At 37.8% G+C, this 144,179-nt stretch overlaps 7 protein-coding genes across 12 annotated transcripts; 5 read left to right on the forward strand and 2 right to left on the reverse strand.

The window, feature by feature from the left end:
* Positions 1-32,745: 32,745 nt before the first annotated feature.
* On the reverse strand, positions 32,746-59,111 carry LOC580579 (clathrin interactor 1). 3 transcript variants are annotated; one of them, XM_030985727.1, is made up of 12 exons: positions 58,914-59,111; positions 57,486-57,687; positions 53,979-54,117; positions 53,075-53,212; positions 52,452-52,605; positions 47,791-48,007; positions 46,793-47,055; positions 45,323-45,575; positions 41,948-42,225; positions 36,364-36,523; positions 35,594-35,705; positions 32,746-34,957 (listed from the first exon to the last, which is right to left on the reverse strand). In XM_030985727.1, exons 1-12 carry the CDS (start codon positions 58,955-58,957, stop codon positions 34,671-34,673), a joined length of 2,247 nt encoding a protein of 748 aa, XP_030841587.1. In that variant the 5' UTR covers positions 58,958-59,111; the 3' UTR covers positions 32,746-34,670. The 3 variants fall into 3 exon arrangements, with proteins under 3 accessions (XP_030841587.1, XP_030841588.1, XP_030841589.1); XM_030985728.1 differs by lacking the exon at positions 41,948-42,225 and adding an exon at positions 38,928-38,993 and having other exon boundaries at positions 36,364-36,522; positions 58,914-59,110; XM_030985729.1 differs by lacking the exon at positions 41,948-42,225 and having other exon boundaries at positions 36,364-36,522; positions 58,914-59,109.
* Positions 59,112-59,417: 306 nt separating this feature from the next.
* On the forward strand, positions 59,418-77,273 carry LOC100889029 (methylated-DNA--protein-cysteine methyltransferase). Its single transcript, XM_003729680.3, has 4 exons — positions 59,418-59,811; positions 60,987-61,133; positions 74,622-74,764; positions 76,414-77,273. The coding sequence occupies exons 2-4, from the start codon at positions 60,988-60,990 to the stop codon at positions 76,674-76,676; spliced, it is 552 nt and encodes a 183-aa protein (XP_003729728.2). The 5' UTR covers positions 59,418-59,811; position 60,987; the 3' UTR covers positions 76,677-77,273.
* A 463-nt stretch (positions 77,274-77,736) lies between these two features.
* Positions 77,737-82,255, reverse strand: LOC586089 (28S ribosomal protein S26, mitochondrial). 4 transcript variants are annotated; one of them, XR_004064157.1, is made up of 5 exons: positions 81,896-82,255; positions 81,326-81,472; positions 80,828-80,951; positions 78,635-79,576; positions 77,737-78,530 (listed from the first exon to the last, which is right to left on the reverse strand). XR_004064157.1 is itself a non-coding variant. In XM_785884.5 (4 exons), the coding sequence occupies exons 1-4, from the start codon at positions 82,132-82,134 to the stop codon at positions 79,358-79,360; spliced, it is 729 nt and encodes a 242-aa protein (XP_790977.2). In that variant the 5' UTR covers positions 82,135-82,255; the 3' UTR covers positions 77,737-79,357. The 4 variants fall into 4 exon arrangements, 1 of the variants encoding a protein (XP_790977.2); XR_004064155.1 differs by having other exon boundaries at positions 77,737-78,582; XR_004064156.1 differs by having other exon boundaries at positions 78,583-79,576.
* A 103-nt stretch (positions 82,256-82,358) lies between these two features.
* On the forward strand, positions 82,359-97,154 carry LOC586039 (N-acetyl-D-glucosamine kinase). The gene is made up of 10 exons (XM_030985730.1): positions 82,359-82,645; positions 87,280-87,364; positions 87,877-87,975; positions 88,972-89,113; positions 90,000-90,110; positions 91,339-91,451; positions 92,647-92,734; positions 93,172-93,272; positions 95,003-95,081; positions 96,275-97,154. The coding sequence occupies exons 1-10, from the start codon at positions 82,605-82,607 to the stop codon at positions 96,454-96,456; spliced, it is 1,041 nt and encodes a 346-aa protein (XP_030841590.1). The 5' UTR covers positions 82,359-82,604; the 3' UTR covers positions 96,457-97,154.
* Positions 97,155-119,498: 22,344 nt separating this feature from the next.
* LOC100889310 (NFX1-type zinc finger-containing protein 1-like) lies at positions 119,499-129,073 on the forward strand. The gene is made up of 3 exons (XM_003729682.3): positions 119,499-123,407; positions 123,759-123,858; positions 124,839-129,073. Exons 1-3 carry the CDS (start codon positions 119,569-119,571, stop codon positions 125,796-125,798), a joined length of 4,899 nt encoding a protein of 1,632 aa, XP_003729730.2. The 5' UTR covers positions 119,499-119,568; the 3' UTR covers positions 125,799-129,073.
* Positions 129,074-135,310: 6,237 nt separating this feature from the next.
* Positions 135,311-136,462, forward strand: LOC752672 (toll-like receptor 4). The gene has a single exon (XM_030986384.1). The coding sequence runs from the start codon at positions 135,647-135,649 to the stop codon at positions 136,442-136,444; it is 798 nt and encodes a 265-aa protein (XP_030842244.1). The 5' UTR covers positions 135,311-135,646; the 3' UTR covers positions 136,445-136,462.
* A 3,690-nt stretch (positions 136,463-140,152) lies between these two features.
* On the forward strand, positions 140,153-143,861 carry LOC105438146. Its single transcript, XM_011665560.2, has 2 exons — positions 140,153-140,301; positions 142,213-143,861. The coding sequence occupies exons 1-2, from the start codon at positions 140,175-140,177 to the stop codon at positions 142,434-142,436; spliced, it is 351 nt and encodes a 116-aa protein (XP_011663862.2). The 5' UTR covers positions 140,153-140,174; the 3' UTR covers positions 142,437-143,861.
* Positions 143,862-144,179: the final 318 nt, after the last annotated feature.

The following is a 144,179-nucleotide window of genomic DNA, read 5'->3' on the forward strand; positions in this document are numbered from 1 at the left end:
ATTGTATGTAATTTAACTTTTTGCAAATGTGTCAATGACACAAAAAAGTATAATTTTACAGTTTATATTTTTTACCTGATAATACCTAATACCCCTAGCATTTTTCTTTTTAAATTATGAAATAGCCATAAATCTTTTTTCTCTATTCAGCGAAAGGTTTTGTATTTCCTGTACTGGTAATCTTTCCATTTCCTGTGTATATTTCACGATCAGAAATGATGAAATTTAAAATCTCTTTCCTTCTTTAACTTTGTTTTTTCTCCTCCTCTCACCATCTTTTCTTTTTTACCATTTCACCTGTACGCAGTTTCCCTTTTTCTTTTTAGATAAAAAATGTTCTCCATTGTCCATGATGTTTTCCTCCCTGTTCTCCTTCTCTTTCTCTTTCATCGCCTCTCTTATCCTTCATTCGCTATGGTGATCTCCTTTTTCTTCTGAAATACCTATACCTGTATTTCAAACGAAACTTTCATGGAAACAAATATAAATAAAATGAATGAATGAATGAATGTATATTTTTATATAAATATTTTTTCATTATTTACTCTCAATAAATATCGATACGTTTTCGAGCTCTTCAGTCTGTCAATTCCTGTTCTGTTCCACAATAAAATCAATACATTAATAATGATAAATAAATGAATCTATCAATCAATCAATCAATAATATGAATCACTAAATAAAAAGACAACTTACGTTTTTATTACATACACTAAATAAATAAGTGAATACGTCTTCGATATCTCTAATCTGTCAATTCTCCTTGCGTCCTCATAACACCCTATACGTTCGTATTAATATCCTTTCATTTCATAAAATTGTATTCAAGTTTCAAAAGCTACAAGATTCCTGTTTCAAAAACATATCGAGATTAGATCGCGCCCAAGCAAGACTGTCATCATACAGCAATCATCAGCATTGTCATCTCTGCTTCATTTCCAATCGGAATAATATCAGGATGAATTGTTTTCTTTCATCCCCGTGTTATTTCTTCAGAGATCAGCTGATCAAGTTCAAATTGAGCGAATCATGAAAAGAGCGGGAGCCGAGGGAGATGGTAGGCTCGTGCTAAATTTGGCGTGTCGGCTGCGTGAGAGATGAGGGTATTTATTTAGAAAGAAAAAAAAGAAGAAGTTCGAAGAAAGAGGGGAAAAGAAAGGAAGAGAGAGAGAGAGAAGGAGAGAGAAAGAGGAAGAGAGAGAGATTGTTCTAAATTCGTTGGTGTAAACATCCTCAAGCAGTAATTGGTCGCTAAAAGAAATATCTGAGATATTTTATCAGGATGAGATCAAGTCCGTCAGATACAACATGGAGATAGAGTGCAGAGCCGCGGAGAATATCTGGCAACGCTCAAGCAGCATAGTGTAATCCGCCTGAAAGAAAATCGTTACAATTTTCTTTGACTTTGCCTCTCTCGTTCTCAACTGTATCACGCACATTTTTACCCCGTTTCTTCATTTCTTTCATTTTCTTTTTGCCTAACAGTACACCGCCCTGCCAACCACTGAGACTGCATGTGGCCGAACGCCGCAAGGGAACGCAGGCCGACAGACGCGGGTGCTGACCTCGCCGGTATGCCGCACATAGCAGCAGTATTGTGTCACCACGGTGCTCCGTCATCGGGGAGAGGGACCGTCATACCCTAGATATGTCATCGGGGCAGATGCGGCGTGAAATATAGAGATCATCCCGCTGCGCTCCGTGTTTGTTTAACTTATTGGCATAATCATACTGTAAACACAGCCGACAAATATGTATATAATTGGCTAGTTGAAATATTGCTTTCAAGACTCGATTTCTCTCTCAAGACGAATTTCTGTCGGTTGTTTTGGGCGAAGATAGATATCCGCATAAAGGGCAGTTCGCCCAACTCATATTTCCCCCACCGTTCTCGCACTGGAGAAGGGTATAATCATTCCCATTATCCCTGGATCTCAAAACTAAAGCTGTTTTCATGTGGCCATGCATGTTTGTATTATTTTATGTGATGAGAAAAAAATTCACATTATATCTTTTCAGAAATAATCTTGCTCCTAGCATAGACGTAAAACTTCCCTAACTCACACACACGCACCCGTCCCCACACAATAATTTATGTTGATATATTTTGACGGATTTTCGTCAGGTCTATTAAACTCTATTACATTGGCATTTAAATCATAATATTTATGCTTTTGCAGTTTATCTAGGTCCCTTCCACCCCTTCCAAACAAATTATACCTTTTTTTAAATGCAAATTATAGATAAATGCCATTAAGTTAATGAAACGTGTTAAATTTGGGTCAAGTAATTTGTTCGTCACACAGTGAACGACAAGAAAGGCACAGTAATTGTATTTTTCCATACCCTAAGCAAAAGCTTTCTTCGCGATATTTTCCAAGATGGTTTTCTTCTTTTTTAAATGGATTTATAAAAAATGAAGGTGAGAATGTTTTCGATAATGGTAAAAAGCTGTTTACATTATTTCAAAGTATGTATTGAATTATATTACCTCAGCACTTCCTGCATATGCCAATTCATCTTAAACTTTATAACAATATTAAATGACACACTAATTCTTCTTCTACTTTTTCGTTTCTGTTTGATTTTACTTCTTACATTTTTGGTAATTAAAAGCCCATGTAAGTCTTGTTAAACGTTTCTTTTTTTTCTTCTTTCGTTTACTCACAAGCCTGTAAACTGCCGCAAACTATTTCAAGCAACCTATCATAGGTGGAAACTAAGTATTTTAAGATCCCTCTATTCTACAATCTAACTTGCCATTTTCACTTTATTTGTAAATCTCGTAAATCCTGTTATCTTTTTTGTTTTCTTCAAGTAAATAACTTTCTGGAATTTCTCGACATTCAAAATGTGAACGAGTCATATTTTTTAAAATCTGTATATCTATGAAGCGTGTGTTATTTTGGAGGGATTTAATTTGGATTTAATTTATGATAATTCGCTGTTGACCCTGCCAAAATATTAGTTCCTTTTCATCATCATAAATACATCTACTGTACTTGGAAGTGAATTATTATTTGTATAAATGGAGACATGCTATCAATAGTCAGTCTCTGATGTCACAATATGTGTATACCCATGTCCATCTTTCTATTTAATCTCATCGGCGAAGCGATGAGGGTGACGACGGATAGCTCCCGCTCTACTTGGGGATAAGTTTGTTGAAGAAAAGAAATTCGTCGACCTGCATGGCTATGTTGGAAATTTGAACATTAGCTCCCTATAAAAGAGAGAAATAAACTATGGAAAGGTTTGTATTTTTTCTTGCTTCTATCAATTACTAACTTCATCTTTCCTTCTCTTCCCTTCTCTCACCCTCAATTTTCTCAGATGTCATCATATTTCTTTCTGTTACCCTTCTTACTTTCTCTTTCACTTACTGCATATCTTATCTAACCCTCCTATACCTCTCTTTTCCCTCTCTTATACCTTCTTCTACCCCTCTATCTCACCCAATAACACACACACACAAACACACGCACACACACGCACGCATACACGAATGAACGCACACTATCTCTATATTTCCCTTTCTTTATTTATTCAATATTTTTCCTATCCCTCCCCTCCCCTCTCTCTCTCCCTCTCTCTCTCTCTCTCTTTCTCTCTCTCTCTCTCTCTCTCTCCCTCTCTCTTCTTCCCCCTTTCTCACCACCCCACCCCTCACTCCATCCCTCACTCTCATGCCCCTCTTCGGACGCAGAGAATTAACCCCGACGCCGTGTAGCTTGAGCCAGACCTGCAATACCAATCACCGGGGACTGGTCCGGCTGGACGCTCGCGACGACACGTTGTCTCAACAAATTCAACCAAACTTCAAGCAAACAGAGAGAAAGAAGAAAAATCCAGAGGTCTCCCATCAGTGTAATTTTGACAAAGAGGGTAAGAAATTGGTGAAAACAGATAGCTTTTGTGGTTCAACTGCTCCCAGATTCACTGGTATCATTCAGTCTGGAGCATCTGATATCACAGCTGTGGGAATAACTTATGTTCGTCAAATTTCTCTGTCTTGTTTCTGAAATTTGAGTTGTGTTTGTTATCAAAAGATTCGACTGTGATACATTAGTCATCGCATCTCCACTTTAATTATATTTTACATTACAGTGAATGAGGTGACTGAGGGACGGTCCTGTCACGAAAGATTATATGGACTGTCATTAGTTTTTAACAGAATCAAAGAGATTCTTAAAATAGTGATTCGTATTATCCTTAAAATAATAGTTTGTTTTTATGTCTTTGTGGCATAAGACTAGTAACCAATGTAATTTCATCGTGCATTTTATTTATCTATAATCTGTAATAAGCTGTCATAGAAAGAGCCCCCACCCCAAAGAACCTATTCGTTATCACACAATTGCCGACAGGAGTGAGAAAAAACCCCGATGCCGACAACAATTTGAGCTTTTCCCATCACCATCTCTAGCAACGCCCCTGTCCTCTCCCCCTCATTCTATTTAAAAACAAAATTCAATCATAAAGCATCATGATTATGATTATCCCCAAGTTCTATGTCCACGGATATGAAAACAAAATTTACCAGCAAAATGTGACGACAAATAGTACAAATTAATGTTTAATTGATATTGTTAATCAGTATCAGAATTAGTTTGTACTTCCTTTTAAATCAACAAGATTTAATATGAATGCTGAACCTGGACCCGTAATTTGAGCAGCGAGGTAGTATTGTAATTTCTCACATTCTACGTTGAGTACTTCACATTAAAGAACTGAACTCCATCATTATTATTTGGCAATAAGCGTGAAAGAACGAAATGCCAACTCACTTCGCTCGCTTGCTGGGAAGGTAAGATTATTTGGATAATTATAAGACAAGAGCACCGCGCCCTCACCCGTAAATTGGTCTCCGTATGCCCAAGCAGATTATAATTATATAGAAAATGATACCCATTATAACATCGTTATAGGAAACATTTATAATCAAACACATCAACAGTTTCCTAACCACGAAATAAATTCAGAATCCCTTTTTCAAATGACAGATATCTGCCTTCGAGTCGACGAAAGAACGTCTTCGAATCCTTACCTCACGGACATAGATCTCACGATACAATGTCCGCAGGATGAACTGTTGCTTTTGAAGCTGAGTCCTCTTTTCCAACAAAGTTGTCATCAATTTCTCAAGCTGAACCAACTGCAAACCCTTTCATCTTCTTATTGCTCGTTTATAAGAAGGAAGTCCAGCAGAGTCAAGGTTATTATTGAGTTAGGCCTTGTTATAATGTTCCAAAAACAACGTTGAATATATTCAAAGGGAGGTAGTGAGGGATCTAAGTTTTCATATTTTTGTTTGATGATTAGCCTTTATTTGAATGAAAAAAGGGGGGCTCATGGAAAAAAAAACTGTTACTGCGCCGAAGCTATCGAGAGAAGGACATGCATACAACAAGACAATCGGACCTACCGTTTTCAAGATGACGATGGTTTTGTCAGGGGTAAACATTAATTTTTCTCAATTAAAGCTCTTAAATAATTGATCATTTAAATTTCAAAGGGCTGGAATGAACTAGTGTAATGAGAGCCATTTCCCTCCTAGAAAGGGGTAAATCTAGTGGTTCTGGTGAATTCGCCACAAGTGATTGCCGTTGACTTTGACCGCAATGCTGACTGAGGGGTAAGAAAATGCCCCTCTGGTCCCTACCAAGCTCCGCAACGACATACCACAAGGAGGTGTTTATCCCACATAACCATACGCTTCCACAGACAGTAAAGAAACAGTAATCAAAATTGATACAGTGGCAATTACGTGCGGTACCGTTTGAAAGCGCCGCTCGGGCAATAGACGGACGTGTTTTCTTCGCGCGGGCGATTTAATCGCGGGCAACCCGCTGCGCGCAGACGATATCTCCAAATAGCTCTGCGCCTGGTATGGTTTGTACCCCGCGGTCCGCGCGCGATGACGTAGCGATAATTCCGGCACTGTGCGAGGAATCTCTGCGCCTCTTTCATCGGCCGCCGCCGTTTGATTGGACGTAATCAACAACCCATGCAAGCGTCAATCGAACATCCCGCAGCGACGCAACAGTTACAATTGATTCAGGTCTGATCTCTTCTTTAAAGTCAGCCAAAAGAAAAGGGCGGCAGGGAAGAGCAAGAATAATAAATTAGCTTCATGCGATCGCGACAGGGTGTCGTTCGTCTGATGTACCGACATCCTTCTCCTCTCAGCTTAGCCACGTTACTGTACATAGATGCGGATATACGCAAATAATGTTTATCTCTTTGATATCCCGAAATATGTCCGATTATTAATACGACATTTCATATTTCCGCCGAGTAGATTAAGAACTCGGGAAGTGCAATTTTTGCCATCGGTATTTCGCGCCACGCCAATCAAAGTCTCATGCTGTGGTGTTTAAACTGTCTTTTGTCCTAAAAAAAGCTCTTACAAGTCAGTTCTATAGAAACGAAAAAGGGAAGATAAATCATCGACCCCCTCAAGTAGCAGGTGTACTCTCTCTTTCTTTTAAATAATAAAAAAAAAAGTTCTTTGGATTTTGACGTCACATGAGAAATGTCTGACATTTAAACTTCTTTGTTTAACCTCAGAATTATAATTTGTTGATTTTATTCTAATATTTATTTTTCTTCTTACAGGACTGGGGAAGGATTTATCCTATACCTGGCTGTGATCAAACAGAATAAGTTAAATGGGGTAAAACGGCCACAAGAACAAAAATAATATACATCCAGTAAATTGAAAAGATAAAAGTAACAGTATCTGTTATCTCGTCAATGTTAAGTCTTCACAGCACACAATATGATTCTTTGGGGGGGGGGGGGGGGGGATCTGTCATAAAATTTGATCATTAAAAATAACTTAGCCTTTCAATAGCGAAATAATGATAAAGATCCTTGTAAGAACCCCTTTTCTATTTGTATAACAAATCAAACAGAAACAGTGCACATTACATTCTTATTTTCTTCTTCGTGTTTGTTTTGCTCTTAAGGGGCGCTTGGTATTATTTTGTATACAGAAAACTCCTATAATAGAAGTATCTCTTGTTACTCGTACTTATTATTGGTCGTATTTACTTGATAGTTTATGTTCGCCTTTGAATTGAGGGCACCGCTGATTTGCAATCAAATTGCTAATGTCTGGCAATCGAACTCATAGGAACCAGCCCCCGAGGCGTTTTGCCGGCATATACATCGGCTAAAGCAAACAAAACAATCCAACAGCTTACAAAGAAATAGAGCAAAAGAAAACGCTTATAATAAGAAGAAGCTCCGGGGCATTTTGTTATTGACACAAATTGGATATCGCGTTCTTATTTGACCAATCAAGTCCAATTTAAGGACTCGGAAGAAAACTCAAAGACATGAGTAGATTTGGAGGAGGATAGGTTCCCGGTTTAAAGGGGAAGTCCATCCTGGGATTAAATTTGTTTTTTCAAAAGCAGAAAATGGGAGAAACAGATCCATGAAGGTTTGAGGAAATTTTGATAAAAAGTAAGAACGTTATGCATAAAATTGTAATTTATCTAACACGAAAGGGAAACTCAAGAACATTTCGATTACGTGTATCCAATTTACTTTGTGATGAAAATTCTCATAAAATCCTTTTTCTCTTGATAGTTCATGAAGAAATAGACTGATCTACTATATTAAAGGGATGTTTAAGAAAATAAGTGCATTTGTTATTTCTAGGTTGCTTGTAAAATTAAATGTTATTTCTAGAGAACATAGAGAATTTATGATTTTCATTTAGTACAGATGTGACAGAGTGACTGCGAGTGGTGCTTGAATGATGAGAGTTATTAATGGTGGAAATAAATAAAACTTGAACTTGAAAACTTAAATTGTGTCTTATCTGTCATGTAGCGTCTTCCTTTTTTCATACCTGATTTTCCTCAAACTTGCAGTAAAAATGTGTATCTCATATTTTGGGCTTTTATTGAAAGCACCTTCATAATCATCAGGATGTTTTGCCAAATTGCATCAGTGCTGCGACGAACGGTGATTCAAACCCTGTACCTTGTTGTTCACAGGTCGGAGACTTATCCCCTGGATCATAACATCTCTATATGGACCATATCAACACATCTACCGTATGTACTTCCCCTTTAAATGTATCAGAAGGCTTTTCTTTGACCTTTTCGATAGTAATAGGAGAGAGGAAACAGGAACACATGGCCCAAACGTCATATCACATGATACCAGAAGAGTTTTTAGAAGACATGCAGCAAGGATCTTCTTTTCTGGAGGGAGAGGGGTGGGGGGGGGGGGGTAGCAGAGGCGTTTCGTAACCGAGTGCAGGGGGGGGGGGAGGATGGTGCCAAAGAAAATGCACCCCCCCTCAATTAAATATAGAAGACGCACCTGATAGAGGGTCCTTCGTTACAAAAGAAAAATTATAAAGTGGATTTGTTCAAAGATTTTGATTATCAAACATTATTATATACATATCCATTTCTTTTCCAAACACATAGTTATTTTTTTTTTCAAATTTAGGTTTGTAGGTATGACAAACTATGGTTTTTAAATCCGAGGAAAAGTTTTTAAAATAAGTCAACTTTCCAACCCCTGAGCGCCTCGTTATCTAAAGCTTTGCAAACGATCTTAAAGGGATCGTTTAACAATGTTAAATCTGAGATACACGGCCCTACGTGTTATCATTGTCTGTGATATGGTGTAATATTGAAGCCTTTAAAAAATTACGCTTCAAAATGATCAAGAAGTACCTCAAAAAAGTAAAAATCTTTGAGTGACCGGTTTTACCATACTCGTTTTCCCCAATAGACTGTAGTGTTATGAAAACCGTCAGGCGAACGGTTTTCAAAATTTGTAATTCCAATCATAAATATCTTGATAATCAGACAGGCGATCGGCTTGTAAAAGTCATGGGGTTCCTGACTGACCTAAAGGTTTACAATTATCATTGCATCATGACCTTAATCCACATTTTGTTTCAGAATCTGAGACAAAGTTACCGGATCCCTTTAAATATAGTACGACTAGAATATTGAAAATTACACTATGTTAATTAGATCGGATTAGGACTGTTTGTCAATTCATTTCTAGCTGTCAACGTATGTTATAAACTGCAGTTTTCTATTAATTCTTAGTAAGAGTTTATTTTAATGCTCATTTATACTATACTTTCAAACATCAATTAACTACATGTTCAAAATATTCACTTTGCAAATTTAGATAGTAAATGTAATAATGACCCCCCCCCCCCATAAACAGAAGTATATGTAGATCTTATTTATCAGATGCACTTAATGAATTTAATCACGACGTCTTATATTTTTAGTTTGTATATGTTTTCTTTTCGATTTTATAAGGAAAACATATATTTCTTCGTAACACTGCATGCTTGTGACCAAGCTTTACGAAAACCACACGTTTGTTGGAAAACAACCAATTAGAAATGAGTTCATAGTTCAAATACCAAACGATTTAGTTTTCATACCCTCGGGCAATTTCAGTTTACCGAGCGCCAATAACTAAATCTTCCAATATTACACAACATATACTTAGCATAAGTTTCAGACCATTTAAAAAACGAGAAAAATCTATTTAAAGAAACCCCGAAAATTTTGAGGTTGATAACATGATATGGCAAAGTCGATTGAAGTTTGAAAGAAAAATTTCAAGAAGAAAAAGTTGACGAGACATTATGTTCGGTCCTCCCTAAGCTTAGGGATTAGTAAGATTACTATTTGTAAACCGATATGGTCTCTTTCTTCATCTACATTGGCCGAACAAATGAGGTATTCAGCAATCTGGAGTCAAAGCCAGGATTCCATTTTGCAACCCCTTCAGGGTAATGTATCAGGATTATTCAGCTTTTTTTAAAAAACTGAATCGAAATACTTTTGCTCGAATTTCAGGAGCTATTATGAAGCTTTTTTTCGTACCATTGTTAATCGATGATGTATGCAAAACTGGTGATTTCTTTGTTTTTTTTCTGACTTTTTTTCTTAACATCGACGGTAAATCCATGAGGTTGTTGTAAAGCTGGTAAAATTTTGTTATTTTTTCTTAAAATAGATGTTCAAAGTCATCAAGGAATAGATAGACAAGGCGCATTCAAGATTATATAAAAAAGGATATCGAGTATAAAGGAAAAAAAAACAAGGAAGAAAAGGATTCAAAGAGTGGAGCAGGGGGGGGGGGGTTCAATTTCCCCAAATCTCTGACGAATAAAAAGAAAGTATTGGTCACCGTCACGGTGATCCCACTGAACACCCTCCCCTCCCCGAATCCACCCCCAATTGGGCTATGGAAAGCTCAGTGGATGGGGACAATGTAATGACTTTCTTTGAAATAACTGCTCTAGATATGATATAAAAACAAATTCTTCTTGGAATTAACAGTTTTTTAATTTGTTTTAAACTGAACATTGATTATTGATTATATTTCTAAAACTTTTCGAAGATAAATCTAACAGATCGAATTTCAGTTAATCGATTTCGATCTAAATATTGTGATGACTATTTTATTCATTAGCGTAATAATTTAATGCTAATTAAATGCTTTTGCTATTTAAATATCAGTTGAATTACATATTTTTGTTAATAACATTTGACTTAATAATGATCAAAGACACAGACGAGCCTCTGAATGTGGCATTTTCTTTCTGTCTCCATCCAATGACATTGCGTTCATCCTTGCACCCTCGTCAAACACACACGCGGGCTTCAAGAATGCAGGATTCCTAGCCCAATTTTGAGAAATAACATCCAAACAAAATCCAAAGTTAAAACAGCTTTTCTCGGTAGCCAATAATGGAATTTCTGGTTTCGGATTTCATAGCGGCGATGGGGAAGACCAAAGTCAGGCTAGAAGCAAGAATTATTATTAGCCGTCGCTCGCTTTGGGCTGTTTTTCTACCAGGTACCAAATATCAGTGGGTGTGTGTTTGTGCGTGCATGGTGTAAGTCTTGCAGGAGGCGGATTTGTGGAGGAGGGGCTAAGGCTAATACGGGGTCGAGGGGGAAGAGATGAAGAAGGAGAAAGATGTGAGAGGGTGGGGGGGGGGGGGTAAAGATGGGTCGAGAAAGAGAGATATAATTATCACAGAGTATTGCTAAGATCGATACCATGCGTCAGTGAAATGACTAATTGTCTTAGGTCTCTTTGGATTTTACTTTAAAAAAAAACTCACTGAAAGTGGAGATACCACACCAATACGTTTTAAAGAGATAAATTGATTGAATTGAAACCATTATTCATATACGGACTAAGAAATATCATAGTTATATTATGAACGTAAGATGAAGTACGTGTGAATGAAATGACAGAGTGAAGACTAAAACAGAGTTAAACTCGAGAAGAGTTCATAAAAGAAGAAGATATTATACTTTATACTTTATAGGCCTAATTTTCTAGGAGATAACAATCCCACGGGGATATCCAATTTTTCGAAGTACTTTTATTGTATGTGATAATTTGGTTTATAAGTTTCAAGCTTCTTACTTTTGTTTTGGATGTTAACTTATTCCCGTCAAAATGAGGAACCAAGCTCCTCTCATCTCTCTCTGTCCCGTCCTTTAGGGTATTTCAGTATTGGTGTCAAGTCCTAATAATAATAATAATAAAAACGTTACTTATAAAGCGCTTACCACCGAAGTCTCTAAGCGCTATAACACACAAAATAGACTGATATACAATTACATCTTAAATAAAAATGCAAATAAACCTACAAATTACAATACATATGGAATACACATCAAAGTGAACAGAGTTAATTAATCATCGAACGCAATTTTGAATAAATGTGTCTTAAGACTAGTTTTGAATAGGTTAACGGTTTGACAGTTTTTGAATTTTTAAAGGTAATCTGTTCCAAAGTTCAGCAGAAACTTTGCAAAAAGAGTGATTACCATAAGAAAGAGTTGACGCAGAAGTAGATACGAGGTTTAATTGTGAAGATGACCTTAAATTGCGTGAGGGTTTGTATTCAAGGATTCATTCTTGCAGATAAATTGGTGCCAATTCATGAATGCATTTATAAGTTAAAGTAGAGGTATAGGTCCAGTATCCCAACAATAAAGTAGTGCTGTCAAGGAACTACATACTTCTAAATAATGATAATATTCGTTCTTGTAACTACATTGTTGTCTCTTCTAGTGTGAGCATTAACTTGATTTTTCCTCCATAAATGTACTACTTGTTTTTTGCTGTTTGTTTATTTTACAATTAGGACAATAGAAATAAATATGTCATTGTGCTTCCGGACTTTGCGGGCAATATTTATTGCGATGTGGGTCCCTTTGTGCACACGCTCCCCGACAAAATGGCGTCTGCCAGCTAGCATACCAATTATCCCAACTTCAGACTATGCCAATTGGGACCGAGTAAAATATTAGTTCTTATGTTTTTAATTTTCTCTACAGTCTTCAGCTGCAACCGGCAGTTAACCCGAGTAATTTCTCACAACGAGGCCGATGGGAGGGAGTGCTTCTTTCGAGCGTTGTATTTTTGCCAACAGTCCCACACGTTCATATTTCTAGAGGTCAATGTTTTCATTGAAGGTCGACCATAAAGCTTCGTACAATAGTCCCATACGTTTACAACCCTTGTCGGCTTATTAATTTACGAGAGCCGATCATTAAACTGCTATGATACCCCCATTTAGCAGCCGGGAAAGGAGTTAAAGGTAATTTCATGCTGTGTTAATGGAACTGAATTTAGAGAAAAGGTTGTTTAAAATGTAGTCCGAATTCGGATATTTTGGTGATCAAAAATGATAATTACAAAGATTGCAGGAAATCACATTGATGGAAACATCATCACACATAATATTATGCATAATCATATTTTGCGGATCTATTATATGCCCTGTACAGTTTGAATTTACAACGCTTTTATTATTCATTTATTGAACATTTTTTTCCCTCAATTTTGTCAGATTTCATGTAACATTAGTATGTATGATATCGGGCATTTCAATCAATTTAAGCCAGGGAAAATATGTTTCTTCATTACTAAACTATTACCTTTAAAATCCCTGAGATATGAATCTCTTCAGCCTTCGAAAACCAACTTCACACTTCATCGACATTTTATTAGTCTTGTTTCCACCCGTTCGAGAATTATCCCTCCCTGGTGGATTGTTAAAATATTTCAATTTGAACCCAATTTGTGGGGGAATAAATATTACTGACAAAAACATCCGACTTGAAATGGGGCTGGGGTCGAGGAGGGCGACCCAATATGTCAAATGCCAGTCATTCCTATGTTAACAATGCATAATAGAATTGGCATTTTGTATTGCCATTTATTGTAGGCCTATGTATACATAGCACTATCATAACGATCAACTTTGTTTAATTTATTTTATCTTCATAACAGTACACTGTTATATAACACCCGTTGATTATCGCATACGCTGCGTCATTTTCATTGCGCTATTCTTCTTCTTCTTTACTTGCCATGTCCTGAGACGTTGGCGACCATGGAGTGCCACAACTCTCTGTCCCATATTCTATGAAGTAATTCATTCTCCCCGAGATCGATTCTACTTTCAGAAATCCCATTCCTTAAGCTACTCATCCACAGAGTCCTCCTTCTACCCCTACTCCTCCTCCCCTTTATTCTTCTAGTCAGTGCAAGATTTTCCAAACCATTCTTTCGAATAATATGACCCAAGAAGCTCAGCTGTCGACCTCTTATATTGTTCAGAAGCTAATTGAGTCTATATACGACGGAAATTGAGCACACGCAACTGTAATACGACGCCATTTTGTATGGGTTTGATCTGCTCATTTTGCATTTAATTTTTGTCTTATATCAATCTCAGAGGGTGCTTCGAAGATCGCGGCAGTCAATGACGCAGTCCTGCGTCACCGAAATAACGCTTCGTGTGCAACATGCGCATTCACGCGAGGGCAGTGTTTGCTGGCGTAGGACTGTGTTGGCGACTGGAGTGGTCTTTGATGCGCCGTGTAAGAGAGACCTCGTACAAAAAAATTGCGTGTAAATAAAAGATGCAAACTGGCGCATGCGCTAATTTCACAATTAAAATGCTTGATTAGCGTATATGATTAACGCAATCGGAATTACGCCTTCGATTCAGCAAGCATAAAGAGCGCCATGAAAGTATAAACGTAGGGCCTACTTTTTTAAAACAGTTGCCAAATCATTTTTGTTAATGTGTGTAAACTATGTATAGTCTTATTTTAAACTATATACAACAAAACCAAAAGTTAAATATTTTTCATTGTTTAGGCTTTAAATCAATGAAACACTCACAAAAATTTCGATGGAATTGGTGTAGATTTATCATTATTATTAAGTATTACACTTGATGTGTTCTGCAGGTTAGTAAATCCCTTTTTAAAAAACCGCCAAATCTGACTTTTATAAAAACAAGAGTTATATCATCTGCTCTTCAAGTTTCTTTGTTTTCAATATGGTGGTTTAAGTCATATCGAACAAAAAAGACAGCCAGATGTAACAGATTTTGACTCAGCAGAATTATTTCTTATTTAATTTAAGGGACTCTCTCTGTAGTAGCGCCATTCGCAAACAAACAAAATCAAAACTTTTCGCAAATAAATCGGATCATAAATCATATATAGTTTATTGTCCTCACGGTCAATCACGTTATAGTGTGATCGTGTATTGAGTAAACTAGGGTGCCAGCTTACGCATAATGATCATTACTACTTCTGAAGATTACATCATTAATGCACATAACTCATCAGAGTACTTCCATTTCTTTATTACTACAGTACGTGGGTTTTGTTTTAAACCACTTCCTGAATTTAAAAAAATTCTTCCGGTGTGATTTATGGTTTATTAATTTCAGTTCAAGGCAATACATCACTTACATGAATAATTATTGTCATCGTTTTTTCAATGATCTTTATTAAAAAAATGAAAAGCATTTTATACACGGTGGCGTATCCAATAGATGGAAATCCGGTGTATGCGCCCCCCCCCCCCGTTTGAAGGCCCATAGAAATCAATGACAGTTTTTTAAAAAAATCACTCGGTGGTTTAATCTGTGAAAATTTGAATCTCTGTTTATCAATTATTGTTTATTTACACCTCTAAAAATTGGCGTAAAAATTGATCAATTTTGATAAATTATTATTCTGAAATCTTCTGTAGTCTTCGTAGGTATTTTGTAAAATGCAATATCCTTTCATGATACTCATGCAAAATTCATCTCCAATCAAGTATGAGGTATATACTAATGCTTAAAATTATTAGCCAATTATAGTTAGCAGTATTGGTGGACGGTGTATTCTTAATTATAAAAAATGATGGCACTTTCCACATCTCTGTAGTATTCTCCTTCTTTTTTCAACGTGTTTCGTGTTACCCCTTCCCCATTTCCTTTTCTTTGTTTGTGTATCTTTCATCTTCGGTCTACCATAACCTTTTCCATCCCATTGGTATTGTCCTTTTTTGCCCTCATCTTACCTTGTTTCACTTTGTACTCCCCTTCATTTTCTTTTTCTTTCACTTTGTCTATATTTTTCAAGTCTGTCTCTCTTTTATATTATTGTTGTGAAATATATGTCAAGTCGACGGTTAAAGATTCTGTGTCAGTTAGGTGGGCTGTGATTGTTCTAACGCCATCAACATGATGATTAATACGGTTTTAAAGTACCGCCATGATCATCATTGCAAATCAAATTAAGTCAAAGTTAACATTGTCACCGGCACTTTTTGTGAGGAATTACCGTGAAGTGTCATTAATATTTAAACATATTATCCCACACTTTCTGATGATCGTTAATGGAAAACGTCAGCCGTCAGTTTTCTGGGTCGCAACAATAAGCCCCCGTTCTAGATGGCGTTCACGGCTTTTTTTATTATGATTTTTCTTAAACAGCCCGCACGAGCGATAGATTAGTGTGTGATGAAAGCTATTGAAATCTCCTAAGATTATTGCCACCGCTATAATCGAATACAATGGGCTTCGGGTAGTAAAGTCGTTGGCATTTTCTTTTAAATCTGGGAAGCCCAATCGATGAGAAATTTATGGAAATTGCTTTCCGAATGGGATAATAATCCATCCTATCCAGTATTTAAATATTGGCGTAATGGACGGCCATTAATTTCAAGCTTCTTACTCAGTAATGGAATGGTTAACACGTTATCGTTTTGCTTAAGATGGCAATAAGGGGGGGGGGGGGAGGAGTATTTATTCTAATGAATATTGGCACCAATTATTTAGAGGTGGTGACATGGGGACAACCGCCACCCCCCCCCCCCCCTCCCATCCCCTCGAATAGAATGGCAAAAAGGAGATAGATAGACAGACAGAGATAGGAAAAATAGTGAGTGGATAACAATGAACAAAATGGGAATATAGAACGATATATCATTGTAAAAAATACCCAGATCCTCACCAGTTTCAGAGCAGTGTCATACCCCCCCCCCCCCCCGCTCGTGACCGCTAATACGCAACACCACTGATTTATTTGGTAGAGTACGATCATACGTAACTAAACGAGGCGTAAGAACTTTTTCAAAGTGTGGCGAGTTGAGTTTTCTAGCTGCGGTGATGGTTTAATAGTTTTTGATTAATTTGGTGATTCACAACGGCCTTTCTTACGCAAGAGACCTTTACAATAAAACGTCTGCCCTAGAATTACACCATGTTAACGTACTGTTAAAGAGAGTTTCAGGCATTTAATCACTCATGGACAACAGCAACAATACACGTAACACATAGGGCATAATTCGCAGTGTTTTCAAACAAAATCAAAAATATTTAAAAGTTCACAATGATAATGTTAGAAGAATTAAATTTGATTGGTCATTTAGCCTATAAAAAGAGGTCAATACTGAATACTGGAAAACAAAATTAAATTGGCAAATTAGAGCGAGATATTTAATATACAGCAAACTGGCGCCGAGCTCGATCGTGTGTCCGGAGAGTTGAATTGCTTGGCTCTCGAGCCGATACAGGGAGTCATGGTGCACAAAAGATTCTTTGAAAGAATTATCGCGACCTCAATCGAACACGAAAGTAATCTGAATGTCAGGCCAATCCGTCATGTCAAAAAGGTTTAATTGTCATTAATTGTTCCTTTTTCAAACCCAATAGCCGAGCTCTATTTGGGGCACCCAGCGAAAAATTAGTCCATTGCGCCCCAGACAATAGCAATAAAAAGCCGTGCTCCTAAGATTGAAGAGGGAGAAAGGAGGAGAATATAATTCGGTTAAAGAAACCGATTATGGTATTAATCTTTTGGATGGCATTTCAACTTTTGTGTGTAGTTTGATAATGGCTGTGCATGTTTAAGACGGTTTTGCCGAAATCTTGTTATAAGATGGTGCGTTTAGATTTCAAGTGGTAGAAGTTGTTATCCAGACACTGACCTAAATGGCCGGGCCCCGACTTGTAAAGGAAAAGTCCAAACGTCAATTACAACGTTTCATTCCCCTTCCCTTATGTAACGAATTGCTAGTTTGTTATATCAACGTGACCAAATTAAGTTGGAATCGATAAATCGGATCAATTGCAAATATTAAAAGACGGGGTCCTACTCCATTCCAAAACTTCTAGCCCCCCCCCCCCTGTTTGGCACCAATGCACTAATTTATCTTTTTACCTCTATATCTATTTTTCTCTAGCATCATTAGTATGACTGTTATTCAAAATCATAGCGTTCGAGTAATAGAATTTGATTTTTATATATATTTCTAAAACTCTACTCCCTTCGCAAAATGCTCAAATCGATAAGAAATATACTGGGAAAATCTGGGAACGTGCTCTGCATGATGCCGGTAAAGATGTTAAACTACTAGAATATTTATTTACCAGTTAATTAAAGAGGATACAATTACTGAGGTAAAGACGCTTTACCTTAAAAATTATTATCCTCTTCTCTGTCAAACGTTTTAAAGTCCAATGGGAACAAGGCCATTCTGATGGTAACTCGCTTCGACACCAAGACAAGGTGGATTTACATATCACCTGTATTACTGGCGCCCAGCCATTCGCTCCGACAAAGGCATCACGTTAATACACTCTGATGGGAACGACGTACGTACGCGCGTTTTTATTTGTCCGTGTTTGCGGTGGTGAAGGTTCGGGCGACGGGGGCACCCCCCCCCCCCCCACATACACACACATTGCACTCGTAAAGTAGGGATCTTGGTAAATTCGCAGTTCATTTACGGTTATGTAAGACCAGTCCACCCCTCCCCCTCCCACTGAAATTGGGGATCTTGATAAATTCGCAGTTCATTTATTTATATGTAAGACTAGTCCTACCCCACCCCCTTTGACACCAGTCCCCCACCTCCACCCCACCCCTCTCCTTAATGGCTCTATCCACGCTACGCCACTGCCTGGTTGAGTATCTGACATGTATCAAGCGATAATTATTCAAAGATGGATGAAGGAAGGGAATAGAAAATAATTTGGGGAAGAATAGGAAAGGGAATATAAACGAGAGAAAGAGGGGATAAGGAAAATGTTTAGATGAGAAATAGAACAGGGGACATTGCTAGAGCACATTTAAAGGAGGGGGTGGGCACAGATCCCCAAAATATCTGACAAGAAAACTAAAATAGAAAATGAAGTTTTTACATATTTAAAAGCTTTTTGTGTCTTCAAAATCTTCGATAAGCAAATGAAGAAAAAAAGCAGTAACAAAGTCTTTCTTTTACCCTTTGGGGTATACATGTTTAGAAAATCGTACTTGGACAATCAACCTTGCGCCCCGGTACGCTACCTCTGGACAGGGTATTGTAGAGGGGCTAAATAAGGGGGAAATTAGGCTCCCCCTGGTCTGAACTGTGACCGTGACTTTAGTTATTGCATATTAACCTTTCTATTCTCTGTTTGATAAACGACTTTGAAAGAAAATCTCTTATTAAGTCGCGTCGATACTCGGCGTATAACGGGCGTCTCTCTCTTTCATTCCTTCTCTCTCTCTCTCTATCTCTCTTTCTTTCTCCCTCCCTCATTCTCCCTCCTACTCTCTCGCTGTCTCTCCCTCTGTGTGTGTCTCTCTCCCTCTCTATCTCTCTCTCCCCTCCCCTCTCTCCCCTCTCCCTCCCTCCCCCTCTTCTCTCTCTCTCTCTCTCTACCTTCCTTTCTTTAGTTGGCAAAGTGAGATTTAAGTCTCCCTATTAATAAGCACTTTACATTTTTGGTGATTAAACCACGTCTGATATTATACAACTTCAGTAATAAGACTATTCTCCTTTCTGTTGACTTTATTTCGAAGTTACTCCACCTCCTTTATTTCCGAACAAAGTAAATGGTTTTCGAGGGTGGAGAATAAATGTTGGGGTGGCAGACTTTGGAGTGGTAACCATTGTGCCGCTGTAACAACCCTCGTTTTATTTACATACATCTAAAAATCTATGGAGAGTCTGAGAGTGAGTTTTTTTCTTTAAAAAAAAGACTTTATTCTCTTATATGTATGTCATATTTATCCATTTACAGCTAAGCAAAACAACAAAATTATACATCTTTCGTAAGATCAGCATTAAGGTGAATTTATGATAAAGGATGTTGGAAATAAAGAGCAAGGAAAAGGGATGGTACTTTACCGCAATTTCAGTCCCAAATGATCATCCTTAAACCGACCAAATAACAATTAGATAAATAATTCCGGACTCAGTTAAGATTTTTAAGAAATTGAATCTCTTGAGCACCCCTTACCGTAAATATCAAACTTAAAAATGTCGCGAAAAATGAATAAAGAAAAAGGTTAGCCAAAGAGAAAGGGTAATTAAAGTAAATGTAAATGGATATATATTGAATTTTAATCGTGAGTGGGCACTTAAAGAAGTTTTTTGAACTTTTCTTTGAACATTTACCCTTTTCAGATCTCTGCTTTTCGAATGAAAGGAGATTATGATGAATATTATTTGATTATCGAACAGTCTTTAATTGCGACCATTAGCCGAGTGCGTTGGCTTTGGTATAACGACCACCGCCTCGAGATAAATATCGTTATCCCGCCTCCTTGCTACTGTCAAATGTATGTTCACACGTGGCGTTAATAATCGTTATCACTGGTTGTGTGAGTATCTTCGTGGGCTGATCCAAGAATTTGCACATAATTAGTAGGGGCAGGGGCACGGTTCTGCAATATTTATGTATATCTGACAATGTTTAAAACCAATGGACAATGGATTTGTAGGTAATCGATTTTTTTTTTTTTTTTTTTTTTTTTTTTTTTTTTTTTTAACGAGGTACGGCCCAGTGTGCCCCTAAATCCGCCAGTAAACACCAAGAGCGGACTGTAATATGACTGAATTTCTGCTGGAGAATTTCAATGCAGCCGGCCCATCGATACATATCAATATTGGCCCTCGGACCTCAATTCAACCTGCCGGCACCCGCTTCCTCCCCTCCCCGCCCCTATCTAGTCTGCCCCTATAGCTTTGCACCCACATTTCCCAGTTTGTTTGTGATCCACTATCACGAATTTTGATTTCCATATCAGTAGGGGATATATTTAAAGGAGGGATGATCATTAAGAAAAAACTTCATTACCACTCTGTCTGTCTCTCTCTCTCTTCCCCTCTCCATGTCTGTCTCTCTGCCTCTCTCTCTCTCTCTCTCTCTCTCTCTCTCTCTCTCTCTCTCTCCCTCTCTCGCTGTATATATATTATATAGATATACTGTACACTTGTATATTCATTGTGCTAATCTAGGCCTCACTCATGCACTGCAAGAGTTTATTTAAGTTTTGAGGGGGCGGATATCTGTTGGAAACGGTCATAATGAAGTTGGCATCAAAACGTATCGCACTCAGTCTTAAATAAACGAAACAGACGAGAGGCATGCTCTCGCTCACTTTTTATTATTCCAATGTAAAAACAAAAATGACACTGTTATTAAACAAATTTACTCATCTAAAATTTCGTCTAAACACATTTCCAAATTATCCGGCGTTGCCTGGAACCTTTCCCACCGATCTCTGCTCTACATCATCTTCATTTCTTAGCCGTCTTTATATTAACCTGATGCCTTGGTGGTGTTCTTTGGTGGTGTTCTTTGATAGAAACGCAAATTGCCTCCGTGATGATAATTGCCTGGAAATAGCGATAAATCATATCGCAGATTGGCCCTCATGAAGAGCGACACTTTCGAGCACTAAGTAGTCCATTCTGGAAGGATAACAACGGCCATTAATGGTGGATGAGAAGGAATAGTTTGTACTACCATATCTATCTCTCTGATCCATAGCTTAGAATAATTGAGTGCTTATGTTCATGAATAATCAGGGTTTGCATCTCCAGAATGTGACCAACGTGAACTTGACATACGCGTATCGTATTGTTATAAGATGGTGGCGTGGATCCTAATCAAACGATTGGTTGAGAGCGTACACGTGACCAGGTATTTATTTTGCCTTAAGAGTAATTTTGATAATGACCGGTCATTGGTAAAATACACTATAAAACACTATTTCATAAAACAAATAAAACATAATCTTATAAAACAAATAATACACATCATTTCGTTCGGGCATTGGTAAAATTACTAATGCCCTCACTGATGTGTATTATTAGTATATTATACAATGAATATTATTACACATTAATGCGACGTCCTATTGTCATAAGTTACTTTTAGTTACTGTGATAAAAGGACATTTGTATTGTGTATACCAGCATTATAGGACAGTTACCATGTCTTGGAGAACCACCCCAGGACAATTACATCATCGGGTACTTTGACAGTTTCACATAAAAGAATTATATTCACGAACAGCATACCTCTTAGGACTATTTCCATCCTCGGACATGTACCACCTAGGACAGGCACATCCACAGATAACTACCTCAGGACAATTACATCCTCGGACAATTACCTCAGGACACTATCTTCGGACAACTACTTCAACACAATTTCAACCTCGGACAACTTTCTCAGGATAATTATACACTCTAAAAATGGTAGATTAACACTTTGAACATGCTGGATCCAACACTACACAGGTTTAATCTAGCAGGTTAAAAGAAACAATCTGACATTTTGAAAGAGTGGTCACTCCTCGGCCCTTTTAAATTGACATTTAACATTTCAGTCTTTAGAGTGTACACTCTGACAGGTAGGCTACCTCAGGACAATTACATCCTCGGACAACTACGTTAGGACAGTCCTATCCACGAACAGCTATACCTCAGGACAATTACATACTCGGACAACTACCTCTTGACGACTTTTGACGATTCCCGGACAACTAATGGGGTACTCTTAGTGCCGGGTGGAAAATTATACGGAGATGCTTAGTTGTGTTGGTAAATTTGTTCAGTGTTTTTCATTTGTCCTGGTTCGATTTCTATGATTTCTTTATTCCCAATGGGCAGACGGTAAATTTGATCACTAATCTAGTAGGCCAAAGAAAAGTGTTATTGAAAACTAGTGTTAACATGGTTAACCGATACGAATCGATACAAATGTTCCCATCCTGAAAGTAAGCTTAGATTCAAAGAAAACATTCATCAAGAATATTTCAGATGAAAATCAAAACGACTCACACATACCATGGACTAAGAAACAGAGGTTGGGAAACAAAGAAAATGGAGCATTGGTTAGGCATCCACGCTAGGCACCCGCGCTATACTGCTAAAAAAACAGTTCACCACACGACTGCGGGAAAGATCTCCGAAGATGACTTCTTTCTTTCTTTTTTTTTCTCTAAAATGTCAGGTCATCATCGTTGGTACAGAACGTAAAAAAACGCAACCAAAAACCACATCAACTTGATTGTCTGCTTAATGACGTGGGATGAGAATCATCGCTTGTTAACCATAAAGAGCACCAACCTTTGTAATTGTCTGCCCCGTTTTCTCCCTCAATAACTTGAAATGACAAAAATTAATATCCTACAGCGAAGCATTTAGCACCGTGTGTCCCAGCTGTTATCAGCTCCGATTGAAAATGGAAGGGAAAAAAGCGGGAGATAGATTACCCCCAAAATTGTGTCAATGATTTGCAAACGATACGATCAGATTGCGATTGAATAGGAAGAAATTGACTCTGATTGAATTGGCGCGACACAATTAGATTTTATGAATTGGCTATGATAATTTCTGGAGCTATAACCTTCGAGCTATATAATTTGCACGAGGTTAATGAAGTCGTCGGTTGGAAAGAAAGGAATACCCACAAAGGTCAAGGTGAATTGATAGCTAAGCTTCTTCATTTCTTTGGAAATATTGGACAAATCAAAATAAAACACAGTTTCTCTCACAGCACCCGTTTCTTTTCGGGTTCAAGTTAGTTGACATTTTATAAATTGATATGACTCAGGCGTTTAAGATGATTCGGCAGGGCCCTTTGTAAATCTTTTGACCGCGATTTCAGGCATAGTTCTCGTAGATAGCCCATTACATATGGCCTAAAGTATGAAGATAATGACAGTCTTGTATATTATGATTGGTAATATTTGCCTATAGCGTAACAATGAACATCGAATGAGTTTAATGAGATTGGAAAAAGCAATCGTCTCACTTACGCTATTAGGAGTTTATGACTTTGGAATTGGGTTATAACTAACCAGCAAGAAGGGAATTGTAATTGGCCGTTTCAGAAATGATAAGAAAAAATAAGTAAGTTATGATGGGAAACGATATGATTAGAAGTCAAATCAATCATAAAGGGATTATAAGTGAGAATGAATACTTAGAGCCATGTCAAAGGTCAACGAACCATCATGAACAAGACAAGATTTAACTGTAACAATAATTTATATCAGTTAATAGCGAAGATACAGTCCTATTTGCATTCCATGAGACGTTGTTACGTCGGACTACGATTTAAACTGAAAATTTAACACGGTCACAAATTCTCTCAAAAAATCAACAAATATTGCCTTGTGCGGCAATGAGCAAACATTACACTGACATGTTACGTAAACCGAACAAGATTTCTATGTGATATTCTAGAAATTGCTATGGACATGATTTCTGGAAAGTCTTTGCGATCGCCATCTTCAAACAATTTTTTTTTCGTTATATACATTTTTCTCGATAATTAAGGGTTCGAATCCATATTCAGAAAGTTCAAAGTTTAAGGCTCAAAGTTTTACTTCCACATTTTCATAAAAAATACTACATCAAAAAATGAGATAGTATATTGGAAACGAACTACATTTCAATTTCACAATCATCTAATAACGGTAACAGTATAATGGGAGAAAGTGAGCATTAATCTGACACTTGAGCTCTAAATATTCATGATATTCTCAACATTGAAATAATGGGAGCTAATATCCCCCCTGCCCCCTTCCCAAATCGATTTCTAAGTGCATGGTAGCTTTAGAGTGGTAGTCTTTGAACAAGGAAGTCTAATATTCGAGACCATGGCCCCGTATTATAAAGATGTATGATCAAGCGTAAGTTTAATAAATCAATTAGTTATAGTAATCAATTCCAAACTAACAAAAAACAGAGATTATTTTGTTGCCGTTTTGTTCCACGGCTGCACTGCAGACAGTAGACGTATACCACCGTCGCCATCATAATCATCTGTGGTCTTCGCGGTATAGATGTATCTATTCATTCTTCACTAATCATACTGATGAAAAAGATTTCGATTCAAAACTTTAAAGGATTATAATCGGCAATTTTGACAGGATAATATATTGAATTGTGATGTATGGATTCCAAATTACATAAGCTAGTCGGTCTTATCGATACATGGCCTTGGGATTAATAGATTGATTTTTTTCTTTTGTATTAATACAAAAATATGGAAAATCACCTGTCTAAACAATTTGAAGACGAATCGTGATAAAGTGATATAAGATAGGTATTTGATGTTGCACAGTAGCTAATCATTTTGAAAGATGATGATAAAAACCACCAATAAATTGTAATTTTGTTTTTCTTCTTTTTAATTGCTGCTATACCTGATGTAACCCTAAAAGATGAATAGCATCCAAGAACAAAGACAGTAGAAGATAAGATGGCTTGGGCAGTTGACCCATGCCAAGTATTATAAGTTAGGCAAAAAAGAAGAAGTTTATTCAGGCCCACGAATCGGCGGGGCTCGTGGGGGGGGGGGGGGGGAGAAAAGTATATTTTAAAGAGAAACAGAAAGAAAGAAAGAAAGAAAGAATAGCGACCTGCCAGTGTCACAAATGAGGTATAAAAATATGCTCATCTGACTGAAATTAAATGCCTAAAACCCCCAAAAGGCTCCGACTCCAAGACCCCACCAGGGCCCCTAAAGCGGGCCCCTGGATGCTCATCTGACCGTAATTAAAAGCCTAAAACACCTAAACTTTCGGGAGCTTCGCCCCCTGGACCCCACGCCAATTTACGCTCTACCTGATCGTAAACAATTTTTTTTATATCCACAGAACTGGTGTCACTCACATAACCATGCCTAAATGCGGCTGTCCTTCCTGGCATTGCAACTACGGTTGAGGGCGGAAAACCTCTTTCATACATGGACATACATTTTCTTTTCTTTTATTACGTTCAGAAAGAAAGAATATGATTGATTTAAATGATAAAATTAGCATGAATTGATCGAGTGAACTTTTGTTCTCGCTTTGGTTGTGGATGAATTAGAAGTGGTGTATTTTTCACCAAAGAAAGAAGTTTATGTAAAAAAAAAAGAGCGAACAGGGTGGGAAGCAGTAGGCTACCTAACTGATATGTAGGGGCAACCAGTTTCGTTATCTGTGAGATCAGTTAATACATTTTAAGGTTATCGTTATAAAAAGAATTGAAAAAAGTTTTATGGTGGAAAGTTAACGAAAACGAAATGCAACTATGCGCAGTGCGGAGAAATAGGTTCCAAAGATACACAGAAGAGGCTGCAATAAACTGCTTTCGTTTTTTTTCTTTTCTTTTTTCAATTCTATGAATGACAAATTTTAGGTGTCAGCATTGTCCTTCATCACAAAAACACCCTTAGCCGTTTCCTTACAATTTTATAATGGGCGGGGTCGCGATTCAACTCATAACAAAACACTATGTGAAGTGAGAAATAGAGTCTAGGCAAGCAATTATGTGCGGCTTTTCAAGCACATTCTTATTCTCTTTTCGCATAACCCTCTTTCAATCAATTCGTGTTTTTTAATCTTCACGAGTTCGAAGCGTTTAAAGACGTTTTAATAGCCCGGATTATAACACCTTCTGATAAAAGAAAGCAATTTGCCCCTCTATTGTTGCGGAAGCCTTCACAAGGGTATCAATTACGGATTAGTGATCAAATATATTTCTAGTCTATAGTCTGACCCGTTTCCAAGCCATCACTCGCGAGGTGTGAAAATTGGAACATTATTTTTCACGCCCTCATCACCTTTTATATTAAAAGGAGGGGAAAATGACAAAAAAGAGCAATATCAATTCCTTTCCTCTCCTATTTTACCGTCATAACCTTGGAAGAACATTAATAATTAATGATAAAGTACCTTGAAATGTGCGATCGATCTAGTTCCCCGCATTTTCTCTCATATTGCTGTCGCCATCCAACTTTTGTTGTTCGTCAAGACGGGTAATACTCTCATATTAAGTATTTAATAATAATAATAATAACAATGGTGGCTTCTTATAATTATAGCGCACATGTCCGTCACGTCGTGACGCTCCTGGCGCTGTCCCGATTATTACCCTGGCTTTAGCAAGGCAGCCACTGCGGCGCTCTAGCATTTCGAGGAATTAATTCCTGCCAGGTACCGTACCCATTTACATCACCTGGGTTGAGTGTGGCAAATGTAGATCAAAGTTCCCCTTATGGAGGTTACCGATTGTATAACTGCGTCCTTTTCCTCCCTCATCCACTTTCTTTTTAGGTGGTCTGTTATCAACAGACCACCTATTGTTTTCGTCAGAATTTTCTTTCTTTATTATTATTATTTATTATTCTTTATTTTTATTTATTGTTCCCACTTTTTTGTGAACAGGATAACTCAAGATCGGTTTAATCAATTTCGTTCAATTTTGGCACAGTCATAGGTCATTGTCATGAGACGTCAGTGTAACATTTTCAAGGTCATCAAGTCTTCATGACGTCATCCAGGCGCCATTTTGTGTTTTTCTTGGTACTTTTTACTCATGATCATATCTTCATAACGGAAAGGCATTTCTCTTTCATATTTACCATGATTAAGGTCAATATCCGTCCGATCAATTTCAAGTCAGAAAACGCGCGCGCATGCGTACGTCCGCGCGTCAGCGCGCGCGCAAAAAATAAAAATGCTCAAAATCGTCCCAAATTCATTTTGCATACGTTTCAGGCCATTTTAAGCATTTTGCAATAAAACGCGCGCACGCAAATGCGCGCGCGTTTTCGCGCGTACTGGTATTTTTCAACATAGAATCGCCAAATTTTCTCTGTCATCATATTTGGCACATTTTCCCAAGCATTTTGATACCTTGTTCACCTTTTTCTGCCCATTAATAACGGAATGAGCGTCCGTTTAAGATAATTTCCGTGCGCGCGAGCTCTTGTAATACATAGCATACATGGGCAAAAACATGCCTATACAAAATCCATTGTAGCGCTTAAGGATGCAAAGTGATCCCAATTTTGTTTTCATATTTTGATAGAGTATGAATTGGAGATATGATTTCATGTCTCATTTGACCCTCAATTAACTCATGACGTCATCACAATGGCCTCCGAACTCAAAATTTCAATTTGCATATTATGACGTCAGCATATTTCTGGAAAATTGACTGTATCTCTGTAAATATTGATCGATTTTCTTCCAAATTTTGATATGATCTACCTGAGATAATTTTCTACAAAGGCAGTTACCACAATATTTTATTTTGACAAAGGTATCATGGCGTATTTTTGCGATTAAAGGTGGCATGTCAATTTTTCACATTCTGCGTGTATTCTCTATGGGACATGACTTTTTCTCAAAACTGGATTCTACATCCTGTCTTTTGCGAGCAATATCTCCGTCGTTTTAGCTGTGTTTTCGCTGAGCTTTGAGTATGATGTAGCTGAGAGAATAAGCTATCACAAGTGTGCCCTTTATTTTTCGATCAGATGCCGGGATCATGCTCATATTTCACTTACAAAGTGGGATTTGTGAATTCTATTTTCCGTTTACGTGTAATCTCTATGGGAAATGTTTTGGCATATCGGTAACGCGCTTGACTTCCGACCTCGAGGTCCCTGGTTCGAGTCCGGGAGTTTCCAACAATTTTTTTTCTTCACTTTTTTTTTTTTTTTGACTTTTCAATGATCATAAAATTGAAAACAGACCACCTAATTCGTCCCCATGACGAATTAAATTTCTAGTTTCTTTTCCTTTTCACGTCCGCCCAGGAAGCATTTGAGAGAGAGAGAGAGAGAGAGAGAGAGAGAGAATTTCGTTTCACAATCATCATAGTAATTTCTAATGGTACAAATAATACAAATAAAAAAAGGTAGGTCCGTGGTATGTAGCCTCTAAGTCGAACCAAATCTAAGACCCTTTGGCCCAAATTCACAAAGGAGGTTTGTCGACAAACCTTGGTTTTTGTGCGTCATAACGCGTCATATGACGTACATAAACCTCGGTTTGTCGACAAACCTCCTTTGTGAATTCGGGCCATTATGTCCAACCTATGATATAGACCTCAGCTATATATCCAAGTATTGATCGAGACTATTGGGTTTTGCTGTTCACGGAAAAGGCAATAACACTATGAAAGCAATGGCAGAAGTTTGCAACGTTGGATGACGTGCAAAACACAAGGAAGAAAGAAGTTCACAAAACAAATATATGAACCTAATCCTTTGTAAGAAAAGACAGATCTAGCGTGTGTGTAGTTAAGAAGTCCTTCTAAAAGCGAATTCCCTGAAAAAATAACAAATACACAAAATCCTTCAATTCTATAAAATATTTATTTCTTATTATCCATTTCTCATATCTAAAATTCATTCTGTACAAAGTGATATTAACAGGTTGTTTTTTTAGAGCAAGATCACCACAATTGAATTTATCATTTTCCAACCCAGTCATGATATATAATTCATTTTTAATACAATCGGCTTCCTTTGCCCGATGAGAAATACAAGCAGTTTGTTTTTAACATAATTATACTACAGGAAAAGTATATTGCAAAATAGAGACATAACGTAATGTAAATCAGTACATGTAAAGCATATATGATAGCTAAAAGCAGGTTAAATATTGATTGTGCAGATTGTGCTTGTTAAATAGCAGATTATGGTTCTTTTGTTAGATATATGATATGCGATTTCTTGCCTTTCAGTCATTCACTTTGAGTGCATCATTCAAACTCCTTAATTTCCTGATGATGCATTCAAGTAACAGTCAAGTAATTGGCAGATGTTTGCTACTTTCTCCCATATGCCTGTTACTGTGCAGTCCTTTGGATAGGATGTAGAGCTGTATGTAGGCCACCATCAGATTTCTCTACACTTTACATTCTATACCTACTGCATTTTCCAATACGAAATACCTTGACGTAAGAAAGCTTTATTAAGCCAAATTCACGAGGGGAGGGGCCAATGAGATTACTTTTCAAATGCATCTACTGAATTTGTTGCTCATATAAGTCGCGTTTCATTTAAACTAAATGATATTCAAAGTAATTACAAGGAATAAAAACAAGAATACATTAATATTGATGCCCCATAATTTTAAGGAAAAAAATATGAAAATGAATAAGCCAATGAACTAAATGTTCGCTAATGAAATACAATTAAGGTATAAAAATATGCTTCTTTTGACCAATAAAATTATACACCATGTTTACAAAAATGTCAAAGTTACTTATATCTGCAATTAAAAATAACCAGTTTACAAAAAGTACAATATACATTGTCACCACCGACATCACACATTGATCTCTTAATAAAAACCTGTTCGTTAACTAACAATAAAACAAAATGAAGCAACTTACAAGTGTTCTATATCATTAATACCATAATCCAACAATAAAAGTAGCTATACCCCTTGTCGGTAAGGCGACTTCAGGTTGAAAAAGAATAACACAAATACTCGCACTATACTTCAGAACATACATACATGTGTACAAGGTAATTCATGTCTTTGAAGATAAGTGGTGATGAAACAACATAATGAAAGTATCATCTAGTTTGTAAGTACTGTCGTAAAGATAACTAAATACAAGGAAAATTCAGTTTCCAGGTTTTAAAAGAATGACTACGGTATGTGAGTAACACCACAAGCTCATTCTTCTGACCACCCCATTACATTTTAATTTTTTTTTTAACTTGCTTGTTTTCTTAAAACCTTAGCAATGACAAAGATTTTTTTAAATGGACAGGAAATCCTGAAATACTCATAATGAAAGAGGTCAGATTAGCATCTTTGAATACTTGAAGGAAAAAAAACAATTAAAGCTACGGTAAATGTTTATCATTTTCTGATTTGAAAGAGGTTTGCCACCTTCTTTTGTTGTTTCCTACATCTGTTTTTTTTAAATAAAAATCCAAGTGAACAACATTAATCTACAATTTCTTTCTTCAGATTTTTGTTTACAGAATAAACTAAATGCTTGCTTTTCATAGACATCTTGCTGTACATTTAATACAATACATAGCCTGGTCAGCCATTAAAAAAATTGTACCTGGAAACAAAAGTACCTGTAAAATACAAACAGGCCAATAACCAAAGGGACAGCTAGATTCTCAATGAAATATTTTGAAGGCCTGATCATGTTTATATCAACTGGAAACTATGTGCTCTAAGCTTGCATAAATGCCATGAAATCCCTCACTACATAAGCAAGCACACATTTCAAAAGTCAAGAATGTAGAAATAAGAGTATGAATACAATACATCCTTATTGTTTTTTTATTTACAAATATGGTATTTGCTAGTCACACAAATAATGCGATAATATAATCTCTTCCATATAGATTTTTTATAATGAATTAGTTTTGGCGTAATAATGATCTATTCATAGATATACATTACAGAAAGTAGTCACTTTGTTTAAAAAAAAAGTAAATAAATATCATAGCGTTAAATGTTGATTAATGCTTCTTGTGCATTATAGAATCTGAAGATAGACAACAGCATTTTGTATGGCATTTGAGCTATATATGATTTGTTGTAAATAGCATTAATTGGAGTAATCAATAAAAACTGAAATATTATTAAATGTAAGTTTAAATACTGATCAATGCAGCATCATCATCAATGGGCATTTCAGTTTTATCAACAATTCATTGAAACAAAACACACATGGGTTATTCTGGTGTTGTCCAAATCAAATCAATTATCTCTTTGCTGAATCTTACAAGTACATTATAAGTGAAAGTTACTCTTACATGTAGATTAACAAGGTTGGGGGACAAGTAAACAATATAACTGCAAATAATATATATTTTAGAGTAGTATCTGCCATGAGGTTTCAATAAAGATAGTTGTGTTGGGAATACCTTACATAGGCAGTTTGTTATAGTTCAGAAAGGCAGGACCAGTCAAATTACTTTCTCACTTCATTGAAAGATCACAACTGGAGAACAGTTGCAAGAAGAAAACACTGCAAAATGAACAATATAAATTTAAAATAGCCAACATTCACTTCTACAAGCAAAACACACAAACCAGCGGTCAAACTGGTTCTCGAGTTCAAATGAAAAGTAAAGAGGAACACATGTCCAATTTCAATGTCCACTAATGGATGGATGGATAGCTGAATATGTAGACACAATAACGATGCACTTCAGGGGGTGTTTCACAAAGATTTTAAGTCAAACTTAACTTAACTAAAGTTGGTCTTAGAAATTATGGAGAGCCATTTGTAGACTTAAAATAAAATATATTCATATGTGAAAATTCTAGTATTTTAGACTTTTAATAAATTCCACATCAAGAACATGAAATCTCCTTGACAATAGAAAATATGAATGATTTAAATCAATATTTAATGCCTTTTAAAAGAACTTTTACAAAATATTTTCAAAGATGCCAATGGCTTTCCATAATTTTTAAGTCCAACTTAGAGTTAAGTTCAACTTAGGATCTTTGTGAAACACCCCCAGGTTCATCACTCAAAGAAAAAAATGAGCACAAGACAGTCACAAATCATTTGTTAATAGAATCAGTGTGCTATACAATCATCCTCATATAGTTTTGTCTATTGAGAGGAAGAAGGGTGTTAACCTTGTATTAAGTGATCAGAGTTAACATCCTTCTAGCTCTGAAAAGACGATTTCACTTCCATCTACATCATCATCTCATCTCATCCAAGATTTCCCTCCTTTTCATTCAGCCTTTCTCTGAAATACAAAGTTGTCCCTTTCATATGCCTATGTACAATAGTCCTAATTTCTGTACACATTTGCCAACCATTTTCACCCTCATTCTCCTCCTTGCTTTCTCTTTTGGAATGGCTTTATTTATATATATCATGACAATCAAATATTAATACATTATCAAGCATCTAAGGTTGTACTAGAAGTTTTCAAGGTATCAAGAAAAATTGAATTAAACTCTTACCCCATGAAGCAGTTTCCGTCAGTGAGTTAGAAACAATGTTGATTCTTTGGCAGTCCACAATATCCACGCTAAAGGAACATTATGGCAGAATCCTAATAAATTTCTGCGACTAAATTAGCAGTTAAGTTCTGTTTCACATGGTTTTTTTTCTTATTATACAAGCTGAAACTTTCTCCTGTTCGCACAATTAATTGTGAGTGGGAACTGTTCAAAAGAGAGGTAATAAAGATAAAGAGTTAATAAACTCTGCCTCATGAATTAGAAGTCACATTTGATGTAGTGTTAACTGTGTGCTGAAAACAGATTCCATTCTACTCTGTACACACTATAGTACACACATTATGTACCCTATGAGAAATGGAATGAGAGGTTAGGTTTGTTGTGCTTCATAATTGAAGTAATTTCTATTCGTTCTAAAATCACATTTACACATAATCAACAAACTTGTGAATAAAAGTGTCACATCACATGTACAAGGACACTTGCGTGCATCAGCATCATCATCACATCCAGACTTTGCCCCTGACAAATGTGCAAGTCGCTTACATGTTGATGCAATGTCTAAAATTGAACAAAAACACAGTCTCAAATATAAAACATATTCCTAAGTGCAGATACATAACTAAAACAGCAATACTGATTTCACATAGCATCCTCCCCCTTCTCTCTCTCTCTCCTATTCTAACGTTCTCTACCTCATTGTTAAACATCGAAAGACTAGTTTTATATCCTAGCATTACATCACACCACCTAATGCCGTGGGAATCCAACAACGCACATGTGCTCTAAGCTAACTCCATTGAGCTAAACTTGAAGTTAATTTTCACTTATTTATCAGAAGATTGCAACCTTGTCAAGTTTGGAATGTCAATTCTTTACTCCTCAATAAATCACTAATGACAGTAAAACCAGAAACATTTGTATGCAAAAATCTTCGGGAATTGCACAAGTGGTTAAGAATTGCAAAAGCTTCATGTCGATATATTGGTGAATTACATTTACAATTGACACGACACTGAAGTTTTTAGCAATTTGTGACAACTTCTAGCCAGGAAAATGGCCACCACTTACGATTAGCAAAGTTTAATGTCTCAAAGATTTCGGGTTTTGCTGTACAGACATTCTAAAAACAACACCCACAAAAATTTGTCTTGTTAACGATTACTTAAGAATCAATAATGTAATGCTTATACGGTTAAGAAGTATCTGAAGAATTGTCCTCTTTTGTTTTCATTTTCTTTGAAACTTAACATAATCATGGTTCACACTACATATCAAGGCACTGATTGAGACTTATTCCGTCGGGACAATATGAGCAGAGGTTGTTAAGAGCAGTGTCGATTCACTAATACGTTCCTTCCGAGCGCACACACACACACACACATGATGCAGAATTGAATGGATCCTGATCAAATACATGCACACATGTATGACCCAATGCATTCACACACACATAAAAAGGAATATCTGTTGTTACATGTGTGCTATCATTTGCCTGAGGAAGATTCAGCACACAGTGAAGCGGTAGACAGCTAGGCTCTTCTCAATTAAGATCTCACTGTCATTTCGTTAAACTTCCATGGACAGAGAAAGCAGTGCTCAAACTAAACCGACGAAGTGATAGACTCTTCTCCTATCTAACGATTGACACACAAAAAAACATAATCTTCCTGAGTTTATGTACGGACTCCTAGCAATTATTTTCATAATTCTCAACAGATTGGTAGTGAACAATTATCTTCATATTCATCACCTGGTAGTCACTATAACTCTCGGCATTACAATCATATCTACTTGATACTGGTCCCACACCTAAATTACATTCAAGTTCCCCAGGTTTAATGTACATAATTGTCTCATTTGTGTCGTAATTAAAATTTTATAAATAAAGCTTCCTACTATACTTTTATACGATCTTCGAATGTTCTAATCTTATATCCCGACTCTATGATACCTTCAGGTTTCAGCAACAACATTCAGGGAACCGTTTCACAGAGCCTTTTTTCAATGACAAATGAAAAAAATCAGTGACAAATCTGCTTATAACTAATCAGAAGCAAGGATTTCAGTAGCTTATAACAAAAACTGTCATTTGTCACTGATGAAAAGTTTTGTGAAACAGGGCCCTGACCATCGAATCTTGAAGTAAGATCCAGGGAGGAATGGACCACCGATTCCTGAAGCATGACGTTGGTTTCTCCACGGTTCAGTAATGACTGTCTTGTAGGAAGATAGTGCTGTTTTTCTATAAGTTCAAGGTTCTCTGTCGTGAGCTGGTCGGTGCTCACTTGGCACCGCCGGTACTCACTTGGCACCGTAGGCACCGAACTGCATGCCCATGCCGCCGCCGCCCATCTGGTTCATACCGCCAGCCATGCCCATCGGTGCCTGCCCCATCATCATGGGCTGCTGCTGCTGCTGTGGTCTCATGCCACCACCCATGTTACCTTGCATGGTACCACCTGCCATGCCTGTTTGTCCCATAGGGGTACCGCCCATCATACCAGCCATCTGGGGGTTGGTTGATTGCTGCTGGACGGGGGACGCCGTATTGACCATGTAGTTTGGTCCACCAGGTGACACCACACCGGCTGGAGAAAAAAAAAAAGGAGAGGTTAAAGGTTACAAATGATCATACAGAGAATTAGAAATATAAAAAAGTTCATTTGTCCCAACAAGAAATTCAAAGAAATTAACAAATAATGGGATGATTGGTTCTACAAAATCAAAGCATTGAAGAGACTCTTCAGAATGTCTCTCCAAAATGCTTCTAAAAGATTGATTAAATATCTTGAGTTCTGGGCCCCGTCTTACGAAGAGTTACGATCAATCCAAATCAGTCGTAAGTCCTCCAATCAATTGCAAGTTTGCGTTCTCCAATCTGTTATGTACATAGTTGTGATTTATATCGACTCTTTATAAGTATACATGCTCTGAATGTTCAAAACTGCAAATAAAACTATGCAAAATTAAATTTGGGGAGGAAATGTATAAAAGCCAAGCAATAAGCAAAAAAGAAAAAGGATATTAGACTACAGTCTAATGGGGAAAAAGAATATGGTAAAACCGGTCACTCAAAGTTTTTAACTTTTTTGAGGCACTTCTTGAACATTTTGAAGTGCAATTTTTTTAGGGCTTCCGTATTACACCATATCACAGACACTGATAACACGTAGGGCCATGCATCTCAGATTTAACATTGTTAAACGATGACTTTATAGACTTACTTTGTTGTTGCAGCTGGTTCATACTGGGTTGTAATTGTTTCTTGTACCTGTCTGCTGGGCTGAGGGAGTCCAGGCTGATATTCACCTTACTGCCAGACCAGATTTTTGATTTCTGCAAAGCAAAGGGAACAAATAATTGTGAAGAAAAACAACACAAAAGGTCTGTAAACTGTTAGTAATGGTGGTTGTGTTACCTGACTGCTAAGACAGCATAAAAGCATAAATGCTTGTTAGTAAGCAACCAGGTCTCTGAGAGACCTGGTAATGAGGATTAATGCCTTAGCAAAGGGCACTAGTGCATCGACTTGCTTTCGAACCCAGGTCGCCGGATGGCAAGACCACTGCTCTACTAACTGAGGAGTGAGCTATTGCGCTTTCTCCTTCAAGTACATACAAGGAGGATATATGATCATACATTTGGAAAAATTGTGTCTGTGACAGTTTCCTTACAAAGACAATGCCTGCGTATTATTTTTAAAAACATTCTTAGCCTCGTTCAGTTTATCTGCATTATTTTTTTGAAGCGTACTGCACTTCATATTTCCGTCTCTTATAAGACACAGATAAGCAAGTACAAACAAGACCTTTCTTAAGCTACTTTTTTCATTCTCCATTACCATTCAGTACACAATTTCTGCTGTAAAACGTGGCAGTGTACAGCGGCATATCTGGATGAGCCTTAATGGGGTTAAAAACTGCAATGAACTTTAAATGATTTTAATATGACAAGCACCTGTCAAAATCCAAAAACAACTATTCAAGTTACTTACTGACGGGGTCGTTTGCCCTGACGATGACATAGGAGACTGTCCCATCATGCCTTGCTGTCCCATCATGCCTTGCTGTCCCATCATACCTGGCTGTCCCATCATGCCTGGCTGTCCCATCATGCCTTGCTGTCCCATCATACCCTGGTTCATAGGCTGAGTCTGGCAAGAAAGAAAATGAATGATAAATAAAATGTAAAAATATTATAAAATCATGAAAAAAGGAATAGATACGAGCACAAATAAGGATATTCTCAGAAGACACGCTCACAGCCACTGACAATTAAAAGCTCAAGCTATGCTGAATAAGGAAAAGTAAAAAATAACAAAAGCAACAAAAAGAATCATCAAGGCAATTACAGATATGACAAATTTGCAGGACTCTATATTAGCTATTTGCACACTGGCTTGTATTAGAATTTATGAGTCTTTAACCATAGGGCTCCCTGTTAAAATTTTGAATTGGGTGAGGGGGTGTCTACAAGTTAGATTTACAGGTAGGGGGCGATGAGAATCAGCCGACTGTTGGTTTTGACCCGGCATATTGATATATCGTCAGATTTCATCAAGATAGAATGATGGAAGGTAATACGAGGAAGCCCTTTTGCAATCCCCCTTTGAACTTTCTCTTCTTTCATTTTCAATCATATGATGCAGATTTACAACAACGAAAAGAAAAAAAATTTGGTACATCCAAGAACAGGTATAGATATTAATAAGTTGGTTTCAAGTATGAATTCAAAAGAGAAGAGAAGAATGATTACACAGCATATGCAGGAAGGAAAAGCAAAAGGTTAATCAGGAAATACAACATACTTTTACTATGATCATTGTTAGAAAGAAAAAAGGACACGCAAAAGCATCCATCATTCTTGTATTGTAATTGAGCCACGTCGGCACCATTCAATTATTTACTGTTAACATACAAAACCCATAACAAATATTATCTCTGACTGAATTACGTATAGGAATTAGCCCAGCAAATGCTCCCGTTGATGAACTTTACTGCATGGCATATGAACATATCAGTTTGTCTGTAGAAATAGATCTGTGTCAACAAAAGCCAAGCAATACCAATCAGTAGCTTTGTTGATCGAAAGCATGGAGGAATTTGATACCTTTAAATTTGAATATCAAGAAATCTCGGACTTTGAATGTTGACTGGGAAAAGCACTTGGGATGCTCAAGCTTTAAGGAGATGGTGGAATAACTAATGGGGCGTTGCAAGAAAGTTGCAATCAATTACATATCCCCTAAATCAAGCTTAAGTCTTCGGATCAATTGCAACTCAACTTTCTTGCAACGCCTATTAGTAAAAGAGAGAGAGAGAGAGAGAGAGAGATGGGGAGAATAAAAGCTAGATCTAGTTAACTTAATTTAATTGTTAAAACTTTAATCTTAACAAAATCCTAGGTAATTCAGGAGACTAGTGGGGCGTTGCAAGAAAGTTGAGTTGCAATCGATGGCAAATATCAGTTGCAAAACGCCCCATAAGTTAAATAGACTTATTTCCTCCTTATGCTTTGGGGTTATTTTGAAATGCATGACAAAATCAAGCATTACATGCAATCAACACACCTTCACAAAGCAAGACTAACAGATCTTTTGATGTTATCGTCATTCGGTACTTTCACACAAAAAAGCATAACATAAAAATGAAGTAGTGCAGCCAAGAGTCGTTTCTAATATCTACAAGTTCATAAACTTTCTTATGGGTATTTGCACTTTGCATTAATATGAAGTTTATATTTTTTTAAATTAGGATGCTATGCCACTTTTTTTGTTGGGGGGGGGGGGGGGGGAAGCACTTTTAAAATAAATATGAATACATTGTGTAGTTCAGTGTAGGATATCATTTTTGGAAAATAAATGGAAAATAAGTACTGGATATATAGAGCATCGTGTAGATTATTAGACACATACCATTGCAGATCCCATAGAAGGCTTTGAGAGAAGAGGACAAAGAAGAGAGATGATGTACAAGATGAAAACTATTACTTTCATTTGAAAGTAACAGTTTTCATTTTGATTCCTTTTTTCAAGCAATGAATCTTACCAAAAAAAATTCTCTGTAAGATAGCAGGCCTACTCTGGTGCTCCCCCAAACAAATTTGCTATGTCTTTACTATTATCTGTAATACGATGGATTCACAATTCACAGTGCCATCTAGCAATGCCAGTTTCAAGACATATAGGCTTCAAATAAACCACAAATAAACAACAAATAATTCCTTCATGAATTGTTAAGAGATACAGTTTCATAATTCTGTGTCCTAATCTTAGGCAGAAAACAAAATAAACTATCAATAATGAGAAATCGGTATTTAGGATTGTTAGAAAAAAATCAGATAAAGGTTTTTCTTGACCCATTGTTAGAAAGAAAACATAAGGACCAAATAAATTACAAATAGTGTATTCATGGACTGTTAAGACAAAATAATGCACAACATTTTTTTAACTCCATGCTGTTAAGACAATTGAACTTCATATATCTTGACTTGATATACATGTAGGGTCGGATAAGAGGAAAGTGACTGATATTTCTGGCTGGTTGTGTGTTTACATACCATCATCATGTTAGGCGGTATCATCATAGGGGCCATATGGCTCATGTCTCCTACGAATGCAGTGTTCTGTAACAGCAGCAGCAGTAGAAGTAGCAGTTAAGAGGGAGAGATGGACTTTGATTGATGACTTTGGTATAGTACTATAAAGCAAAATTATATCCCACCACCAGTCATGCAGGTATTATTTATACCCTTATTAATACTCGAGCAGGAATTCATGCTCCCACAGATACAAATGGAAGCTTTGAAGGGAAACATCAAACAACGGAGTATAATTTTGAAGCAAGCTTGTCAGTTCCAGAACTACAGACGGATTGTATGCTTGAGGCATAATATTGAAGCAAGTTTGTACTAGGGGGAAAGGAAGGAGGTGGGGGGGGGGGGGGGCGGGGGCTTTGAAGCAGAGGGATATTAACTTTTTCTATTAATCAAAATACAGTTGGCAGCAAAAAGAAATACATGTACCACTAAGGTACATTTCTACAATGCTTTGTGCTATATTTTATTTCTTTTGAAATTGCATAAAAGCATGATATTCCTTATTACCATGTGTTCCTTGTCTTCAGCTCTTTCTTGAGGCTATATGATTGCATGACATTGGAAAATATAATTATGAGATTTTATGAAGCCGAAGTGAATGATGACAATAATGTACTGATAGCAGCATTTTTTCCTGATAAAATCCAAATGGACCTACGGTACGATTGCATAAGCTATTTGTGAAAATATTCAGGTTGGAGTTAAGTACAGTAAGAAGTTGATGAATAGGGGGAAGAAAAAAAAACGACCGTCGAAGTGCAGCAGCTACATGAATATGTAATTACATATAAATATATATATATATACATTAACTTTTGTATAAATTTCATTCACAGTCAATGGGAATTGATAAAAATGTATGAGGAACAAAAAGAAGGGGAGAGGAATTACAGATGTAAAAATTGTATAAGATGAATACATGCATGTGGTCAGTGCTGTTCATAATTTTGAAAGCCTTCTCTGGTTGGAAAACAATCTAAGCCAGAAACCAATCAAACAATGTTGGTCAAAACATAATGTGAGCAGTATCTCTATCACTCAGAGGGTCCAATAATTTAGCTAATCTTTATCTTTGTCTCAGGGGGGGGGGGGGGATCATGCTGCTAAAAAAGAATATGTTAGAAAAAGTTTTTTTTAAGTTAAATAGTATTGTCAATTATTTCTCAAATAAAAATTGCTCACATTCCCTTCACAGAGAAAAGGTATAATGCATTGTTACACCTATTACAGGTAGGTATACACCGGTCAAAGAAAGGCAGGGCTTGGAGGTCAAACCCTGCATAGGCTTAACTTATTTCCTTCAAAACAGAGGAACCAATTGACCCCCTCGAAAATGAATCAAGGCAATTCATGAATGCAAGCTGATTAAGCTAAATTCTTATATTTTCTGAACACAATCAAGCAATAACAGAAATGAACGAATGGTAGTGAAAATAAAGCTCAAATATGTTTTCAGGTCTAAAGTAACCCTGGCGGGCGAAAAGGATGAAATGAAAGAAGAAAAGAAGAGCACTAAATGTCCTTGTCGGGTAGAAGCTAAGTAGTAGTACAGTGAAACCTGTCTATAGCGACCACCCAAGGGAAACACAAAAAGTGGCCTTTGTAGACAGGTGGTCTTTGTAGACACGTTCCTTTAGTACATGATTCAATGAGAAACCATTTTCAAGGGACACAACAAATGTGGCCTTTGTAGACAGGTGGTCTTTGTAGACAGGTGGTCACTAAAGCAGATTTGACTGTATATACGTTTATTAAAGCAGCCATAGTGATGATAATACTTGGCTTGTAGCAATAATAGATTAAATTGTAGTCAAGGACATAGTTTAGAAAAAATTAATTTAAAAAAAGATCCTGTAACCACGATATAACACTCTCTAGAAATCACCAAACATGGCAAAAAGCATGTTACCGTACCAATCTACCAACAAACAGATAGCTGTGACTTCAAGTTTGACATTGGGACTATTGAGCCACTTTCCAGGTAATCAATGTTCAAATCCAATGAAAAGAAAAAGTCAAAGACATAACCAAGATAAGACATCAGAACAACCATCAAAGACAACCAGAATAAAGTTATGAACTTTTGCACTAGCATCTTAAGAATGGGTAAGAAATAGAATGACAGTTTTATATGATATAAATGTAAAAACTTGCAAGCTAATTCACGCTTATCAAATCATGCATTCAGTTTGTTCAACTATGTGTTATTGCCTATTAAACTTAACTTAAACTTGTTATGAAAAGTAGACTTCCTTACACTTTTTAAGAATTCAATTTTTCAAAATTCAGATTCTCAGTTTTCTGTGGCTGGCATGAATTTATGCTCTCTCTATTCCAAATTTCAGTGTCATACCACGCCCTCCGAGTATAAGAATATAACGTACAGCACACACGTTCTCTTCACATGTAAGATAGCGTACATATCCAAAATATCAAAAGACCTTTTAGACCAGTGAAGCAGAATTCAAAGCGAAAGAGAGAGAACCATGTCCCACAACTTCCAGTAAAAGAGCAAGTATATGTACAGCATATACATACACCATTCAAGAATGAAGAGACAGTCTCTATCCTAAATGAGGTTTAAAGTGAAAAAAGAGAATCCATTCCACCTTACATTCAAATTGAGTAATGAATGAAGAAGATCAAAAAGGAATCCTGAAGGAAAACTCATTCAGTACATGAGCAAATAATTATTGTACAAAAATGTACAGCAAACGTGTTAAAAATGTATTATGGAGGAAGCAAAGGATGGTCTAGACCCAAAAGAGGCATTTACATGTACAAGTCAAGGTCAAGAGAGAAAAGCCCATTCCACCTGGTAGTAATGCTGAAAAGTGCATGAAGAAGATCAAAAACAAAGAGTATCAATCCCAACACCAAGGAGCTTCAAAATGGGGAACTTTGAAACGTTAGTTGTTTAGAAATCAGCAGGTGATAAAGATGCCATTTCATATACAGGGCATGCCAGCAGTAGGTCTTACCCTGCATAGTACATGTACTGAGCTTGCTGGTCAGTGGGCATTCCACCGAGAGGCATTCCGCCTACGGGCATTTCGCTTCCAGGCATTCCGCCTCCGGGCATTTCGTATCCGGGCATACCGCCACCGGGCATTTCGTATCCAGGCATTCCGCCACCGGGCATACCGCCTCCGGGCATCATTCCACCCATTGGCATCGGTTGAGGCTGCTGCAGTGGCAGCGCCTGCATATGCAACTGCCCGTCTGGTATATGTGGTTGCTGCACGTCCGAGTCTAACGACTACAGGTGTGTAAAATAGGAGGGAGGGGCATAATTGAAACGGTACAAAATAAAACTGATTTGGAAGGATGATAAAGAGGGGAAAGCATTGGCATAAATCATATTAATACGATATATATAAATATATATTTCCGAACTAACGATGCAATATTTATCAACTAAAAACAAATACCATCTACAATACTCATGAATACACATGTACAAAGAGAGAGGCCCACAACCTTGCAACATAACATTGGATAAGTAAGACAAATGATTATTAAGTAAATCTTTGTTGCATCAGGTAACATTCCAAAGGAACATTAAGTAAGAAAAAGGGTTGAGGGGCAAAATCTGCAAAAGCAAAGACACTTATGTTTACTGTGACATACATGTACACCTGTACTGTATGCAAGATGCACTGTGTATATGAAACTGCAACGTAAATGAAACGGCACTGATATATATTGACAACACTAAGCTGCACATGCCACAGGAAGTAAGGACCTGTTGGGAATATCAACTTAGTTTACTCCAGGGGGTGTTTCACAAAGATCCGAAGTTGAACTTATCTCTAAGTTTGACTTTATGGAAAGCTGTTAATATCTTTGAAATTATTTTGTAAAAGTTATTTTAAAAGGCATACAATTTTGATTCAAAGTTTAACTGTAAAGTTTTGTACTGGTATGCAAGATGCAATGTGTATATGAAACTGCAACGTAAATGAAACAGCACTGATATATATTGACAACACTAAGCTGCACATGCCACAGGAAGTAAGGACCTGTTGGGAATATCAGCTTAGTTTACTCCTGGGGGTGTTTCACAAAAATCCGAAGTTGAACTTATCTTTAAGTTGGACTTTATGGTACGCTGTTAGTATCTTTGAAATTATTTTGTAAAAGTTATTTTAAAAGGCATAAAATTTTGATTCAAATCATTCATATTTCTATTTTCAAGGATATTTCGTGTTTTGATGTGGAATTTATGAAAAGTCCAAAATATGTAAATTTTTGCTTTTGAATGTATTGTATTTTAATGCTACAAATGGCTCTCCAAAATGTTTAAGTCCAACTTCGAGTTAAGTTTGACTTAGGATCTTTGTGAAACACCCCCCTGAACAGACAAGAGATGTGCATGCCCAATAGATACACTGACCGTTCCATACAAACTCAAAACATCTCTTTTCTAATAAAGATTTACAAATTGTTTCAGCAGTACAAAAGCTGCTTTTAAACTCCTTCGCATATATATCAATCAGTAATATTGATCTAAACAAACTGCATTATTTTTCTTATTTTAAAGTAAATTTGGTGGATATTGTTCTAGTGGTGCAACTGTAATCCCAAAATTTCAGCAATAATTCACACATGCTTACAGTACCCATACAGCCAAGTACACTTAGCAAGTATCAAGGGAAACATTTTTCAAGGTACTACAACATGCATACAAGACGTCCCCCCCCCCCCCCCTAAAAAAAAAAAAAAAATTAGGATGGACCTTCGACCGCGCGCAGTCGAATATAATGCCTCCGCCATGGAGCAATTCTACAAATCAAAACAGAAGCAAACTATTTTTGCATACATAATGAGCCCTGGCCCCTGTGACCTTTGACCTCATTACCCTGACCTCGTTACCCCAAAATCTTATCAGTTCATTGGCTCTGCAAGATAAATACATGACCCAAGTTTGGCGGGAATCCATCAATGGGTTCTTGATATAACGCGATCACAAGCTATTTTTGCATACATAATGAGCCCTGTGACCTTTGACATTGGATTTCGTGACCCTAAAATCTAATCACTACATTGGCTCTGCAAGATACATACATGATCCAAGTTTGGTAGGAATCCATCAATTGATTCTTGAGATAATGTGATCACGAGAACGGGACGTACGTACGGACGGACGGACAACCCGAAAACATAATGATTCCAGCTACTTTGTAGCGGAGGCATAAAAAATTAATATGTGACATCAACAATACGGATCCAATACTTTTATAATGCAATTCCCTTCCCTCAAAATGAGACTATCCAGAATACTGCCCAAATACTACCCGAATATTGAATATTGTCATGGATTTGTCCTTAGGTTGCACAACAAGATTGGGACAACACCACCTACCATTTGGATCGGACGGAATGAAAAGAGATGCTGTAGAAAACCATTGTAAGAATAAGGCAAGAGCAAAGGAGAGATCACGATAAAGACATTAGGTAGTCTAGCGAGGTTCTACATAAGATTTTGTTTCACTTGCACACTTCAGGCGATTGGAGCAGAGATAATATGTGGATGTGAAAGAATGGACAGGCCCCCAAATTTGATATTTTGAAAGGAGTATACAGATGCCAAACTGTTTAAGGTTTTGTCCAAAACTGCCTTTATGCCATTCATCCCACTACTCGTGTTGCCTCAAAAATGAACATTAATGATAGGTAGATAAGTTATTACTTGTTACTGCTTCATGTATTACAAACTTTATATCTCATTGAAACATGATCTCCTAAACTATCAGGTTTGGACTTTTAAAACATTATTTTGGCAAAGAAATCCTTTCCAATAGATAAAATATGGACTTAAACAACTTATAATCTCCATTACCAATCTAAAACAATGTAACAAAAAGAAATAGCAGGAAAACTGCAATGGAATCTTCATGCGAAGTGAGAGAAGCTAACATAAACTACAAGAATATTTTTAAAGAAATCTTTGGTGCAAGCCTGTACCTAATTTGAACATATAGCTTAGACCAGGGGGGTGTTTCACAAATATCCTAAGTTTAACTTATCTTTAAGTTGGACAGTTATGGAAAGCCGTTAGCATCTTTGAAAGTATTATGTAAAAGTTATTATAAAAGGCATAAAATGTTGATTCAAACCATTCATATTTTCTATTATCAAGGAGATTTCATGTTCTTGAGATGGAATTTATGAAAAGTGTAAAATACTTGAATTTTTGCTTTTGAATATAATTTATTTTAAGGCTACAAAAGGCTCTCCATAATGTTTAAGTCCAACTTAGAGTTAAGTTCGACTTAGCATCTTTGTGAAACACCCCCCTGGACAGAGAACAAAATGGCCTGTGGCACGACTAGTACTATTAAAAGTAAACCAACCTGCTGTGGCTGCAACATGCCCATGTTGCCGTGTTGTGGCTGCATCATAGGTTGCTGTGTTGGTTGTGGTGCGGTCATGAGTGGTTGCTGTGGTGCCATCATCATGGGCTGTTGTTGTGGCTGCATGTGGTTGATGGTGCCTGATGGTTGAAGTGGTGCATCCAAGCTGAGGAGACTGAGGTTGCTCTGTAGCGTGGTGGTGCTCTGTGTCTGCTGGGTCACCGTCTGCGATAGCTGGACCTTCTGGAAGTCACTGTCAAAATCACAAAAAAGAGGAATATAAATATAATTGGCTGGAGGAACACGGTGGAACAACACATGCATGCTGTGTTCGTTGTGTTGCTGCCATGAGTGGTTGCTGGTGTGTCATCAACATGGACATTTGTGGCTGCTACAGCACTGTCAAAATCACAAAGGAGAAGAAAATAAATATACAATTGATGGAGGAATACTGTTGTACAACACATGCATGCTGTGTTCGTTGTGTTGCCGCCATGAGTGGTTGCTGGTGTGTCATCAACATGGACATTTGTGGCTGCTACAGCACTGTCAAAATCACAAAGGAGAAGAAAATAAATATATAATTGATGGAGGAATACTGTTGAACAACACATGCATGCTGTGTTTCTTGTGTTGCTGCCATGAGTGGTTGCTGTTGTGACATCAACATGGACTTTTGTGGCTGCAACAGCACTGCCAAACTCACAGAGGAGAAGAATATGAATATACTTTGATGGAGGAATACTGTTGTATAACACATGCTCCCTTGACATTTGCCTAGTGGTCAATCTCCTACGCTTGCCAAATTTAAGTCCAACCCTTGACCCAACACTATACTTCAACACCTAACCCTAACCTTTACCCACCCCTAACCCCGACTCTAAAACTTTAACCTAAAACCCAAATGAAACCCCAACCCCAACCCTGTGTCTTTGAAGAAATAAAGCACTGAGAAATTACCCCAGAAGCAAATGTCAGGCCACATGGCACACAATCAATGCCCTGTCATCAGACAATGGCCTACGCTCGTAGTCAAGAGGCGTTGGTAATAAACCTATAGCAGGCTAAACCTGATGGATACACTCAGACTTGAAACCTTTTTGTCAATGACAATGGATGGTCTTAGTACATTGAAGGGATATTGGGTGATTATTGTGGGACAGGTTCCCAGACTAGGATGGGGACATTAAAGACATTGTTTAACAATGTTAAATCTGAGATGCATGGCCCGTCGTGGTATTATTGTCTGTGATAGGGTGTAATATTGAAGCTCTGAATAAAATTGCGCTTCAAAATGATCTTGTAAGTGCCTCAAAAAAGTAAAAATCTTTGAGTGACCAGTTTTACCATACTCATGTTCCCCACCCAGTAGATTTATAATTTTGATTGCAGGCATGAGCTAAATCCAGGATTTTGTTTCAGAATCTGATGCAATGTTACAGAGCCCCTTTAATCCCAATAGTATTTTACCTTGGTTGTGCAGCAGGGGCAGGAGCTGGGGTACTCTTAAAACTTGAGAAATCTGCAAACTCGTTGTTTGTTGCTGCGGGTGACTTGGCACTTGGGGCGTCGCCTCTGGGGTTGAAGTCCCCAAAGCTTTCATTTGCCGCCGCTGATGAGAAATCCGCAAACTGACCCGCACGCGGAGATAAGGGCGGCGCTGAGTTGGTGATGGGGGCGGCTGAGACGGAATCAAATAGGTCTGTAACTAAATCGTTGGAGGAACTTTGTTGCTGCACAAGGGTGATAGGAAAAAAAGGGGATCAAATCAGAAAGTTTGTACAAGTCATACTTTGTCGTCTGGATTTTAAAAAAGGTATGTCCTCAAAAAACCTTTTTCAACCTAATCCAATCCTATTATAAAGCATCTTTTTCTTGCAGTTATACAGTGCTGCACAAAAGAGAATCACATGGTAAATTGTGTAAATGATTAAATGTATGTCGACCAATAACTATTTGGTTTGAAATTTTTTGTCACATACAGTAGTTGTAATATATATATTATATATGTTACCATATATTTGGCCAAATAGAGATATCCAAGAAAGTCCTATCAGAATTTTAGAGCTACACATTGAAATCAGAGAATTTTCAGTTACAAAAAAAGTATTTTCCCTCTTTAATTGTTACAGAATTACACCCATATTGCAGTTTATTTTAAACAGACTTCCTGAAAATACTGATATGATATACAGTATGTATCATACCTTGGAACAAAAGTTGCTTACACATTAACAATTATCATGAAAGTGAAAGCATGAGATTTAAATTTAAGAATGTATTTATTTCATTATAATCATTTAATTTCACAATAATGTTAGTAAATGGCAAAAATATAAGTTTCTTTTAAGCTAAAGATTTGGCTTTATGTAAATATTAAAGTGACATTTATTACAATAAATCTAAAATTGGCTGATTTTGTACTTCTCATGTGGACTTGCCCGCAATAAAAGTGTCAGCAAACCTACCCGTGTATTAGGTGAATCTTCTTGCGCTTCTGCTGCATACGATGCGGCGGCCCCTAGATCTAACCTCTTCCCCGATCGCTTCTTGGTCATCTTCGTTCTCCTCTCCGTCGTCGTTGTCGATGTTACCCTTTCCTCCTTCTCTTCTTCGTCATGGAACTCGAATCGAGAATTCTTTGATGGTTGCGGCCGTGAAGATTCATCATCTGTGTCTTCATCTCTAAAAAACAGAAAGGTCACATGAAGAGAGAGGTTTCAAAAATTAATAACTTTTACAGCTAAAAACCTTACACATTTTGATGTCAGTTAGAAACTTAAAGGAAAAGATTATGTCTGCATTTATTGATGGCATTATGAAAAAACTCAACATAACAAATGAGCACATGTACATGCATAAATGTCAAAGGTGCTCCGGCCCAAGTTATCTTTGTCTTAGAATACAACTGATCAACAGGTTAATCCAATTACACGCACAAAAATATTCAACAAAATGCAAATTACAATATTCTGCTTATCTGGTGTACATAGACTTTGTTAAAAGGAAATATGAAGTCCAGGAAGCAGAAGGGCCAAAGAGGGAGGGGGCATCTTCAATACAACCTTCAAAGTCAATACAGGGTCAAATACACAAAATATTTGTAAATTTAACTTGGCCATCATTTACTTTATAGCCATTCGGTGTAAACAAAAAACTGGTACTTATATGTTTGCAGGACCCCATTTAGGATATGGTGTGATAAAAGTGTGAATTTTTCACAGGAATATTAAACTATTTCATTATTATATTACCAGAGCTCTTTTTTAATTTACCACAGCCATTTTGGAGCTTAAAGATAAACTTGAGTTCTGGTAATGCGATTGCATTGTGAAAGAAAAGGTGTGGAATGGATCAGAAAAGTTGATCATATAGCATGTAAGTAATGGTGTGTAATGCAAGGTTCTGGAGTCATCAAAATCATCATAAATTTGGCAGAGTCTTGGTAAAGTAACAATCACTTACACAGAGAGCTGTACATGGTACAACACACATGTTGTCTGGGCTGGTACTACCCTGATTTCCTTACATTTCTATGCTCATTACTCAGCCAGTATACATTTTCTTCCAAAATTGTTTGGCACATGACATTTATTTGTAATCTTGAACATTCAGTGTAAGTTTCGCTAGATTCTGTGAGAATTCATTTTCTTTTTTTACCAGAACTCAAGATTATCTTTAAATACAGAACTAAATCGCTCACTGCTTCCATGTATTTTTTCGCAGTAACTTGTGTGCCCTCTTTCAGCACTAGTTTTGAAAGAAATTGTCATTACATAGCAAAAGCTTACAGCCAAAAATCATGTATATTATCATTCTCTCATGGTTCTCTACATCATTATTGCTATCTACACAGAGATCTCCCACAATTTACTCACAAAGACAAAGAGAAAGAGAAATAGACAATTTTTGTAAATAAATCATAAGGCCAAAAGCATAAGGCCCCCCCCCCCCAAAAAAAAAAAACATGTTTAGCATCCTACTTTTTTTCAAAAATAGGAAGGAGTAGGCCCTTTTTTTCTTCCTCAAAATGGCCACTCAAAATGACAGCTCGGTACATTTTTCCTGACGGTTGGGCTATTTTTCAAGATGACTGCTTGCATTTTTTTGTTTAAAAAAAAAAAATCAGAAATACAATGTAGATGCATTTTAGCAGTGTTTTTCATGTTTTTTTCCTTTAAAAAAAGGAGAAAAAAAAAAATGTTTATTTTTAAAAATGGTCTTATGTACTAGTTTTCTAGCCATGACACATAACAATAAAGGTCGCATACCAGCCTTCTTCAAAACAAAACAAAATCTTAACAGCCACCACATTGAGAGTGAGTACATTCATTGGTGAAGTTGTCATGCAAACTATATATTCAACCTGATTCTCTAACAACGACACTCTACATATACCGGTACATTCCACTTGAACAGGAAGCAGATAGGAATCAATCAAGCAAGGATGCGCCATGTTTGCACTAGGGGTTCAAAGTCCATGTTGGCACTAGGTACACTGATGTTGTTTTTTTAATCACCTGCTAAACTTCCTGAACCCTATAACAGTGAAGGGTATTTTTTTATTTTTTATAGATGTGAACTGTATAAACTGATCAAAGGGGCAAATAGTTCATGGCTAAGTTTCATGCCAGGACTCTTGCCAGTCATTCGGAATGTTGATTTAAAGAGCTACATTTGTTTACCAAACATACACTAGTTGGAACCAGATATACAGAGCAGAGCCCTTATAGAGAAGGAAAAAAAATTGTTACCGGTACATACTGCACATGTGAGTCATGTCCACGTACATGTTTAAATGTACAGACAAAAAAATGGGGGATATCCTAGTTTACATTGAAGCTATTATACTTAATTTTCATAGAAATTCTCATTCGGCCTACCGGTATTCTTTTTTCATCATTGGATGAACCAAGTACAAAAAGGACATATGACTTTTCCTATTTTCTTGAAGTCTGTAAAATAATAATATATATGGAAATTACTAAAATTGGGTTTCTGGGAAATTATTTCCCTAACAAATTGTGTAGTATTTCAACATTTTTGTGTGTACAAATTTCTGTTTCACAAATTTTGTATGCAAAAAACAATCTGCAATTGCTATACATGCCAAAAGCCTATTCAACCTTTGATGTTAAAGTTGCTCAAGCGTGGGTTTATACAGTCATTCATGAAGTAGGCAACTTGGCGATCATTCCTGATCACTACATAACACTGAGCCCATGGGTATTACGCTCCCATGCATACGTCAACATGCTGCCCATTACATACCCACGCTTGAGCAACTTTAACATAAAAACGGATTACTAACATAACCCTAATGGACTTCCCCTGTATACATAATCAGTCATCCAAGAGAGAGAAATAAAAAAAACATTTGCTGGTACACAGTACAGTATTGGCCAATCATCACCTTCTGTACATGTGTTAAACGATTACTGGTACACAATTAAGTATTTTACTTAGAATTACAGTACCATCTATTGTACACGCTCTAATAATACACTATAAACGCAAAGCCATCAATATTTTAATTACTAATGAAAAATTCATTTGGGGCTCAATCAACCAGCAAAAGTTAACATGACTATCTGTACACATGTACACTTTATGAATGAACAGGAAATGAATTTCCCAAAGAGTAAACAAAACTCATATGGGAGCAAGAGCATCCCAGTGTAATAAATAATAATAGGGGCTGTTGTACAGGAATTTAATGTATGAAGCATACATGTACATGCCAACATTTGAAAATCAGAAATCTGTACAAATTATGCTATTTTCAAAAAAAAGAGGAACAATCCTAACTCTCCTATTCAATACTACAGACAAATTTGTACAGGAAGAGGAACACCTGCATTAAAATGATAATTATCTTCTCCCAAAAAGAGGAATGTTCCTCTTTAATCTGAACAGTTGTATGATGAAGCAATTGCAAGTGTTTCAAGATAAAGTTGAGTTCTGGTCATTCGATTGCATTTTAAAAGAAATGGTGTGGAATCGATCAGAAAAGGTTTATCATCTAGCATATAATTATTGGTGTGTACTGCAAGGTTCTGGAATCATCAAAATGATAAGAAATTTGGCCCAGTCTTGGCAAAGTTACAGGCACTGTACACAGAAAGATGTATATGGGACTACTTGAACATGTGGCATAAAAATCTGTCCCGATTATTATGATGTAACATGCCATATTTAGAATATTAAGGTATTTGAAGAGCCATGCTTTTCTGGGGAACATTTTTTATCTGATGTTCTTCCACACTTGCATAATAACAATGATAATGCTCACAAATTATTTGTTCACCTTCTCCCAGAACTCAACCGTCTCTTTAAGCGGTAACGAAACACATCATGCTCCTCTTCAACTGTAATACCCAGGAACTACAGTTCAGGTTACGAGAGACTACTACTGTTAAAACATTAACATACACATGCATGAAACGTTCACAAATTTTGCTAGAAGTTCCAATGCACGAATGCTTCATGCTACAAATGTACTACAACTGAGATATGGCGATCAAGCTTTTTCAGTAATTGCCCCTATCCTTTGGAATAACTTACCAGCGCATATTTATAATACTCAGTCCCTTGACCAGTTAAAGTCCATGCTGAAAAAAGCACCTTTTTAATTCATAAATGATATTCTACACGGGCGCAGTTGTGAGTCGGTCAAAGGAGGTGCACACCATCTTATTCCTTGTTTGTTTGATCCCATTTTATATTTGTATTATATGCATGATTTATTGAATAAAGAACATATTTATAATTTGTGTGTTTATTATAAGTTTTGGTTGGTAATTTCTAGTCAGACAATGGTGCAGTTAGAAACAAACGTATTAAGCGCCTAATAATTGTTGTGTATTATTACTATCATCTTTAATATCCAAATTACCTTTAGCCAGTTTCTCGCAAAAGTCAATTCCATTAACAAAATATTTATGTACATGTGTGTTTGTCCGTTTCATCCAACTGCTTGAGGACTTGGTATTGAGGATTAATGCCTTACGAAAAGGGCACAAGCACATCGACTTGGTTTCGAACCCGGGACCTCCCGGTTACAAGACCACTGAGCCATCTGATCTCGCCTCCCCCAAAATATGATGAGCTTTGAAATGCATGCACTTACGCATATTCTGGCGGTGATTCGTCGTCATCTTCACCTCCTCGTCTCTCGCCCGGTCTTCCTCTGTCAGTCTTCTTGTTCCATTCATCGTCCAATTCCTTGTCATTTTCTTTGGTCCTCAGCCAGTTGGCCTTGGGTTGACGATCGTAGCGATCACCTATTGGGATATAGAGTTATAGAGATATATTACAGAGAGGGTTGAGCATTTGTCACAGGGGGGATATCGTTATTGACTATCCTTTCAAATTTTTTTCATTGGACAGAACTTTCCCTTTGAAGCATACATGTGCTGTGCTTGGCAGGCCTCAAGACAAGACAGAAGTAAACAAAATCTGTGATTCATAGTTTTGCTTGCCCTCCCTTCAATTTCATCCATGATTTTGAGAGAGTCAGGCAACTAATTACTACTTCAGGTAACTCTAACCCCAAGTCACTTTTAACAAAAACAAAACATAGACCTAGGACGAACTTTCTTTTTTAAACCAAATTTTGGCAAATGCTTAAAAATAGCGTTAGGTTTACATTTTCAGTAGAATACTCAATACTCTCATTTTAATACAGTAGCCATCCCCGTTTCTGTACGCAATGAGTTAAAGACTTAAAATAAAAGAATGGATCCAACTCACTGTAATCATCTGTGTCAGCAGCTTTTGCACTTTCAATACCAGTATACTTGTCCTTGGATTTCCTTGCTGCTTTCCTCTTCGTTCGGAGGATCTCATCGTCCTGAACGAGCTGGATTATATCCTTCACCTTCTGTCTCACTGATGGTATCATCAAAAGAATCATCCAAAAAGAAAGGTAGAGGAATGTCAAAATTAATGAAAAATGATGCGGATCTAGATGAATCCCAGGGAAAATATATATGCTGACATGTACATCTTTGTACGGCACCAGGCAGACATGATGCAATCAATTATCCAGAATAAACTGTCATATCAAATTGAAAGTCAATCACTCATTTTAGTGCAAATGAAAGCCAATTAGAGAAAAATTTATAAAATTATAACTTAATATTGGTTACAGCTTTCTAAGATACAAAGCTGCGAGGCATAATGGACAATGCACAATGATCTATTTTTTTTTATGTATAACATGCAGATTTGTGATGCAAATTATCTATATTATCCTTTGCTCTTGTCACCAGTTATCCACCTTCAGAACTCAACTAAAGACATACCTATTTCAGATTGCTACAATTCGTCACTGCTTTTTTGTCTTTCCCAGTTAGAATCAGGAACAGACATTTTTGGTAGTTTTTCAGTCTCATCAGTGCCTTTGATTAGGCAACTAGGCAGTATACATGTACCATATACAGTGTACATGCATCTGACAGCTGTTTTACAAATAAAATATGAAAGATTCCCGTCTACAAAATAATGGACGCAATTTCAGAGGTCTACAAAACAACCACTACCTTCAATTTATTGATACATGTAGAACAATTCATATAATGTATCAATTTCACAATGTTCAGACTTACATAATTATATTACTATAAAATTTGGTTTTAATTTGTGATTTTCTTACCATTCAACCCTTGGTCTCTGTTGAATTCATCTAAAAAGGAGTACGATTCTAGTCCTTTGAGATCATAGAGGTGCTCCCTTGCACTGGTCACTACTCTTTCTGACCCGTTCAATATAAGATACTGTAGAAGTAGTAATGACTGCCAAGAAGAAAAAACAGATAGACATTTCATTAGATGTACATATAAGGTACGATCAGTATCACAGCTATTTAGTTGATGATTACAAAGTTGGATTGTAATGTCATACTAATAGTGTCCTCTGTAGCCCATCTTCTACTCATTTGATGAACCTAGATACTAGGTGTAGCATTAACCAAAGGGAGAATCAAGACATCAGTCTACTTTCTTTTCTCTTGGTAAATTTGACTTTAATCAAGGGTACATGTAGGTTTTTTTTAGAAGTATGCAAGTTTACTATAAATGTACATTACATTGTATTTATAGTCAGACAACAAAATCAAATGGTTTATCATTACTTAAATTGTACATGCAGAGATCAGCAACATGGTGAACATGAACTGTTCGGCACAATACCAAGACTTTTTAGCATAATATATGCTCCATCAGAATAACTACCGGTACATAAATAAAATAAGGTCAACTAAGAATGCTAAGAGTTGAAAAAGTATTATAAATGCAAAGGTTTGAAGGTAACATAACATTGACATCGGTTATGAAACTTGCAGGTATGACTTTCCACAAGGCTTGAGTCGGTACGCTCGATCACACCGGGACCCGACCGTTGCCGTCGGGTCCCGGTTTCGTTTTTTGAGAACCGGTGCTCCGAAAAAAATAATGAAATATGTAAGATATTGCAGTTTTGCACACCACTAAAATCAATCCACCCTAAAACTTAAGTATTTAATTGTTACCAATCGTATTCTAGCTCATCCAGAATCAATCCGAACTGCTGATATAAATATGGGTTGCAAAGCAGTTCTCCCCATGGGGTTGTTGTTGCCAGCTGCTAGCTAGCTACTGTACTGGCCGGGTCTCTCGGCAGAATTAATAAATCAGGTTGAAAGAAACATTAATGTTTGAATAATAAAACGACTTTCTAAAAAGTACTTCTTTACAACATACCGATCGAATAATTTTTAAAAGACAAAATATATATTTTTTCTTTGATTTTGAACACCGCATGCTTCTTTTAAAAGCTGAAAATGACTTGGTAATCACAAGAAGTTTCGATACGGATAGCTGTTGCAATGCAAGTTCAGACTTGTCTCTGAAAAATGCGCAGTGCTCCTTGTTAGCTATAATGCGTGCCAGAACGAACCCAAACAAAGACGTGATCGTAACGAGAAAAAAATCATTAAAAACTACGAGAGCACAATTGGAAAGACAACTACTCAAAATTATCGTAAGCAGATACATAACTTGGAGGAAGAATACAATAGTTGTCCAAGAAAAGCCACATAAATAGTGATATTTAATGAGTTACTATAGGTACAATCATTATCGGAAGGGCCTGCTGCAATATATCTAAACGTGTTTAAATTGAACACGAGGCAAATACCGCCCTCTACGGTAAAAAGCAGTATAACAAAGGATTCGAGTATTTGCAGCGGGCCCCTTGCGATAAAAATGTACCCAGTTACTCCTCGATTATCACAATTTCTGTGGCATTTCTTGGGCGATTATTGAATTCTGTGTCCAAGTTATGTATCCGATTATGGTAATTTTGAGCAGTATATCTTTCCAATTGTGCTCTCGTAGTTTTTAATGATTTTTTTCTCGTTACGATCACGTCTTTGTTTGGGTTCGTTCTGGCACGCATTACAGATAACGAGGAGCACTGCGCATTTTTCCGAGACTAGTCTGAACTTGCCTTGCAACAGCTATTTGTATCGAAACTTCTCGTGATTACCAAGTAATTTTCAGCTTTAAAAAAAAAGCATGCGATGTTTAAAATAAGAGATAAATATTTATTTTTGTCTTTAAAATATTATATGATCGGTATATTGTACAGAAGAATTTTTTAGAAAGCCGTTTTATTATTCTAACATTCATATTTTTTGACCAGATTTATTCAACCTGCATAAATCAAAATGGAGGCTCGATTGTAGTCTTTATATTTTTGCTCGAGTTTTTTTACTTTTAGAGGCACGATAATGGCACTAAACATCGCCAATCATGGATGAATATAATGTCAAATGGAAGAATATACCAATCTGTGCCGAGGTATGCATGAGTTGATTTATTTGACTGATAAAAATGTCACTTTTAAGGGACATACTGATGATATGCGCTTTTTATAGAGGCAAGTGACAAATCCTGCGAGCTGATTTCGGGACACCAGGTCCCGACCGCATACCTGCCAACCTGAGACAAGAGAAATTAGGAGTAAATTTTTCTGGATGGACTACGAGGTCGCGAACCACCGAAGGATTGGGGTAGTAGCCCGTAGATTGGGGGGGGGGGGGGCAGAGATGCCAACCCTATAGGATGGCTGTCAGTAACATTTACCATATTTGTCCGTAACAAATGGGGGTCTTTCCGTAACGCAAGACACCGCAGCATAATTTCGCGCAAAACGTACACAAACACCCAATCACTCTTACTGCATTTCGAACCTACCATATTAAGTCCAAAATAAAGATGTGCATAAAAACGTTTTTAAAAATCTGTTTCCAGTCAAAGGATCTCCTTCTCGGGTACTCGCTCTTTTGAGTGAATCCATGATAATATTCAGGAAGAAAACACCTTGTTCAAGCGTCCAATGGCAAATTCGAATCCACAGTCAAATGGCAGAACTCGTATTCTACACACGCACACGTACACTCACCAGTACCAAAGACACACCAGCCCAGGCCGCTAGGCCCGGCGTTCATGAACAACAACACACCGTATACCGCACTGCACTTGCAATGCGCCCGCTGAATCACCGAAGTCTTCGCTACTATATTGCGGGCGCCATGCACACAATCATCTACCCCCATGCTCCCCTCAAAAGGCACGAACGCACGTAGCATACGTAGCGGCCGTGTTGTTTTGGAATTAAACAAGATGGCGGCGGACGGACCATGTGCGCGAAAGTGCCTATCCAGTGTAGTCAAATTCAGTGAAGCTATGAGTGAATGCGTGCGACATGCAGCGCTGTGTGCGGAGGCTATGTGATAAGGCGGCATTCGCTAGTGTTATGCTTAAGTCTTATGCAACAGTCGTTTGTTTTAAAAATATTTTAAAATTAAAAAAAATCGGAGTTTTGAGGCATGCAATCGGAATTCGGAGTGGGTATGAAAAAAGCGGAGTAACTCCGCCTAAATCGGAGTGGTTGGCAGGTATGCGACCGGTGCAAGGCCGTCGGGACCCGGTTTATGAAAATCCCGACATGACTCAGGCCTACTTTCCACTATCATTGATTAAGGCATTACTTGATGATCAAAAGCATGGCTCTAACTAACATATTTGTACCATTTTTGTAGTAGGAACTGGGAAATAAATCTGTGCGTATAGTGATGCTCATAAGAGGATCCATCACTCCTCAGTATAGAGCAGCTTACCTTGTACACCCTCCTCCAACTTTTCTTGTTGTCATAGAGCAATCTTTTCCATAGCATCCCAACAACTTCTGGAAAGTGTTCATATGTGAACGTCTCTCTGGCAATTTCCGACATAAGAGTGCCATGTGGTCCCCAAGCTTCATCATTTGTTGCCTCACGAACCTTGGACTCCACCTCGCTGTAGTTCATTACCACATTGGTCCTGTATTAGCAAAAATGTTAAAGATTGGTTAAGGCGAATGACAAAAACTGACAAAAACTGCAAGATAGATACAGTGTGAATGTAAGCATTCAGTGTTTGTTTTGGTGAGCAGCATGGGCATACACAATACACATGTACACATGCATGTAGTGTGTACAGCTACAGCAAGTATAAGAAATTAATACTATTAAAAGGGGCCTAGATCTAATAATACGTTCTACAACAAGCACAGGTTTTTATCCACTTTATAGAGTATCAAGTCAACATTGCATAAATTTCTAAGTTCAAGGCCTACAAAAAAAGGCTAGGTCTACCTGTATATGCTAATTTCTGCATGTGATAAAATAAAAAGAGCACAAAGTCAAAGAAATGGTAAAGAAGATTATAATTTTAGACTCCATATCGGGTCAATTAATTGAATTTTGACAACGGACACTTTAAATCTCCACATGCAGTCAGATTTCTAGACCTATTGCGAACAGAATATGCAGCGTAACAAATTAATTTTCTTCTACTTCCTTCTCGTTCTAGACTCATCTCTTGTTCTACTTTTTCTAGCTGTATTGGGGTTAATGAGAATGAAATATCAGGATATGAATAGATTTTGGCATAAATATTCACAACTGAATGATGATCTAGATCTTCACCTTCAAAGTTCAAACTAGAACAACAGACAACATAATTTTGTATTAATAATCATAAGCCCTTGCTCCTTGGTTTAGGAAGTTAGGGCAGCTAGCTCACTAGGTAGAGATCAAACTCAAAATCAAATCAAAATCAAGGACAAGTCCGATTTTGTCATTGGACATTGGCTTTCTCATTCATCATGTTCATTTTTATCATTGACATTTGGTCGGAATTACAAAAAAAATTGCCACAGCAGCTGGGCACTAGATCTAGGTCTAGACAATATATTGTTGAAAGTCATAAATCACAATCCTACGTAAGTTGTTAATAATGTTGCCAGTTAGATCTACTTCTGAGATTTTACATTATTCGTAGTGCCGTGGCCCTCGACCCTCGAGCAGTGTCGAGCGGGCGTAGCCGCCACATCCACAAGCACCAGGCTAGCTATACACAGCCAGTGCACAGGTCAGCTCAAGCCATAGGCTTATCATAGCTAGGTTGACACGGAGTTCCGCTGGCGTAGGTTACGTACAGCGATAGCAACCAACGTCATCACCAATTATCGTTTCAGCGTATGGATAGGAATTGCTGTAACTTACACTTTGTCCGTTAATTCACGGATTTTCCACATAGCCGACTGCATGATGATGGATTATGCAAGTTTTTCCGTTGTGAAGAAAAAATAAATAAAAATACGCCAAATTCAAGCCGATGATCAAGGATTGCAAATCCCTACTTTAGTGGGCGTCTAACGACGTAAATTCACAAGTGTACCGGCATATCGTCAACGTCATCATTTGGTGACCTCAATCGACCTGTCATATTTTTTTCCTGTAGATAGCTAGTCTCATTTTATGGCTTTAATAAATACAATCATATAATATCACCAAATAATTCAATATTTAAAAGAAATATGAAATATCTATATATTGAATACTTAGATTTATTTCTTTTAAATCATTATAATATTTTTTTAATTCATTTAGAAATTGAGTAATAAATCCATCTATATAAAACAAATGAAAACAAGTCTACGAGGTGTTTTATGTTTGTAAACAAATTTCTACAGCAGCATGCAATAGCTAGAGCCTTAGAGAGGCTCGCTTATCTTATGTTGGATGCCAAAAAGGGGTGGTAGATTCCTAGAACTGCTATCACTTGTATCAGCTAACTTTTTATCGTCAAAGGCAGCAAATTCTTTTTGAAACTTGCTCATTATTTCTGTACTAAAGTACCGATTCTACCTCGTGATACGTATCTCCCATCTGCATCTCCCAGGCCTCGCCGGAGCCCTACTCGAGGTCTACATATACGCTACGACAACGTGCAGTGGCGCTGCATGTGGCCAGGCATCATCCATCCGCATCCACCTACTATTTGGGCGCCCTTGGGGCTCCAGTTCTCGGCATAGCCCAGACTTGAGTCGAGTTCGCCCACGCCAGCGACGCATAGTGGTCAATGTAATTGAGTTCATCCGGCCAGTTGAAGTGAAGCCAGGTATACAGGTTTCATGTTGTTACCCCCCCCCCCATCAACGTTTGTGTAGATTCCAGGGGTCAGGGAAGAGGGGTTTCCTTTTTGTCCCTCCAAGAGGCAAGAGAATTAAAGTTGAATGGTATAGGCCTAGGTCTATATTATTATTAACTCATTACAGCACCAGATTCTAATCTAATTCTAAATAATGATAATCTTCATTTGTTTTTCATTGAGAAACAAAATTATAGGTCTAGAAATAGCCTATCCATGCAGGTCTTGATTTGATCCAGATGTTCTATAGATATGCACATTTTAATGATAAAGATACTAAAATGAAAGCAATTTTACAGTTGTCATCATCATCATCATTACCGTTAGTTGATTAATAATGATTATGATGATCAGGCTGGCTGTAGCCAGAGTTTGATGTTGGGAGGGGCACATGCATGTAATCGATCGACGTCCTGGGGATCGGGAGGGGTCTAAAAAAGTTAAACCGATCTTGGAAAAAATGTGCCCCCCCCCCCTTGGCTACGTGCCTCATTATTGATCAATGATGGTGGTGGTAGTGATGATGCTGATCAAGATAATGATGATATCCAAAGAACCATGTGTTTATGAATTCATAGTTTGATCACATTTATCATGATAGTAATATTTGTAAATACATATGTCATTTTTCTTCTCCCTAACCGGACTGAGATAACCATGGCTTTGACCCCCCCCCCCTTTTTTTTTAATGAAGACCAGTCTATGCATGCCCTCGACTTGAGTTTCAGATGCTTTGTTGTCATTTTATCCAAATATCCAATCCTCATGAAATTAATTTGAATCGTGCTATTCGAATAACTAATGTAGTACACGTATATCATGTCTGACAACTCAGGGCCAAATGCCATCTAGTGTTTGTTTCTTTAAAGCCCTTCTGCACTAGTTGACCTGCATGGTCACTGACAGGTGGTTAATTATTATCTCATCAAATCAGCTCTGAGAAAGAGGGGATCATGGGGGACCATAGAGGGCGCAAGTAGCTGTAAGTAGGGCAGTGGGGCTTTAAATGAAAACCTCATGGTTATTAATTCTTCCTGCCATTGTCATTGAAAAATAATTCACAAAAATTGCAGCAAGAGTGAGACTGCAGAATTTTATATCCTTTGTGTTTTATTTTTCTTCTTTCTCTTTTTAAAATTTCATAGCATGCCCTCTCTCAAGAAAGCAGCCTGTGATTTAGCAACAGTTGTCCTGGCAACGCCTATTGGCCATGTGACAATAACAGGATGTGAAGTAGGTGTGCACAAGATTTGTTTGACGGCAGCTAAAACATTGCCACAACAGAGCACAAAGTGAGTAATGTATAACTATCAATGTATTTCATATCCTGTACATTTTTTATAGGCAGGAGCAATGCTAGAGGGCACGTGATACCCCACCCCCCCCCCCTTCGATCCCCATCTGAATGGAAAATCTAGATTATAATTTAACACCAACAAATTATATTTGAGCTCAAAATCTTATTGTAAGATATTGGCTCACTAATGACAGAGAAATTGGTTGATGAATTAGTTCATATGAATTGACAGTGTCTTTTTGTTTTTTTGGGGGGAGGGATTTTTTCCTGACACCATTTGAGATATGCTGTAGCTTTAATTCACGTTCCACACTTTGTTTTAACAAATGTAATGAAAAGGTTAATAGTCATGGTATCTAAAAGAAGTTTTTACACCCTTAGAATATCCCTGTTAGCATTATAAACATTGTTACTCTGTATGTGTCTCATTCTTAACTTTGAGCTTGATGATGATGTTTACACATATTAGCTGATAAAAAAAGGTTACTCAAACTATTGCTGCCTTTGCTCTCTATCTCTATATTGTGACGCGGGACGCAAAACACCTTCTCAACAAATGAGTCTAAATAGAAATTGCTGCCACCACATGGTGATATAGGGACATGACCCCTGGATCAACTGAGGTTTCTCCAGTTGATCCCAATCTAAATGGAAAACTACGTCACTATATGAATTGTCTTTCCTTGTGACGTAACAATGCAAGACTGCAAGAGAGTTAATTATGCATAGAAAATGGGGGGAAAGGATTGCCGCTGATTGGCTAAGAGTAATGCGTGCCAAGTGCCATTCAATCAGACACCATGCGCCCATGTTACAAATTAGGAGCCATTCGTCTTAGTGTGCTCAAGAAATCCCGACAGAATTCACCAAGATGTTCCTCATGATGCATTCAGCTTCTTGTAGATTAAAAAGGAACAAGTCAAGAAATACTGGTAAATATTCTGTACTCTGATACTCTGTCTAATTGTTTATTCTGAATAATCTCTCTTCCATCATAGGCTTGTCGCTACTCATTCACATACCATTAGCAACGTGTATCAATATTGCACGATAACCACGTACAGAACTTAGGCATTTTCCCGCACATGCATACGTTCACTCCACACTACTCAGGGATAGGTACCACAGAGTACTCACTTAGCCTCTCGCTGCATAGTCTCGCATTTCCCTTACTCTCTGTCTCTCAAACTTATCCGAGCTGGAATCAATGGCGTAATAGGGCCGTTTGCATCAAGCAAACTGTTGGCTAAATAAATCAATCTAAACTCATCATTTTCTCTCTCGCTCTCACTTGACAATTGTAGTTACCTCTCCATCAACATCTTCTTTATCAATCAGGTCTACAATTATTGGTCAGGCAATTGCTTCGATGAATAATGCAAGAATACTTTGTAATAACGTTTAACTTGAACTTTAATAATGTATAAAACAGTAACTGGTGGAATGAATTCCGCAACGATGGTAAAGATACAACTTAGTCTAGGTTACATGGTATTTTAATCCACTTGGAGTACAAATATTTATAAGTTATTTAAATTTCGTTCCAACGTTTCTGTCTTTATTCGATCCTAGTTCCCAAGTCAGTGTTAACTCTTCTTTTCATACTCATTATCCCCTTGGCCTAAACCGTGTTGTTGCGACCAGCGCTTAAACACATCCTTTCGTATATCAATAAACCTCGCTTCTCAACTTGCCAACACCATTTCTCCCCTCCTGGGCATACCTGAACCAAACTTTCCCATCTTAAAACGTAGTCACTACCTTCTGGTCAGTGCTACTTTCAGAAACCGACGCTTAATAGAAACTGGCCTCAGAGATATTATCTCCCAGAAACTATGTCTAAAGATATCTTAACGAGGGAACAACTCTCTTGTTTAATCTGAACCATAACTTCTCAGAGTTTAACTCTAAATTCACAAATATATAAAATGTAATTACTAAATCAATGCATGGCGGTGGACTAGCAGGAAGAGAAGGGAGGGGGGGGGGGGGAAGATGGTCAACTTCCAAGTCCTCTGATCTTGGTTCTAGTACCTCACTGACTGATCATCAAAACTGTAAGCAGTCTGATAAAATGTTCATCTAAACAGAAATTGCATTCTGTTCTGTAGCCAAAATCATCTAACTGATCATCAAAACTGAAGGCAGTCTGATAACATGATCATCTAACAGAAATTGCATTCTGTTCTGTAGCCAAAAATCATCTGACCTGATATCCTGAAAGGGGAGGGGGGGGGGGGGGGGGGGAACTAGTGACACCGCCTAAGACTAAACATGCATTGATTATGATATCTAGTAAGCATTTATGAATACATGTGCTTCAATTCCGTACAAGTTTATGACCGAAAGGTCTGAACTTAGAATATTTCCTAAGGTAACAGTTACCAAAAATACTTAGAATATTTTAATAGAGCAAGTGACCGAAAGGTCTGAACTTAGAATATTTTCTAAGGTAAACAGTTACCTTAGAATACTTAGAATATTTTAATAATACAAGTGACCGAAAGGTCTGAACTTAGAATATTTTCTAAGGTAAACAGTTACCTTAGAATACTTAGAATATTTTAATAATACAAGTGACCGAAAGGTCTGAACTTAGAATATTTTCTAAGGTTAACAGTTACCAAAAATACTTAGAATAATTAAGCAGTGCAGGTTACCGAAAGGTCTAGAGTCTACACTTAGAATATTTGTATGTATATTCTACAACCATATTGAACAAGGTAAAAGTTTATGTATAGAGGCACTTTTGAGACACACTTAACTCTTCCAGATAGCTTAGTCAGAAGACTAAGATTTAAGATGTCAAAGTATTAACATATTAAAGTATTGAAGTATTAGAAAGTCTTAAAGTGTTGAAAATCCATCAATTTCCAACCAGTAAAGGTCTGAATAAATAATGCCAGGGTCCCAGACCCTGCAGTACGAACGAGGACATATGTTCCTTCCACACATGTTGTTCAGTTCTATAATAAATAATTATATACAAGGATGCAATGAATGAGTTGTCTTTTCTGTGTAAGTCCTATCAGAGCCAAAACAGTGACACTTAGAATATTTCAGAAGTGTAAGTAGACTCTAGAGACCAAAAGGTCGACACTTAGAATAATTTGGACATTTCAACATATTTCAATAAGCACACAATTAATTCCAGAATTCAGTCTGAAAATATCACATCATACACTTCATACATCAATATTATTATCTCCATTAGATGTGAAAGTACTGAAGAACTATATCGGGAATTATATTACCAACGATCCAAATCTAAAATCTGAATTTGTAAATCGAATTCAATTTCCTCCTAAAATCCCACATTTAGATAATGAATTCATTAAATCAGTAAGAACTGCATTCCATATTAATTTTCCATCTTCCCTTTAATTATTCCTATTTAATTTGAATAAAATTGGTACTTACAATGCTTCTTTGGGTGAAAGCTGAGAAGAGAATAAGAATGAATTGAGAACGTCCGAATGGTCTTCCAAAATGGCGATCTGAGAACTTGTGCCAAATTTGTGTCTCCCGCCCCGTATTTATACCCCTCCAATCCGGCAACGTGATTGGTCAAAAGTTCACACATATTTACGCGCCACTTTTAACCAGGCCGACCGGCCAGATAACCAAATCTCTGAATAAAATAGCACCCTCTACGTCACATTCAATGCAACTCAAAATCTCTCGCGGGAAGTTTAAAAGGTAAATTCCTGAACGCGCATACATGTGTACATTATCTCACAGGAATAATACAAAATAGTTACCAAGGAAATCTAATACTACGAGAAATACCAAAGGTGAGTACCTGCTTCCATAACATTATACATGTATGTGTAATTCTTGAGCATTAAAGTTTAAAAAGGTGACATAAGGTGTCTCACTTTAAGAGAGGAATTCCAGTCCCACACATTGTATTTGGTGTGGTAAAAAAAAAAGATTTATCGAAAGTTTATTTATCTATCCAAGTCCATATGAAAGATAAACATGTATATTTTATTTACCCACCAATTGTTTAATTAAAAGGGAAAAAATAGAGGGGTGGGGTCCAAAAACGCCACACTACCCCCCGCCTTTTAAACTTCGCTGTCCTCAGCGAATAAACAAAATTATTTTATTCTAAAATGTACATTTATGAGGTAATTGGTATATACAATAATTAATTAAATACATCGATAAGAAATGCCAAATACTATATTTAAACAAGTTTAATTACACCACAAATTATTCCAAAAGCTCGATGTGGGGGTAGAAATGGGATGTCTTCTTTTCTTGTAGAATGTTTTTTCCTCCCACATTCACGAAGGTTTCGGTTGTTACGGAGACGCACTTAAGCTGGGTAATACCTAGTGTTGGCGATTTCACGTGGCAAGTAACTTCAAAATCATTGTTCTTGCTCTCTTTTACTATCGCCATTCTTAAGGGGGTCACCACCTGTTCCTCCTCACTCTCACTTGCGCTCAGATCTGTTGCGGTCACAGATTCCATCTCCTCCTCTGACTCGCTGGCTTCTACGCTTAGTTCGGCCTCCTTGGCTTTCTTCCCCTCTTCAATTTCCCTGGCTACCCGTCTGGCCATCTCCCTCCTGTTGCTCTCCTTCTCCTCGCTTGCCTTCTCTTCTCTGGCCTTCTCCTCCTCTTGTCTGACTCTCTTCACCTCGCTTGCCTTCTCTTCCTCTTGTCTGACTCTCTTCACCTTCCTCTCACTTGCATCTCTTCTTCTTAGGAATCTGATTGAGGCCACATCATACCGGTTATGCTTGGTTTCTGCCCCCTTCAAGTGGTGCTGCCTCTTTAAATGACGCACCAGATGCTCTTCCGACTCTGATTCATAATCACATCGTCGGCACTGGTAGGTCAGGTCCGAATCATGGCTTTCCTGAAGATGTCTCTTTAGCTCGGGGTAAGTTTCATACTCGAGTGTGCATTTTCTGCAGCGGGGCATCTGTTTGAAAATATAAAAATATTGAGAGACATTTAAAGATGAGGGTTTATTTTATTCTTCAGTATAACGTTTGGGAATGTGTTTGACTCTCTCGGGATTTCTCCTAGATATGGGTTGTTGAGTCCAATCCTTCATAGCCAGACCCTCATAAGCCTTTAACCTATCTAAGTGCACTACTTTAGGTTTGCATTTCCTACTTTGTTGGATCCTATATACTACATCAGACATCTTGTTAGTGATCATGTATGGTCCTGTCCATTTAGGCATGAACTTGGGACATACACCTTTTTTCCTATGTACTCCACTTAGCCATACCCAGTCCCCTGCCTGAAAACTTCTTAATTGGGTGTTTCTGTCATATGTTTTGGCTTGTCGCTCAGCACTCAGCCGTAACTTCTCTCTCGCAGCTTCATGTACATCTTGAAGCTTCTGCCGTAATTCAAATGCATAGTCTGTTTCTTTTGTTCTTTCAGGAGATGGAGATTGAACCAAGACATCAAGTGGCAATGGGATTTCTCTACCCATCATCATCATCGCTGGAGTTTCACCAGTTGATTCCTGAACGGATGATCTATATGCCATCATTGCAAGGGGCACTTTCTCATCCCAGTCCTTCTGATTCCTGTCTGGGTCGAGTATGGAGGCAACAGTGCACACTAAGGTATGATTGAATCGTTCTACAAATCCATCTCCCCTAGGGTGTAATGGGCATGTCCTTGTCTTCTTTATACCTAGTAACTTGCATACTTCTGCCATGACGTTGGATTCAAAATTGCGGCCTTGATCCGTGTGCAATTCTTTGGGTATGCCAAATCTAGAAATAAACTCTTGGACCAATACTCTAGTTACAGTAATTGCTTCTTGGTTTGGCAGTGGATATGCTTCTACCCACTTGGTAAAATAGTCTCCTACTACGAGGACATATTTGTTTCCTCTCTCCGTGGTGGGCAAAGGGCCTAATATATCAGCGGCAACTCTCTCTAGGGGGGCTCCAACACGATATTGTTGCAACGGGGCTCTTGCCCTCTTAGGTGGGTTCTTCAGTTTTGCGCAAACATCGCATTTCCGGACCATTGACCGTACATCTGCTGTTAGTCCAACCCAGTAATACCGTTGTTGAACTTTGTGTAACAGTTTGTTCATTCCAAAATGACATCCAGTGTTAGAACTATGTAGTTCGAGCAGAACTTTGGGTCTCAAAGCACGTGGGAGTACTATCTTCCAATTGATCTGTTTTCCATCGTCTGATTCCCATCTCTTAGTCAGCACTTCATCCTTGACTTCTAACAAGTTCCAATTTATCCAATACTTCTTAGTGGCGGTAGACAGACGGGATACATCCTTCCAGTCAGGCCTATGTTCGTTCTGCTCTTTCCAATGTAGTACATGTTTCACATCAGGATCCTGTAGTTGGGCTCTTCTAATGTCATCATTTGTAATAGTCGGCGACAACTGAATTGCTCTTATCCTATCAGTTATTTCGTCCTCTAAGTTCATTATGGAAGTCATTGTTAACATATAGGTAACATGGTAACCCACCTATTTGAAACACATAAATAGAAAACATTTAATTTCTGAAAAATGTTTAATTCTACTATTTACATCATTTATGCATTTACAATGTACTACTTATTCATTATTGCAGACGTCCTCAGCTTGACCACATTGACGACAAGGGCGGCGTGAGAGGCCATCAGCATTGCAGTGTTGTCTTCCTGCCCGGTGCACAAGGGTGAGTCTATACTGACTGATAACTTCTAACCAACGTGCTAATTGTCCTTCTGGGTTCTTGAAGTTAAATAACCATCTCAATGCTCCATGGTCAGTACGAACGGTTACATCTTGACCATACAAATAGGGTCTGAAATGTTTGAGGAAATAGACGACGGCGAGCAGCTCCCTGCGTGTCACGCAATAATTTTGCTCTGCCTTGCTGAGAGTGGTGCTAGCGTATGCAATGACTCGTTCTCGTCCTTCTTCCTCTTGCGAAAGCACAGCTCCAATTGCATCTTTACTTGCATCAGTGTCTAGCAGAAATCCTTCCCCTATGCGTGGGTATGCCAAGATTGGTGCTGTGGTCAATTTGCTTTTCAAAGCTTGAAGAGCAGTTTGACATTGCTCTGTCCAGACAAAGGGCGTTTCCTTTTTGGTTAGTGTCGTCATGGGTTTGGCTACATCAGAGAATTTGTGAATGAATCGGCGATAATACGATGCCAGTCCAAGAAAGCTTCTGACTTCGGTAACAGAAGTTGGGGTGGGCCAATTCCTCACAGCTTCCGTTTTGGATGGGTCCGTGCTCACTCCCTCTTCTGACACCACATGACCGAGGTACAGGACTTCTCGTCGAAAAAGGTGACACTTCTTTGGTTTTAGTTTCAACTTTGCTTCTCTAAGTCGAGTGAACACGGCCTCTAATCTTTCCACCACTTCTTCCACGGTGGAGCCAAATACTATCACGTCATCTAGGTAGATTAGAAGGCTTTTCCACTGCATTCCAGCAAGTACAGTTTCCATCAAACGTTCAAACGTGGCAGGGGCATTACATAGCCCGAATGGCATGACCTCAAATTGAAACAGTCCACCTGGCACTACAAAGGCTGATTTGAGTTTTGCATCATTATCAAGGGGTACTTGCCAGTAACCGGCTGCTAAGTCCAAAGTGGAAAAATATTTCGCACCAGCCAGACAGTCGATTGACTCATCAATTCTTGGAAGGGGGAAAGAGTCTCTAACTGTTTGCTTATTCAATTCCCTGTAGTCTACACAGAACCTCTTGGAACCATCTTTCTTGTCTACCAGTACTACTGGTGATGACCATGGGCTTGCCGAATGCTTGATAACTCCTCTATCCAACATGTCTTGCACCTGTTTCTCAATTTCCTCCCTCTGTCCCATAGGCGGGCGTCTTGGTCGTTGTCTGATAGGGGCTGCACAAGTCGTATGTATTGAGTGAGTAATCTTGTCGGTCCTACCCAGATCATGATCTCCCTTGCTAAATACATCTTGGTACTTTGTCAGCAATTTGACAAGTTTAGGTTGGTCTGAGTTGCTGATGTTTGTCTGCGATCTACTAAGTAAATCATTGAGAAATTCTGGTACTTCTTTGAATACATCAACCTGTCTCACTTGGGGACATTCACTCCTTCTAATGCAACGAATTAGCTCCCCATTGCAGTTTATCTCATATTTGTCACAGTTGATAATGCTTCCAGTCCGTGAAAGAACATCCATTCCAAGAATGCCTTTATTTTCAATGTCCGCTACTACAAGTTCAGTATCTAGATGGGTGCGACCAATTTCCATATCAATGTTTAAACTTCCATGCACTCTTATAGGTGTACCATCTGCTTGCTGTAGCCTGACATAAGTTGACTGTAATCCAGATTTGATTTCTGCTAGTCTTCCATGCACTTGATTGTTCAAAACGGTAACCATGGCTCCCGTATCAATAAGAAATAACACTATAACACCAAAAATTCTAATAGGAACAAACATGCCATCTTGATTTTCATGTATGGTACAAATTGCATTAGGCAAATCCACTTCCAAATTGTCTCTTATGCCCTGGGGCCTTGCTGGGGGCGTGGCCGTCCCATGGCCCATTGGGAAGGCCTGTTGTCGTTTCCCTGAGTTTGATTTTTGTTAGGGCAGTCCCTGATAACATGTCCTGGTTCCCGGCAGAAATAACAAACTCCATTGTTACTGCCAACTTTAGGATTAACCGTCAACTTTTCCATCATTGTAGTAAGTCGTTGCATACTTGACTTTAATTCTTGAATCTCTCTTCTTGTCTTCTCATCTACAGGAACTGGTTCAACCTTGTTGTCCATTGAGCGAATCTGACGAGTCGGCTTGAAACGATCTCTCACCCTCTCTGACTTCATGAAGGATTCAGTGGCAAGAGCAGCACGGATAGCCTCATCAAGGGTTGTTGGATGTGCTCGGAATATTCCCGCTCTGATTTCCTGCTCTTCTAACGCATCTGAAAAATGTCCTCTAGCAAGGCGCTCCCTGGCGTCGCTATTCAATTCCGGGTAAGCAAGACTTGTCAAATCGCGGATTGCTTGTCCCAGCTCTTGCAATGATTCATCTTTACGTCTTCGTCTCATTCTCAACTCAATGAGAAAGTTTTCAGCGTTCTCTCCTGGACCAAATCTTTGTCCCAACTGACTTGCCAGTTTACTGTACGTAATTCTCTCATGTGGAGCCAAACTTCCAAGTACTTTAAGTGCCGGACCATGCAGTCTAGTTGCCAGATATTGTCCCGCTTCCAAGTCACTCCAACCATTGAAGTTCATACACACTTCAAAGTGTCGTCGATAGTCCAGCCACGGCATTTTACCGCCAAACTTCTCAGGTAATACATCTTTCCGGAAAGAGGTTCTTCTTGTGCGACCTACCACCTCGGTTGGGTCTCTACTATCAACATACTGAGCATCTAACCGAAACTCCTGTGACGTGTACTCTTGTCGACCCTCTTCTGGAATGGAATCGCCGAACCCTCCAACATGTACTACCACTTCTGGGTCAGTCACATCATTGGCCCAACGTTTTGGACTATCGGCTCCACTAACGTGCTCAGCTTGGGGATTTACAGCAACGTTTTTGTTTTCTAAGTCCATTATGACCTAGATGAAAGAGAAAATAGTTTTCTCTTTCATTCAGTATTTTTATTTTGTTTAATTTAATTTTGCTAGTCAAGTGTGTCTCTTACAATGTATAGAAATAAGGTTTCTAATTTGTGCCACACTTAAGCTACATACTGTACATGTACAGCCTAATAAGGTACAATAATAGTGTTACAAAGTAATATAATATTTTTAATTCTATTATCTATATTTCTCTACTGTAAAGCAATGCCTGACCAACACTCATCTCCTATAATTATATTCAACAAAAATATTTGATATTACTTAGCCATCCCACCGCTGTGCCACCAATGTGACGCGGGACGCAAAACACCTTCTCAACAAATGAGTCTAAATAGAAATTGCTGCCACCACATGGTGATATAGGGACATGACCCCTGGATCAACTGAGGTTTCTCCAGTTGATCCCAATCTAAATGGAAAACTACGTCACTATATGAATTGTCTTTCCTTGTGACGTAACAATGCAAGACTGCAAGAGAGTTAATTATGCATAGAAAATGGGGGGAAAGGATTGCCGCTGATTGGCTAAGAGTAATGCGTGCCAAGTGCCATTCAATCAGACACCATGCGCCCATGTTACAAATTAGGAGCCATTCGTCTTAGTGTGCTCAAGAAATCCCGACAGAATTCACCAAGATGTTCCTCATGATGCATTCAGCTTCTTGTAGATTAAAAAGGAACAAGTCAAGAAATACTGGTAAATATTCTGTACTCTGATACTCTGTCTAATTGTTTATTCTGAATAATCTCTCTTCCATCATAGGCTTGTCGCTACTCATTCACATACCATTAGCAACGTGTATCAATATTGCACGATAACCACGTACAGAACTTAGGCATTTTCCCGCACATGCATACGTTCACTCCACACTACTCAGGGATAGGTACCACAGAGTACTCACTTAGCCTCTCGCTGCATAGTCTCGCATTTCCCTTACTCTCTGTCTCTCAAACTTATCCGAGCTGGAATCAATGGCGTAATAGGGCCGTTTGCATCAAGCAAACTGTTGGCTAAATAAATCAATCTAAACTCATCATTTTCTCTCTCGCTCTCACTTGACAATTGTAGTTACCTCTCCATCAACATCTTCTTTATCAATCAGGTCTACAATTATTGGTCAGGCAATTGCTTCGATGAATAATGCAAGAATACTTTGTAATAACGTTTAACTTGAACTTTAATAATGTATAAAACAGTAACTGGTGGAATGAATTCCGCAACGATGGTAAAGATACAACTTAGTCTAGGTTACATGGTATTTTAATCCACTTGGAGTACAAATATTTATAAGTTATTTAAATTTCGTTCCAACGTTTCTGTCTTTATTCGATCCTAGTTCCCAAGTCAGTGTTAACTCTTCTTTTCATACTCATTATCCCCTTGGCCTAAACCGTGTTGTTGCGACCAGCGCTTAAACACATCCTTTCGTATATCAATAAACCTCGCTTCTCAACTTGCCAACACCATTTCTCCCCTCCTGGGCATACCTGAACCAAACTTTCCCATCTTAAAACGTAGTCACTACCTTCTGGTCAGTGCTACTTTCAGAAACCGACGCTTAATAGAAACTGGCCTCAGAGATATTATCTCCCAGAAACTATGTCTAAAGATATCTTAACGAGGGAACAACTCTCTTGTTTAATCTGAACCATAACTTCTCAGAGTTTAACTCTAAATTCACAAATATATAAAATGTAATTACTAAATCAATGCATGGCGGTGGACTAGCAGGAAGAGAAGGGAGGGGGGGGGGGGAAGATGGTCAACTTCCAAGTCCTCTGATCTTGGTTCTAGTACCTCACTGACTGATCATCAAAACTGTAAGCAGTCTGATAAAATGTTCATCTAAACAGAAATTGCATTCTGTTCTGTAGCCAAAATCATCTAACTGATCATCAAAACTGAAGGCAGTCTGATAACATGATCATCTAACAGAAATTGCATTCTGTTCTGTAGCCAAAAATCATCTGACCTGATATCCTGAAAGGGGAGGGGGGGGGGGGGGGGGGGGGGGGAACTAGTGACACCGCCTAAGACTAAACATGCATTGATTATGATATCTAGTAAGCATTTATGAATACATGTGCTTCAATTCCGTACAAGTTTATGACCGAAAGGTCTGAACTTAGAATATTTCCTAAGGTAACAGTTACCAAAAATACTTAGAATATTTTAATAGAGCAAGTGACCGAAAGGTCTGAACTTAGAATATTTTCTAAGGTAAACAGTTACCTTAGAATACTTAGAATATTTTAATAATACAAGTGACCGAAAGGTCTGAACTTAGAATATTTTCTAAGGTAAACAGTTACCTTAGAATACTTAGAATATTTTAATAATACAAGTGACCGAAAGGTCTGAACTTAGAATATTTTCTAAGGTTAACAGTTACCAAAAATACTTAGAATAATTAAGCAGTGCAGGTTACCGAAAGGTCTAGAGTCTACACTTAGAATATTTGTATGTATATTCTACAACCATATTGAACAAGGTAAAAGTTTATGTATAGAGGCACTTTTGAGACACACTTAACTCTTCCAGATAGCTTAGTCAGAAGACTAAGATTTAAGATGTCAAAGTATTAACATATTAAAGTATTGAAGTATTAGAAAGTCTTAAAGTGTTGAAAATCCATCAATTTCCAACCAGTAAAGGTCTGAATAAATAATGCCAGGGTCCCAGACCCTGCAGTACGAACGAGGACATATGTTCCTTCCACACATGTTGTTCAGTTCTATAATAAATAATTATATACAAGGATGCAATGAATGAGTTGTCTTTTCTGTGTAAGTCCTATCAGAGCCAAAACAGTGACACTTAGAATATTTCAGAAGTGTAAGTAGACTCTAGAGACCAAAAGGTCGACACTTAGAATAATTTGGACATTTCAACATATTTCAATAAGCACACAATTAATTCCAGAATTCAGTCTGAAAATATCACATCATACACTTCATACATCAATATTATTATCTCCATTAGATGTGAAAGTACTGAAGAACTATATCGGGAATTATATTACCAACGATCCAAATCTAAAATCTGAATTTGTAAATCGAATTCAATTTCCTCCTAAAATCCCACATTTAGATAATGAATTCATTAAATCAGTAAGAACTGCATTCCATATTAATTTTCCATCTTCCCTTTAATTATTCCTAGACTATTTAATTTGAATAAAATTGGTACTTACAATGCTTCTTTGGGTGAAAGCTGAGAAGAGAATAAGAATGAATTGAGAACGTCCGAATGGTCTTCCAAAATGGCGATCTGAGAACTTGTGCCAAATTTGTGTCTCCCGCCCCGTATTTATACCCCTCCAATCCGGCAACGTGATTGGTCAAAAGTTCACACATATTTACGCGCCACTTTTAACCAGGCCGACCGGCCAGATAACCAAATCTCTGAATAAAATAGCACCCTCTACGTCACATTCAATGCAACTCAAAATCTCTCGCGGGAAGTTTAAAAGGTAAATTCCTGAACGCGCATACATGTGTACATTATCTCACAGGAATAATACAAAATAGTTACCAAGGAAATCTAATACTACGAGAAATACCAAAGGTGAGTACCTGCTTCCATAACATTATACATGTATGTGTAATTCTTGAGCATTAAAGTTTAAAAAGGTGACATAAGGTGTCTCACTTTAAGAGAGGAATTCCAGTCCCACACATTGTATTTGGTGTGGTAAAAAAAAAAGATTTATCGAAAGTTTATTTATCTATCCAAGTCCATATGAAAGATAAACATGTATATTTTATTTACCCACCAATTGTTTAATTAAAAGGGAAAAAATAGAGGGGTGGGGTCCAAAAACGCCACAATATCTTTAAATAAACTTTATGTCAGTGTATACTTTCACAATTTTCATATACCCCTGGAACAGGATTGTTGAAGTACATGAGGAGCCAAGCCATTGGTCAGCTTCCTTGAAGGAGTGCTCTGATTGGTTGAAAAAGTATTTTGAAAATGCAAACACAATCAAGGGTCTTCCTCTTCCACCTCTTCACATCACAGAATTCAAATCAGGTTAGTTATTAATCGTCAATCTGTAACTTTTTGTGATGTTATTCAAACACCATTTATGTTTAGAATGGAGATTTTATGTAGTACAGATTTTGTGCAAAATTGAAATGCATGTATTATTCCAAAGGTTTTATTAATGTTAGAATGCCACAATATCTTCCAAGACATTTACTTTTCTATAAATGTATTTTATTTGAGACTTGTATCCCGTTTTTATATAGTTTTCATATTGTGATATTGTCTCGCCTGCGTAGCAAAAAGCGAGACATAGGCGCCGCTTTTCCGGTGACGGCGGCGGCGACGGCGACGGCGACGGCGTCAACATCAAAAACTTAACCTAAGGTTAAGTTTTTGAATTTTTTGTATAATTTTTAAAGTATAAGTTCTTAGTCAATGAAACTTTGACTATAGGGTAATCAAGTATCCCCAATCATGTGAGTAGAATTTCAGATCACAAAGTCAAGGTCAAAGGTCATTTCAGGTCAACAGACTTGGACTATGTTGTAGCATCATCATCGAAAACTTAACCTAAGGTTAAGTTTTTGAATTTTTGATATAATTTTGAAAGTATAAGTTCTTAGTCAATGAAACTTGGACTATAGGGTTATCGAGTCTCCCCAATCCTGTGAGTAGAATTTCAGGTCACTAAGTTAAGGTCAAAGGCCATTTAAGGTCAACAAACTTAGACTTTGTTGTGGCATCAACATTAAGATTTTCAAAATGCTTCTTCTTCGTTATTTTTCAACCGATTTTGATTCTGATTGTTTCATATGATAGGGCTAGGAGGGGATTTAAAATTTCTACACAGAATCGTGAAATTCATTATCTATGCTAATTTATGCAAATTTATTCGAAATCACAAAAAAGGCTTCTTCTCCTTCATTTCTCGACCGATTTTGATTTGGTTTGCTTTATATCGTAGAGCTAACTTTGGTACACTAAACTTCTACACAGAATTTTGAAATTGTTCTCCATTAATTAATTATGGTAATTTATGCAAATTTATTCCAAAAATAACAAAAATTGCTTCTTTTCCCTCATTTCTTGACCGATTTTGCCTTATCTGGTAGAGCTAAATTTGGAACAATAAACTTCTACACAGAATTGTGAGATTTTGCTCCATTGATTATTTATGGTACTTTATGCAAATGAAATGAAATTATGTCCCTTCCAGGGCATCAAATTTCTATTTTTTGACCAGTTCAAAAGTGTACCACATAAAATTTACGATATTTGTTGTTGTGAGATGCGGATGAGCGCTACGTCATTGACGTTCTGGTTTATCATATTGAATTGCGTTATGCAGGCGAGACCGCCGAGAGCGTTTCCCTTGTTTCTGTATTGTGACATCTTGAAGATTACAATGCATATACAGTGAACATCTAAATTATTCATAGCCCTTGTAAATGTTATGTTCTTGTGTTTTCCATAAATCAGGAGTGAAGGGTGGGCTGGGTGGGCTGGTTGAATTAGGGCCTTTGTTGAATACATTTAGATGTAAGCTTTAATATGTCACATTATCAAGTAAATTTCATTTATTGAATCCTTTATTCAATAATTTATTTTGTATCTGTCGAGAGCTTGAGAAAAATGGATGATATAATCATATAAGCCTGATAAATGTCCACAAATTCTCTGTCTTTATCATATAGACTCTTTCTCATCTCAAGTGTGGACAAAACTTGCATCTGATGTTCCAGCAGGGCAAACCGTGACCTACGGAGAGCTCGCCGCCATGCTTGATAATCCTAAGGGGGCAAGGGCAGTGGGCGGGGCTATGAGAAACAACCCCACCCCCTTGGTGGTGCCTTGTCACAGGGTGTTGGGGAGTGGAGGAAAGCTAGGGGGCTTCATGTCTGATAAAGGAATTGTCCTGAAGGAGTGGCTCTTGAAACACGAAGGAGCCAGCTACTAGTACTAGAGTACTTTAATGTTTCACCCATTGGTAAAGTCTTGCGTTTTGTTCATTTCTTTTATGTTGCTGATCCTATTTTAGCACAGACTCGTACATATACTGCTAAGTTCGTGTTTGAAATAAGTTTTGATTTGTAGCAATGCAGTCTCATTTAAAGATATTTTTGTTCATAACTCCATGGTAGCATTTTAGAGAAATCCCATCACGTTTTATTTTGTAGACGTACTGTAATATTTTCTTTCTGTCTCTCGTAAGTTTGAAGTTGGTGGTGTGACTGAGGTTTGTACTATGAATCTTCTTGTTTTTACATAAAATTGACAGTTCATGCCTACTCTTGTATTGTTCCTCTCTTTCTTTCTTTATTTCACTTTCTCTCTTCCCACCTCTTCTCTCTCTCTCCTCTTTTGCTACCCCCTCCCTTTCTCTCTGATTATTATAACTATTTGGCATAGCTTTTGTCACTTTGAATGAATCACATTTACCATAATTTAGTACGTTCTTGTTTAAAGGTAATACAAAGTTTTGGTATGGGGTCATGAATTTGGTTCCAATGAACATATTGGAAGCATATGCGATCCTACCACCATCAGTGATCGTTGTCGGGATTGAAATCGGGTCTAAAGTTATGAAATTGGAAATAATAAACTATTTATGTTGTATAGCTCCTTCTCAAGGTCAAGATATTAATTAAGCTATAAAACAATGTTTCTTGACTAAAATCGACCGACTAGCTATTCCCATTTGAAAAATATATATCACAACTACAAATTCTGAGATTTTCATGGTCGCAGCTACTATTGTGCGGCTGTAGGCGCTATTTGAAATTTATCAAGATTTACCGGGAGCACCGGTAAATTTTTATATTCAATATTTCTCGAAAGCAGAATTGTTTTAGGGGCTAAATTTTCTAGTGCTTATAATACATCCACAGGGGCATCCAAATTTATCAAAATTGTAAAGAATCACTATCCACCCAATTTTCAAAATTTCCCAAAACTTTGTATTACCTTTAAATATTCAAATTTTAAAAATGTAAATGGACAATCATGTACTTGTACTACAATTTATCCATAGATTTGCTGTATTTGCCTCATTTAATTATGAGCAGATCAAAACGTACAATGTTAGTTCACTGTTATATAAGCAAACAATACAAATTACCCTAAACAGCTCACCTTGGCAAAAATGTCCATAATTTATTTAGGACTATTTTTTGTGCCACACTAAATTAATCACATCATTCAGGAATTACTGTATTTGTAAAAGTTTTTTTTTTATTGATAGACATCTCCTCTTAGAGTTTAGAGGAAATTCACATATAACCCTCACGAGTCAACTCATGTACATTCGTAATCTATGTTGTCTTTTAACAGGAAAAAGGAATCTGCTGAAAAATACAGTACGTTCCCTCAGCTGTTTAAGTTGGAAGTGTAAAGAAAGTTACTAATATATGTATGACATTTTCCTAGGTCAGTAGTTTTCAATCCCCACCCCCTCCCATGTATTGGCCTATCATTTGTAGTTAGTGCCTTTAGGTTAGAAGGTTAATCAAAAGTTCATGTTATATTTACTTGCAGCTTAAGAAATGTATATATGCACTACAATGTGCCTTGTGATTGATTCTGAAATAAAATATTTTGATGGTAAAATACTCAGAATAGGTGTCCTTGAAGATTTTGTGTGTGTTATTTATCAGTATAAATGGGTGTTCATGATAAAGAAGGCCAAGGACTAGCCAATAGACCCAACACTGTACAATAACCTAAAACCCAATTGCAACCCTAACCCTAACCAAATAGCTGTACATTTGACAAAATAAAGCCTGTGACAAATGTCAGAGCACCACACATGGACCTGTAGTAACTAGCTTCAGACAAAAGCACATGTCAGAGCACCACACATGGACCTGTAGTAACTAGCTTCAGACAAAAGCACATGTCAGAGCACCACACATGGACCTGTAGTAACTAGCTTCAGACAAAAGCACACTCGTAACAAATATCGTGGAGTCCTATCCAGATAAAATATCTCGTGTCATCTGCTGAAAACCAGAAGTTCATTAACTCATATCAAATAACGTAGTAACGCCCTTCCAACTCTCAACAGATGACATCTGGTATTGCCTTCCCTATTATATGTTGTTTGAAATCACTCCAGTGCAACAGCAGCATATAATGTTTGAATACTGGCAATACAAATTACATGCACATGTACCTCTGGTATTAATTTACACAAAATTACATATGTTTTTATCTTAGAACTGAATATTCAACTTCTTTCTTTATTGCTTTCCTATAAAAATCCACATTTCTGGTCTCCATTAAAGAAGTTGCATGTCACCTGTGATTTACAAACCATTTTCCATATAGGTTTTCTCCCAAAACTATTCTTTGCACAATCACTCATTACTTTCAAGAGAAACTTACATTTTAACAAGATAGAAATATCCAAACACACACTGCATAAAACAGATAACAAATCAGCACCTCTTTCAATAGACTTCCTTCACGATCAATGCTGAACGTACTTGGCAGATCAATAATGGGATGAAAAAGGATAAATTGATCTTAAAGTCAATAAATTTGGTGAGCACTGTCGTTCCTTGACATCTTCAAAAAGTCTAATCCAAGAACATGATACACATACTACCTGATGATATGATATCATCACATGATCAGAGATCAATTCTCTGCTGATTTTATGTGATCTCCATCTCCCTCCACTAACTCTTCATCCTTGGCTTTTACTGTCCTCTGTTTGAAACCTTCCCAAGCAGTGTCCTCCGGCAGGATGGGTTCTCCGCTCTTCTTCATGAGGAAGTTATAATTCTTGGGGTTGTCCAAAGCCTCGTTGATGGCAGCTTCCATGCTTTCCATGGTGATGAAAGTCTTGCTGGCCTCCTTTTAGTTTGAATAAAATGAAAATAAAATTGACAATAGCAGTGATTCATCATCAACGGACAATACATGTATACATGTACATGAAAACAAATCCTGGGATTTTATGCCACCTCCATTTCTCAACAATATCTTGCATAACTACATGTATATGGGTAATTCCATAAATTAGTGAACCACTTTGTGACATTTTTTGTGTCCCTGTTACATCAGGAACCCACATTTATTTGTGGCTCGCTCTAAGTAAAGACTTAAATAGTGGAGTCAGGGCTTAAATTAATCTGGAGTATGATTGTTAAGTAATTCTAGGTATTAGGATGCAATATTATGCTTGGATTAATCTCTTTACAATCTCACTCCACTATTTAAGCCTTTACTCAGAGCCACAAATATGTGTGGGTTCCTTATGTAACAGAGACACCAAAAAATGTCACAAAGTGGGTCCCTAATTTATGGAATTACCCATATCCAAGACAAGGATGAATCTATTGCTTCTACTGCCTTATTCAATCTCGGTAGAAGCAATAGATTCATCCTTGCTTAGAGCTTGTGAGAGCATTAATTAACAAATGATAAATGAATAAATATGAACACTGAGATTTATATGATTTATACTGGTCTATCTTTCCCATCTCATTTATAATGTACTTGACTGAGACTGGAGTGCTGTAGACTAATCCCATTCCCAACTACCCCCCTACAGACAATGGATGGTTGGATATAGTCTCATCAACATGATCTCCAGACTTTGCCAAACACATTTGCAATGAATAAGAAGGAAATCCCATAGCTTGTGGGAAAGGGCAAGTGACGGAAGTATTTCCCATCTTGCAGTATTGATAAGTTAAGCTGAACAGGTTCTTGACATAATTGCCCATGATGCACATTTGATCTTCCACATCCACAAAAGAAACGAGCAACACATGTATGACAAGGTATTTAAACAAAATATGACAACAATTTAAAATTAAGGCTCAATATGACTGACTATTCCTATTAATCAGGAGCCTTTAATATACAAGCTTTGCTTCTTAGTAGGTTCCACATATTTCAAATTATTATTTCTCTATGTTACAGGTCTATCATTTTTTTTATTATTATGCATTCTCTTTTAAAATCTTTTGTACGAGACAACCTTGTAAAAATTGTGAACTATAAAACGCAAATAATTCACTACATATCAATATATGCTACAATGTAATGTATTCAACTTTGACATCTTTAATTTCAATTCTAATAATAAAATAACTTTACCTGTTCCTGCAAGACAAGCTGTCTCATTCTCTCTGTTTCTTCTGCCTCCTGCTCTTCCTTCCTTAGCAACCTCTGCAGATTCTCTTCTTCATTCTCTTTAGCCTTGGCAGCAAGTTTCTCTTTCCTTCAATAAACATGAAAAACAAGAAAATGTCATTTGCATGGTTTTATCCTTTTATTAAGAATTAAGTTTTACTGACCCCACCCTTGTGACACACACTTTACCAAACTTCTGCAAGAACCTTAAAAATTGAAGGAATCAGACTAAACTGAAGAAGTAGAAGAAGTAGAAGTAGGAGGAGGAGGAGGAGGAGGGAGGAGGAGGAGGAGGAGGAGGAGAAGGAGAAGGAGAAGGAGAAGGAGAAGGAGAAGGAGAAGGAGAAGGAGAAGGAGAAGGAGAAGAAAAAGGTTGTTCTGAAATTAATTTTATTTATGAATAAAAAAGATCATGTGAAAACTATTAAACACTTTTGTACACTTATTCTTAGATGATATTACCTTCTTGCATTTATCTTTGCATTTTCTTGTTCATTCCACTTCAGTAGTTGCCTGAATTCTTCCTCCTCTTCCCGTTCTTGCTCAACACTGGACAGACCTTCTGCTGTTTCATCCTTTTTCCTCTCAAGTTCCGCATTGAATAAACGTCTGAAGAAGAAGACAAAATTGTTATGAGAAATACAATTTCAATAATATACAAGTCAAGATAGATCAATATAGGTCTAGTTTGTTTTGATAAAAAAAATAAGTGGCGTTGCCGTTGCTCCCCGACGTTATAATATTTTGCAGTTTTGGCACTTGAAAAAAAACCTCACAATATCACAAATTTAAGTTACTAAGTATGCATACGGCCACTAGATACATGTTCATCATTTCAATAAAAGTAAACATCAATCAAAAGCAGACGTGTGGCATTTGTTGAATGTCCAAACACCCCCCCCCCCCCCCCAATTCCCATGCACCGATTGTTAACACATTTATTTAGTCACATGATTTTCAGTATATGGGACAGTGCAAGAAATATTCCTTCACGATAAATTTAATAGTTATGACGATTTGAAGGTAGATTACCTGACAGCATTCATAGTGGAGTTATAATGAGGGATTTTCTCTACCAAGAAAGCACGTTCCCATGGATCCCAAGGAGTGGGTTCCCGAACCTTTCCTATTTTGGATTTGGCCTTCGGATCTGTTCTTCGTTTTCTCCATCTGACTTGCTGTATTTGGAGGGATCCTGTAGCACTAATTGGCTCCCATGACCGCTGAACTACTCTTAAATGTGATAAGTGTGTTCTCACAATGCCAAACATTTTGTACGTCCTCTGAAACCTTCCTGTAAAATGTATATCAATAAACAAAATAGAATAAAATCGGCACTGTCTTGACGATTTGTAAAGTGCACGAGTACGAAGAGTTTTGCAAATTATGAAGTTAATAAATTGTTGAACAAAGAGGGCGACATTCTTCGCGGGAATGTCAGCTTGAAACAGCCACACACCACGCTCGTGCAAGCCAATTTACGATCACGATTAGTACGCATGCCGATGACGAAAGGGGAAGATACGCCCACTTTTCGTGGTATGGGGGTCAGGTCCAAGCCATTTTAATACTTCTCATAAGCCAAACGAAATCGATGTTTATATAGGTTAATAAATGAGTCCAATCGAGATCGAGAGCCAGATCAGAGCGAATAGAAAAAGGAAGTTCCCAGCTGCTAATGCTATTGTGGAAGTAAAATCAGCATATAACCAGCTATTTTTCTCCACCTGAGTCGTGAAAAATGGGTGATTCTGGAAAAGCATTTTATGGAGGAATCGAAGGGTGAGTATAAAACACGAGTAAACTTGAAATATAGGGTCTATTAGCATGATTAGGGTCTAGAGTCTAGGCCTAGATCTATGCCATGATTCAACATCTGAAATGGGAGAGCCTGGAGAGGAGAAGAAATGCTGCAAGCCTCCACCTCATGTACAAGATCCAAAACAAAACAGTAGCCATCAATGCACACCATTACACAGCACCCATGATTGCCAGCAACACACAACAGTATCACTCAAAGAAGTTGCTGGCTATCCCATCCCGCACCCAGCTCTACCAGAACTCATTTTTCCCTCGGACAGTAACTGCATGGAATGCACTTTCAAAGATCACCCTTGATGCTACTTCACTGGAGGGCTTCAAGGGAGCGCTTCCACCAAGCATCTAGACCAACAAGAACTAGATAGTTTATTCCTCAGCACTACATCCTGACTTATGGATCCTGCTGAGTATCGTCGTAGAAGTAGAAGTAGAAGTTTGCCTTTGTTTAGGCAAATTAGTGTAACTCCATGCTCCAGGGAGCTCTCGCCAACGCCTTTGGTGTCGGAGCTCCCTGGAGTTAGTCTTGGGGAGTTAGGCATATTTCACATGCTCAGTCTTTGACTTTAGTCTTTACTTATGGTGGTGTGACCAAAGTTTGCGTGTGACCTAAGTTCGCTATCTCAAAAAAATCAGTAAGATTTCGAAAATCTGATAATGAAGTTATCACCAATGGAAAGAGGAACTTAAAAGATGAAATTTTCTTTGGAATTGGGTAAGAAATTGTGAAAATATTGTCAAAAGATCAGCAAAGTTTGCAATCTTTCGCGTCCGTTCCGAAAAATTATCAACTTACCGATAAGGGTCTGGAAATCTTCAATTTGAGAGCAGATTTCCTCAAAATTGTAAGTAAAAAGTGGTACCAACTGATTGTATGATATCTTGCCATGTAAATTATGATATTAACTTATTTTTGATGGATCGGATATCTTGATAAATCAACTGTAAACCCTCGTGCATGAAGTTAGGTATGGCACGCCTTTAGGGAAACAAATAAATATATGCGACACTTTCAAAAATATATTTCACTCAAATGTATACATGTATATTCAACACTTTCAGAAAACATTTGACAAGTTTTATTTGACAAGAATTTTATTCGACATAAATTTCATTTGACACATTGTTCGTCAAAAATTGTATTTGTCAAACAAATTATTTGACAAAAATTTTATTTGGCAAAAATTTCATTCGACAAACTTTCATTCGACAAAAATTTCATTCGACAAAAATTTAGTTTGACAAAATCTTATTGGGCACATTTTGTTTTGTTCTACAAAAATATTATTCCAAGGAATTATTTTACTTTTTATTTGACAATAAAGGTATTCAACAAAAAATATGTATTCAACAAAGAAGCTATTCGGCGTTGAATGCATGCCATGAAAAAGTTATTCGTCTCAAAAAAGTTATTCGTCTAAAAAAAAGCTGTTCGACTCGCCCATAATACATGCGATACTTTATACAAAAACAGTAGTGCACGCGTGCGCAACAGGTAATCCGCAAGACCCTAATTTGACTTTTTATCAAAAAATCATTGTGCCTTGAGCTACCTACTGGTTGTGTCAGGAGCAGCTATAGAACGTGGCCTATGGTAGTCTTATAGTGCAGACACTATTTTATGACTGACCAGGGTTTGTGCCTGGCTGCCTGCAAACTACGCAACAGGTTTACAGTATGAAGACTAGGAAGGCCTATAGCCTCTGGTCGGACTACTTAGGGAGACGCAGGCCCCATGCATACAGGTAGTCTAGGCATGCAGCGCAGCTAGATAGCTAGCTGGCTATATTTATAAGGCAGGCCATCAATAAAGTTATCCTATACTTTAGTGTGTTTTTATTATTTTTGGTTCCTAACTTCAGTCAACAGCTCTACATGCATGTGTATAAGTTGTGTCATATTCACATGCAGGTGTTCAAGTGACACGGTTATTGAATCTACAGACCTACTTTTGTGTGGGGGGGGGGGGGGGGGGGGGGGGGGGGGGGGGGGGGGGGTTGGTTGTGCACATAAATGCACCCCTATTAAAACGGATGAATATTTTAAATGTTAATGCTGCTCGGTCAATTCATGTTCCAGTACAAACATAACAACTTGCCACCTGTCTTTGATGACCTTTTTATACAGAACTCTTATATGGCAAGAAATGTAAGTAGTTTTCATATACCCATAATAGCTAAGACTTTCTTACAAAAACAGAAAGCCTTCAATTGGCCTATATGGAGTCATGTTCCACCTGATATAAATTGTCCTTCATTGTATTCATTGAGACTACATGTACATGTAAGTTAAGGTTATTCCTGATACTCAAGTAATCCATCATTTACAACATTCACGGAAGCACTTTTTCCCCCGTCTTTGATATTTTCTCCCTCTTCTTTCTCGTTATTGGTACCACCTCATCATTTGACCTTTTATTTACTTTTGATTGTATAATTTTTTATTATTATTGGGGGGAGATGAGGGTTAGGGTTCTATTTTAAACATACATTGGAGTCGTTTTATGTTCTATTATTGCATTGTATTGTATGTATGTATTTGATTTTATGTATTTTCCTATGTTTGGCATTTGTGGAGAAATACATTTAATTGAATCGAATTGAAGTTCAATGGCCTGCTTTCAAAAGAGTATGTAAACAGTATATGAATGAGTATATTACCTACTTCGTTTTAAGGGTTTTATTAATTATTTACAGTGGGTAGGATTGAGGATGATTAGAAGAGGGAGGGCATAGTGATGTAGACTGGAATTGAATGGATAAGGGATAGTGGTGGTGGTGGGGGGGGGGGGGTGTTATTGGAATATATAGGAGTGTATATTACCTACTTCGTTTCCACGTACCCAGGCACGTAGGCGGTAGCCATAGTTTGATGTTGTTTTTTTTGGGGGGGGGGGGGCACATGCATGTAATCGATAGAGGTCAAAAAAAGTTCAACTGATCTTGGAATTTGTTTGGGGGCATGCCCCCCCCCCCCCCGGCTACGTGGCTGCACGTACCCCCCCCCCCCCCATACCACTGCAGCTACAGTGGTCTCGATATTTGAAAATTTGACATTTTGTTCCTTAGGAGGAGGGGGGGGGGGGGGTAAGGTCACTTTTTTTATGTCAGCCATTGGCAATTTTTTTTTTTTTTTGCTAAAAAATACACACATAAAAAAAAACTAAAGGGGGGGTTTAACCCCCTCCCCCCACCCTGCGTACGTGCCTGCTCTAACTTATACTTGCCTGTTCATCGATCCAGGATTCTTCTAGCCATGGTTACTGCTAATAGTATTAGTACTAGTAGTAGTGGCTATTCACAAATAATTTGTAAAGGGAGGAGACTCAGATTGTGTGCTAAAAGTATAAGACAACATGCAGACAAGAGATCCAGGTCCGGCATACGTGCCATAGCTCCCCCCCCCCCCCCCCCCAAAAAAAAGGATGTGTCCCTGACGCGGTTCTAGGACAATTACTCCCTGGACAAATCAACCCCCCCCCCCCCCTGCTAAGTACCAGCGGAACAATTATCCCCCAAGGACAATCACACTCCTCCGCCCGCCCCCCCCCCCAGGACAATGACCAACTCGGAAAATTACCCCCTACACTACTTCTAGGAACTCTGGGACAATTACCACCACCACCCCCCCCCCCCCCCCCCCCCGAGATCACCCCCTTTGTGTATGTGTTTGGAAGGGAGTGGGGGGGGGCGGGGGAGCTCGCCCAATTCAAATTCAATCCAATTCAAACTTTATTGATTTCAATCCAAACAGATAGGATCATTCTCATAATATCTTGTCTTTTGGCAATTGTCTTGGGAGGGTAATTGCCGGGGGGGGGGGGGGGGGGTACTCAGATTAGGTTTGAACGGGGTGTATAACTGAAGCGTCTAAACCATACCCATTATAAGGGTCATTTAAAAAAAATAACAAGTAAAATTGGACGGACTACAGTGTATGTTGGGTGAAAGATGTAGTTTTACATGTTGTACATGTATGTAGCTGTACTGTTTACGGCGCGCCAGTGGGGTCCATAAAACTACGTCACAAAAATTTTCTTTCCGACTGAAGCGTCTACCGGTAAACCATACCCATTATAAGGGTCATTAAAAAAAAAAACATGTAAAATTGGACGGATTATGTTGGGTGAAAGATGTAGTTTTACATGTTGTATGTAGCTGTACTGTTTACGGCGCGCCAGCGGGGTCCATAAAACTACGTCACAAAAATTGTCTTTACGCTAAAAGTCAACTCCCTTGTTCTAAGAATCTGAGAGGTGTTTCTAAAACGTGTTTTAGAGGGATTTCAATATATTGATATATCAAATGAATATTATGGTATTCTACGTGCTTTCCGCTTTATTTGCCATATTTGTGATTTTCATGGAATATCAACTTTAAGGTTGCGCTGTTTTTCATTTGCTAGTGAACTTCTTTTTCCAGTATTAATCGATACATCATGTTAGAGTATTTTAAATTCAGATATAAGTATGATTTGGAATTTTGGATTTTCGGAGTGAAAAGTGCTAAGTTTTGCTTAGTAGTGTAATTCAAGCTTTCATTTGATCCAACCTAATAAAGGTTTTGTTTTTTTGTTTTTCTTTCCTTTACATTTTAAAGAGGAGCCACCCATTCCAAGATGGTTATCATGGATGAGAGTGGGTCAGTGCTGGCATGGAGTGAAGCTCAGAGCACCAACCATTGGGTAAGTCGGACAGAACATTTCTTCACCTCTAGAGACAGAAATAACTGTCTGGTTTTATGGGCAACTGACTTTTGTTAACCTTGTATAGAGGTGGTCAGTGGAGCCAGACTTACACGAAAGTGACCATAATGGTCAGTTTGGGCCAAAAAGTGGCCAAAATGTCATGAGTAGAATAAATAAAAACATTCTTTGAATCTGCACAAAATTATACCCAGTTAGGCTAAATGTATTAAAACCTTCCCCACCAAAAATCCTGATTTAAATACATTTACCTTTTCAGCCAGGATATATAACAAAGAAGAGCCACCGCTGATAGGATGTCAACTTTTTCCTATGATCCATCATGTGAAATTGAATAAACGCTGGTGTCTCTAGATAAGATGGTGCTGTGGATCGTGAAGCAACCATGCTGTTTCAAGAGCATACATGTCAAACAATATGTTATGTATGCTATGCCTTCAATCTAGCAATATTTCCCAAGGTTTAACATAATTTTGTACTTGTTTTCTCAGCTGATAGGTATTGACCTGTGTCTAGTGAGAATCAACAGCATGGCTGAGGAAGCAAAGAAGAAGGCTGGTATTGATATTCAAACTCCACTCAAGGCGCTGGTAAGAAGGAGATGATGAAAGTTTAATCATTTATGCAACCCATAATACTATTTCCAATTTCTTTTTGGGAGAAGGGGGAGGGGGAGGGGAGCTGGCTTTATCAAAATTAAAAAATTAAAAAATGTTCCAAAGCAGGAAAATTGGGACTGTTTTGAGGGTTTAATGGGTGGTGTAGCAATAATTCCTGCACTTTATGATATTAAGACAGCCACATAACATTCTAAATTGCTTGTGCATATCTCATTGTAGCTGATGATAGGAAGGAAACAGTTGTACACTGTCATTGAACTTTCATATCTTTATCAATGAGTTCTACTCTAACATCTTTGGCTCAGTCAATATGATCAAAGTACAAAGTCACTGCTCGCTATCATAAGATCCTGTAACCTTTTCTTATTTCCTTTGTGTAGGGGGTAATACGTGATATAGGTACATTTTTATCACATTAAGAGGTAATTACCTCTTGTCAAGTTGTTATGTCAATAGTAACTGCAAAGCTCATAAGCTACATTGCCTTACATATTTCAGATCATAAGCATTATGATTGGCCTTGAAATGTTTTCCCAAAAGCTGACCCATTGGGCAAAATGATTAGGACTACAATCAATTGATTGATTAAGTACTAAGCAATTGAGAATTTGTCACTTTTAACTGTAAGCTTTAGGGAACCTATTCAGCTCAGGTCATATATTAGGCATTATATTCATGAGCAATAATGATCTGGAACCATCTGCCCGGCTCAGCAGTCAATGCAAAAGGAACAACCCACTTCAAGGAGGTTGCTCTACCCATCATTAGAATGATGCACCTCTGTAGGCTCTCACATCTTTAAAGTTTACTGGCATGGTTTTAACTTACACTATTAATAACAACTTCTTATTCAGACAAGGTCATTTTGCGAGTCCCATATTTTTGTTCTTATTTTGTAATAATTTGTTAAAGTCCTGATATTGAGATCCCATTGTAACTTATTGGGACTCTTTCCGCCATTTTCAGGGTCTTTCTTTGAGTGGTGGTGAACAGAAGGAAGGTCAACGCAAGGTCATTGAGGGTATGAAGGAGACCTTTCCATACGTCAGCGAAAACTATCACATGTGCACCGATACCTATGGAGCTATCGCCACTGCCTGCAAAGCCGGTTAGTTAAAAACTAATGTTGGTGTCCCAACATGTTGATTTTTTGTTTATTGATCAATACAGATGTGCATTTTCTGTTACTTTTTAGACGATATGGAAACATTTTGTAATATTTCTTATGAAAATGACAGTAAGATGATGTAATAAAGGAGGAAATGTGAATCCTAATGTTTCTTTTAAGCCCCGATTATATGCATAGATATTGCTCTCACATGAATGATAAATAACTGAATAAAATGAACTAAGCCTGATGTAATTTTATCTATAATTGGCTGCCTGTTACCTATCGTCTTCTCAAAAATCATTTATACAAATGAAAATTGATTAACAATTTGTTTTTATTTAAGTTCCTTTCTAACTTTTTATTTTGTAATGTGGTAATTAATTTGTATTACATGTGCCTGACATAAAAATGTGATGTTGGTAAATAATTAACTTGGAGGCTTTTCAAAGATGTTGACAGAACCACGTCAAACTAAGGCCAGTGAGAAAGATATATTACACATATCCTGTCAATATTATAAGGCCTGTTTTCATCAGCTCGAAGTTTGCCAAATAACCCAATATTTTCAGACTCGGGATATTATCCCAAAGCTCGAAATTGCGTTTTCACCAGACCAATACGCTCATCACAAAGTAGCTCGGACAGGCGCAAATTAGCCCGCCATTTCCCATATTGTGGGATATTTTGGAAGCATGTTCAAGATTTCTCTGGATATTTTCTCGACCAAATATCCCCAAATTAGATCTGCGGGTTGATGAAGACGCAGATTAAATGGTTAATTTGCGATCAGGATAGTTAAAATCGCGAGTTATTTGGCAAACTCGAGCTGATGAAGACGTGCCTATTTTTTTTTTCTTTTCTGGTATTAATTTCCCACATACAGGAGGCATAGTGTTGATCTCAGGTACAGGGTCCAACTGCCAGCTCATTAACCCTGATGGATCGGTCCACGGGTGTGGAGGATGGGGTCATATGCTGGGTGATGAAAGCTCAGGTAGGATCAATCATAGCTAGTTGATATGATGTAGTTGTAACAACGTGGAATATGGGGTCATATGCTGGGTGATGAAAGCTCAGGTAGGTAGGATCATAGCTAGTTGATATGATGTGGTTGTGGCAACGTGGAATATGGGGTCATATGCTGGGTGAGGAAAGCTCAGCTAGGTAGGATCATAGCTAGTTGATATGTGGTTGTGGCAACTCGGGTACTTCCGTTTGGTACATTTTAAATCATGGAGCTCCATATAGGTCCCTCCCATAGAGATTGTGTGTGGGAGGGAACTATTATTTTGGATGGGGTCATATGCTTGGTAACGAAAGCTCATAGCTAGTTGATATGATGTAGTTGCGACAACTAGGGCACTTCTGATTCATTGGTCAATCCTTGATTTCATGGAGCTCCATATAGGTCTGTCCCATTGAGATTGTACGTGGGCGGAATTAGTGCTACATGATTTAAATCCCCACTGCACTAGTTTGGCCAGGAGGGATTAGACCTCCCTGCATGTTCACTGACAGGTGGGCATCTCATCAAATCAGCTCTCAATTAACATAAGACAGAGAGGACCATGGGAGACCAATGGTCACCGCTTAGTCATTGTTTGCTATATAGAGGGCGCAAGTAGCTACAAGTAGTGTAGTGGCACTTAACATAACTTTTAAGCAATCAATCACCTCCACATACTATCATGATTATATCTCATCCATTTCATTGTCATAATTACTAGCTCTTATAACCTGCACACATTATTATTGCTAATACCATTTTCAAGCTCTTGGTGGCCACTGCAAGACAGTCTATAACGATGTACATATCCTTTTGGAAAATATGATCCTATTTAATATCATTCATGCAGATAGGGCTTGAGCAGTGTTGAGACCAGGGGTGTGTTTCACAAAGACTAAGATCCACTTTAAGTTGGACTTAGATATGGTAGGACGTTCATGCCACTGTTTGCTCTCACCATTATGATCTTTAGATAATAATTTTTCCTTCAATAATGAATTATAAAAAAACATGAATTCTGTAGATTTGTGACCATGATTTGTACATTCCTTCAGAGACCAATGCCAGTAAATGGTGAGAGAAAAAGTGGCATGAACACCTGCCATAGTTAAGTCCAACTTAAATTGATCTTATTCTTTGTGAAACACTCCCCTGATTATGGAGATGACTGAAATGCAGTGACTATTATATATGTCCAATTTTATTTTCTATTCAGCGTACTGGATTTCACAGAAAGCTGTTAAGACTGTCTTTGATGCACTAGATAACCTAGCACAGCCACCGCATGACATAACATACATTAAAAAAGCCATGGAGGAATACTATGGGGTAAATTGAATCACTTTTATGTTTCCTAGATCCTTTTTTTTTAATAGACTACGGTCATGTTTATATGCAGTTTAGTGTAGTAGTCTAGTTATAAATAAGACTTTCTACTACCGGTAACCTTTGTCTCAAAGGAGCATTGACATTGCCAAATTTAAATTCATGTTAAATTCGTTTGAGGCCTATATGCACCTGTTGAGGTAGTTGCACAATTATTCATGTATAGAACAGTGCTATATTTTGTGTGTCTTGCGTATTTGATATTGTCTAAGAATTCTTATTCAGAGCTATTCTCCTTCAAAATTACATTAAAGAAGACTACATCTTGTCTTCTAGCCAGAACTTGCCACTCTTCTTACTTTGAAATTCATTCTCAAGTTTGACTGCATATGATGAGAACCTGTTCTAGAATCACTCTTCATATTGAAAGTTTTACTATATGTTTGCTCATATTGTCAGCTTTCCAAAAAATGGAGGGGTACATTAAATATTGTAGGGTGTATTAAGCCAAAGCCCTTTTGCCCCCCCCCCCCCCCCCCCCCCCCCAGCAAGAGATATGTGCTCATGTGTCCATCGTGTAAAATAATTAAAGGGGAATTCCACTCTTATAAGTTGGTTAAAGGTTAATAGAAGCAGAAAATGAGAGGAACAGGTCAGTGACAGTTTGAGCAATTTCCAATTAAAAATAGAAAGTTATGAATGTTTAAAGCTGCTATCTATGAAACAAAAATTGTCAACTCTGACGTATCTTGTGAGGTTCCCTCCCATCTGATTTTTGTCTTTTAAAAAATCGGAAATTTCTATTTTTTCCTAAAGAAAATTTGCAATCATACATGCACCATAAATGTAATTATTGCAATATGTTTCTATACAATCCCTGTCCTTGAAAACAAATCTATTCCATCATCAATAACTAAAACAACAAAAGTTTATGAGATTTTTGTACAGAGCAAAGTGGAGAGGACCTCACAGGATACGTCACAGTGTTGCCAATTTGTGTTTCACAGATTACAACTTCAAAAATTCATAACTTTCTTATTTTTAAATCGGATTTTTCTCAAACTTTCAGTGGCCTGTTCCTCTCGTTTTCCTGCTTCCATTAAAACCAACTTAATATCAGGGTGGCCTTCTCCTTTAAATGTTGAACTATATACCAGTATTACCATTTACCCTTCTTTACTTTTTATTTTTCCTTCAGTTTACTGAGAGATTTGGTCTTTTAGACCAAGTTTACACCAACTTTGACAAATCAAAGTTTGCGGGCTTCTGCAAGCGCCTATCACTGGGTAAGCATACATTCTCTATTTTACCTTCTGTTTTTATAGAAAATAATGAAATATATATCAAATTAAAATGTTTTGGTATTCTTAAAAGATCAAGAAAAGTCATGAAAAAAGGGTCTTAATTCCAAAGAGAAACCTGTTTTAACTCGAATAACATACATCCAATGTCGCGTGAATATGGTACTTTTTGTGAATCCTTACTCAGTAAGCCGCAAAATTGGTAATATTCAGAGCCCATTTTAGACCAACTTTCAGACAAAAATGGGGCATATTTTGTGGAAATTGTTCTTGAAAGTCCGCCAACAGGGGGTCATTTTAGACTCTGCTAATGGTTGTGCGTCGCACCTTTGAATATAAAGTAACAAAATGGGGCTGTCCATAAATAAATGAAATTTTAGTTTGGGGTTGTTTGTAATCTGTTAGTTTCTTCTATCTTCCAGGCGCTAGAGATGATGCTGATCCGTTGTGTCTATGGTTGTTCAAAGAAGCGGGAAGACTACTAGGAAGGCACATCATAGCTGTATCTCCTACTATCAATCAGGTAGGATCAGTCATTAGCTAACAGATAGTTACTATTTTCCTAGGATAATAGATACTGTTATACAAATAATACACAGCAGTGAGGGCATTAGTAAGAATTACCCACACAAGGTACCTTTGAAATTTGTTTCGAAGGTACCGAGTGTTGGTAATTTTACTACTACTAATAATAATAATAATAGTGAACATTTATAATGGGCCATGTCTGTCAAAAAATGACACTCCTGGTGCAGTTGTGTGGAAATTGTATAATTGTGGGCATACAACCATAAAGTAGTTTAAGAAAGAAAGTCAAATACACATACACTGTAAGTTAAAGTTACTTCAGGACATAATTTGCAATAATAGAATAATACAATACAAAGCATATATTACAATAATGCCCGAACAAAACGGTGTGTATTATTTGTTTCATTAAACAATGTTTTATATCATAACTTTACTAATGACCGGTCATTAGTAAAAATTATGTGTTAGGCAAAATACTAAATTGCATGGTCACATGTATGCTCTCAATCGATCATTTGATTAGGATCCGCTTCATCTTATAAATTAAACTGACCCACTCTGACTATGGTTGTTCCATGAAGCTGGAAGATTCCCCAGAAGGCCTTCTCTCCACATATAGATCAGATGAGATCAGTGAGAAACTAGTATTAGCTAGTCTAACAGATACATGTAGCTATTATCCTTCCTGAATAGTAGTTACCTGATAGTTTATACAGTCAAACCTGCTTTAGTGACCACTTGTCTACAAAGACCACATTTTTTGTTTTCCTTGAAAATGGTTTCTCATTGAAACATGTACTAAAGGAACCTGTCTACAAAGACCACCCGTCTACAAAGACCACTTTTTGTGTTTCCCTTGGGCGGTCGCTATAGACAGGTGTGACTATACTATATTTAAATGAGCCATTTCATCTATGGTTGTTCCATGAAGCTGCAAGACTTCTAGGAAAGCACAGAGTTTGCCGTCTCTCCACATGTAGATCAGATGAGATCTGCCACTAACATTAGGTCCCTTTATTCAGTAAAATAATTTACAAACGGAGTACCGTACCTTCGTGATTCCAACTCTTTCAAATCATTTTAGTACCAGGTGCACCCTGATTCAAGTTTGTTTGAAAATGTGTAAGTAGAATAAGTCTAGAGAGAAAGACAATTTCTTCCATTGCTGAGATGGATGTCAGGGAAGTGTTTCACAAAGACTAAGATTGACTTTAAGTTGGACTTAACTATGGCAGACCTCATGCCACTGTTTGCTCTCATCATTTACTGGCATTGGTCTCTCAAGGGACGTACAAATAATTGTCACAAATCTATTCATTATTGAAGGAAAAAAAATATCTAGAGATCATAATGGTGTGAGCAAACAGGGGCATGAACAACCTGTCATAGTTAAGTCCAACTTAAAGTTCATCTTAGTCTTTGTGAAACACTCCCCAGATCTACTTGGTAGGTTTGAAGATGGAGAAAGGGTGTCATGCACAAATGGAAGACACAGGGGGAAAGAGAATGGTGATGTCTTCCATTTACGAGAGGAAGATCAGAAGAACAGGTTCATGTAGATGTGCAAATTGAGGAAGGAATACACAAATAATGAGACAAAAGTAGTGGGACAGAAGGAAATCAAGTGGCCATTTTCTACAATGCTACTTTCATTCTTATGAACAAGATTCATTAATCAAAGAGTTGTTTGGTTTCATGTTTCTCTTGATATTTCTCTTGCAGACCCTGTTAAATGGTGAAGGAGGATTAAGGATTGTCTGTGTTGGATCTGTGTGGAAGAGCTGGGATCTACTAAAGGAAGGTAACATTTATAATAATCTACATGTTCATTAGATGATCTACTTGGAGTTGGAATAAAAGAATGGCAGAAATAATAACAAATGTAACAAAGTAACAAAGGAGACGCGATGGCTCAGTGGTAGAGCAGCGGTTTTGTAACTGGGAGGTCCCAGGTTAGAAACCAAGTCGATGTGCTAGTGCACTTTGATAGGGCATTCATTCTCATACCAAGTCCCTTGGAGAGGATTTAAAGCCATCGGTCCCCTGGTTGCTTACTTACAATCATACACATGCTTTCTTAGCGGTCAGTTTAAACAAACCATCAAACCAAAACAATGTGAAAGAAACAAACATGTGATTAAACACTCAGATGCCATTTGGTCATTGCACTCTAAAAATCTGACCTTGGTTTATGTACGCATTCGATTCTCATTGACACGTTGTGCTTTAAGTCTTGTTCAGATATGACATTCTGAAATTGCGATGGTTTTTATGATGACGTAGAGTAAAGTAATAAACTTCACATTTTTGTATCTTGTAACATAGAGCTATGTGAATACATGTAGGAACTTTCAGCTTCTCTTGTTATCCAGTGACTTTGCCATTGACAATTAACTTCAGGGACCCGTTTCACAAAGCCTTTTTTCAATGACAAATGACTAAAATCAGTGACAAATCTGCTGACAACCATTCAAAAGGCAAGGATTTCAGTAGCTTATATCACAAACTGTCATTTGTCACTGATGACAAGTTTTGTGAAACGGCCCCCAGATATCGCTACAATTCACTCCTCTCCACCAACCAAGGTTTCTTGAGGACTCCTACCTGGGCCTCAAAGAACTCTTCTGTACTCAAACTGAATGGCTCGAATTCAGTTTTGAATTTAACCCATGGTTTAAACCCTCATTTTCATAACCCTTGGTTTTAAATTAGCGCAAATTAAGTGTACTTTGCCTTGCGCAAGTCTAATATTGGACCTCTGGCTGTGTCGCGCTTAATTTGTGCTAATTTTATAAAGATGAAGATTTGAACCTCCTTTGTGAATTCGGGCCAATGACTTCAAAATTCTTAACACCAAACCATTACACTGCAATGTTGACATCATTTGCATCAATCATCTTCTCTTTCCTTTCAATACTCCAATGTCAGACATTAAAATATCTCCCTTTTCCTTTTCCTTTTCCTTTGTGTCATCCATTTCCCTTTGCGACCAAGGTTTCCTAGCTGGCTTAGCGAGACCTAACGACTCTTACCCAGACATCAAAGACTTCACTCTACTCAAGCTTAAGGAATCTTCAGCCATAGGGGCGGCCAGGCTCGGAGCCAAAGTCCTCAGTGTCGACCTCCAGATCGACTACGAATCCACGGTCGATGTCCTATTCCAACACACCCAATGAATGTCATATAATCGGTGGATGTGTTAATCTAGGTACACAAGATATATATTTGTGTGCATATATATATATTTATGATGGTGCATCGCCTGTGCGTACATGTATTGTCAAAGTGGGTATGTGTACAGTGTTTATTGTGCTTGTGTATGTATCTTCGCTCTCAATAGATACTGCAATTGAGAAATATGTGGCATTGAAGCCTAGCTGCCAGTACTACCATCATATAGATTTGCTAAATACATAATAATCAATGTTAATAGATTCTATTTTGTATTGGGCATTTCTGAGAAATTTTACTCCTGTTACTAACATTTAATTCAATTCAATTCAATTTGTTTTATTCATTTCCATTTGCAATATAAACAATACAAAGATATATACAATAATAAGCATTTGCAAAATATAAGAAAATGAAAATTGGAACTAAAAAATAAGGCCAAATGGACTTGTGGAGCATTGTATCAAAATAGATAACATGAGAATATTTAAATAAAGCCATTTTCAAAATTGATGCTTGTGATAATGGAGAAATCAAAATTAGTCATCATCCTTTTGCTAGTACATGCATTTAAATAAATATGTATTTTGGAAAGAAAATCTATTTGGGTATAAGCCTGTACATACACAATATACGTTCTGGTCAATGTGACATGGGGAAATGCAAAAGGAAAACACTCTCGAGTTGCCTGATAAATACTGTGCTCTGAATTCATACAGGTTTGTGAAAGAATACTTTAAACCAGGCCTTCTCAACTGGCGGCGCGCGCGCGCGCCACTTGTGGCGCTTGCGGTCAGTCGGAGTGGCGCACGACTGTTGCAACAACAAAACAAAATACAGAAAGAAAGAAAGAAAATATATATTTTAGAATTAAATACTCAGCTAAATCAAGAAGTTGCAGTCTAATTTGAGCCCAAAATGCCTGCTTAACAAACAAAAAGAAAGGGGAATTTATTGTTTTTTACCATTTTATACGAATCTTAACCTAAGGTCTGAACAACAATTAGCTTACGATGGGATACCAATTTTAACATTGCCAATCTCTGGAAACATCTTGTTTTTGTTTGTTTGATGTTCCCTTTTTTTGACATTTCCCGTGTTTATGGCACACAAAAAACTACATATAAATATACCTCCAGTGTAATTGTCCCCAGGAATCGTACCATTTTTTTCACATTAATATGAAATTATGATTGATTATATTGTGGAATGAAATGGTGTTTAAAATGCACAATTTGGGCCTTTAGAAAGTCCTTAATCCACCAGCTTCAGGGGGCTATGCCCCCTGCTACCCCCGTTAGGGCTTCGCCCCTGGACCCCACCTATTTTCGGCTCGGTCGCTACGCTCCCTCGCAGCACAGTCAACCATACAGGGTGGCACTTTAACTACAAATTCTTTTTGTTTTGGCGCTTCTAATAAACTAGTTGTGAAGGCCTGCTTTAAACCTTTACAGTGGACCCAAATAAGCATAAAATAGCGTGTGAAGGCATAACTTTGTCCTTTTTTACTGGACATACTAATCAAATCCTAGGACTATGGACTGAGATTCAAGACTAGACAAGACATGAGTCCGCTTACATAGCAAGTAAGGAGGTTTATGTAGGTTTAGACGGCGGGTCATGATAAACCTCTTTTTTGCCAATATAGGCCATATATTTTTTTTATTTATCTGCCATACTTTTTTTATTTTTTTTTATTTAGATTTTTTTTAGAGAAATCTAAAGTATTTATGACATTCCATGAAAATTATTTTTCTCTTGTTATACAATTGCATTCTTGAGGACTTTTTCATCTCTGTATGCAAGCCCTAGAAGATGAAACAATCTTGTTTTCTTTAAAAGCTTCTGTGAAGCATATTTGTTTTTTAAATAATACACAGGAAAACTTTCTATGATTCCATACCAAGTATTTTGGGATTATGGTGGAAATTGTGCTAACTCTGTAGGCAGTTTTTCTACTTTTGCAGATATTCAGGAAATTGAAGAAAAATCATGAAACTCGAATGAAATTGAAGGAATAAATAAAAAGTTATCATTTTCTCTCTCTTATCATTTGTTTTGCTTTAGGAACGTATAGTTTTACACATTTTCCCTTAAATATTTGTTTGTTTTTTATTTCAGGAAATTGAAGAAAAATAATGAAACACAAAATAAATTGAAGGGAATAATTAAACTGATACTTTTCTCTCTCTCATTTTTTTAAACTTTAGGAACATATAGTTTGATGCGTTTCCTTTTAATAATATGTTTTTTGTCGATCACTTGTGAAATTGGAAGTTTAAAGTTGCTATTCTGGTGCAACAACAAACGTGACACTAGCCTCCCAAGCATTTCATTAAAGAAAATTTTTTAAAATGGCACATTAGAGGCATTTTTGAAAAATTGAAGGAAATTCCATCAAATTCCAGGAAATGTGATGTTCTTTTGCAGGAAATTTTATTTGGATGTGTGGATACACTGCCTGTAGGTGTCATAGTTCATCATTAAAATATATATATGTGCATTTTGTCACCAGCTAAGATGTAGAAGGTCGTTGACCCATGCAATTAAATACTATGTCAACACCTTTCTGGCTCTAAAATAGATATTGTATAGAAGTCAATAGCATTCTTGAATTTGTTGAGACAAATAGAGATCTAACCCAGTAAGTACCACAAGTGGAAATATGTTGTATAAATTCATGGCCATCCTTGGGATGAGGCAGAAAGTGGGTTAAAAAGAAACAAAAATTGGACCCAACTTTACCTTTGTGTTTTTATTATGCCTCCGCAACGAAGTAGCCAGAGACGACATGTTTTTGGGTCGTTCGTCCGTCCGTACGTCCCATTCTTGTGATCGCATTCTCTCAAGAACAGATTGATGGATTGCCGCCAAACTTGGGTCATGTATGTATCTTGCAGAGCCAATGAACTGATTTTGGGGTCACAAGGGCAAAGGTCACAGGGATTATTGTGTTATGCAAAAAATTAGCTCCTGATCACATTATCATTAGAACAGATGGACAGATTACCATCAAAATTAAGATCTACTTGTATGTATTTTGTTGAGCCAATGAACTGATTAGATCTTGGGGTCATGAGGTCAAAGATCATGGGGCTCATTATATATGCAAAAAAAGTTTGTGAACACATTATCATTAGAACCGACGGATGGATTACAATCAAACTTGAATTTGAAAAAATTGCTTCTGTCTTGGTTTGAAAATGTGGAGGCATCATTTTCGACTACACGCATTCAAAGATTCATCTAGTTACTTACGTGCTAATGTGAAAAAAAGTACTGGGTGGACAGTAATTTATCATTAGGATTTAATATTTAAACAAAAATGGTAAAACTCAAGCCCTGATAAAGAAGGAACAGCTCTTTCATGGTTTTTGGAACCACTCTCACTCGTCTGCACGCTCACTCTTGTGTGCAGAGTCAATGGGTCGGAAAAAGCGAGACCAATAAACGTGTGACGATTTAGTGCAACTCGCGGAGCAAATGACGTTTTCATATTTCACGATAAAGGGGCCCTCTTGCCAAATTGAAAACCATTTATTTGTCCCTCAACAAGTACATGCTTACCTCATAATATATTTATGATAGGAAAATAATCTGTTTGGAGCCAGAAGGGCATTAACTCATATTATGTTGATAATGGGTTAATGTCCTTCTGCTTCTAAACAGGCAATATATTTTGTGCTTGAGTAGGCTACCTCTAAAACCTCGGTCACAAATGCCATTACGAACTGCTACGAACGCCGTACGACAATGGAAATTCGGGAAGACATTGGAAAAACGGAGATTCGTACGAAATTATCGTTCGTACGAACCTTTGTGACCAAAGCATAAGATGAAATAAGAAACAATTTGTGTTATTTGCTGTATCATGTAGTAATGTCAACAATACTGAATTCCATAGATGTAGAAAATTGTGATTGATTTATAGCAACGGTAGAATTTCAGCTGCGTGTATTTAGAGATCTGCTTTAGTTATCTACATTGTATGGCATTATTTCCTTCTAATTTTGAAAGAATGAGATATTTCATTAATTACGAATTGTTTGCAATTTCTTGTAATTTATCTTTTATATCATAGGTATATATTTTTATAATTGTGAAGACCTAAAGACATGTGTACCCTTGCCATTTTTGTTATCATAATTATCATCTTTCATTTATGTGTTTGAATGATTTTTGTATTTGTAGAATTTCATATGTACTAGCATTAGCACTTGATAATTGTGAGCAAGCAACAAATATATCTATGAAACAGCATAGCCAAGATATCTTAATTGTTTTTATTGATTCTTGTGATGGTTGTAAATGAGATTTAAGTGCAAAATGTGGCCAAATATTTGTCTTTCTCAATATGGGAAGAGGTGCAGCCCCCATGGACCCCCTTCTCACCCCCCCCCCCCCCCCATCTGCCTATGCACAATAAATGGAAGAACCATGGTCGTTTATTCTCAGCAGTAATATTTTAATCAAAAGCTTATGGTTTAATAACGATTTTAAAAACCATTAGACAATAAATTTAATTTAAAATGAATGAATTTTCACTAACATTTCACTAACATTGCAATGCCTTGCTATTATATTCACATTAAGATTGACATATTCCCATCTCTCCATCTCTATACAAATATAAAAATGAAAATATAAACAATAAGTATATTTCTCCCCTGGTAATAGTTACATTTGTAAAGATGTAGTGATATAATTATATAGGGGTTCACACTCTTGACTCAATCCAAGGGAATAAATTGATACCTGAAGGGGCTTATTCCTTGGAATGCATTTAAATGGCTTGATATTATAATGTCTATAATACAATGAAATACAAATTTTAGTTAATTCCAACTAACGTTTCCTGGTTTCAACGATAACACGTTCCTCACATAATAACAAAGTACATGACAGGTAGTATAAATGGTTTAGTTGCAGTTCCAAAAAATTCAATTGACAGAGAAAATCTAGCGCGTATTTGCAGATTGAAGTGATATAGATTTATAGTTGTATAAAACTAAAACTAAAAGTGTCGGGTGAAGAGTGCAAATATCCTATATGGTGATATGGACCTCATTCGTATTTGACACAGTAAACAGTCTGCAAAATGAAATGAAATATAAATCAACAAGTGAATACATAATAATAAATAAATAAATCATTGAAAGTGGAAAGATAAATTAATAAATCTAGAAACCACGAAAAATAAAGATGGTAGTATAAATCAATTTTATAAGAAAGGAAAGAGAATCTGGGAAGGTATAAATCCTCTTTCCCATATGCCGCAGTAAACCTTGTGGTATAACAATCATTTACTGTGTCAAATGGGAACCAGCTAGTCCTTATAATATTATGTCATTTATGTGAACGGCTTCTGAGCGTCATTAGGCGGTGTCACACAGAAAAATCCCGACCCATCTTGAATAAAACAGATTTTAGAAATCTATTTTTTTTCTTCATTTATGTCGGTGACAGACTGGTGACAGACAGGCTACGAATAAACCGGATAACTAATTAAGTCCAGATTTTTGATGGGCCATTGCGCAAGCGCCGTTTAGGTAAACGTGTGATTTCCAGGCGCGTAGCCAGAGTTCGATGTTTGGGGGGCACATACATGTAATCGATCGAGGTAAAAAAAAGGGGTATACAAAAGTTCAATCGATCTTGGAAATTTTAGGGGGGGCACGTGCCCCCCCGTGCCCCCCCGTGGCTACGCGCCTGGTGATTTCACAATGCTAATTTAAAGGGATTGTTTCAACATTGGTGTCGGACCAAAAAATCCCTTCAAAAATCCTTTCAAGCATGGGTGTCGATCTATTCATTCACCCCCCCCCCCCTGATGAATAGGTATTACGTAAGGATCGACACCCATGCTTTCAAGGGAGAATTATCTTGCTTCATTGGAGGATTTTTGAAGGGATTTTTGAAGGGATAATATTGATGACAGACAGCCATTTAAGAGGGGCTCTGTGTGACACCGCCTACTGTTTGTCATATAGGATACAGAAGTGTGCAGCGGAAATATGCAGGGGGTGTCAATAACCCCCTCCCCCACCCCCAGGACTGGATTCCACCCCTCTGTCACATCACCTCCCTTTACTATCCTCTCCCTTTTCTTTTCAAACCAATGGATGATATATGGGTCCCCCTCCCTCCCCTTCCCCTCGTTAAACTGATCGGCGGGGAATAGCCTACTCTCCTTTCCTCTTCTTTCGCGCATTTACAAGACACGTGTTCTAACCTTTGATATCTATATATACCCCCAGTTACACCAACGATTCAGACACCAAACGGCCAACAGACCGAACAAAAATTAGTTATACCCCGAGCGACCCGAGTGTACAATCTGTTGGTGTGGAATCGGTGTTGAGTCGGTGAGGCGGTGTGACCAAGCTTCTAATGGACTTTGAAATCTCAGATATATTGTTTTCTATAGTGAGATAGTCTAGCTACGTTATAAATAGGCCATATGCTAACACGATTCACTGAGCTGACTGTATTCAGCAGAACATAAATATTCTCCGAACGAAATACACTGATTTTTCGATTTAGCTCTGCCATCGAATATCTGAAACATAAGTTTGGTGATGTATTATTTTATTTATGAAGTATTATTTCATGATAGTATTCCATTTGCATGAACCATGCATCATCATTAAACACTGAAATACACGCCCTCAACAATGGGTATTTAATGCTTGGTAATTTATTATTATATTTATGGAGCATATTTTCATAAACATGATTAATTTTCGTGGACTATCATGATAAAACACTCAAGTATTCTGTAGTGTGTACTACAGGGGAGAACGAGAGAGCGAGAGAGAGAGAGAGGGGGGGGGGGGGGATGGGGGAGACTGACGATGGGAAGGCGGGGGGGGGGGTGGTGGTTGACCAATTAAATCAATTTTACATGTTCACTCTTGTGATTGCTAACATTATTCACATATACAGTCAAACCTGTCTGAGTGGCCACCTCTATGTAAAGGCCACCTGTCTAAATAGTGGTCAGCTAATATTGCCTCCCTTTAGGAGGAAACGTTTGTTGAAGCCTATATAGAGCTTGCTACGGGTACGAGCATGACGAGTGCCCGCGGATCAGATACTGGGGAATCCCCACTGACCTCAAATGGGGAAAACCCACTGACCCCCCGCTGACCACGATGACCACAAAAGTGCAGTGACCACTGACAGTCTAAGTCTTTCAAATACCTGTGATTCCAATTTTGTTATACCTTTTGAGATGATTTTAAGCGGGATTTTATGTTATTTGTCTATTTTTTCTCATATTACACGTTCGTTAAAAGCCTCATCGGATGAGAAAAGGAATGAATTACATGAGAAAATGAAAAGGCATATTAAAACCATGAAGTGATCATATACTAACTATTAAACATTGCGCCTGTTATAAAGGCTATGTGATTGACCCTACACAGTTCAATGAGGCATAAATTATGTTGGGGGAAACCCACTCTCTCGACTACTGGCACAAGCCGCACAACATTCTGTACTAAACATTACGTGTACAATTACATGGCATGTAAGCGCTCTTTGCTCATGGCATGGCGATTTGAGTAGCATCTGCATGACAATTCTTGACAATTTTATGTTTTCATCGTCTGTTGTGCTATTTACTGGATTATTTGAATTTTTCAGGAGAAATTATTAATATTGTAAGCCTGCGTTTGCCACGCCAATGCCAACTGTTATTAGTGCTAGTGCTGTAGACCTAGTCACTCTGGGGGAATGTCGTCTTGTTTCGACTTGACGAAACTTGAATCTGATTTTGAGGTGAGGAACAATTTGCATTGACATCGATCCGATAGTCGATAGACTTAATATAGCAGAAATACCATTTACAATTTACAAGCTTATATAATGACACATTTTCATAATTATAATGAGGAATCATGATCCTGTTTAATTGAATTTTAATCTGTGAGTCTTTCTTTATATTTCAAAAAACTTTTTTGTATTAATTATTATTTTAGTTTTATTTCAACAGGGTGGTCTCATTTCAAGTCCATTTCTGGACCATTTCTGGACCTGCTCTCCCACATAAAAACATGTACAATAAAAACATGAATTCAAAACATACATACAAATGTAAACATATAGATCTACATGGCATAGACCTAGAGGCTAGACCCTATACAATAATTCAACTCAAATTGATATAGACTCTACTCTCTAGTCTAGATATTAGAACAAGGAAAACAAAGACAAATTAAACATAGGTCTAGGTAACATAAAATGCACATTAATTAACAATTATAAGGAAGAAACAAAATACAACTATCAAATTGAGAAAACTAGACCTAATTGATATGTTATTAATGTAGGCCTAGTCTACTACGTGTTCTATATTTTGTGTATAATCATTTGCTGCATTAGTTCATATACCCAGACGTTGTGTGTCCGGACAGTTGATAAAAAAGCAATGTGAAGAGCCTAGATCTACATGACAAATATCCATGGTGGTTGATGCCTACTTTTTTTGGTACAATCCGAAGGCAAAAGAGAAGGTTTTTATTTTGTTTAATGTTCTTAATGTTACTAAACATGGTAGGGCCTACTTAATTCGCTTTCCCAACTGTGAACGCAATTAGCATAATATGCAAATAAGCGTTCGTCATAAAGATATTGAAAATATCGTTTTATCCTATAAAATTGCACCTTATTATCCAATTAAAACAAATATGATTATCAAACTTTGTCTAGTACATTTAGAACATAATGTTTGGCATTTGTATGTATGGATTCACTGCAGTGACATACAATCTTTTGAAATAGACCTAATCCAGTCACAAAAGCTAAATTCGCTGTTTTTACCAGTGGACCATAATGTCCCAAAGTGCAGAGAGAAAGAAAGAGAGAGAGATGGGGGAGGAGAGAGAGAGAGAGAGAGAGAGAGATGAATAAAGAACAGGAGAGAGAAGGGAGAGGGAGAGGGAGAGGGGGTGAGACAATGATGATGGTAAGGCAGGGGGGGGGGGGTGTGGTAGACCAATTACTCGAAAGAGCAAAAACATATCGATCCTCTATTGGATACAATCTTCATGGGAGAAAATTGAGGATCAGACAGAAATCATGCCATGGACATAATCCATTTTCCATTTTCACTTTTGTGATTGCTAACATATATTGTTCACATAGGCCTACAGTCAAACCTGTCTTAATGGCCGCCTCTATATCAATTTGGGTTTGAAGAACAAGTCATGACGAGTGCGCGCTGGCCAGATACTGGGGAATCCCCATTGCCCTCAAATGGGGAAAACCCGCTGACCCCCGCTGACCACGCTGACCACAAAAGTGCAGTGACCACTGACAGTCGAAGTCTTTAAAATGCCTGTGATTCTTATTTTGTTTTACCTTTTGAGATGATTTTATGTTATGTGTCTATATTTTGTTTTCATATTACATGCTCGTTTTAATGCCTCATCAACTGAGAAAGAGAATGAACTACATTAGAAAATGAAAGGGCATAAACCATGAAGTGATCATTATAATTATATACTAACTATAGTCTATTTAACATTGCGCCTGTTACAAAAGGCTATGTGATTTACCCTACAACATAATGAGGCATAAATTATGTTGGGGACAAATAGGCCTAATAGAGCAGTCTTATATAGCTCTATGGGAAAAACCCACTCTCTCGCTTGATCAATCTGATAGGCCATCTGGCACAACATCTGGACTAAACATTACGTGTACAATAGCAAGGCATGTACTGTACGTAAGCTATGTTTGTTCATGGCAATTCATGACATTTTTCACGTTTTCGTCGTCTGCTGCATGTGCTAAAACTGGATTGTTTGAATTTTTAGGAATAATTATTGCATTTTTAGGCCTACGTTTACCACTAAATCTCTCATGCCAACTGCTAGTGCTAGTTCCGTGTATAGCCACTCTGGGGGAATGTCGTCTTCTTGTCTTTACGAAACTTGAATCTGATTTTAATTAAGGTGAGGAACAATTTGCATTGACATCGATACGATAGACTTGATATAGCACATATATATCATAGGCCTACCATCTGGCATCTACAACAAGCTTATAATTTAATGACAATTTTTCTTGATTAATTGAGGAATGATGATATGCTGCTTAGTTGAATTATAATGTGAGTCGGGATTTGAGTCTTTCTTTATATTTCATGCAAGATCTATTACGAGCATTATTAAAGTTACGGTTGCCAGACTGAAAGATTCAGTCGCTGGAGCGTCTGGCTCCATTGATCGCCTCGTCTAGGATATACACGTTTTATATTTTTGTGTACATAGATATGTATGCATCATTTGCTGTAGTTCATATCATTGTATACCCAGCTAGACGTTGTGTGTCCGGATATGTTATGTATCCGGAAGTGCCATTTCATAAATGTAATAATATTCTAATTCACATAATTTTGTTTCGCAAATTATTAAGTTTAATAATATGGGCTTGCAGGTTATTGTATGATTGCTGATTTGGTGCCGTGATGAGTAAACAATCCCTATTGTTTAAATACCATCTTATTATTTTAATGATAATTTATAGGGCCTGTCTACCTATACCGGGCATACCAATAAAAAGTTTACCCAACTAAGGTAGCTCCTAATTGAAAAGTTACAACCAATATGTCTTCGGAATTGCTTTCATGACAATGAGTAACTTATTTTCTGTCCAATGATACCCTATTCATAATATTTCTGCCACGGGTGAATGAGCACCAGGGTCTTTAAAGATAGAGTCTTCGTCTTTTTTGTGCATGGCTGGTCGTCAACGAAACGGAGTTCTTTTGTCAACTTTGTTTGTTGCTACGACAGGCAGCCAGTGAAAACGATTCGTTTAATCAAATTATGGAAAAGCAAGCATTACTTTAAACAAACAGAACTCTGTTATTCCTGACTCAATTTTCCTGATTGAGGTGTCATATGAAAGGGTAGAAAATAAACTTTCTAGAAATATGATATTCTCTTTGAAATTCAGATACCGCCCGCCAAATGACTTTTTGGTACTCTCTCTTCAAATTGTTTTTAATCACTTATTCGTGAAATATGCATCAAATGAGTTTCATCAAATGAAAGTAGAGGATGTAAGCTTTACAAATATGTGTCATTTATTAATTATAATTGTCATTAAGTTATGATAAAACATCGATAATTATCGGTTTCGTTTTTGCTGGGACGCACTGTATACATTTTGCTAATAAAAGCATGAGTGTTATTATTGGAAATCTATTTTTCTCGGTTACTTCTTGAATATTGTACTCCTGTTGTTTCACTGGAATGCCGTTAAAACAAATATTGAATTTAATTGAGCTCGCTGTATTCAAATATTTGTAGGTGACTCGAATGATTGCCTTACTTTGTGCAACGCTGAGTAATAATTCCTCACTGACGTGCCGCTTCATTATTATTATGACAATAAAAAAAGACAAGTTGAATGGCTAACTACCTTTTATATGCCGAGTATAACTGCTCGCAAATATTTGAAACCTGATTCATTCACATACTTTTGTTTGCAAATTATTGAACTTTAAGTTGGGTTCGCTATGTTTAAATAGTCGTAGGTGAATTAAATGATTACCAGATTTCGTGCCACGTCGATAGTCGTGTGACAAAATTTATTGAAGTGCCACCCCGAGTGCCACTTCATAATCGTTATTTTAATTCACTGATATGCTTCTCAAATGAATGAGTTCAATTTGGTTAACTCTATTTTCCTATTTGCAGGCGAGGCATAATAATAATACTTGCCTTATTTTGTTGCCATGTTGAGTAATTATCTTTATTGAAGTGACATTTCAATATTCTAATTCACGGCTACTATATGCATGCTTTGTGATGCATAATATTGGGCTTAATAATTCGGCTTGCTCTATTGTTTTGTTTGATATCATGCACGTCGAATAACAATCTCGACTAAAGTGCTGTTTTCTGATTTATACGCTGATTGGACTTGTGGAAAGTTGAACGGCGATCCACGTTTCCTGTGAATCACTGAATGTTGTTATTAGAAACGTCGGTGATATGTTTTTGTGTTGTTCTTTTTTACAATTTTTAAATTGAACTCCAATTGTTTCACTGATATTTAGGCTCTAATTATGCTCTAATTGTAAATAGATAGATTTCAATTGGGTTCACTATATTTGAATATTTGCAGGTATATCGCTTGGCTTGGTTCTACGTCTAGTAACAATTTTACGATTGTTATTTAAGTTCACTGAAGTGCCTTTTTTTCTTCAAATTGTTGAGTTTTACTGTATTTGCTCTATTTGATATTTGAAGGTGAATCGTATGTTTGCCAGATTTTACGCCACGTCGATTAGCTGACCTCTTTTAAATGACATTTCATAATTGGAATTCTAATTCATGGATATAATTTTGTTTTGTAAATGATTTAGCTGCATGAATAGGGCTTGCACTGTTTGGTTATTTACTTTAATTATTATTTTGATTCACTGAAATGCTTTTCTTTTGCAAATCATTGAGCTTTATTGAGCCTGCTCTATTTAAATATTAAAAGGCGAATGGTATGTTTGCGTGATTTGGCGCCACCTCGTGTAACTGATCTCTTTTAACCCATTTCCTTCTGGAACCTGGTGGCTCGTGTATTAAGTCTATGTGAAAGAGAGAATTTGACAGTCAGAGGGTTAAATGTCACTTCCTAATTGGTATTCTAATCTACGATATGCTTTTGTTTGACATATTCTTGAGCTTTCTTGTGCTTGTACTATTCAATATTATTGATTAGCAGGTGAATCGTAAGATACCTTTAACCTGGTGCTTCGTTGAGTAGCAGTTCCTATCGAATCGCAGTTTTATAATTGTTATGGTGATTAACGCAGGTAGCAAGTTGAATGGTTAAAGGTCGGGTGACATCGAAATACAAGTGTATTCCTGTTGGCATGGAGTCCTGCGTACATCTCATATTCATGTAAACTTCTGAATTTTTTCATAGATTTTTTAATATTTTCTGAAATATTTGTTTTTCAAACTTGCTAAGCTCCACCCCAACAACCTCCAGATCTCATTCCCCTTGTTACATCATCTGTCAATCATCAATGAGCTAACTTGAGAAAGTGGCTTGTACATGTACCTTTGCCAAAGTTGACCACCTGTAAAGCAGGGCTCCCACTTAGCCGAGTTGTATTAGCGACTTATGGCGAGTTGTGGTGAGTTGCCTCAAAGAGGCACTCGCAATAACTCGCGAATAATTCGGTATAACTCGCGCTGCACTATTCGTAAGGTGGCGAGTTGCTACGAGTATATTACAAGTGTTAAGCAAGTTCACCTCGAGCCAAGGGTGTCGATTTGTATCCGTGGTTGGGGGGGGGGGGGGATGATAGGTGCCAAAATATTTTCAAAATGAATCAAAGCAACCAAGAGGTAGAAGCGTGTGACAAGTTGCACCCCTCCCAAGCGCGTAGCTAGTATTTTTTTATTTTTATTTATTTATTTATTTTTTTTTTTTGGGGGGGGGGGGGGGGGGGGCGGTAGTGAGCACGCAAAGCGTCCGAAGCGTGGTCCCTTTGAGGGTTGGGTGCAGGGAGGGGGAAGGCCCCCCCCCCCCCCCCGCGAAGCGCGGAAGCTTTGACGTTTCACTAAATGATTACCGTGAGAAGACGATTCGTTGGACCGTTCTCGACTCTTAATCCTTGTTTGAATCAAGTTCCACTTCCTCCGCCCGTAGCGCGGGAGCTCTGACGTTTCATTAGATTATTAAAGAAAGAAAACGATTCGATGGACCATTCTCGACTCTAAATCCTTAATGTTTGAATCAAGTTCCCCTTCCACCCTGAAGCTCTGACGTTTCATTAGATTATTAAAGAAAGAAGACGATTCTATGTACCATTCTCGACTCTTAATCCTCGTTTGAATCAAGTTCCCCTTCCTCCGCGCGTAGCGCGGAAGCTCTGGCGGTTCATTATGAGGGTTGGGTGCAGGGAGGGGGAAGTCCCCCCCCCCCCCCGCGAAGCACGGAAGCTTTGGCGTTTCACTAAATAATAACAGTAAGAAGACGATTCGTTGGACCGTTCTCGACTCTTAATCCTTGTTTGAATCAAGTTCCCCTTCCTCTGCGTGTAGCGCGGAAGCTCTGGCGGTTCATTAGATTATAAAAGAAAGAAGACGATTCTATGTACCATTCTCGACTCTTAATCCTTGTCTGATTCATTTTCGCCCATTCCTGCGCGAAGCGCGGAAGCTTTCACATTTTATTACATTATTATAGAAAGAAGACGATTCGTTGTACTGTTCTCTATATTAACCCTTGTCTGAACTCAGTTTCCCCAATGAAAATAAGTTGTGACAAATAAGTTGTGACATAATAATCGTTCTCCAAAAATGAAAAATGTTTTAGGAAATATCAGGAAATAAAATGAGTGAAAAAAAATAAAAATAAAGATACAATGACGGGAATTTAAAAAGGGTGAACGGAAACATCATAACAACTAGTGAACTATTTCATAAGTCACACTAATGTCCGAAAATCTTTCTCCTTGTCTCCGATCTCATAACGAAATCGTCACAGAGTTCATCTATGTTTACACTATCCAGGATTGTCTGATGTGCATTGCAGATTGCTACTTTTGCGCTTCGCGCTTAACATTTAGCTCGTTGCTTTTTGACACTGCGTCTTTGCATTTGGCGCACTGCATTTCTATGATGCTGTTGATTGAACAAATTGAATAAATTCATAAATTCCTGATGAAGCCGTATGAGCGAGAATTCAATTTATTCTTGTCTCATATACGGTTGTCTTATTTACTTCGTATATATGCATGTATTATGAAGATGAGATACCAAAATGTGTATATTGATGGTCATCTTGCGAGTAATAATTATTAACTACTCTCATCGGGCTCTCATCATTATTTTTTCTCTTCATTTTTTTTTTGATGGTGAATTATTGGGGGGGGGGGGGATGATTGTACAGGCCATCCCCCCACCTGAAATATTGGGGGGGATATATCCCCCCCCCCCCGGGATCGACACCCATGCCTCGAGCTACAACGAATCAGCGAAATTTTTGAACATGTTCAAAATTTTAACTGATTCGTTGTTGCTCGAGGTGAACTCGCTCACACTCGTAATATACTCGCATTCAGGCGCGTACGCAGAATTTTTTCAAGGGGGGGGGGGGGGGGGGGTTTTAACATTTATAAATCGGGCCGAAAATTTCGCAACGACTCAGCCAGCCGCTGAATAAGCGGGGGGGGGGGGAGGGTGGGGGGAGGGGGGGGTGGTAAGAGGTCATTTTTTTTTTTTTTTTTTTTTTTTTTAAGTCCCCAAAAAATCGCAACGACTCAGCCGACCGTAGGGGGGGGGGGGGGGGGGGGGGGGGTAAGAGGACACTTTTTGGGGGGGGGGGGGTCTCGAAATTTGAAAAATTGACATTTTGCTCCCTTGGGGGGGGGGGGGTAAGGTCACCTTTTTTAGGTCAGCCATGGGAACAATTTTGTTTTTATGCCTCGGCCACCGAAGGCATCATGTTTTCGGGTTGTCCGTCCGTACGTCCGTCCCGTTTGACCGTTATCACAATATCTCAAGAACCATTTAAGATTTAAACTTAAGACTCGGGAATAGTATTTATCACCATAGGAAGACGATCTGATTAGATTTTGGAGTACGTAGGTCAAAGGTCACAGGTCACAGAGGTCAACTAATGAAATTCCTTGTATTGAGTTTGTTAGCGCGATATCTCAAGAACCATTTGAGATTTAAACTTCAAACTTAAGGATAGTATGTATCACCATAGGAAGACGATCTGATTAGATTTTGGAGCACGTATGTCAAAGGTCAAGGGTCACAGAGGTCAACTTATGAAATTCCATACATTGAGATTGTTATGATATCTCAAGAACCACTGGAGATTTAAGCTTCAAACTTAGTGATAGTGTGTATCACTATAGGAAAACAATCTGATTAGATTTTGGAGCACGTAGGTCAAAGGTCAAGGGTCATAGAGGTCAACTTATGAAATTCCATACATTGAGATTGTTATCATGATATCTCAAGAACCACTGGAGATGTAAAAACTTCAAACTTAAGGATAGTATGTATCACCATAGGAAGACGATCTGATTAGATTTTGGAGCACGTAGGTCAAAGGTCAAGGGTCACAGAGGTCAACTTATGAAATTCCATACATTGAGATTGTTATCATAATATCTCAAGAACCACTGGAGATTTAAACTTCAAACTTAATGATAGTGTGTATCACCATAGGAAGACAATCTGATTAGATTTTGGAGCACGTAGGTCAAAGGTCAAGGGTCACAGAGGTCAACTTATGAAATTCCATACATTGAGATCGTTATCGCGATATCTCAAGAACCACTGGAGAATTTCACTTCAAACTTAATGATAGTATGTATCACCATATCATAATATCTCAAGAACCACTGGAGATTTAAACTTCAAACTTAATGATAGTGTGTATCACCATAGGAAGACAATCTGATTAGATTTTGGAGCACGCAGGTCAAAGGTCAAGGGTCACAGAGGTCAACTTATGAAATTCCATTCATTCAGATTGTTATATGATATCTCAAGAACCACTGGAGATTTAAACTCCAAACTTGTAAATTGCTCTATGCGGAGGCATCATTTTCGACTGCGCGCAGTCAAAATCCATCTAGTTTGTTTTTGTTTTAAATCCAAGGGGGTTAGGGGGGTTATGGTGGGGGGTTAACACCCCAAACACTAGTGTAGCATTACTCGTAACAGGCTCGCGCTGCACTCTTCATAAGGTGGCTAGTTGCTACGGGTTATGAAGAGTGCAGCGCCAGCTTGTTACGAGTAATACCAGTATATTACGAGTGTACGCGAGTTCACTCGAATTACAACGAATCTTGGAAATTTTGGAACTGCTCGCGACTTCGATGAGAGTCTAGGAATATGTAAAGAGTTACGCTAATTGCGAGTGCCTCTTTGAGGCAACTCACACAATTCGCCATAACTCGCTAATACAACTCGGCTAAGTGGGAGCCCTGCTTTACAATAACACAAACAATAGCAACATATAAGTGCTATTTCAGACATGTCAGACTAAACTAATATTCTAGAATAGACAATGGTATGTAATTTCCCCAGCTTAGCACACGTTCATAATATAATTACTTCCATACATATGTACAATACATCATCATTGCATTTGCTACAGCATGTCTGACATAGCAACGTGTATGTTGCTATTTACACTGTTGGTCATAATGGTTGAATAATATTTTACCGGGCCCAAATTATGTAATGAATTTGACAATGATTTATCCTAATAGATATAGATATTAGTATACATTCTCAGATTTTATGAATAATTTGGAGTTTGTTTTGCGTGACTTCTAAAGCATGTGTGTGCTAATATGATAATCAACTAGGGGACCTACGTCTTAAGTCATAACTGACAGTAATGAGGATTAATGCCTCATAAAGGGCACTATTATAGCAGATCGACACAGTTTTGATCCTGGGGGCTCAAAGTAACGAGGTCATCAAAAATGAATCATGACTCTACGCAGCGGGGGCTAGGGTACGTCGCCGCCCCACAAATACAAAAAACCAAAGAAAATGCAATAAATTATCAATAATTCATTGCATTTAGCCCCGAATCCGAACATAAAAAAGTCCTCTGTGTGCTATGCCTTGAACCATAATGCATGGCCCTACACTCGCAAATTATACTCAATAAAATCTGAGAATGTATACTATCAATTTAGATCTATTAGGAATATACCGTTGTCAAATCATTCCATAAATTGGGGTAAAAATGATTATTCCACCTTTATGACCAACAGTGTATTACGTGTCATTTCTTTGATAACAAATTAATTTGTTTGCTGTATTTGCTATTTTTGCTATCTTTGCTTGTTTCACGTTGTATATCATATTATGTCAAGGCCTTCTTGACCACCTATTATTATTGTTACGTCCTTTACCAGTACAACCACTTCAATCAAATGTTAGTTTTATTTATGGGAACCTATAATCTACAAGCTGAGCTTTTTAATAGGTTCCTCACATTTCACCCTGTATAAATTTCTATTCAATACAAATAATTTCGACGTCTTTTCAAAGAATTAATTATATAATGTGACACTTTTAGTATATTTCATATTATGTTCTCATTTTGTCAATTATGTGAATTCTTTTTTTTTGGTGCAATGTGAAACCTTGAAACTTGAAACCCTTTGCTCTCGTTGCAGAATTTCTGAGGACGCGTTAACAGGGTTCGCTCCTACTCGTAACCATGTCATCGCCTGCCGATCAGACCAATGGCGAAAGCAAACGAAAAGGGAGTGGCAACAAAGGGCGGGGTCGAGGAGGAAACAGAGGACAGGAAGGTCGCGGCGGTGGTCGAGGTGGTGGTCGAGGCGGCGGTCGAGGGGGTGGTAGAGGGGGCGGGGAACACGATAAACACCAAGATGGAAGCGGAGGTGGTAATGATAGGGGTGGTGGTGGACACCAAAGAGGACGTGGAAGCAGCCGAGGACGAGGAGGGGATAGAGGAGGTCAACGAGGTGGGGATAGAGGAGGTCACCGAGGGCAAGGAGGTGAGGGTTACCGAGGTCGTGGAAGAGACAAGGGCGGAAATCGCGGTGGACAGGGCAAGAACACGCATGACGGACGCAGCGGTGATTCTGAGGGTGAGTCATCGTCACAATTAGAGGAGCATTACAAAGAAATATACCTATGAGTGATTTTATGTGAAGCAATCGATGAATAACTGCAAATGTTATTTTTACTAATTTTTATAATTAACATAACAATCTGTCAGCAATCATTATGTATTTGAAGCAAAGAAATTCTTTTTTTAAAGAACACTGATTACAAATGAAAGTGTTAATTTTCTTAAGTTATGCATTTATTGTTTTAAAGAAAATGGTACAAGATGCAATAGCCAACTTCAACTATTGTAATAAGTGCCTCTTTTATTTTGACACATGCCTCCGTTTCTTTTTAATAAATGCCATTTTCCTTCTGATAATGCCATTTCTGTCCTTATACGTGCCCCTTTTCATCTCTGGTGAGTGCTCCTTATATAGGTGCGAGAAGTGCCTCATTTTAACCTCTGTGCTCCTTTTCCTTAAGACGGTGTCCTTTTCCCTTTGGATATGTGCCCCCTTTTTCCTTTCACCATAACATGTACTCCTAATTTAAAGTGACTAAGAGTAACCTTCTCTTTTCAATTTTACCCAAAGCTCACTAGCTACGCCGGCATTTAAAGTTGATATAGTCATGTTTTTTTACTTACAGATCTTTTCAGTCTTTCATGATTAGATTGTGCTTAAAACCCCATCGGGATTGTGTTTTTTTGTCTTTATAAGATTTTTTTTTTTCACATTCAAATATTCCCTGATTATGTAATCACAATGTAAGAGTATATACCAATGTCTAAAAATTGTATATTTTCGCTTTGAGGTTTCTCTTTTTTAGGTGCACCTTTTTCTTTTGAAAGTGCCCTTTTTTGTTGGTGCCCCCCCCCCCCTCCCCCAACTTTAAAAGACACTCCGCCACCCCTGATATAAGGAGATAGATTGATCGATAACGCTCTTAAAATCAATCACGTGAGGACAACATGATAAATCTTTAATAAAATCTATTGTAAGAGGTGCATTAAATGATTATCGCAAAATGCTTTCGGATTGTCCCATCTGCGTCCTTGATGAAGCATATATACAGCAGAGAGAACAAATAAATGGAGATAGGAGTGAAAAATAAAAGACATACGGAAAAAAAAGACGGAGAGAGTATGTCTGTTTTGCTTTAACATGCAAAATTTTCACAATCGAAAGGGGGAAGAACATATTCCCCTCCCGGCCTAGCTAATCTGCCCTCTCACATTTTGATCATCTAGTACAGCGTTTTCCCAGCCGGAGTGCAGCGAGAATATTGTACTTATATTAAAAATATATTTTGGAATAATTTCAATTTCATGGAAACAAAGGATTAGAAAATGCGAGATACCCAAATACATAAAGAGATCTTGCTGGGTATTTAATGAGGAAATTACATTTCAGAGATAGTAAAGTGTTTTTTCTCTCACACGCTCGCAAAATTTAGAAACGGGATAGTTCCAGGCAGCTATATAATATAATATAATCTATATGCTGATATGAAGATTTTTTGGCACCTCACTGCCGAAATATTGTCATCGACGCCCGAATATAATTATTATTATTATTTATTTTTATATCGAAATGAAATATATACCACAACCATGCAAGGTGTTTGTTTTGGCATTTGTTTGTTTCACTTCTTGCAAGATTGATAAATCAGGATGATTCCTGACAACGATATTACGTTGTTGATGCTCGGCCAGACACACGATATTGGACATGATAAAAGTGCAATTGTTTTCGCACATTATTAAGATGCAGATAATATATTTGGGGTGTGAGGCCTCACACCCTCAAGAAAAACAAAATGTGCTCGTAAGTCTATGTGTACGAGGGATGAAAAGAAAACTTTATGATGAGTTTTTGGATAGGGGTGACGCAAAAAACTTTTCGACTAATAAAAGGATGACGTGACTTTAAAAAGAATGTTGAAAAACGCTAATCTAGGAGACTAAAAACTGGTCCCCCCCCCCCAATGAATGTACCCACGCTATGCCATTGCCTCCAGGGATTAGTAACGTTCTGATATTTGGGCACCAACACTTCGCTTCCCAAACTGTCTCTAATTTAGGGTAGATATTCGGGCGGGTCCTCAAATATGTTGTTTACCGTAAGATTTCACTCGCTCGCGGAATTTGAAAACCAAAGTGTTTATATTCGGGCAACAGTCATCAGCCTCCTCCCAAAATATGCCCTTACGTCTATGCATGTGCATATAACACAAACCAGGCTGCACTTCATGATATTGTGCCCCAGTGTACCCCTGCAGCAAGTTTAGATATAGAATGCACCTGACTGTTTAATGAAAATATCTTTTCTTGTGAGAGAAATGTGGGAATGTGAGTCCCAACAAAAAGAATCCTGGATCAGCCACACGCACTGCCTTATCCTGTTTTAGAGGATGCAACTCTATACATATGCAGTGATTGGATCTATGTTTTGTGATACTTATTTTAATACCATTCGGGGGCTCTCATTTCCTCTTTCTTCACATGTGTGTTATATAGGACATCCTCCACCTTTGATGAGTCAACATGCTGGTGGCGCCCCTCAACCTGGGAACTTCATCCCTGGACCTACACAACAGAATGCTACTCCTCTAGGCTACCCATTCCCGCCAACTCCACCTCAGTCTCCTTACGGCCCACCTCCGAACCAGTATGGCCCGCCCGGACCGCAGTTTGGTCCGCGTGGACCGCAGCATGGCTTCCAACACCATGGACCAATGCCGCAACAGCCACCACCTCAAATGGGATTCCAAATGCCTCCTCCACCACAAGGCTTCCAGGGTGGTGGAGGGGTACAACGGCCACCTGGTGTGCAGCAACAAGGCCCCTTCATGAACCAGCAACCACGTCCATTGATGCAGCAGAGAAACCAAGTTCGGCCTATGGGTGTGGTGCCCCCTGTGCAGCAGCAGCAGCAAGGTAAAACAACAAGGTGCCTTGATAAGTGCTCTCGCTACAATTACTCCGGACTTTTGGGGATGAGAAGCTACCCAACTTGGGATTCTTAGTTTGAATTGAGCAGCAGTAAATGTGATTAGTTGTCCTCAAGAAGCCGACTCGATGAGATGATCGATGCCGGCTTTAACTTCCTTTGTATTCTTTTAGCTCTCATAGTCATTATGTAAACTCTCCCAATAAAAATTAAATGTGAACATTCTGTACTTGAATTTTACGGTTATTTCCAAACATGGAATGTATGGCCATAGACAAACATTTCAAAGCATTAATTTTTTATCAATTCAGTTCTTCAAATGTTATGTGCAAAAATCATCATAGTTTTCTAGTCATACTTAAAGCTAATAATTAAATTCCTTTTGATTTGATAAATATATCTTACGGTTTTGCTTTTATATCATTTCTCAATTCTCATTCCTTGTTTCATGTGATCAGGTCAGCGAAAGGATAATAGGAGAGACCATGGTCGTCGACAAGGTTCTCGTGGCGGAAGGCAGCAGCGAACAAACAGACGTAATTGGGACACCACCTCCGATCAGGGATCTGTCGTTGACGAATGCGAGAGCCTGGTAGCCAGCGATGACGATGACTATGGATCGATTATGGGCGATGACGATGTGGAGGAAGAAGATGTTACAGAAAAGCTGAACGATCCGAAGAGCACTCCGTTGGAAGTGAATTCATTAGCACAGTATGAACCGCATAATTCTTACTTATTCATATGTACCTACTTACCTATTATAATTATACTCGTTTTTATACCATAAATAGAAAATTGAGTAACGAGTACATAACTCGGTGAATTGTGGTGCGGTTGAGTAGATAGACCAATTGCAAGTCGTCATCAGACAGTATGGGTATGCCTTTTAAATAGTTGCGATGGATCCGAATTGATTGCAAGCTAGTCCTCCAATCAATCGCAAAGTTACAAACACATATATCGTATAATACAGAGTTGCGATTGATATCAAATCAAGATTAGTGGGATTTCGATCAATCCCAGCTCATTATAAATTGGGGTCTTTGCCTTATAATATCACAGTATATTATACGATTCTACGACACTATACATAAATATTGACCTGACGGGTTCATTTCGTACAGGTTTAAGGAATGTCCGTCAGCTATCAAGAATAAGGTTGATTTATAAGTAGATAATGGAGATAGGAGTGAAAGATAGAAGACATACCGGGAAAAAAGACGGAGTGAGTATAATTGTGTGTGTCCATAAAAATAATCAACACAATTTTTAGATAAGACCAGAATATATATAACAATCAAATTTGTTTAATTCAATGTTGTCTTAATAATTGATAGACTCATAATCCATTATAGAAAATGCCATATTAGCGCATTTGATGCTTGACTTTTTCATTCTTGTTGTTCTCTTCAAATTTTCTGTTTATATGTAGATACCAGGACTTGGAACTCTCGGCCGTTGAAGCCTGGTTGACGAAGACACCGTCAAAAATCGCTGCTGAACTCTTGGAAAATAAGGGAAGCCTACAAAAACTCCTCCATGAACGAGAAATATCCAAAGAGATGTTGTTTGTTTGATGTCGGTGCTTGCAAAGGCGTTCCGGGAGAAGGGGGACGGCGTCCAAGAGATCGCCGAGGCGGTCATCAGCCAGTCAAGGTTTCTCAAACTACATGTTACTCAACATATCATGCGTATCAGGATCAACGCAGAGGCTGAGACTTCCGAGAAACTTCTCCAGCAGACAAACGAGGTGACGGTAGTTTTGCAACAGATTCTGCAGTGTATGACAAGAAAGCAGGCCTCTGAGATTCTGACACCCCTCGTTCTCATCGGGGATGTGCACAGGGATATGGAATCAAAGGAGATACCAGTCCCAGATTCGGCTAAAGAAGCCCTTCAGGTATGCTTCAAGAAACAGAAGGATCTGGCAGAATCTGCTTCTGCAAAAGGTGTTCCGAAGAACGCAGCGAAGAAAGGAAGGTCTAAGGATGCCCCACTGACAGAGTTTCCCTGCTCGGGAGAAATAAAAGATGAATCACCTCCTGAATTAGTTTCTGCTCCAGCTGAAAAGTGCAAGTTCGAGACCACTGAATCATACATCAAGACACAGTTCCAGTTGTTGAGAGAAATTATTGCAGAGCCCATCCGTCAGAGTGTGTCAAAGTATCACCGTCTTCGTGCTAAAAATAAGAAGTTGACTGAAGGACACTTGAATGAATTACCAGTCTATCAGTATGTGAACGTGAAAAGCATCATCAGCTCAAAGAAGGGTGACGTTGGTTTGGTATACCGTATGCAGTTTGACGCCCAAAATTTCAAACCTGATCACTGGGAATCAAATACTCACTTAGCTGAAGGCTCTCTTCTCTGCTTGTCGTTTGATCAATTCAACACTCTTATCTATGGAATAGTTCATGAGCGGCAGTCAAGTGCGCTTAGGAAAGGTTTCGTCGATCTTCGTTTTCCACGGGCAGATGATGTTGCAGTGCTCTTGACCACTCACAATTTCCTCATGATTGACTGCAAGCGAACCACAGAGGGTGTCCTAGATGTCCTGTCAACACTTACACACGTGACTGAAGTTACCATGCCCTTTCGGCAACATCTTATCGACATGAATAGCTCTGGTGAAGAGGCTATATTCTGTAGAGAAGAACAGGAATGCTCCTATGATCTCAGTTCCTTAGTGTCAGATGATGCCCAACACAAAGCAGGAAAGGCACTTGCAATCAATGTACCGCTCACAGATTTCAAACGCTGGCCCAGTGAAGATTCTGTGATTCTGGATGCTGATCAACTTCGAGCTGTGAAATCTGCCCTGACTCAAGAACTGACTGTTATCTCAGGTGGACCAGGCACTGGAAAAACATACATCGGCCAAGCGATTGTCAAGGTTCTTCTGCAAAATCGACACAAATGGGGTGTCAATTTGGCGGACAGAGCTCTTGGTCGTACCGATATTGATAGCGGGCCTATACTCATACTTGCTCCTGATACAGTCAGTCTTGATCACTTCTTGAAAGGAATAGATGATAAAGGGATCGTCAGGATAGATCAACAGAATGGAGGAAAGAAGGGAGCATCAGCAACGAGAAGTGAACATGGTGGATCAGATCCAGAGGGAGCCCAGAAGAGGCTTTCAAACATTCAAGCCAACATTGTCTCTTCAAGGAGGAGTATCATTAGTGTTGAATCTCTGAAACAAGTCATGGATGCATCACATGCTGATGTTATCTCACAGAAAGGGGGTATCGCAGCATGGATCATGCCTGACTCTAATCAGAAAGCACTGAAACGCGCCAATGTTGGATTAGGTCCTCAAGAGGTAGGGGATGGATGGGTGGAAGATCCATTTCACATGGATTACGACCCAAGCAAGAAGGACACATCAGACGGAAGTGGGCTGTCTCAAAAGGACCTAATCTCTCGTATTCGCCAAACAGATCGCATGAAGAAAGAGCAGGAGGAAGCTGTTAAAGACCCCTGGACTTTGAAGAATGACCAGCGCTGGCGACTCTACAGATTCTGGTTAAGAGACTTCTGGAATACTGCTACTCGACGCATACGTCTAATATCTAAGGAGTTAGAAGACACAGTTCAACGGGAGAGAGTAATATCTGAGAAATCAGAATACATGGCATATCAGAATGCTTCTGTTCTTGGAGTGACCTCTTCTTCTGCAATTGGGCATCATCGTATTCTGAGGTATGTGCAACCAAGAATAATGATAGTTGTCCAAGCTGCAGAAGTTATGGAGTCTGTCTTGATTTCATCATTGTCTCAAAACTGTCGACAGCTGATCATGATCGGGTATGACAAGGCCATCTTAGAGCAGAATTCTGCCGTGTCAGCTCTGGCAAGAACAGGTGATGTGGAGCTATCCTCCTTCCTACGTCTCATTGAACGGAAGTATGCCGTTACAAGACTCACGAGGCAACATCGTATGGCACCAGCTATCTCCAGGTTCATCAAATTTGACAACACAGACCTTGAAGATCTTCTTGACGTGACAAGGCATGATGAAGTGCAAGGAATTCCCCGTCGAGTGTACTTCATGAACCACGGATTGCCACGTTTCAATGCAAGTTCACATGAGTTGGAGTTTCTCTCTACTCTCTGTCTATACCTATTGAAGCAAGGACACTTGGGAAGTGAGATTACCATTCTCTCAAATTCTGTTGGACAGCGTGATCGCTTCAAGAAAATTAATGGATTGTCCAAGATCAGTGTCGAACTTCTAAATGATTTTCTCGGAGAGAATGACATCATACTCTTGGCCGCTTTCCAAATGGAAGATTCCGTTGGAAGTCTAAAACCACAAGACCGCTTGATGAAGGCTCTATCAATGGCAAAGAAAGGTTTCTATGCTGTTGGCAACTTCGATTCACTAGGTAAACAGTGTGATCAAGTACTTCATGTCCTGGAGGAAGCCAAGCGTCTGGAAGCGTTGGGCAGTGAACTACCATTGACTTGTCGCTATCATGAGAACCAACATGATGTCGCTACTAAAGCTAAAGATATCCGGAAGCGGATTGATACTGGTGGATGCGGTCTTCAGTGTACGGCACGTTTAAGATGTGGCCACAGCTGTAAGCTACCATGCCATGTACATGACAACAAGCAGTTAGGTGACTATCGATGTGAGCAGCAATGCCGAAAGCCCATATGCCCTGCTGGACATAAATGCACCAAGAAGTGTTTCGAGAAATGTGACAAAAAGTGCAACAATACATCAGAGAGGACATTGCAGTGCGGTCATAAACAGGTGGCTGATTGTTCCCTGGCCGTCGGTAAAATCAAGTGTCGGAGTCCCTGTGAGAAGAAGCTCATTTGCGACCATCCCTGTCGCAATGCTTGTGGGGAGCCTTGTGCTACTCAGTGTCTGGAAATGGTGAAGAGGGAGTGGCCATGTAACCATGCTGTGGAGGTAGGCTGCTCGGACACCGAGGATACATGTCCCTATCCGTGTCAAGAAGAACTCAAATGTGGCCATCGCTGCGGTGGAACATGTGGCAGCTGCATGCGAGGCCGCCTACATATCATCTGTGAAGAGCCATGTGGGCGGATCTTAGTCTGCGGGCACCAGTGCAAGAGCAGATGCTCCACCGCCTGTCCACCTTGCACAGAGAACTGCCAGAACAAGTGCAAGCACAGCCGATGCACGGATCCCTGTGGTGAAACCTGCATCCCGTGCCAGGAGCATTGTGAATGGCAGTGTCCTCACCAGGTATGCCGACGGGCATGCTGCCAGCCATGTGATCGGGAGCCTTGTAAACAACCATGCAAGAAAGAACTGCAGTGTGGCCATGAGTGCATTGGTCTCTGCGGGGAACCTTGCCCTAAGAAATGCAGAGTCTGTCATATGCAGGAAGTCACAGAACTGTTCTTTGGAAATGAAGATGAACCTGATGCTAGGTAGGACATTATCGCTGACTAGTTCGCTAATCATTTCAAATAAAATTATGGACGCAGTATAATTTTCCAAGACACTGGCGACGAATTTTTGTATTTGTTCCTTAGTAAGATATTGACTGAACAGCATGTACTGTACTACAATTTTCAATATGTATCTTTTAAACTTTAGTCATGCTTTATCAGAATATCAAATTGGGTAGGCTTGAAGGTCGTTACCACCTGCCATTGTTCTAGCAGCATACACAAATTTCATGACGTGCGTAAAATTGTCCTTGTCAAAAGTTCATAATAGTACCTTTTAAAGATACTAATGGTTTACTGCTACTTTTTAATCACCATTTCTCTCTGTAGATTCGTGGAGCTGGAAGACTGTCGTCATGTGATTGAGGTGCAAGGATTGGACAAATGGATGATGCCCTCAAGTGCTGAAACCGATTCAGAGACTGTGAAGGTATGTATCTTTATGATAACTGGCCACCTCGGCTTATGAAACATGAAGACCGTATTTAAACAACATTTAGAAATACCACCATATGACCTTAATGTAGTGTTGTAGTGAATCTTTGTACGTATGGCATCATGGAATTTAAGTGGAGGTGGTGGTGGTAGAAAGTTGACTAGCTTAAAGGGGAACCTTAGAAGACTAGCTGCCTTATATCGTGCTGCATAGGGTTGGGTAACCAGTGGAATGTGTATATCATTTTATGGTTTGTATATAAAGGGAAATAATGATTATTTGAATCCTCTGATTTGGTAGCAGGTCTTTTAAAGGGGAAGTCCACCCTGAAATTATGTTAGTTTTAATAGGAGTAGAAAAATGAGAGAAACAAGTCAGTGAAAGTTTGAGCAAATTCCGATGAAAAATAAGGAAGTAAGGATTTTTGAAGTTGTGATCAATCAAACACAAATTGGCAACTCTATGACGTATCATGCGAGCTCAACTTCCATTTGCTCAGTACTAAAAAAAAAAAAAAAATTTTCATTTTCCCTCAAGAAAAATTTCAACCATACATGCACCCTAAATATAATAATTGCAAATATGTTTCTATACTCCCCCTGCAAGGAACAAATATATATTCCGTCATCAATAACGAAGAAAACATGATTTTATGGAATATTATGCACAAAGCAAATGAAGGAGAGCTCGTATAATAAGTCACAGAGTTGCCAATTTGTATTTGATTGATCACAACTTCAATAATTCATAACTTTCTTATTTTCATTCAGAATTTGCTCAAACTTTCACTCACCTGATTTTCTTATTATTCTGCCTCTATCGAAACAAACTTATTTTGGGGGTGGACTTTCCCTTTAAATTGATCCTTTTGCTTGTTATGAGAGGTAGTCAAGATTAGCATTAGATTTAAGGTTATGTACAAGGTTTTTAAATTGTGCTTAGTTCAATATTTTGTTTACCTTTTTCCTACTCAGCTCAAGGGATGTCCAAAATGCAGCACGCCAATCCGTAAAAATCTCCGCTACGGAAACGTGATCAAACGCACCCTTGCCGACATCGAGGCAGTCAAGAAGCAAATGATGGGCAGCAAGGATGAGATCAAGGAGAAAAAACGTCTTCTGAAGAAGAAGATCGGCAAGCTGGAAAAAATCGAAATCAATGGTCTTTCGGAAGACATCATCAGAAATTTCCGGGAAAATATCAACGACTGTCATCATCTCCAGACGTTGGTCTCCCGACTGAACCGATGCAACTTCATTCAGGAAGTCATCAATATGCAGTCGCAGGTAGCTGGTCTTCGACAGGTCCTAGAGGGATCAGTATTCGGTACGAAGACACACAAGTCATATCAAGATATCCTTGAATATCGGTGTGAGCCATTAGCAGATCGTCTAGGTAGGATGAAAGAGGCGCTATCCACTGGAGACCTGGGTCGTTTTGCTGAGCAGCAGATGAATGATACCCTGGCAGAGGTGGTCCGTTTGATCCTGGAGTGCGATGCCGCCGATCTCCTCGTCAACAACCTAGCCTGGTGGGACAAGAACACCTCGCACCAAAGTCTCCTTATCGAGTTTGAAAGCCTTCTTTCCGACCAGAAACCGCTGACACCCGACCAGGAGATCGAGGTGAAAGGGGTCTTGAGGCGTATCAACGAGGCTCTGGGGAATTCGCAGGATACGGTACTGGCCATCAGCGACAGGGAGCGACTGCAGGTAGTCCATGCAGTTGGTCTTAGCCAAGGCCATTGGTTCAAGTGCAAAGAGGGACATGTCTATGCCATCGGTGAGTGTGGCGGTGCCATGGAGCACGCGCGATGCCCCGAATGTGGTTCTGTCATTGGTGGACAGCGCCATCGACTGACCGATGAAAACCAACTAGCTGGAGAGATGGATCGAGCCAAAAATGCTGCTTGGTCTAGGGAAGGGCAGCAGTAAGATCTCGAAGAAAGCTGGTTCATATGAAATAAACCGAAAGTTCTCATTCCTGACACTTACTCTTATATTAGATGTGAATGGTTTATTCGACTTTCGTAAGTCAAAGTTTACACGTACTATATTTGATAACTCAGAAGTTATCGTTTGAAAGTTTTATGTTATTATGATATTTCCTGTGATACTTACTAATAGTAATTGTACATTCCTGATGAGTTGCAATAGCCATTAAATGTATTTCACGAGACGATCTTGATATCAGCATTTGAAGCAATAGCTAGTGCGTAGTTTGCTTAGGAGCTATATTTAGCGCCAATAATAATTTTGAGCTATTTGCATTCCTCTCATCTGCATCTCCTGATGGGACCGTTGTTCATTTACTTGACATTTTATCTTGAGGTCAATGGTTCGAATCCCTATTAGATGCGTATGCCATTAAACAAGGCATTTTGCCGACATTGGCCCAGGTATTAACAAGGGAGCCTAGTTGAAGTCGATCCTTCAAATGCATTCTGCATGGATTGAACACTTTGGAAGATATATTGCAGGTTAACTCCATATCATAATGTGACTTGCGCTGTACAAACAGAATAATATCAATTTAATTTTTATTTTCTACAAGGAATTTATGGTCGTCGTTGGGACGCCATTTAATATACTTCGGACGAAAAACTAAGCGGCTTCCATGTGTATATATTATGTGATATATCGTCATGTCTCTTAAAAAAAAGACTAGTATTGTATTTCCAATTTATAATGTTTGATGAAAGATGATGACGTCAGTATTAGAATGAGATAATTAATTTGCTAAACAATGTCTACAGGTGCTGATTTAGATGTTTCTATTGCCATATTTTTAGGAAAGAGGTAGCATTTTCTAGCAACTTGATGCGAGCGTGTTCATATATGTTAGAACAGAGGTGATGTTCACTTAGTGCAAGAATGATATCGTATGGATGTTCTTGTCATTCAACACTAGTATTATATTTCACATTTCCAGTGTTTGAAGAAAGAGGATAAATTGAGAATTAACCTCTAATTAGATTATATGAGTTTGCTAAACATTGTCATGATTGTAGTGTCACCATGCAGGTAGTTGTTCGGGTACTGTTTGTCTGTTTGATTGCCACGTCGTGGGGCAGTCGCTATTCCCTTGCCACCTGGTGCAAGCGGAAAGTGTTTCATATACATTTTAGAACAGTGATAATATCCACTTGAAACGCTGTGAGAGAGTGAAATCATATATATACACCTGTATAGATTTGTCGATTGTGTTTGAAGGTCAAACGGACATCGATGAGGAATATGATCATGAGAATCGTTGGCTGCAAAGTCGTTCTCTACTTTTGTTAATGATGCAAGCATAAACGATTATTATTGTCTACTGAAGATAGTAACGAAGTATAATGTATGAACTGTATTGTTCACAAAAAAAATGTAACATAGATGTAAGAGGTGCGTAGATTTGTTGTTTTATATTGTTCCAATATTCATGTGTTTATTCATCTAAGATGTTTAACGTTCACGTATGACCCATTGTAGGGTGTGGTTATTTTTCAGGTTGAATCTTTCTGACGTGGGTCTTCTTTTCACAAGAACATAAAATGAATGGTTTAGAAAAACCAGACCGCCAATAGACCGAAAAAAATATTACATCACCACAAATGACCAAGAATCGGTTGGGTTTCAATCACTTTGGAAGTTTGGAAGTGTGCACCGAGTTCTTTAGATACAGATGATATACGTTTGCTCGGTTGCTCCAATACTGACGTGGGTGAAATTATAATTATACTATGTTCGCGGGCATGACAAGTGGTGTCATCTTATAGGTCTTTGAAGCTAGAGTAGATGCCCATTGAGTTTTATCCACTTTGGACCATTAACGGTTGTTTCGAAGAGAGAAGATGGGTTTTCATGGAACATCAACTCTTGCCGTAGCTTCAATATTATGGAGGGACCTACATTTAGTATTAAAAAAAACATTCCGTACAATTACTGTAACTATTACTGCAAATATGGTATATACTATATATTGGTGCAAATGTAGTATCTTCTATTTACCTGCAAATGTAGTACATGTACCGGTATTTACTACTGTTCAAAGCATAGTATCTACTATTGCTGCAAACATAAGATAACTTGTGATAGCATATGGTAGATATAAAATCTCGATTACAATATACATGTATCACACATCGGTGGGGAAGAAACTTGTGATTTACCTAAAGGGTATCACAACGGAGGCGAAAAACAAAATTACCGGCTTCATGTTGCAATACATGAAGTATAGCTGAACTTGTCATATTATACATTGGTTGGATGACATTATGGAATCCTAAATCTGTTTAGTATTTGAAGTTCTTTCGCTTGATTGGTCGTTTAACAAAACACGGGAAACAGGCGACCAATCAGATCATCGCTAACATTTGCGTGACGTGGGAGCACTGGGGTGTATTGGTGAAGACCCTTGACTGTCATACGTGAGGTCCTGGGTTCGATGCCTACACGGTGCTTTCATCCTTGGACAAGGTGTTCGGCACCCACATTTTCCCTTTTCGACCTAGGTAACCGGTCGTACCTGGCAATTCTGCTGGGGAATGCTGGTTGCAGGGGCCTCAAGGTGGAAACGGTATTATTACTGATGAGGCTTTCCTTTGTAAATAAGACTTGATTCAGTTGACTCGGCATAAGAAATGTTGTAGTATATATTGATGTAACCTTGGACTAGGTGTAATTGCATGCCCTCATGTTTACCCTTCTCGACGAAGGTAATGGGTGTACCTGGCAATGCTAGGGAATGCTGGTTGCAGGGGCCTCAATGGGAAACAGGATTGATGAGGCCTCCTGTGTAAATAAGAATGTCATATGATTAAGGTGACTCGGTAGAAGAGATATTGTAGTATATTGATGTAATCTTCCGTTTGGATGTCTTGGACGCCAAAATGGAGATGATTCTATAGCCAATGATACCGACCAGGAACAATTGCTTCGAAAACCACGTGACGAGAAGGAGACAGAGAATGGTCTTTTGGGGATGAGGTCACGGATTTCAGTTTGGAAATACAAATATCTCATTCATGGCATAGTGTTTCAGACATTAGAGTGATGTCTGCATGGTACTGCTACAGAGAGGAGTATAGTTTCCTCTCAATCGAGTTACTTACTCTTGATTTAGCCCTTGGTTCATTTTTTTAACACTATTTCATTGTCTGTATAATCACTGAATTATCATAAGGGATGGGTAGCTGCATGCAAAATTGAAAGAAAAAGTTGTATTGAAATTGAAAATTTGTTATGCGTTGATCTTTAATGAAACAAAAATTACTTGTTGACATTCGGCTTTCATGTTAATTGAAGTTGCATTATGCATTTTTGTAAAGGGGCGTCGATACATCTCCTAGATCAGTTATGACCTTATGGGAAACTGTCCTTAGAGAACTCTTGTCTCGTTCTCGAATAAGGTATTTCCTGTTTCTAACATTTAGAGAGGGTGGGGTGCGATCGAAGCAAGGGCGGCGAGTCAAACAAAATTTGTTGAGATTTGTTTATGGTGACGAGCCTCTATTCATTCAGTGTGTTCAGAGTGTCGATGATGACATTTTGTCTTTACAGTGCATGCAAGACATAAAGAAATACAAGGAGCTCACCAGCCTCACTTATCAAGTAAGGAGGTCTCAATCGCTTGTCTTAAAATGGGTAGTTTTGAAATTATCAGGGGATAGAAGCTAGCCCCTATACTAAGCTACCCTTTCTCGTACGCCTATACACGCAATTGGAATAATATGCTTCATAGAATACACGGTTAAGTACCAAGTTACCTAATTGGAGCAGCCCACTTCCCCAACCCCGGAGTCGACGCCCCTGCTGTAAATATATATTACATTTTAGTGTTACTAACGATTATATAAGTATTAGTTTATGACATCGGGCTGCCCGCAAGAAGGCCACAAGAGCTATATATTGTGGCAGTAATTAACAGCTTTCTTGATAGAGGGCAGCCGACAATTGACGAGCACTCAAGAACTAAAGATGAAAATTGTCATAAAGCCTCATGATGAATTGTGGTGTTGAAGAAAATGATCTGTACCGTTAAGCAATGTCCAAAGTGAATGACATAGCTGGGAAGTTTCGTCAACGGAAGCACTCAGAGGCTTCTCCTACGTACTTGACGTAGTGCAGTCGACTTTGACTCCTGCAGCCGATTGACGCAACCCTGTCTTTTGAATTCGCTCTGAGATGTTTCATAGACGGCAGATCTCTTTTTCGTCATGTTCAAACGTAATACCGGTTGTACGCGAGGCGTCATTTCGATTGTATTATATTACCTGCGCTAATCTAGCCAATGAGGGTTTACGCCAGTAATTCCATGCAACGTATTCGATTTTATTTCCATTGATTGTAAAATCATCATGGCGCGTCAAAGGCCGCACGTGCATTTACTGACGCAGATCTACGTCGGACAAATGACGCCTTGTATGCAACGGGCTTTAGAACCCACATTCGGCGCTGTGCTAGTACATCAAAGGACAGGACAATTAGCATTACTATAGTATTTGACAAATCGGCATCATAGACTTGTGTGCTGGTTTGTTACAAAGATTTTGTGATTTTGTGTTTTTATTTTGTGCTCCGCATCTTCGCGAAAACTAGTCAAATATTATTCATTCCAATTTGCTGGTGTGTTCTTGTATAAAGCAGGGAAACGTTACATGTTATTGATAATGTTTACATTAAACTGTTCAGCCAGAAGTGACATTCTTAGTAGATTAAATAATTATAAACAAGTTGTGTTGGTAGGGAGCCGTCTGACCATTTTGCCTGGAGGGGCCGGGTATAGTGTCGGACCAACATTTCCGACAACTTACCTGAAAATTATCCGTAAAAAATTGCCAAGGGTCGAAACTTTTCAAGTTGTGAGCGACTGATGTTCAGATGATACACAAGTAAGCAAACATATTAGAAGTTTACGAATAGCGGATAGGCAATGAAAATTAAGCATTTTACGACTGATTTGTTCGTTTAGAGGTGCCCCCTGCATGTCTAGCGCAACCCTGACAACTAAAATTTGAAAATGTATCTTTTTGTTTTGTTTAAAGGGCAATCGAACCCTCGTAATAAAGGTATTTGTATGAAAGCAGACAAATTAGATAAACAGAATGGCGAGAATTGGAGTAAATCGGACCAATAATAAGAGTTGAAGTATAACTCACCCGTTTGTCGTGTACGCAAATATAATTAATTAATTAATTATAATTTTTTTTCCTCCTATAAAGTATATTCTCCATTGGGTAGTTCTCAAAATATAACGGATAGCATAGTACATGTAGTATATGTCTTCTAAAGAGAAAAGACCCTCTTAAATCAAACATTTTTTGACAAATTGAAATTTAAATCATTTTATGTGTTGTGACAAATGGGAAAGTTGTCCGCCACTATATCACAGAGACATTACCCACTCTGCCAATTTGAATAGCCCACATATCTAGAGTAATTATGATGTTTTTTAAAATCGAAATTACTCTTTTTTGGGGGGTGGGTCTGATTTCATTTAAAATTTCACCAGTCTGCTTCTCTGATTTGTCTGCTTTCCTCTATAGTAGAATAATTTGCTACTCAAGTTGAGTTTTCCTTGATGCATGCGTTCAATACAATAAATGGTCTGATAGGACCGACCGAATTATTTGGAAAAAGATATTCGAATTTGAGTTTGATCCTTTATTTATGTATGTTTGTAGTAAGGTACTGATTAAAATAAAGACAGAACAAAAAACAAATTCGAAACATGTGCGATAGGATAGCGACTGAATTATTTGTATCATCTTGCCGTTTTCTTGAAGGAAACTAATCATTTCTTTCTACATAAATTTGATTCGCATTGTAACAAAACCATTAATCGTTTCAAAATTCATTCACCATTCATGCCACTGTTAAACCTGGGCGAACACAATGACAAGGATACCGTGAATGAGGGTGAAAGGGTTAAAAAGAGAGAAAAAATAGATAAAGAGAGAGAAGGAGAGAGAGAGAAAGTCTGTATGTCGAGTGTGTGAGTTAGAGAGAGAGAGAGAGAGAGAGAGAGAGTGTGTGTGTGTGTGTGCGTGTTTTTTTTTTTTAATGTTTTGGTCTGTGTTTGTGATTGGGTTTTTACGGTCGCGTATCAATCAGATAGAGAGAAAGATGTAATAGGGTTCCAATAGATAGCATATTGAAATTGTCACTGCAAATACACCTCGAAAGAGAGAGCAAAATTACGAATTCTGTGACTAAATTGTGTTGATTTGTTAGCCTGTGAAATGCAAGTTTGTTTCCATCATAATCTCATCTTTAACAAACCTGTACAATAGTGTAGTATTTTGTAGCATATTGAATCGGCTCGGATTTTGATAGGCCAACCCTGACAAAAATGCAACAATGCACTCATTTGTAAGATAATAATATTCAAGGATTTTGTACTCCTGCATGATTTGTCTTAAAATCACTCAAATAGATGGCCATTATGGCTGGCCAAAAGATACAAAATGTGATTCTAAACTCTATTCTTAATTATTTAACAAAATTCATAATAATCGAATCATTGTGTGGAAGGTTTCAATCCCAATAACGAATTAACCGATTTGAATAAAATCTTCAATTTTATTAATCTATTCTATTTTTGCATGGAAAGATCCATTGCTTCTCAAATGAAAATCCAAGAACAGTCAGTTTTCAGAAATTACTATTCTATTTAGAGAGAGTTCTTGAAATTCGTCTTTTATTTATAGACCTTATTAATCGAAATCAAAGAACAATCTGAGGAAACAAGATATAAACAAGATAATATTGAAGTCAAGTGGCAATAGAGAAATCAATATGTAAACAAACAGTGAATTAGATAACCATATCTTGTGATAGAAAGAAGTATATAACAGGATGCATTATCCATCGGTCAAACAAATAGTGTTTAGTATCGAGTCATCATCAATCGACCATAATTATAACAAACTTGAGGATATTGAAGTTTTGTTAGGATTGGTTTCACGTCAAGATGGATATGAAAGGGGATTAATAATTGTCTGCTCGATCGTTGAACACGTTTAGTGAGCATTTGTGTTGCTTATCAGTCTTGAAATTAAAACAAAATGTTGAGGAAAAAACCGAAACATTTGTTAGCCATTAACAATACTCATTTTGTAAACTTTGGTAAGTAAAATCTCCATTCAATCATACGGGTGGGTGGTTGAATAGTATTGTGACCACAGGCGCAGGGTGAGTTCACCTATCAAAATGGTCCTGGAACAAAGGGGGGTGCAGTGGCGGATCTAGGGGCCTGGGCCCCCTCCCCCGCCTACTTCAAAAAATGTTGTCCGTTCTATCCCATTAATCGTGTTAATTCTGTTAATAATCATTCGCGACTTTTTGATATGTTGTATTATTTTATTTACCACTTCAACATAGCTGGAAACAGAAAGAGCGTGTTATGATATTGATATTTCTGTACGATTTCTGTATAAAGAGTTTTAATTGTCGAAATTACAAAAGAATGAGCTACCTATGAGTAGACTAGGCATGTTATACAAGCGCACGGAAATTTAATGTCGGTGTTAATTTCTATTTTATATCACATTATTTCCTTTGTGTTCTTTAATACCGTTAGAATATCTCATATGGTTTTGTGTGTGATTTTATTACTTGTAAAATGTTAATAGTTATCCAAAAAAGCAATATGACTTTCTGTTTCGTCTGAAAATGTCAATAATTGTTTCCCAAACCTATATATTTTAGTTTTGTTTACTAACATAACCACAATTTTGTCAGGAATAATATCCGAGCGCCTTTTCACAGCTCAAAATGAGGCTGACCGTCTGCAACAGAGGATAACAATTTTGTTACGCTTCCACGAGCTTGTGTTAGGCTGTTAGCATTTATTCAAGACCGATATATTATCATCCAACTAATGTGTACCTTAATTCCTTTTAGAGAGGTCATATATTGACGTCATGGCAAACGGCTCAATCTTGTACCCATTGCTCGTCGCTTGTCTCCTCGTCAGCTCGTCCTTTCAATCTTTACACCGACACGATGGAGATTCGGCCGTGCCTTTCTTAACAGTGGACAAGGACAAATCTTTCCATGGATGTGATCAGAACCGTGAACTGAAAGAAGTTTCTTGCCGCGATAAAGACCTTCACACGGTTCCCCAGAATCTTTCTGAGGACACTGAGGTGCTTGACTTGTCTCAGAACAATATCACAAAACTCTTGAACTCCTCGTTTGAAGTTTACCCTCTAATCATCTCCTTGGACATTTCTGATAACGATGTAAGAGCGATAGAATCCGCCACTTTTTACCCCCTCAGGGGCTTAATGTACCTGTATCTTGTCTTTAACCCGAATCTTGTGCTTCCAGCAACAGGCGTCTTTATGATGTCTTCACAGCTTTCCATTCTCGATTTAACTTTATCATACTTGAACTCGCTCCCTAATGACCTTCTAAAATGGAGTCCACATCTAGATGCTGCACGTCTGTCCTTTAACGAACTCTCCTTCATTAATATAAGTTCTTGTGGCATGGCCGACAATGTACGCATGATAAGTAATCGACTACGACACCTTACGGTGAGAGACTTCACCTTTGGGTGCCACACTGATACTCTAGATCTTAGAGAAAATCCTATCCAATCAGTAGACCCTGATGTGATCGCATCACTACATGTTCGCTCATTGATGCTAGGTGGCAGCCCTTTGAGTTATGAGGTGTTGGCGAACATCATCCTCGGAATCTCAAAATCAGACATCGAACGGCTAACAATCGAGAAAGGTTCCATTGGTGTGTTTCCTGAAGGTTTCTTTGATCCTCTGCGCGATTCTTCTCTCTCTGTTCTGGCCTTTATCCGCAACGACCTGAATAGCCTCCATTCTTTAGTCTTCTCAAAGTTGAACAAAATCAAACAATTCAGTATCAAAGATAACGAACTTCCCATAGACGAAATTCATCCAGACTTTTTCGACGGGATGAATGAATTGAAGGTACTGGTAATCAAACACAACCAAGTGAGACAAATAAATCCTCACAATCAGACTTGGACAGTGGACTTATCTGAGCTTTACTTATCCGGTAATCTGTTCACAGAAATATCTGCATTTGTATTTCGCGGTTTAGGAAATTTAACTTTCTTAGACATGAGCAGGAACAAATTCCTTTCTGTCTTTGAGCTGACGGCCTTTTCGGGACTTGACAATATTCAAACCGTTAATTTGTCCGGAAATCGATTAGTTATTCTTGAATTGAATACCCCAATATCAAGATCACTTTTCTTAAACTCTCTTGATTCAGCATTTGTTCTTTTTGAACCAGGAGAATCATTTCAACATTTACAATCCCTTCTTAATTTAGACATGAAAGGCTCGGAACTTCATCTATATAACATATGGAATGCCATTACAAACACGTCTCTTTTCGATAGATTATTGGATCTTAATCATTTGGACTTGAGTCGTAACCCTTTCCTGAGTTTATATATAGGGGATTTACCGCCAGGGATATTCCAGCAACTCTCTGTTTTACATGAGCTAAATCTAGACTACTGCGATATTACAAATCTACATCCTCTTGTCTTTTCGGGGTTGGAATCGCTTCAGAAGTTGAGTTTGGAAGGAAACAACATCGAGCATATTCATGATGGTGTATTGTCGGGGTTGGGTCAAATAAAAAGTATTAACTTTGACGGAAACCGGATCGCATACTTGGAGGAGCTAATATTCTCAAATAACTGGAAACTCACAAATCTTTCCTTGGCCAACAACAAATTAACGCGCCTAAATAAAGGCACTTTCAAGCCGATCTTTTCTTCAATTTCATCACTTGATCTATCGATGAACCCAATTAATTGTAACTGTGATCTAAAGTGGCTTATTGATTGGTTAAATGAACCTATAGGCCTTATAGACAAGGACAAAACTATCTGTTCGTCAGCATCTCTGGAGCCTCTTCGTGAGAAACCCCTGCTTGATTTTGAGCCAAATGAACTCTGTATATTCAACAATGGTCTTCTCTTTTTGATTCCCCTCGCCTCCATTAGCTTGATTATAATCATCGTGTTGTTGTATCACTACCGATGGCAGTTGAGGTACAAACTCTTTCTCTTGAAACTGGCCGTAGTGGGCTATAAAGAGATGCGAGACGCTCGAGACCACAATGACTACGAGTTTGACGTGAACATCATTTTCTACGACGATGACGAAGGATGGATTCGCGAACAGCTCCAACCGGCTCTCGAAGAACGGCTTCCACAGTTTCAGAGGAACGTCTTTGGTGACGAAGACCTTGTGCTGGGTATGCATTACCTAGATTCTGTCGATTACGTGGTGAGCCATAGTTACAAGACCATCATAGTGCTTAGCAAAGCTGCTGTGCACGACCACTGGTTCATACTCAAGTTACGTACGGCAATGGACCACGTGAGTGATACTCTGACGGAATTCGTACTCGTGGTCTTCCTCGAAGACATCCCAGATGATGAAATGCCATTCTTGGTGAGGTTGTACCTCAATGATGGCAGACCCTATATCCACTGGACTGAGAACGTGAGAGGACAAGATTATTTCTGGGATGAATTGACCAAAAATCTGACCATTAATCTAAAGACGAATGACTTGATCCCAAACGAGTAGCATTCATGTACTTGTGATGGTTATTAGTAATGAAAGTGGTAGTAGACGTAGTAGTAGCAGCAGTATTAAAAGTTGTAGTAGTAGTAGCAGCAGCAGCAGCAACAGAAGAAGTAGATTTTCAACAAAAAAATTGGGGGTGGGGGGGCAAAATGGAAGAAGAAAACAAATTAGTGCTCATTCCCCCCCTCCCCCAACCTCCATTAATGATCGAGAATATGATTATTCATGTAATTGATTAAATCTTAATTTTCGGGGATTTCAATACCTTGTCGGAGGAAAAGCTAAATCGGCTTAATGACGTCATAATGACGTCATACCGGTATAGCATTGTATACGATGTGAAGCCGATTCGGAAAAATTTGTGTCTAGAAGACTTAAAGTCACTTCAATTATTGTTGTTAGTATTCTTATGATCATTATTTACAATCTAAATCAGCAAAACGTTCTTTGTTTACATTTCCATAACTAATACAATATTGCCGTTTTTTCAAGAATCGGATCGCAGTCGGATCGTGTTGGTTAAAGGGATAGTTGAGTTCTGTTTTCAGACCGCAAATGCCTTCAAAGTGCATGGTTATTGCTCTTATTCTTATCTATGACATTTCTAGTGCCCTTTTAGAACCTAAAATTGCTTTGAAGGTAATTTTAGACCCCAAAAATGTGTGAAATTTAGGCAATACGAGCATACCAATTCAGCTCCACTTTAAAAAAATCACGGTGACCGTTAATTGATTATTTAATTAAAAATAACAAAACATGGGCCGACTGGTTGTGCGTAATATAAGCAACACGAACATGCCAACAAAAAACAAACAATATCGGCATTAGCTGAAATACGACGTAAAAGGCGTTAATTACGTTTTTTTCAACGTTTTTTTTTCTTCAAATTTGTCGAAATATCTATTATTTGTGGTGGTACACAAGTATTAGAAATCGTTATATTTCAGCCATTTCTGAACCGATTTTGATCAAACAAAGGTGATTTTGTCATATTTTGAATACTATGTTCTTTCAAATTTGACACTCACTGAGTTTTTCATTATCTCACAAAAAAATATTTTGTGTAGCGCCCTCTGCAACATAACTCAACTATCCCTTTAAGTGTAAGTGTAAGGATTTATGGAGAAGTGAATCTTTTCAAGAAAACCCAAAACCCATGTCCATGTATGAAACCTCTTTAACGACGACCTTCTTTTAACTAAAACCATGGTTTGGAATATTACACGATCAGTTATATTGATAAATCGAGGTAGAACTAAGGGTTTTTCTCATTGTCTCATGGGCTGTTTTTACAAAATTGTATCTTAAATAAGGGAGTTTACAGATAGCACATGGTACAAAAGACCCCAAATATCAACAGATCTTTTACACATGGAGAAGTTTCACTTTGAGCATCTTAGAATAATAACTGCCAAAGCCATAGATGTGCTTCATGAATACCTTTTGTTTGAATAGAAAGAATACTTCCACCTGCGTATCATAGAATATACCGTTGGTGCATAAATGAATAATGTTACATAACTTTCACGAGCGCATATCCAGTATTCTTCTCTGTGGGTTTTACCATTTTGGTACAAATGACCTTTATCTGCCCATGCGCAGATTGTATCTGTAAACTCCCTTATTTCTCGGACACGGTCAGGGAGATTTCCTCAAGATACCGATCTCTGAAAATATAGAAATTCTCGGCATCGAACATGTCGGAAATGACTGTGGACTAGCTTAATGCTTTTATTTTTATAATAAACATTTAATTATGTAAATTTCTGTGAATTATGCCAGTCACAACAAAATTTGCTTGTTTTCAATAGCATTTTAAATACTTCACAAATACTTTCACATTGTTGTATGACAGTTACCTTTTCAGTGTAAAAACGCTGTGTCAAAGGAGTAAAATGTCGTATTAACAAAATTAATGTGTACCTGTGTTTCTCACAGCTTAGACGAATAGGTTACTATGGATGTACGGAGCGAGAAAGGAGGAGGAGGAGGGATGGGGTATCCCCGTCCAATTTGAGCATTTCTAAACATGATCATCAGCGTTTTATTACACTTTCGAAGTAACTGACCTGGGACCGTTATATCTACATATTTCGAAATTTCGTACTTATTTTCCGTACATTATATTTGATTTGAAATCTTTAATTTTTTTATAAATTTTTTCTTCTTGTGTGAAATCTACTCTTATAATAATATACGCCTGTATAATAAAACAAAAATTAAAAAGACCATAAACTGTTTTTCTATGTAAAATGTGGAATAAATAAAACTTCAAACTTGTTATTAACGCTGTCTATGACAATGTCTATGTCTATGTCACGATTTCAGTAGCTCATAACAGTTATTCAAACTGATGACAAGTTTTATATAACAGGGCCCTCATTCCCATTCTTTGCCTAGTAATATGAGCACTTGAAGAAAAATTAAGAACCAGAAAATATGAGATAGAAAGTGATGAAAACTGGCAATCTGTTTCCTTTTCGAAACAAACTTACAGAAGATGGTTATGAAGTGAGAGGGATATCCCTCTTACAGCCAGGAAAATTTAGGACATTATTTGTACCCGGAAATATGAACATAAACACGAGTACAATACTATACGGGGTGTCCTCCTAAAAAATCTATACCATGTTGGGGTGGGGAGAGGTAGTACAAAGAATCTGCAGAATGTCAAATGGCATTGACATCCCCACCACTCCTCCTCTTTTTAGGCCTCTTATAGAGCAATGGCGATTTTTTTTTCTTTCTTCTATTTTAGTCAAGCTAGCTACTGTACGCAACAAAATATGTATTTCTTCTCTGCCTTTTTATTCCAGATCATCTCAATCGTTTGTAAATATCTTAATTTGTCATTATTTTTGTTTTGTTTTTTGTAACACAACATTTGCATTTCCTTGGAAAGTTTGTATCTGTTATGATTTGATTTCTTAATAAACACATAATTTAAACACAAAAAATGTATTTCTTTATTTCTTGATCAAAATTCTTCGTAGCATTAGTCTGTGCTAGATATTTCAATTTCTCTTTGAAATGATATAATTTGCTCTCTATACATGTAATCATATCAATAATAATAATAATATAATAATAATGATAATAATAATAAATAATAATAATAATAATAATAATAATAATAATAATAATAATAATAATAATAATAATAATAATAATAATAATAATAATAATAATAATAATAATATTTAGCATTTATATAGCGCTCATCACAAATGTCTCTAAGCGATTTACAAATATATTATTACCCCGGTCATTGGATTGCCCGCACACACTGTGTGCACAATCTCCACTCCCCGAGGAGTGATAATGTATATAAATGATAAAAGGTAGGCAATGTAATGAATGTAGTTCAGTTAAGCGTGGTTAAGTACTTTTGTTATAATTATAATTATAATTATTGTAAACATCATTATCATTACCATCGTTATCATTATTATCATCGTCACTATCATCATCATCATCATCACTATCATCATCATCATTGTTATTATCATTGCTATTATTACAACAAACTGTTGTTCCCCTCCTTTCCTTTTTCGTATTCCATATGTATTGTAATTTGTATGTCTATTTGCATTTTTAGTTTTGTATAAGATGTAATTGTATATCAGTCTATTTTGTGTGTATAGCGCTTAGAGACTTCGGTGGTAAGCGCTTTATAAGTAACGTTATTATTATTATTATTATTTCCTCTCTAGTCATCGGGTTGGTTGTCATGACGATTGCGGATGTTCTCTCCTACTCCATCTGTAACCAAGTCTTCCGTAAAGAGGATGCCGTCCAGACCTGGACCGTTGTCATGATGCTGCAAGGAGTAGGTTTCATGGTGGGAGCCGTCTTTGGTAAGATGAACCATGTAAAACGTCATTTTGAAGCCATTGTTTAACAATGTTAAATCTCAGATGCACGGCCCTAAGTGTTATTAGTGTCTGTGATATGGTGTAATATTGAAGCCCTTAAAAGATCGCGCTTCAAAATGATCAAGAAGTGCCTCAAAAAAGTAAACAAATTTGAGTGACCGGTTTTACCATACTCGTTTCCCCCAATAGACTGTAGTGTTATGAAAACCGTTAGGCAAACGCAAAATTTGATTTCGATTTCCAATCATTAATATCTTGATAATCAGACAGGCGATCGGCTTGTAAAAGTCATGGGGTTCCTGACTGACCTAAAAGTTTATAATTATCATTGCAGCATGAGCTAAATACATGATTTTGTTTCAGAATCTGAGACATAATTACCGGATCCCTTTAGGTATATGTTCTCATTGAGAATTTGAAACTGTTCAGGTACTCAACTGATAATAGATATTTTCAATTATCTGGAGTGACCTTCACGCTTACGGTCGACATGTCATGTATAGTGCTCTGCGCTTTCCATCAGTCGCTTCATAAGGGTAGCCCTTGCCCTTCCCATACTCCAAGGTACTATGGCGGTATTTCTTGGTTGGACATCCAATTTGCATTGCCCATAGAGTTTGAATAAATTGCCATACCCTTTTTCATGAAATACATGTAATTGTGACAATATGATTTATTCTTCATGGATAATGTTTATCTCTGTTTAAATATTTATCGATAAATTCCTATGACGCTTTATATTGGTCAGAGTTAGGAGGATGTAAACTTTATCTACCAATAAGAGGTAAGAAAATGTTATGAATTTTAAAATGAGCAACAGTGTATTTCAACCAAGTCAGGCGCCAGCTAATTATGACATACTGTATTTAGGAACTGACGACCATATCCCTTTAAATAAAATTCTTTGGGAGTAATGCCATTGGTGAAGGCTTTCAACTCTAGGGCACGGCCCTGCGTAGAGTGGGACGAAATGTGGGCCCCGAGCAAGCGTCGAACCCGGGATCTCTCGCCTAAACCGAAAGACCTGAGCGGGACTAGATGCTTTCAATTTCTCTTACTGTTTCTATCTCTAGGTCTAACCTGTTTTGATAAATTCAATCGAGGATGCTTTTGATAGTTTCCCATTTTTACCAATCGATGGATGCAAGGTAATTTTGAAAGCTATTTTCGTTGAAAGGGCTCCTCCATTCAAAAGGGCTTTTAATTGAAAAATAAAAGACATGTAGAAGAGTTTTTGACGGAGATTCGAGATTCCAATTATGACAATGATTTCTCTTAAAAATCGTCAATAATTCTGGAATCTAGCTTTAAAAATGACGACTCAGACTGCTCAGAAAAAAGCCCAGTTTCGGAGCTGTATTAATACGCAATTTGATATGACGTCACTGTAGGAGTAAACATTGCAGGTACGCCCCGCCCAGCGCATCGAAAGTATACAGATAACATTTGTGTCTAGAGAATTCTTTTCTCGGTTATGAAATAATTTCATCGTGAAAGAAAAGAAGAAATGACTGAAGAAGACAATGAGAGTGACGAAGAGGCTGCAAGTGATTTCAATGATCAATCGTTTCGATTTCCTTCTCCATTCTTCTTACACATTTTCTCCTTCTCTTACTTATTGTTCGTCTCATCTTCCTGATACTGATTTTCACCTCTTCTTTAGGTCAATCTTTCTATGTTATAACGTTTAATTGTATTTTGTTTTAATTACGTGTGTTAATAATGTCATGTATGTTGTTATCAGATTTGCAACGTTTATGAAATGTATTTCAAATGTTCAACATGGGCCCCAATAAAAATCAGTTTCGTCAATGCTCATGCTTCTTTTAACGTGTATCGAAAATATCAATGATATAAATAAACCTTGGCATTTTTTTTCTTCTTTCTTTTCAGGTGAAAGTATTGACAAAACCGGATCGTATAACGAAGCCATATATACAAGCATGGGAATGTATGCGGTATGCGCTGTGCTCTGTATAGCCGTTCCTCTTTACCAAAAACTTTTTGCTCGTCATCGCTTCGTCATGTTTGACCACCAGGCCAAGTGTCGACGTTTAAAGACGGCGACGGCGACGACGATGACGACGACGACGGTAGCCGAGGTGAAGACGGCATGACCGTCCAACTAATTTTCAAAGATTATCTTCAGTGCTGGTACTAATGGAAAACAACATTTTGAATATTCAAACCAAATTTTACCTGATTTGTAAGACTACGGGTAAACGATGTGAAAGTGTCGTGGTACAGTGGTTCATTCACTTGACTTTCACTCATAAAGTTCGGGTTCGAATCTCAGCTCAGCACTAATGTCCTTCTGCAAGACATGAGTCCACATTTGCCACTCTCCAACTAGGTGTAAACGGGTAAATTCCCGATTTGCCAGAGCGTTACTGTCTTATTTGACCACCGGCTATGACCGGCCGAAAATTAATTGGTGATTAATTTGGGTGCCAAGAGCGTCACGGCGTGACGAACATGTGCGCAATCCATTAATAATCCAATGATAAACGATATTGGTAGAAAGGGTACCAAAGTGGAGATATAAGAAAATATATGAGTAGAAAAAAGTCTTATTCTTCCAGAGCACTCCTAGTCTAACGACAAAGTGGTTACATGCAGTGTAAGTGATACTAAAAAAAAAAATTAAAAAAAAAAAAATCGTTTAATAGTAATAGTAATCATGTTTATCATGACGACGATGATCATGGTAATGATGCTGACGGTAATAATGCTAGTGATGTTAATAGTGGTAATAATAATGATGCTAGTGATAATGGTGGTGATGCTAGTGATGATGATGATAATAATGATGATGATGATGATAATAATGATGAACATGGTAAATGTAATGATGGTCACTGTAATCATGTTTATCATGACGATGATGATCATGGTAATGATGCTGACGGTAATAATGCTAGTGATGTTAATAGTGGTAATGATAATGATGCTAGTGATAATGGTGGTGATGCTAGTGATGATGATGATAATAATGATGATGATGATGATAATAATGATGAACATGGTACATGTAATGATGGTCACTGTAATCATGTTTATCATGACGATGATGATCATGGTAATGATGCTGACGGTAATAATGCTAGTGATGTTAATAGTGGTAATGATAATGATGCTAGTGATAATGGTGGTGATGCTAGTGATGATGATGATAATAATGATGATGATGATGATAATAATGATGAACATGGTACATGTAATGATGGTCACAATAATCATGTTTATCATGACGATGATGATCATGGTAATGATGCTGACGGTAATAATGCTAGTGATGATAACCATGGTAATGATAACGGTGATAGTGATTTTGATGAGGAGGAGGAGGATGATAATGACGACGATGACGGTGATACAACCAAACGAGATTCTTTCGAAACGTATATCAATTCTGAGAATTTAAGTTTAACTTTAAATTATCGTATTAAACTATCATAAAGACTTTCGAGAAATCAAATCAAGGGGGCATTAAATACCCAATTTATTGTACATCCCATATAACTTGTGTTTAAGTGGCATGTTTCTTTGTAATGTTTTCAAATGTCATGTGATGGACAAGGCTACTGATATTGCATTGGGTTGATTTTTCGAAAGCCTTTGCGACTGTGTTCATGGTTATAATGTATGCTACGCTTAAAAGAAGCGATGGTGTAATGTAAAACAACGAACATTTACTTCTTTGATTTTGTATTTTCACATTTAATGTACTAATCACATGCCGGAATTTCGGCACAATGTTACAACATATTTTTTTTTACATATATATATATATATATATATATATATATATAACAAATACACAATGTAACATTAATTCGTAATTATAGAAATATTTGTAA

Source organism: Strongylocentrotus purpuratus, unplaced genomic scaffold, assembly GCF_000002235.5.
Source record: "Strongylocentrotus purpuratus isolate Spur 01 unplaced genomic scaffold, Spur_5.0 spur5_scaffold_15, whole genome shotgun sequence".
In the NCBI taxonomy this organism is placed as follows: Eukaryota; Metazoa; Echinodermata; class Echinoidea; order Camarodonta; family Strongylocentrotidae; genus Strongylocentrotus; species Strongylocentrotus purpuratus.

Bases quoted from the DNA above. Each gene is read 5' to 3' on its own strand.
- LOC586089 (XM_785884.5), bottom strand. From the start codon at position 82,134: ATGTTTGGCATTGTGAGAACACACTTATCACATTTAAGAGTAGTTCAG. The intron at 81,473-81,895 runs GTAATCTACCTT...CTTCTTCTTCAG, and splicing joins TCCACTATGAATGCTGTCAG to ACGTTTATTCAATGCGGAAC. The intron at 79,577-80,827 runs GTAAAGTTATTT...TCAAACTAAAAG, and splicing joins AGCTTGTCTTGCAGGAACAG to GAGGCCAGCAAGACTTTCAT.
- LOC586039 (XM_030985730.1), top strand. From the start codon at position 82,605: ATGGGTGATTCTGGAAAAGCATTTTATGGAGGAATCGAAGG. The intron at 87,976-88,971 runs GTAAGAAGGAGA...CGCCATTTTCAG, and splicing joins AAACTCCACTCAAGGCGCTG to GGTCTTTCTTTGAGTGGTGG. The intron at 91,452-92,646 runs GTAAATTGAATC...TTTTTCCTTCAG, and splicing joins CCATGGAGGAATACTATGGG to TTTACTGAGAGATTTGGTCT.
- LOC752672 (XM_030986384.1), top strand. From the start codon at position 135,647: ATGAACCCAATTAATTGTAACTGTGATCTAAAGTGGCTTATTGATTGG.
- LOC580579 (XM_030985727.1), bottom strand. From the start codon at position 58,957: ATGCAGTCGGCTATGTGGAAAATCCGTGAATTAACGGACAAAGT. The intron at 52,606-53,074 runs GTGAGTTGGATC...ATATCCCAATAG, and splicing joins TGCTGACACAGATGATTACA to GTGATCGCTACGATCGTCAA. The intron at 34,958-35,593 runs GTAAGTCTATAA...TTTTTTCTCCAG, and splicing joins GAACCAGCTGCAACAACAAA to CCGGTGTGGTGTCACCTGGT.
- LOC100889029 (XM_003729680.3), top strand. From the start codon at position 60,988: ATGCCCTCTCTCAAGAAAGCAGCCTGTGATTTAGCAACAGTTGTCCTG. The intron at 61,134-74,621 runs GTGAGTAATGTA...CCCCTGGAACAG, and splicing joins TTGCCACAACAGAGCACAAA to GATTGTTGAAGTACATGAGG. The intron at 74,765-76,413 runs GTTAGTTATTAA...TTTATCATATAG, and splicing joins CATCACAGAATTCAAATCAG to ACTCTTTCTCATCTCAAGTG.
- LOC100889310 (XM_003729682.3), top strand. From the start codon at position 119,569: ATGTCGGTGCTTGCAAAGGCGTTCCGGGAGAAGGGGGACGGCGTCCAA. The intron at 123,408-123,758 runs GTAGGACATTAT...TTCTCTCTGTAG, and splicing joins GAAGATGAACCTGATGCTAG to ATTCGTGGAGCTGGAAGACT. The intron at 123,859-124,838 runs GTATGTATCTTT...TTTCCTACTCAG, and splicing joins CCGATTCAGAGACTGTGAAG to CTCAAGGGATGTCCAAAATG.
- LOC105438146 (XM_011665560.2), top strand. From the start codon at position 140,175: ATGACGATTGCGGATGTTCTCTCCTACTCCATCTGTAACCAAGTCTTC. The intron at 140,302-142,212 runs GTAAGATGAACC...CTTTCTTTTCAG, and splicing joins CATGGTGGGAGCCGTCTTTG to GTGAAAGTATTGACAAAACC.